At 39.3% G+C, this 144,179-nt stretch overlaps 1 protein-coding gene across 2 annotated transcripts; it reads right to left on the reverse strand.

The window, feature by feature from the left end:
• Window positions 1-715: 715 nt before the first annotated feature.
• Window positions 716-118,362, reverse strand: DPY19L1 (dpy-19 like C-mannosyltransferase 1). 2 transcript variants are annotated; one of them, XM_049893287.1, is made up of 23 exons: window positions 117,923-118,362; window positions 103,482-103,506; window positions 102,857-102,944; window positions 99,629-99,766; window positions 96,636-96,756; window positions 95,832-95,925; window positions 75,008-75,065; window positions 61,709-61,800; window positions 53,422-53,521; window positions 51,247-51,324; window positions 44,692-44,778; window positions 42,677-42,736; window positions 42,042-42,122; window positions 37,300-37,401; window positions 29,875-29,946; window positions 25,740-25,789; window positions 17,034-17,058; window positions 16,194-16,313; window positions 14,635-14,809; window positions 13,789-13,888; window positions 8,287-8,412; window positions 3,351-3,544; window positions 716-2,022 (listed from the first exon to the last, which is right to left on the reverse strand). In XM_049893287.1, the coding sequence occupies exons 1-22, from the start codon at window positions 118,209-118,211 to the stop codon at window positions 3,388-3,390; spliced, it is 2,238 nt and encodes a 745-aa protein (XP_049749244.1). In that variant the 5' UTR covers window positions 118,212-118,362; the 3' UTR covers window positions 716-2,022; window positions 3,351-3,387. The 2 variants fall into 2 exon arrangements, with proteins under 2 accessions (XP_049749244.1, XP_049749243.1); XM_049893286.1 differs by having other exon boundaries at window positions 716-3,544.
• Window positions 118,363-144,179: the final 25,817 nt, after the last annotated feature.

Consider the following 144,179-nt stretch of genomic DNA (forward strand, 5'->3'; position numbering starts at 1 on the left):
TAATTCCAATGCACACTAAATTTGAGAACCATTGAGTTAGAACACAGAAAACCTGGTGGTGTAGTGGTTAAGAGCTATGGCTGCTAACCAAAAGGTCGGCAATTCAAATCTACCAGGCACTCCTTGGAAACCCTATGTGGCAGTCCTACTTTGTCCTATAGGGTCACTATGAGTCGAACTCGACGGCAAGGGGTTTACAGGAGTTAGAACACAGAACTTCCCGATGATGTCAGAGAATCAAGGCATCACTGTGTTAAGAAATTAATTACACAGGGATGAACCAAGCTAAGCTTTCTTCCAAGTAGCCAAAATAATAAGTTGATGTTTGTATTAAAACCATGAAGCTATAATTTAGAAAATGTTATGACATCAAATCTGTGGCTTAATGTATGAGGAAAAACTTTTTTTCAGCAACTCTGTAATTATCCCCCAAAATATGATTTTAATGAATTATTGTGTCTCTTGAAGGAAATAAAAGTAATGTAAGTAGCACTGTTATAAATATAAGAAAAGTAGAGGCAATCTCAAAAGTACACCATCACCAAAGAAAGAGGCCCAAGTAGCTTCATGGACCCCTCTGTTACAATTTTCCCCCATTTTTCAGGACTGCAACCAGCCACAAGCCAGTTCATATCGTCTGACCGTAGAATGAGGTTGAACACGTGCACGCAGTCAAGATGGGGATGAAAATAATCAAGAAAAACATTTTCTCTATTTTTCATGATCTTTTTTTATTTAACATATATAGTACATGTAAACAACTGGCATAAAATCCATAAAAATACAATCCTCCTATGCAATGACCCCTTATTCCCAATATATCTTTTCATTCTCTCTTTAATGTCTCTGGCCTGCTTTACCACCACACTTTGTTTGCCATACCTCTTCAGAGGCTTGTCTTTTTATAGAAATACTACCCCAACTTTGTTTTTTTAAATGTCACAGCAGTAAAAGCTCTTTCCATCACCTCCTTGCCCATCCTAACTTTCCTCACACTAAAGCAAAAGTATTCTTAAATGCTAAAAATACATAAAATACTGAGGCTTAATACTGTTTTGTCAGGTATATCGAGCCTACTACTACTCCACGTTGCCATAAAAGATTACTTATAGTCAACAGCACAGCACCAGCGGCCACCAGATAGGATCCAGGCTGAGCGTGCAGTTCACCCACGAGGCCTCAGTTCGAAACAGAGTTGCCTAAAATATCATCAGAGCTTGCTGGTGGAATTATATTAATACTGTTACAAAAAGATTCTTCGCAAAAAAAAAAAAAGACAACTTCTAACTTTTCCAACATATGAAACAGTTATAACAGTATTTGAATGTTTTTTCCAATACAGAATTTCCATAGATGACATGTGAACTCATTAGGAAGGGGATTATCAGAGGGTGGGAAAATGGAGAACAATTTTAAAACCATAATAATAAAAAAAAAAAAATCTAAGTGCTGGGTGAACTCAATCGGCCACATTTGGGTGAGAAACAGTGGTTGATAAAGGTGACCACAGTCCTAGGTCTCCCTACCACATCTGCCGACAAACACGGAGGAAGGCGGGAAACAGTCCCTCCTATCCTCCTTAGCCTCAGTCCCTTCTTGCCATTTTGATGGGTTACTGCACCGCTGCTCAAAAATTTCTCTCCTAATCTACAACTCCCCAGCTACTTCCTATTTTCTGAAGCCAGCAAAAGCCTAAGAAGTCAACCAGTGGACCGGCAAATGAAAAAGAGCAACAGGGAATCTGGAGAACAAAGGCAGCATCTCTCCAGCGGACTCCAGGGAAGGAGACCTGGCTCTGGGGACAGGGGAGGTTCCTCACCAAGGACACACCCCTCAGCCAGACGAGCTGTCTTTCAGCTTCCTAAAGTAAGAAAGTTAGCGCTTCCCCCGACCAGGCTCGTCCTCTGGCTCTGGTAAGAAGGCAGAAAGAGAACAGATCTTCATTGGCTCCCAGGAGTGGACACCGGAAACCAGTCCTGAGGACGAAGGGCTCAAGGTCAATCCACAATGAGGTTAGTCTGCCTGTGGTTAATAAAGAGAACACTGTGTAATGAAATGTGTAGTTAGCCACAGTCACGGTTTGCTTAGAATTTACAATCTTAAAACCGTTTCTCAGAACTATGAGAATGTACCGTTCTGAAGAAGCTCACTTCACACAAATTAACTTCAAAGAAACAAAAATTCATGTAAGAAAATCAAAGCAGGTTTTGAAATTTTTCAAAATAAAGAGGAAGATTGAATATGATCATTCGTCACACTGAAATGATGGTTTTCTGAACCAAATTTATAGTGTTAGGTTTTTGTCCCATTAAAGGCTGGACATTAACTTAAAAGTAAAATATAAATTCTTCATTTATCATTTTCCATCTAGTTTTTTTGACAGAAAAATTAGTCATGTTTTATTGCATCTTAATAGTAAAAGAAAAATTAGTACATACTACAGCCTACTGTTCCACTGTATGTTACGTCTACTCAAATACACGTTTCTAAATGCATTATATCTGCAGGTGTTCAAAATTGGTTTTCTTAAAATTACAACTAAACTTTAAAAAATTAAAAAGTGATTTAAAAGTGTTAAAATATAAAAATTTGAATAATACTAAAAATGAGAAGAATGCACAGTTGCCATTGAAACTTTTTTAGCCAAAAGTAAGTACCTGTTAAGTAACTAAATGAATAAATAGCACTTATCTGACAAAGACTGTTGAAGGGAGACAGAGAGAAGATGCACTAATGGTGTACAGTTAATAGTTAAAGGAATGTGCCCAAACCACTAGACCAGAAGTTTGGGTGAATAATGGGTAGGGAATGTTTCAGTAACAAGGGCAAGAGAAAACAAAAAGGAGATAGAGAGGTGAAAGAAACAGATAATTCCACATAACAAACACCCACTTCTGGGCCCCATCTACTCTTACTCAAGCTGATGACAGGGGCTGACACAACTGACAAGCTTACAATGATCACTAAGATATCCAAGAGACAACAGCAAGAGGCAGAAGCAGCAGCAAGGGGTGTCCACAGTCCATAAACTGTGGAATCGGCCCCTACATAGTTCAGAATGGACCGTATTCTTTTATCATCCTTGCCTTTTTTCTTTTATACACATATATATGCTCACTTAAGCACAAATATTTAAGCTGTACAAGCAGATACTCATTTGCATAGCAAATTTTAAGGGATGCAATGAAATAATAACCAATTGATCAAGGCATAAATACTTTTTAACAATCAGAATGGTATCCAAATTCACCAAATAAAATGTTTTCTATTTGAAAACAGTTATCTATAAAAGTTTTTGTGATTTGAATTAAAAACAATGTATGACTTATTAGCAAAATTAGAACCATTACTGATGGAGTTCTGTGTAGGCAGCAGTTCAGCGAGCAGTCATTCTTTTATAACTTCTAAGACTTTGTAAACACTGTTCTGGAATACGGTGGTGAAGTAAGGCTTGGACTCCTTCACCAAGAGGTTACATAAGGGAGTCTTCCCAGCATTAGCAGGGTCTTCCACATCCCAAATTTCAGGCATGCTGCAGCCAGGCCTAGAAACATCAATATATCGATTAAAAATCAAAGCACATTATATAACATTATTCCTGACCTAATTTCATTTGTCCTACTTAGATTAACATAGTTTTAAAAAATCCCATCATAGTTATTTATATTTTGTAAGATGCCATAAATCCTCTTTAGAACAAGGTAAATACAGCAAGGGTAACTACAAAGAAAAACACAGACCTACAAAATACATGGATGCAGGCATTGGGGAAAAAGGGATCTGGGTTCAATTCTGCCTCTGCTGCTTTCCAACAATGTGGTGGTGGATAGTTAACTTCATTTGGCCTCAGTTTCCACATTTGTGAAATGGGGAAATCCCATGACAGAGCTTTGTTATGAGGAGTAAGACACGTAATGTATCTAGCACAGTGCCCAATGCACAGTAAGGGATTATATTGATTCTTAAAATTATAACTGGGAAGTATGCTTAGTTCACAGGGAAGCTGCATTAATTATACTCTAGAATGAGTCAATTTAAAGAAAATTCTAAGCTCACCTCTTTGCTAAATGCATAATTAAATCTTAAAAGCAATATACATGAAATGTGACATTTGCCTAAATAAGTTCTTCAAAATAACTGCAACATTTATTTTAAATCAAGTACAGTTTTTTTAAAAAAATGTAACTTGGATTTTGCTAGAGTTTACACTTTCTTGTTTCTTTTTGACAAATTTAAAAACACACAAAAAAATAATAGTCAACAACTGCTTATGCTTTGTCATCGTTCCTTTACTTTCCTTTTTAATAATGATAAAAAGCATCTCCAACAAGTCTCCTTTATCCCCGGGCACAGCCCCACTCCCCCAACCCTCCACCACGAGGCAAGAACTGTAGCAGAAATGCACATGCTTTTTTTAAATAACATATCTAATTTAAAAGTAATCGATCACTGTAGAAGTCTCAAAATACAGACCTATACAGAATACAAAAATGAAAGTCACCCTCACCTCCATTTCTCAGAGGTGACATCTGTAAACAATCCAGCATACATCCTGCTAGACCTACTTTATCTACCTTCAGACGGACACACAAATACAGACACATCTGTGAATAAAACACTGTGTGGCTTTTACAAAAATGGGATTATTCTGGGACTCTACTTAATAAAATGTGGCCATTTTCAACCTCAGTACATAAAAACCTACTTTATTCTTTATACTAGTTGCTAACCAAACCCGTTGCCATCAAGTCGATTCCAACTCATAGAAGCCCTATAGGACAGAGTAGAACTGCCCCATAGGGTTTCCAAGGAGCGTCTGGTGGATTTGAACTGCTGACCTTTTGGTTAGCAGCCCTAGCTCTTAATCACTATGCCATCAGGGTTTCCTAATAGTTGCTAGTACTCCTAAAAAATAGCAGTAAATCTATCGCCACTGAGTCGATTCCAACCCATGGTGACTTCACATGTTACAGAGTGGAACTGTGATCCATAGCGTTTTCTTGGCTGTAATCGTTAGGCAAGTAGATCGCCAGGTATTTTTTCAGTGGCACTGCTGGGTAGGTTCAAATCGCCAACCTTTCCACTAGTAGTCGAGTGCCAACTGTCCATGCCACTCAGAACCATTCCTTTATAGATTTTATTTCCCATTTTGCCATTATAAAACAATTCAGTTATAAACATTCTCAGGCCTATACACTTTCTGCAAGCTAACCTTCTAGGAGCAGCACTATTAGTTCTGTCAAAGGGCTGACACAATTTTTTACTTGGCCCCCATCACAGTTGCTCCCAAAAGGTTCTACTAACGTGTATTCAAACGGAGTCCTGGTGGTGCAGTGGTTAACCGCTTGGGTACTAGGCAAAAGGTCAGCAATTAGAATCCACCAGCCGCTCCTTGAAAACTCTACAGAGCAGTTCTACTGTGTCCTATAGGGTTGCTATGAGTCCGAATTGACTCCATGGCAACGGATAATGTGTGTTACTACAAAGAGTGTTTGAGTGCACTTTTTTGCACACCCTCAGCAACATGAGATTCTACCAACATTGAACATGAAAGACAATCAGATTGAAATCACACTGTCTACCTTTTAACTTTCTCACACACGTCAAGGCCAAACAATACCCTTGGCCAGTGGTAGTGGGAATGAGACTACAAGAAACAGAATGCTACCTAGCTCCTGAGTTCAAGGGCTTTTAGGGAAAGGAGAGGACAAAGGGCTGCCTTTACGCATTCTCTCTGCCTGAGGGTAGCATCCTTTAATCCCTATCTGAGTTTCCTAAGGTTTCCCCAGGCCAGCCAGCTACATGTTTAAATAGCAATACCCTAGTGAAATGTGAATCATTTTCTTCTGAATACATGTATTTTATGTCAACTCTATTATCGGAACTAATGAAAAAAAGCAGAGAACTGAGAATAAAATAGTAGTTAATAAAAAATTTGTCTCCAACCTGCATTCGAGTATATTTAGTACTTGTATTTGGACACAGGGTATCAAATTTTTAAGGACTAATCAAGCCACAAAATTAAGGCACTTGTCAATGAGATCACATAACTAACGTGCTCACCACCTGGCCAGGCACAGATTAAGCACTAGATAAATATGAGTTCCTTTTCCCTTTCCTCGCCCATTGGATTTCCCCATTTGTTTCCCTGCCAGAACAGATGCACAGCTTTTGTTTTGTTTCCACGTTTAAGCTGAGTGGGCCTGTCTAACATTTGAGATTTATCATCAGTTTGGCTTAAATCTTTTTGTAGTAGTAGATGGAGTGTTCTTTTAGTTACTGAGTGGAGAAAATAGATGGGAGAAAGCTACTTTCTTACCTTCCCCCGATTCAACTCCTGCTGGGACAGACACAACAATGGCAAGTCAAGGTCAGGTGGAAGAATCAGGCACACTCCACACTCTCAGTTTAAGTGCCCCAAAGTTAGCTCTACAAGCAGACAATCTGAAGCCAGTTAACTGGCTGCTGGCTTTATTCAGTGTGCACAATTTCACTGCCATATTTCCTTAATTTGTCTTTACATCCCTCCTTGTCCACAAAACAGCACTCTGCTTATCAGAACATGAGATGACTCCAGTTATCAAATTCAAGCTCTACAAAACATCTCAGAACACAAAACGACCCAGCTTTTGCAATTTTCACATATTCGAAACACTATGCGGGGTCTAGAAAAAAAAAAAAATGAAGACTCTTGAATTAGATTCATTGCGAGCTTAGAGAGAAAAAAAGGCTATGAAAATTATCTTAATGTCTCAGTAACCTACAGGTGTCTCAGACTGGCATGAGTGAACTCGAGAGTGGAGCCCAAAGCAAGAAAGAAGATCGCAATTCTCACAGAAATCTCTTTCAAGAAATGAGATCAATGTCAGCCCGCCACTCATTTACTGTGATGTCTTCATAAAATTGTTGTCATAGATGCTTGTGACTTTTTTTTCCTAAATTCATATAACATAAAGTTAATTAAAGTTGAGTATATACATTTCATACATTTCATGGAAACCCTGGCGGCGTAGTGGTTAAGTTCTACGGCTGCTAACCAAAAGGCTGGCAGTTCGAATCCGCCAGGCACTCCTTGGAAGCCCTATGGGGCAGTTCTGCTCTGTCTTTTAGGGTCGTTATGAGTCGGAATCTACTCGACAGCAATGGGTATATACATTTCACATATATTCTTATTTTCTAAATAATAATTATCTGAACATAATCTTTCCTATACATGTTGATTAAATTCAGTTCACCTGGCATGTATTCACAGGAAAATCATTCAACAACCAGCAATTATTTAAGTTTCTTTCTGGTAAAAGATATGTAGATGCTGTGTCACAAAATTATTTCCACTTATAAGTCAATATTGGACAGTTTTGTCACAATAACCTTACGTGTCACTGAAATACATGGTGAATGAGTATGATTAAGCCACAGGTATATCAGTCTACTGAAGCCTTCTGTTCAGTTACAGAGTAATGAGGATTTAAAAAATAATAGTATTCCATAAAATATCCTCCATTTCTGATGAAACTGCTTGTCACGCCCTACATCAAATGAATACCTTGATATTTTAATGGGTCCTCACTGAATGAATATCATAGCAGGCTACTGTCATCTGCTGCCCAGTTACCCAGGAACACGATTTCTAAAGAGTCAACATTGGAATTCATATTTTCTCTCAAAATCTTACTAACACTCACAGCCACACCCTGCTTAATGAACCTCTCTGTAGAAACCTCTCTGTATTTTCTAATGTAAACCAACAGAATACAGGTCAGAGTGACGTTAATTATTTTCCAACTAAAATAGGATGTGAAACAGCAAGCAAGGAAAGCTTCACTTCAAGCTGAACTGAGAGGGTTGCAATCTACCCAAGGGGTGTGGTGTGGATAGAAATCCATGCAGACAGTGGAGGCCCTGCCTCCTCAGCTGCTTGACTTACTTCATTACAATGAGATAATTACATTATCTTGTTTGACACTCCAGGAGCCTTTTGAAAGAAAAGAGATCTACCTTTGATAACAGATTTTAAAAATATCAAAAATAAATATGAGTAACTTCGGAGATCATTACACCAATATAATCTCTTTAAGGTACATGCAAATCAGTATAAAAGAAACAGATATTTATAATGAGCAGAAAAGAAAAAAGTCATTCATTTATCCAAAAAAAGTTTTCCAGTTATACTCTGTAAAATGTTATATACATTTCACAGGTGCCACCACTAAAACACTTGTCATGAAACTCAATTGACTTTTCATGCTCTATAAAAATGCAATGTTGATTGTGGTGAATACTCACTTGGACCTTCTTATACACCATGACTCTTCCAGAATGTAATAATTGACTTTCAACTTGATCAACTGTTGCTTCACTTCTTCAGCTGCTTTTCGACTATACATTGAGTATACTATCTTCGTTCTGGCCCTTTAAAGAAAAACAGTTGAGCAGAAGAGTTTCAAGATTAAAAAGGGATACAATCAACTTTTTATATTGTAAACTTTGTGAATCAAAAGTAATTTTCAATGTTTGCATTTATTTCTATAATTAGACTTACAATAATGACTTAGAATTATTTCCCATTTTGGTTTCCCATGGAAACCCTAGTGGTGCAGCAGTTAAGAGCTCGGCTGCTAACCAAATTGTTCGCAGTTCGAATCCACCAGGCGCTCCCTGGAAACCCTATGGGGGAGTTCTACTCTGTCCTATAGGGTCACTATGGGTCGGCATCAACTCGACGGCAACGGGTTTGGTTTTGGTTTTTAGTTGGGTTTTAGTTTCTGGTTTGGTTTCCCATAATCTTTTCAGTACATTTACACTACACTTTGGCCTTCATTTTACTTCATCTCTAGATCAGACAGAGTTTATTTTTAAGAAGGGTACATGAATAGAATATTTCCTGAGCACTGGCAATTCTGAGAACATCTACTTGATGTTTTTATGCAAAGAAAAGTACACTTAACTTGATTTAAAAAACTCTTCCATCCACAAGACTTTAAACTTAATACATTGTAAACAGTGCTCCTTCTGACATTTTATTGAGGAGGCTCACTTCAACAGCTTTTGGTGACTTTATAGGTACGTTTGTAGGCAGACCTTCTTTAGCCTATAATTCAAAGAGTTCTCCATGCTATGTCTCTGTAAGGGTCACTTTTTAACATTTTTACCCTAAAATACACTGAGTTCCATCAATCTGTTTTCAAAAATGTATGTTTAATCTCAGAAATGTTTCTTCCACTTTATCTTTGATTATATCTTCTTTTCTAGCAATTCTCTCATGATACTTCTGTCCTTTCCTTAAAAAAAAAATTTCGATAAACTTTTTAATTTCAGAATAATTTTAGACTTATAGAAAAACATTGCAGAGAGTTCTAGTATATCTGCACATAGTTTCCCCTACTGTCAACATCTTACGTGACTATGGGACATTTGTCACAACAAATTAACCAATATGCTTGGACATGATGCTTGGTAAAGCAGAGGGTCTGCAAAAAAGAGGAAGACCCTCAACGAGATGTACTGGCACAGTAGCTGCAACAATGGGCTCGAGTGTAACAACCACTGTGAGGATGGCGCAGGACCAGGCAGTGTTTTGTTCTGTTGTACACAGGGTCACTATGAGTCAGAACTGACTCTACATCACCTGACAACAACAACATCATTAGCTAAACTTTACACCTCAAATTTTAAAGGACATTTCCTATTGTCCTTTTCATGTTCAAGAATCCCAACCAGGATACCACGTTACATTTAGTGGTCTTTTTAGGCACCTCTTGGCTGTGATAGTTTTTCAGCTTTCCTTATTTTTGATAACTTGACAGTTTTGAAGAGTACTGGTCAGGTACTGGGACCCTGGTGGTGCAGTGGTTAAGAGCTCAGCTACTAACTAAAAGGTCAGCAGTTCGAATCTACCAGCTGCTCCTTAGAAACCCTACAGGGCAGTTCCACTCTGTCCTATAGGGTCGCTGTGAGTTGGAATTGACTCGATGGCAATGGGTTATTTTTTTGGTTTTGGTTAGGCATTTTGTAGAATGTTTCTCAATTTGGATTCTTTTTAAAGATTTTTTTTTAGATAAAATTCAGATAACATAAAATTCACCATTTTAACCGTTTTTAAAGTGTGTAATTCAGTAGTTTTTAGTATATTCACAATGTTGTATAACTATAACCACTATCTAATTCCATGCCATTTATAAAAAACCCATTGCCATCAAAGTTGATTCTGACTCATAGCAACCCTATAGGACAGAAGAGAACTGCCCCACAGGGTTTCCAAGGAGTGGCTGGTGGATTCAAACTGCTGACCTTTTGGTTAGGACCCCAACGCTTAACCACTACGCCACCACAGCTCCATGCCATTTATGTTATTCCCCAAAAGAAACCCTGTACCCATTAAGCCATTCACTCCCTATTCTCCCTCTCCCTCAACCACTGGCAACCCCTACTGCTTCCCATCTCTATGGATTTGCTTATTCTGGTCATTTCATATACATGGAATCATACAATATTAGCCTTCTTGTGACTGGCACTTAGCACAGTGTTTTCAAAATTTATTCATGTTTTAGCGTATATAAGTACTTCATTCCTTTTTATGGCTAAATAATATTCCATTGTATGGATATACCACATTTTGTTTATCCCTTCTCAACTGGGATTTGTCTAATGTTTTTCTCATGATTAGACTGGGGTTATTGGCTTTGGGTAAGAAGACCAGAGGTAAACTGCCATTCTCACCACATCATTTCAAGGATATATGTCATCAACATGACTTACTGCTGTTGATGTTAACCCTGATAACCTAAGGTCGCATTTGTCAGGTTTCTCTGCTATGAAGTTACTCTTTATACCCCTTCTTCATGATGTACTTTTTTGAAAGATGTTGTTATATCCAGTTCACACTTAGGGGTGGGAGTTACGTTCCACCTCCATGAGAGCAAAGAATCGACATAAATTTTTTGGAATTCGGCATGGGAGATTTGTCTCTTCTCCCCCAATTATTTATTAATCCAATCATTTATTTACATCAGTATGGGCTCCTGGATGTTCATTTTACACTTTGGGTTATAGCCCAAGCTACAAGCACTTTGTTCTCAAACAAAGAACACAGGTTCTTATCATAATCTATTGACAAGCAGTCACTGACAACTCTTGATCTTCTTTGAGGTTAAAGATTCAGAGTAATAAAAATGACAAGGTATTCTTTGATATCCAAATAATATTAGCACTTCCAATTCAGCCACTAGATAGCACCAAAGACCTGATCTCTCCTTTTATAACTACTACAAGGCACGGACAAGATGGATGTGATGATGATAATTAGATTTATTTGGTATGCTTCATATTGTAACTTCGACTCTATTGTATAAGTTGTCCTCTTATTAAGCTCAAAATACAGAAAAATCTGCCAAATCAAAAAGAAAAATTCAATCCACTCCAGGTTAATCATGTAAAGATACAGTGTTATTATATGGCTATATTTCAGTAACTGAATACCTTTCGAGGTGGGTCAATTATACTCCAAAAGAAGATTCCATTCTCCTCTATTGTTATATTGGTGGCTACTGTAATAAACTAACCAGAGCCATTCAGTCTTATCCATCAAAAAGTGTTTTCTGTTCTCCTCTCATATACGGCTAAAGATCTCTGCTGTAAGGTACAGGCGAGAAAAATTGAGTCTTAAAAAAAAAAAAAAAAATCAGAAGGACTGTATCAAGTCCTCCTAACTACTGATAATGCTGGAAATGTTTCTAAAGCGCTATTTTTCTTATGGGCATATGAAGAAGTCCTTTTCTCTCTTCTTGAGCCACCCAGTCTTAGAACAGGCTTCCCTGTAGGTGGATGTCACCTCCATGAGTACACACTTACAAGACTACCAGGCAATTTAGGTGCATTTGTAAAAAATGACTCTCAATCAAGGATCAGAGAAACAAGAAAGTGGCCTGAGTGAAACTGATGAGAGAAATCCAATCGTGCTCTTCGCTTTGGAATATCGTTGGAAATGTTTCTAAAGAGCTATTTTTCTTATGGACATATGAAGAAGTCCTTTTCTCTCTTCTTGAGCCACCCTCAGTCTAGCAAGTGATATGGGTAAAACCAGAATAAAACTTTCAATGAGATTGATTCTATTTCAACTAAATTCTCAGAATTCAAGGAAAATGGCCTATAGGAAAACCTTAATAAAAACTATAATCTAATTTTCAGAGGGACTTAAGGGTGATGATGATTCTAGCAATTAGAAGTCAGACATACATCTTTAAAAAAAAAACATCTTTACAACGAGTTAATTTCATTCTAACTGCCAAATATCTAAACAATCAAAGCTTTTCTGAAGGTAGCACTACTGAGAAATATATGGCAGTTCCATAGACATTATGACAAATATTTACTGGTCTTTCTACGAAAAAGAGGAGCAAAGGCTAGCCTTTACTTTTTGTAGCAAAATAGTTATTTCTGAAAGGTTTAAGAAGAATCTACCCACTTTCCTACCAGGGTATATTAGGTAAGAAAAGTCACATTTAGTGGCAACCCTCATTTAATTCTTTTTGACAACCGTCACTATTAAGGACTAAGCACTGTATCCCATGTGTGGAAATGATGTCTACAAAGTTCTCCAGGACAGTGGTCTGGCACCTGCTCTATGGTTTATAGATTCCCAGTCATACAGGTGGTCAACAATGCCACTTCGTGGTAGGCCAAGTACAGTGGCAAGCTTTGGAAACTGCAGAGAAAGTGAGATACTCTCATAGTTATAAGCATTGCAGGCAAAATCTTGGTATGGTTCTTGGTTCCTAATTTTGGAAGAAACAAATTGATAGGGGCAACATTTCTCTCAAGATATAACTGACTCCTCCCCGACAAAATTAAAAAAAAAATATCTGTCTATATATATGTGTGTATATGTATGTGTGGCTGTAGAGACTTTAGGGAGCCTAAGTCCAGCATAGTGGTTAAGTGCTACGGCTGCTAACCAAAGGGTCGGCAGTTCAAATCTACCAGGCGCTCCTTGGAAACTCTGTGGGGCAGTTCTACTCTGTCCTATAGGGTTGCTATGAGTCGGAATCGACAGCACTGGGTTTGGTTGTTTTGGTTTTTAAGTCCAGAGAAAAGTTTACTTCTAGACTAAGCTATAACCTTTTTTATTATAGAGGCATTAACAAGTAATAAACACCTAGGTAAACAGACACCTATTATTATTAACAGGTAACTAGGTATTAATTGCCCACCACCCATTGCCATCAAGTTGATTCTGACTCATAGTGACTCAGAGGCACCTAGGTAAATAAGAGGCCAAATAAAACAAAACTTCAAATTAATGATACTAAATCACAAGATTTACTTGGCCAAACCCACACCTTTGGGATAGAAAATGACCAACAGAAGAGACTATAAAAGAATAAACTATTCCAAATTGGAAAAGGCAAAGATGGTGGTTTGATTCTTTAATCTCATGTAGTAGGTTTTTAATAAGAACACCTGCCAATCCCCATACGCTTGCTCTAGGGGGTAGAATTCTAACTAATAAGGACCTAGATGTTTTGAAGCCTTGTTAACCTGTAGAAAACTAATAAAGTATGATTTCTTCCTGTCTGCTAGAGGAGATAACCTCAAAGTCTGGAGTTGTGTTGCCCTGTGGAGCCTTAAACAATGTCTAATTTAGCAGTCTTCTTCCTGCATTTCTCTCTCCTACTCTCTCAATGCCAGTTCATCAAGTCTTTTCTGATATACTCTCATTATTCTGCTGGTCCCCTCACTGTCTATTGTATGAGAAACTTGTTTTTAACAACGTTAGAACTGTGTACTAACCTCAGCCCTGCATCTTCATAATGTGGGTGATTCACAACGGGCCGGAGAGCAGAGAGTTTAACACTAGCCATCGTGGGCATGGCTCCTGCAAACACCGCGTCTGAGAGACAAGAAGGAAGTTCTCAGGAAAACACTCAGGAGAGTTCAAGGAGTCTCCTTCCAGTTCCACTCAAGTACTTCACAGCAGAAGAAGCTGAGGCCCAGAGAGATTAATGACTCCAAGATTCACTGGCAGAACCAAAATGAAGCTAATGACATGATAAAGTGGTGGCCAGCAAACAGGCTTGAGTAAGATATTTTCCTTGGAAAGTAGAGCCTCATCATCACCATTAACAGCTACTTTTCTTTCTTTTCTAAAAAACATCTTAGAAATCTTTCCTGATTCTAGGAAAGAAATATCAAGTTAACTAGAAAAGTTTTGTAGCACCAAAAAATTCTGGAAGATGATCTAACATTCAATCGTTTGACAGATACTCTGATGACAACAAGGGCTTCCTCTTCTGTACATGAATAAGTTATTACAGTCCATGAGTTCATCTCAAGAAGGAATGTGAAGGACACAAAATTAAAAATTCATTAGGAAAAAAGCATAATGAAAATTATTTTTAAACATGGCATGTGCAAATTTGGATGAATTTTGAAAAGGCTAGAATTTATGGGAAACAACAGAATAAGTTACTAAGAAAATATATGTAGCATTTCCCCTGCAAACAATTAAGTAAGATTGCTATCTCACTTTTTAGAAGCACCACTGCTTTGGAAGCTGAAAGGAGCCTGGATTTAGGATTTTGCGATGGTATATAAAATTGTGGGAAAAACACAAACTTTATTTAATAACATTTTTACCTGGTTTAGTACTGTATTTGATCCATTCTATAAGTTCCTCTTGAGGCAAATTGCTAAACTCTCCAACGATATTCCACTGGGTTTGTAGATTTGCTGAACCTTGTATTGACATTGCTGCTAATACAGCAAAAACAACAGCACCAGGATGTGCTTTGCAAAAGAGCCATCCAAATAGCTGAAACCAATTTAAGAATGCATTGGAAACTGTTAGTACAAAGGAGCATGTACCTAACGAGCTGTCAAACCGTCTTCCCAGAGAAGAACACCATCTCTACTCTAGTCCCTGATAAGGAGATAATTACCCTAAGATAATTATCCAGAAACAGTGATCTTAGGGAACTAAAGAATTCTACCATCAGCCATATATAGGTGAGATATGATTTAAGAAGTTCTTTTCTCAACCTGTTCTCCCCATCCTAGACTCAGGTAAGGCCAGACCACCTGCATAATTTGAGGTACACAATGCGAAATGGAAATTCATGCCTCCTTGTTTATAAATTACCAAAGAGCTTTCAAGACGCAACAGTAGAGCATTAAACCAAGTGTGGGACCCTTCTGAGTGCCGGGCCCTGTGTGATTGAGAAGTCACATGCCCAGGAAGTCAGCCTGGGTAAGGTTCTCTATTGCCAGTCATGCTGATAACAGACACGGAGTTCAAGATGAGAATCTTCCAACCAGCCTCCTTTCCTGGCCCAGCCTGGGGAGTCAGGAATAGTGGCCCCATCCCAGGTCAGCCTTTGGAAAGTCATGGCTCTCTACACAATACCAACATTCTGATTGGGAACACCTTGAGGCTGGCCAACTTTTTCCATATTCAAATAGTCCATACTCAACAGGAATACTCTGTCCCTACTGTTCTTCCCTGTTTTTCTCTACATGTCTGTAGAGCTAAATTTCAAGCTCTTTAAAGACATACAGCCTTTAATTTTTTTATTTTTCTATCCACCACTCTACTCCCATCTATTTTCTAAATTTAAAAGGAGTACTGCTGTTGCACTGCAGCTCTTAGTTGGTGGGAAGGTGACACTATGAGCAAGGAGGCAGTTATCCAGGGTAAGCAAGCCGCAGATAACCAAAGATGACTTTAACTAAATTTAAAAAAGTAAAAGTCGGGGACATGCACACAAATGTACATTCAAATAAATGAAACATATTCTTTCAAAGAGCTTGATACCAAAAAAGAACATTTAATTTGAAAGGACCAATAACTTGAAATCAATTGTTAGAATTCTTTGTAACATGAGTGTCAAAACAAAACAAACAAATATTTCTACAATTAAGCACTGCTTCCGGGTCCTGGGTTTCCGTTAGCACCTGCGGCCATCGCTCACGAACTCCGCCTGCATAGATCTGGTGCTTGCTGTATGCCAAAGACTATCCGATTTGGCCCTTATCCTTTAGGACAGATTAGTATAAAGCCATGAAGAAGTTATTTATAATTGACCTACAGGGATCTAAAGAACTTTGGACAACTCAATATTATTTTAGGACCACTCAATACCAACAGCTGAAGTAAAATTATCATCACAGCCATAACTCCCAAGTGACTAACGTCTTACCTGTCTTGAACAGATCAAGGAAGCCATAACGCACATGTGTGGGGTCAAGAAGAGTTTTAGTCTCATAATTAAAATACCCAGGGCCGCATAGGCTAGCAGCTGCAGTGCATGATAAACCAGCTGAGAGGGGGAGAGAGAAAACGTGTTTTACTCCCATTTGTGAAGTTTAAGAAAATACTGTTAAACACAAACACAAAGAAAAGGGTACTTTTAGCCACAAAAATCAATACTACTTTAATGCCTGCAATTTCTACAACAATTTTTAAAAATCACTATTTTAGATGGCTGAAGTTATAAAGTCACTAAAGCAAACTTTTCTGCAATTCTGCCGAGGGCCAAGCCTGTGGTTAACAAAGCCCACATTTCTGAGTCTACCACGGTGCCACCATCAGATCAAATCAGGAAGGTGGTAAAAAGAAACGACTCCTGTTTCAAGATCCTGGATCGCCACCTTGGAACTGCCATTAAAACCTAGGTTGATTACGATGAGTTGGGAGCAACACCCAGTCACATCTCCAAAGCCTCAGGGTAAAGTGAGCCAGAGGAGAGGGATTTCAAGTCATGTAAGACACTCCTCATATACAAATACATGAGGCTTCAGAAACAAACTGCTATTACTGTAGGGATTACCAAAGCAGAGCAAATGCGTTTCCTACTTAATAATTGTTTTAACAAATCAATGGTCAGTAACGCTACACACAGCATTCTCAAAAAAATACTAAAAATATTTTGAAGATGATCAGAAACAATTGCCAGTAAACTTAGAAGCTGTAACTAGAAAGCAAAGTCCAAACATACTAATGTTAAAATCAGTAAAATTTCAGTATGTTAAGTCTTTACCTCTCCATGATCAAACTGGTGCTTTCTGAAACGGGAAAAAACAAAACAAGTACTACTCAATCATTTTGAAGAACTTAGTTCATTTACATGCATTTTTATCTTAGGAGTATGAGTTTGACAACTTCTGTGATTTTCCCTCAGGACACACATATGTAAATCAAAATAACTAAAAGGAACAGGCCCAAATTGGTGTCACAGTCATTTAAGACAGTTTTTTTTTTTATTTTTAAAAAGACAATGTTGTTATATCTCAAATATTCGCCTATGTGGATATTTATGAGGCCAACAGAAGACACAGTGCCTATCAGATACATCACTTGTGATATCCTGGCAAAGCAGGGACTGAAGAGGAATTCTGAGAGCCTTCACGGTGCCATGTCCCTGCGTCCCACTCCCCACATTCCCTCGGGTCTCCCATAACTATACTGCAATAAACAATTCAGGGCTGGGGAAGTAGCCAACATATAAGAATTTTCATCACCTCTGCAATATACAAATAGTCACAACATCCCATGTTTAGTTTTGCCTGGCATCTTTACTTTGTAGAGAAAAGACTCATGTTTACAGGTCTACATAACCTCCCATATCTCACTCCTGTCCCCTACAGGCAAGTCCCATCACAGCAATGAGGGAAATTTTGAAAATGAGAATCCGATCATGTCACTGCCTTACTATTTCACCACTCCAGTGGGCTCCCTTCGCAGTAAGAATAAACTCTAAACTCCTCACCACGGCACACATGGTCTTCCTTAGCTGGCCCCCACTTCCCACCCTCGGAACTCATCTCCTACCAAGCTCCCTCTTCTTGACCGCTAGACCAATTCCGTTCCTTACAACATCAGAGAGGCCTCTGACTATCTTGCCTTCAGTCCTCCTTCTCTCTACTCCATCTCCCTCTTTTATTTTCTCAAAGAAAAGAAAGCTCTCACTTACTGGTTTACTTGATTAGCATCTGTCTCTCCCTACTAAAACGAACCCTTTAGAAGTAACGGATACAAATCCATCCATGCATCCATTCAGAGCACCTAAAACCCTGGGAATACATCAATAAACAATGTGGGAAAAGCCTTTGCCCTCACAAAGCTCACATCTAAGTCAAAAGCAACAAACACAAAGCAAATAAACAAGCACATACTACATGACATGGTGATAAAAAGCTGTGTAGAAAAATGAAGCTGGTAAAAGTGTGGGTGACAGGAAGGCATATATTAATCAGTGTGGTCCCCGATCAAGTAATATTTGCACAAGACGTGAAGGAGCTGAGAGATTCCTCAGGGAAGAGTATTTTAGGCAGAGGGAACAGAAAACACAAAAGTTGGGCTAACCTCAAGGACAGGGTGATCAGAGAGAAGAGAGGGGAGGGGACACCAGAGATGACAAGGGACCAGAGGGTGCAGGGCCCTGGAGGTCATGATAAGGACTTTGATTTCACTCTGATTTGAAAAACTATCTGGACAGAGGAGTGACATAATCTGACTTCTGTTCTCAATGGATCACTTCACTGTTGTGTAGAGGACAGCATGGGGAAGACAGCTACCAGCAGGGAGCTTTGTTAGGAGGCTCCTGCAATAATCCAGGAGAGTTGGTGTGATAAGGACAAGGATGGAGGGGGTGAGTGGCAGACAAAATATGTGGATGGATTGGCTGTAGGATGTGAGAAAAACAGCAGTCAAGAATGACGCCGAGGTTTCCGAGCTGAGCAAACAGGAAAAGGGAGTGGCTATGAGAGACTCGGAGGATACTGGAGAAGCGTGTTGGCACAGGGTGTGCATGAGAGGCTCGATTTTGTAAAATTGGAGATTCTCATCAGACATCTAAGTAGAGATGACAAATAAGCAGATAAGTATGTAAACTTGAAGATCAAATGAGAGATCTGGACTAGAGATACAAAACGTGTGAGTTGATAACACATCTTCTCTATCTTAAATCCATTGCCATGGAATAGCAATCCTACAGAACAGAGTAGAACTGCCCCACAGGATTTCCCAGGCTGTAATCTTTATAGATCTGTGGAAAGAGAGGATGGAAAATCTCAATATCATCAGTCAGAACAAGGCCAGGGGCCCACTGTGGAACAGACCATCAATTGTTTACATGCAAGTTCAAGCTGAAACTGAAGAAAATCAGAGCAAGTCCAAGAAAGCCAAAATATGACCTTGAGTATATCCCACCTGAATTTAGAGACCATCTCAAGAATAGATTTGACGCATTGAGCACTGGTGACCGGAGACCAGACGAGTTGTGGAATGACATCAAGGACATCATCCATGAAGCAAGCAAGAGGTCATTGCAAAGACAGGAAAGAAAGAAAAGACCAAGGTGGATGTCGGAGGAGACTGTGAAACTTGCTCTCGAACACTGAGCAGCTAAAGCAAAAGGAAGAATTGATGAAGTAAAAGAACTGAACAGAAGATTTCAAAAGGCAGCTCAAGAAGACAAAGTAAAGTATTATAATGACATGTGTGAAGAGCTGGAAATGGAAAACCAAAAGGGAAGAATACGCTCGGTGTTTCTCAAGCTGAAAGAACTGAAGAAAAAATTCAAGCCTCGAGTTGCAAAAGTGAAGGATTCTATGGGGAAAATATTAAACGACACAGGAAGCATCAAAAGAAGATGGAAGGAATTCAGAGTCATTATACCAAAAAGAATTAGTCGATGTTCAACCATTTCAAGAGGCAGCATATGATCAGGAACCGACGGTACTGAAAAGTCCAAGCTGCTCTGAAGGCATTGGCAAAAAACAAGGCTCCAGGAAATGATGGAATATCAATTGAGATGTTTCAACAAACAGATGCAGCGCTGGAGGTGCTCATCCGCCTATGCCAAGAAATGGAAGACAGCTTCTTGGCCAGGCCAACTGACTGGAAGAGATCCACATTTACGCTTATTCTCAAGAAAGGTGATCCAACCGAATGTGGAAATTACAGAACAATATCATTAATATCACACACAAGCAAAATTTTGCTGAAGATCATTCAAAAACAGCTGCAGCAGTATATCGCAACAGGGAACTGACAGAAATTCAGGCCGGTTTCAGAAGAGGACATGGAACCAGGGATATCACTGCTGATGTCAAATGGATCCTGGCTGAAAGCAGGGAATTCCAGAAGCATGTTTACCTGTTTTACTGAAGATGCAAAGGCATTCGACTGTGTGGATCATAACAAATTATGGATAACGTTGCGAAGAACGGGAATTCCAAAACACTTAATCGTGCTCATGAGGAACCTTTACATAAATCAAGAGGCAGTTGTTCGGGCAGAACAAGGAAACACTGATTGGTTTAAAGTCAGGAAAGGTGTGCGTCAGGGTTGTATTCTTTCACCATACCTATTCAATCTGTATGCTGAGCAAATAATCCAAGAAGCTGAATTATTTGAAGAAGAATGGGGCATCAGGATTGGAGGAAGACTCATCAACAACCTGCATTATGCAGATGACACAACCTTGCTTGCTGAAAGTGAAGAGGACTTAAAGGACTTGCTAATGAAGACCAAAGACCACAGCCTTCAGTATGGATTGCACCTCGACATAAAGAAAACAAAAATCCTCACAAATGGACCGGTGAGCAACATCATGATAAATGGAGAAAAGATTGAAGATGTCAAGGATTTCATTTTACTTGGATCCACAATGAACAGCCATGGAAGCAGCAGTCAAGAAATCAAAAGATGCATTGCATTGTGTAAATCTGCCACAAAGGACCTCTTTAAAGTGTTGAAGAGCAAAAACGTCACCTTGAAGACTAAGGTGCACCTGAGCCAAGCCATGGTATTTTCAACCGCATCATATGCATGTGAAAGCTGGACAATGAATAATGAAGACCGAAGAAGAACTGATGCCTTTGAATTGTTGTGCTGGTGAAGAATATTGAATATAACATGGACTGCCAGAAGAACGAATAAATCTGTCTTGAAAGAAGTACAACCAGAATGCTCCTTAGAAGCAAGGATGGCAAGACTGTGTCTTACATACTTTGGACATGTTGCCAGGAGGGATCAGTCTCCGGAGAAGGATATCATGCTTGGCAAAGTACAGGGTCAGCGGAAAAGAGGTAGACCCTCAATGAGGTGGACTGACACAGTGGCTGCAACAATGGGCTCAAGCATAACAACAATTGTGAGGATGGCGCAGGACCCGGCAGTGTTTCGTTCTGTTGTGCATAGAGTCGCTATGAGTTGGAACCAACTCGACGGCACCTAACAACAACAATCTTTATAGAAGCAGACTGCCACGTCTTTCCTGGTAGGTTTGAACTGCCAGCCTTTTGGTTAGAGCTGACCACTTAACCACTGCACCACTAGGACTCCTTTTCTCTATAAAAAATAAGCACTGATATATTCCCAAGGCCTAGAACAATGCTTAGCACATAGAACTCAATTAATTTATTCACTCAATCATTTAGAATGAATGAATGATTCAACAAATCCCTAACTCAGGAGTGCACATCTGATTGGAAAATTTAGCTTCAAAAATACAACAACAAACTCAGAAAAATTATGGAGCAAATAAAACAGGTGAAATGAATCCCTCTTTATTCTTCTTTCAGGCCAAAATAAAAATTATCAGAGTTACCATTTAGTAAACACCTACAACGCTAATATGCTCAGTAATTCTATTAACTCTAATCTCAAAACCATTTATTATCCCAATTTATAGCCTAAAAAAGTGTCACACAGCTACTAAGTGGCAAAGTCCTGAAAAAAGGGGATACTGGTTCTTTCGTCGTGATAATTTTTTCAACGTGTCACCCATTTCTCCTTTTCTTTTTATACTGACCTATGACTTTGGTGTTTACATGAAATACATCAATGTGTCACTCCCTTTCAAAAAAAAAAATTCTGATCCTATCTGAATTGAATCCCAAGAACCCACTGGTTTTTAATTCATTTCTATAATTACTCTACAGTTGACTTATTCTTGAAAGGATTACTTTGTTTCTGTGAAAAGTTCCACCTTTGTATCTCCTTCCCAAGGTCTTCAGAAACAGTCTTGCCTCAAATGAAGAGGAATTTTGGCACTACATACCAGAACCTTTAACTTGTCCCCAGTCCTCCACTCAAATGCTTCAGGTATAAGTAAGGGCACCATGACAGCAAATTGTTCCTAAATGAGAACCAGGATGCTCTCAGGAAGGAGAACATTCAGTGATTTATTACTGGGCTGGTAGAGATTTAGATGTGGGAAAATAAGACCATGTATATCCAAGTTATAGAAGAAAGCCCAGACACACATGAATTCCTAATTACTTTCTAAAAAATCCCACAAAAGAATGAAAGTAGACTTAAAATTTCTTTCATTCCATCCTCTAATCTTATACTTTGAATAGATAGTTGGGGGTTTTATCCTTCCAGCCACCCCCTATACACAAACAAAAATACAAAATCTCATATTTTAAACAAAGGCATAATCATCCTATATGTAGTGTTTTAATATATAATTTTTTTAATTCAATGACATATGATGGAAATATTTCCATAAAGATGGCCTAGCATTTCACTCTATGATCAGGTCATAATTATACAAATTCCTTACTAATGAATTGTTTCCATTTTTTCCATGACAAGCACTACCACAGTGGTCATTTTTTATATTATCTCCGCATTCCCATAGGACATATGCGGAAGTGCTGGGCTAAAAGTTGGACCCACTGTATGTTCTGCCAGGTATGGACAAACCACCCTTCCAACCTTTTTCCTCCCACCCTTGCATGCACTGGATATAATTAACCTTTTTCATCTTTACAAATTTGATAAATAAAAAGGTTTTTGCTCTAATATGAAATTTATTTCATTATTTCAATTGTAATTGTACAATTGAGTACCTTTCCATGTGTCCATTAGTCATTTGTATGTCTTCATTCAAGTGACTACTATTTCTTTACTATGTGCCTGCCACTGGGTATAAACTGTGGAATTGAACAGAAATGACCCCTCCCTCAGGAGACACAGGCAACACATCAATAAGTGCAAATGACGATAACTGCTGAGAAGGGAAGGTAGAGGGTGTGATGATGGAGAACAGTGAGGAAGGGGACAAATAATCTACTCTCAAATGACTGTCAGGAAGAGCTTCTAGAAAAAGTTGACATTTAAAAGCCAAGGAGTAAAGCAGTTACTCTTGCAGAAAGTTGGGCTAGGGAGAAGAGATGCAATAATAATGGGCATAGGGAGCAACCCCTGCAAAGTTCCAGAGGCAGGTCACTATTTTCCATGATTAAAGAACAAAAAGGAGGCCTGTCATGGATTGAGCTGGTCTCTCAAGAATGTCTGTCAACTTGGGTTGGTCATGATTCCCACTGATGTGTGATTACCTACCATTTTGTCATCTGATGGGATTTTCCCTGTGTGCTGTAAATCCTATCACTATGATGCCGTGAGATGGATTAATGGCAGTTATGCTGATGAGATCTGCAAGATTAGGTAGTGTCTTGGGCCTGTCTCTTCTGAGATATAAAAGAGAGAAGCGAGCGGAGAGACTAGGGGACTCATACCACCAAGAAAGCAGTGCTGGGAACATAGTGCATCCTTTGGACCCAGGGTTCCTGCAAAGTGGAACTCCTAGTCCGGGGGAAGATTGATTAGAATACTGACAGAGAAAGCCTTCCCCTGGAGCTGACATCCTAAATTTGGACATTTAGCCTACCTTACCGTGAGGAAATAAATTTCTCTTTGTTAAATTCATCCACTTGTGGTATTTCTGTTACAGGAGCACCAGATTAACTAAGAATTTCGTACTGAGAGTGGGGTGCTGCTCTAACAGATACCTAAAATGTGGATGAGGTTTTGAAACTGTGAATGGATAGAGGACAGGCAGCAGCAGAGAAGCAGAAGCAGCAGAGAACCAGCAGCAGCAGAACCAGGAGACCAGTGCCAGACAGCACTGGAGTCGACCCACAGTGTAAGAAAGCTGAGTGCCTATGCGCAGGAGGCTTCCTGGTGGAGCGGGGTGCCTCCAGGTACTCATCAGTAGAGCTACAGAGCTTTGGAATACTTGCCCAAGCAGGGGAGATGCCAGTATGAGGCCTGAAGAGCCAAGAAGCCAAGAAACCAGAAAGCAGAAGCTGAAGAGACAAGGAACACAGAAAGCCAAGCTGCCTCAGTCTCAAAAGGTATGGCCACAACCTCTGGGGTTTCAAAGGGTGAAGCCATGGCCCCTGGTATTTCTAAGGGTGGAGTTGCCACTCAGATGGACTAGGAGAATGGTGCGCCTAAAGCCGAGGGAGCAGAGTTACCGTCCCTGTAGTCCTGGAAGGTGGAGCTGAAGCCCAATGCTGAGGGACCTCCACTCAGAATCCAGAGAGTGTGGACAATACCTAGAGCCTGGAGGGCAGGGCTATTTTGTAAACGGTCTTAAAGAATAGATGAATTTTTGAATTTTGGACTTGGAGTTGATTTAAAACTTTCACTATGATATGATGGGGTGAATATGCTTTATATGTGGCAAGGACATGAATTTTGGGGGGCCAAAGGGTAGAATGTCATGGATTGAATTATGTCCCCCAAGAATGTCTGTCAACTTGGCTGCATCATGATTCCCAGTGATGTGTGATTGTCTACTATTTTGTCATCTGATGTGATTTCCTTGTGTGCTGTAAATCCTATCACTATGATGTGGTGAGATGGATGAGTGGCAGTTATGTTGATGAGATCTGCAAGATAAGGTAGTAACTTGGGCCAGTCTCTTTTGAGATATAAAAGAGAGAAGTGAGCAGAGAGACAGGGGGACCTCGTACCACCAAGAAAGCAGTGCTGGGAGCAGAGCATGTCCTTTGGACCTGAGGTCCCTGTGCAGAGAAGCTCCTAGTCTGGGGGAAGATGGATGACGAGGCCAACAGAGAGAGTAAGCCTTCCCACGGAGCTGACACCCTGAATTTGGACTTTTAGCCTACTTTACTGTGAGGAAATAAATATCTCTTTATTAAAGTCATCCACTTGTGGTATTTCTGTTATAGGAGCACTAGATAACTAAGACAAGGCCCATGGGACATCCATATGGTGGGGAAGAGAAAATAAAAACTTCTTGTTCTCTGAAATGCCTCTCTGTGTTCTTCACTCATGTTTCTAATGGGTGTTCAGCATTTTTCTTATTAATTTGCAGATTTTTATATGATAGATATTAATCCCTTGTCATATATTGCAAATTATTTCCCTGAATTTGAATTTGTCTTCCTCTCCCTCAACAACATTTAAACAAAAGTATTTATCAGGTCAACTTCATCAATCTTTCCTTCTAGCTTATGGGTTTTATGTCATCTATTAAAATAAGATTATAAAAATATACGCCTGGGCTTCATTTTTTTATGTTTAAATTTTTGATCCAGCTGGAATTTATTTTGCATAAAAAGTAAGATATGGGACAGCTTTGGATTGCCTGTCCTTCTCTAAAAAACGCAGTCCGTAGGTCCCAAAATCAGTCAAAGAATGATGTATTTTCCCTGGTGAATGGAAGAACGAAGCTGCGTCCTTCAAGTGTCGACTATGCATAAGAGCACTGTCAGATTGTGCGGGATGAGACTGGCGTATGAATAAGTGATGCTCTGCAGAGATGGGGAACAATGAGAGGAGCAAAGAAGGCGAATGACAATCAAAAACATCAATTATCAAATGCTGATAATCATGAAACACCCATGAAATAAATGCATTATAAATACTGATGTAATAGATTAATAGAGGAGTTAATAAAGATTATTAACAGCATATTTACCTTATATGTGTTTGTTGTTTAGCTAAGGCACCCCACATATCATTAAAAACCTGTAAATAGATTTTAAAACACTTTAGAATAGCAGTTTTGGGAAATATAAAATCTTAACTAAAACTTTTAATTAGAAATATGAGAAGTATTTGGAGATACAATGAAACTCAGAAAAAAAAACTTGTAACAACATAATCTTATATTTACAGTGTTTGATCATATCTAATTTCATACCCAACACCATCATAAGGCAGGTTTTTTTTTTTTTTAATCTTCTTTGCAAATAAGCAAACAGGCTCAAATGGATTAAATGGTCTTCCTGAAGGTGGACAACTACTAAGAAGCACTGCTGGATCCTGAAACCATGTCTTCCAGCTTCAGATTAACATATCAGCACTCCTTCTACCATGCCAAGACTGTTGGCCCTGCATCTCCTTAACCATACACACACAAAGCTGGAAAACTGGCTCAGGGACTGATAATCACAGCTAGATAAGTATCTGAATACACTCCCTACATTTTCATATTCAGCAGGAACTGAGAGGTCATCAAATCTGAAATCCTATCTACAGTATGGACATTCTCTAGGACATTTCTGACAGAATTTAATCCAGCCTTGAAAGAACCATCCAGCTGCTACTTGAATGCCTAACACTTTCCCAGTCAGTCCTCCCCAATTATGGACAGCTTTGGTCAAAAGTCCTATCTCCTGGAACTGGCCATTACTTTTTTTTTTTTATATAATTTTTATTGTGCTTTAAGTGAGTTTACAAATCAAGTCAGTCTCTCACACAAAAACCCATATACACCTTGCTACACGCTCCCAATTACTCTCCCCCTAATGAGACAGCTCGCTCTCTCCCTCCACTCTCTCTTTTCGTGTCCATTTTGCCAGCTTCTAACCCCCTCCACCCTCTCATCTCCCCTCCAGGCAGGAGATGCCAACATAGTCTCAAGTGTCCACCTGATCCAAGAAGCTCACTCCTCACCAACATCCCTCTCCAACCCATTGTCCAGTCCAATCCATGTCCAAAGAGTTGGCTTTGGGAATGGTTCCTGTCCTGGGCCAACAGAAGGTCTGGGGGCCAGGACCACCAGGGTCCTTCCAGTCTCAGTCAGACCATTAAGTCTGCTCTTATGAGAATTTGGGGTCTGCATCCCACTGCTCTCCTGCTCCCTCAGGGGTTCTCTATTGTGTTCCCTGTCAGGGCAGTCATCAGTTGTAGGCGGGCACCATCTAGTTCTTCTGGTCTCAGGATGATGTCGTCTCCGGTTCATGTGGTCCTTTCTGTCTCTTGGGCTCGTAATCGCCTTGTGTCCTTGGTGTTCTTCATTCTCCTTTGATCCAGGTGGGTTGAGGCCAATTGATGCATCTTAGATGGCTGCTTGCTAGCGTTTAAGACCCCAGACGCCACTCTTCAAAATGGGATGCAGAATGTTTTCTTAATAGATTTTATTATGCCAATTGACTTAGATGTCCCCTGAAACCATGATTCCCCAGACTCCTGCCCCTGCTACGCTGGCCTTTGAAGGATTCAGTTTATTCAAGAAACTTCTTTGCTTTTGGTGTAGTCCCATTGTGCTGACCTCCCCTGTATTGTGTGCTTTCTTTCCTTTCACCTAAAGCAGTTCTTATCTACTATCTAATTAGTGAATGCCCCTCTCCCATCCCCCTCCCTCCCCCCTCTCGTAACCACAAAAGAATGTTTTCTTCTCAGCTTAAACGATTTCTCAAGTTGTTATAATAGTGGTCTTATACAATATTTGTCCTTTTGCCACTGACTAATTTCACTCAGCATAATGCCTTCCAGGTTCCTCCATGTTATGAAATGTTTCACAGATTCCTCACTGCTCTTTATTGATGCGCGGTATTCCATTGCGTGAATATACCATAATTTATTTATCCATTCATCCGCTGATGGGCACCTTGGTTGCTTCCATCTTTTTGCTATTGTAAACAGTGCTGCAATAAACCTGGGTATGCATATATCTGTTCGTGTAAAGGCTCTTATTTCTCTAGGATATAGTCCAAGGAGTGGGATTGCTGGATCGTATGGTAGTTCTATTTCTAGCTTTTTAAGGAAGTGCCAAATCGATTTCCAAAGTGGTTGTACCATTTAACATTCCCACCAGCAGTGTAGAAGTGTTCCAATCTCTCCACAGCCTCTCCAACATTTATTATTTTGTGTTTTTTGGATTAATGATAGCCTTGTTGGCGTGAGATGAAATCTCATTGTAGTTTTGATCTGCATTTCTCTAATGGCTAATGATCATGAACATTTCCTCATATATCTGTTAGCTACCTGAATGTCTTCTTTAGTGAAATGTCTATTCATATCGTTTGCCCATTTTTTAATTGGGTTATTTGTCTTTTTGTAGTTGAGTTTTTGCAGTATCATGTAGATTTCATAGATCAGACGCTGATCAGAAATGTCAGAGCTAAAAACTTTTTCCCAGTCTGTAGGTGAAGTCTTTGGATGAGCATAGGTGTTTGATTTTTAGGTGCTCCCAGTTATCTAGTTTTTCTTCTACATTCTTTATAATGTTTTGTATCTGTCTAGCCATGTATTAGGGCTCCTAACATCCCTATTTTTTCTTCCATGATCTTTATCATTTTAGATTTTATATTTAGGTCTTTGATCCATTTTGAGTTAGTTTTTGTGTATGGAGTGAGGTATGGGTCTTGTTTCATAATGAGGTACAGGTCTTGTTTCATGCCATACTTCTGTCTAAGGAATTAGAATGAGTGTAATCTTATTTTCAAGTGACAGGCTTTAAAATATTTGAAAGCAATTATCCTCTTTCCATTGGGATCTTTTCTTCTTTAAATAAAACATCCCAGCTTCCTGAATCTGATCCTCTTTAGCCATCCAGGTGGCTTTTTCTGTATATATTCTAGATTGCCAATGTCTAATGTTTGAGTACCTACGAGGTGTACACCCAGACAAAGTATGCAAAGCAAAAGTGCAAAGAAAGTACAGGGTCTGGCATGCAGGAAGAAGTGACTATATATGTGCTGACTAGAGTTGAAAGTGCTGTGGGGATACTAAGCTGAATATATATGATGTCCGATGTGGGGGCTACGGTGCTGACTCCGGTTCTTGCTCTCCTCCCTGTTTTTGTTTTTTTTTAAGAATTTATCTTATCTTTTGTTGTTGGAAATATGCATAGCAGAACCCCCTAGCTTTTTAATGGACAAAATGTAAGGCTAGTAACAACCTCTCTGACCTTCCAATTCTGCATCCATCAAATGGGGATGATAATATGTGTCTACCCTAAAGGACTGTCAAACAACCAATTGAAATAACATGAGTGAAAAGATCTTGGGAGAGTATAAAGCACAATACGAATGTATAACATGAATGAAAATTATAGTGCAGAAAATCCTACAAACATATGACATTGGTTAACACAGAAATCACTAACTACAAACCAGAAAACTTTCAGAGTCTAACATTTCTTATTTGATCACGGATTAATTTCAATTCATTACCTTTAAAAAAAGAGAATATCATACCTGCTCTTTCTCATTAAAGACTGAAGATTCTCTGGCCTGATGTACATCTAGGCTTAGAATTTCATTATCATAGCCAAGTTAGAAGTCTAAACATTTTATTTTATCTATTTTATTAATACATCATTAATAATTTATTTTCCTTTTGATAAATATGATCCAGGAGTTAGTGGATACTGTACAAATCACTTAGAAAGGTATATATTAAATGTTTTAAATAGTAAAAAAAAAAAATTTTTCAATTTTTAAAAAGAAATTAAAAATTTTTTTAAGATTAAAAAAGAAACAATATATAAAAATTAAAAACAAGTCAGTAATGATTTACTTAGACAAAGCAAGTTGTATCTGGGAGAACAGAGTCTCTTTAACTATTTCTTCTCAAATAACATCAAAATCTGAGCCATTCTCTTCCTGTATCTCTTTTATACAAACAGATACCAGAAGATTTTAAAGGCTTTTAACTGTGGATCAATAACTATGAGTAAGAAAATACAGAATACGTGTCATTAAACCCACGTAATAAGTTTATCATATTAACACTTAGCTAAGTGTAAAGACATGTAACCATGTAAAAACAAGAACACGTTTTATTACAAGGAAGAGCTATTAAGTGATAAGTGATAAACATACCTTTCTAACAATTGCAATAAACACTACAAGAACCACAGGAAGCAGCAATGTCTTTGTATACCTCAATGGAGTCTGAAATTCACAGAGATGTTTTATTAGAGGAAAACGTTATTTTAGACAGACAAAATTTCATTGAAAATAATGAAAGTGAAATTTTAAAAAGTTTACATAGAAAAACAGTAGCATTCACCCATCTACCTACTGACTCCTACCATAAAAATGAAGGTACTTTCCACAGAAACAAACTTCCCTAGAGTGGTGAGTAAAAAACATTAACAAATACAGTTCTTACAAATTACGAACTTACAAACACTTGTAAATATGAAATATGACTGGAGAGATGACTGTTCACTTTTTGTCCGCTCCTTGCCTAACCAGAAAGCTTGACCTAATATTAATCTAAGGTCAACAGAGCTCCTCTAAAAAGCTTTTCCTATACACTTTGTGGGGAACAAAAATCTCACCCATGATACATACACACAAACACAAAATCATGACTAGTGTTTACAAGGTGAACAAAAGGTATTTTTATATCTTCTTTAGTAACGTAATCATAAAAAAATATTTTTAGTAACAAGCTCTACAACACTGTACCCCTCAGCTCCTCTCAATAATTTATTTAGGTCAGTCTTAAAAGAATCCCGGCCTTGAAATTTCCAAATTGTCATTTATTTGCTTTCCCACATATCCCCTTACAAAAGTAAAAATATATTATTGAGTCAAAGACTGTTTGCCTTTCTAAATACTTTTAAAAAGAGAAACCTAGTCTCAACCACAGGAGCCCTGGTAGCGCTGTGGCTAAGCACTCGGCTGCTAACTGAAAGGTCAGCAGTTTGAACCCACCAGCCACTTTACAGCAGAAAGATGTGGCAGTCTGCTTCCATAAGATTAAGAGCCTTGGAAACCCTATGGGGCAGTTCTACTCTGTCTTACAGTGTCCTTATGAGTCAGAATTGACTTGATGGCAGTGGGTTTGGTTTTGGTTTTTAGTCTCAACCACATTAGAAACACTGGTACTTCTTAATTCGACAAAGTATACAGTAAGTAGTATTGTCTACTTTTTTTCACTCATTACTCTGATTTTCTCACCCACTGTTCCATATTGTTGTTATTGGGTACCGTCAAGTTGATTTCAACTCATAGCAACCCCATGTCACAGTGTACAACTGCCCCATAGAGTTTTCTAGGCTGTCATCTTTTCTGGAGCAGTTCATCAGGCCTTGCTCTAGCACAGCCACTCAGTGGGTTCCAACTGCCCTACCTTTCGGTTAATACCCAAGCACTCATCATTGCACCACCAGGGCTTCTAAAGGCCAGTGGCTAAAAAAGGAATCTTTAGATAATATTATTCTTCCCTAAACTCTGTTGTTACTGTTGGCGTAAAAAGACAGGAAAGAAAGAAAAGACCAAAATGGATGTCAGAAGAGACTCTGAAACTTGCTCTGGAAAGTAGAATAGCTAAAACAAATTGAAGAAATGATGACATAAAAGAGCTGAACAGAAGATTTCAAAAGGCAGCTCGAGAATACAAAGTATTATAATGAAATGTGCAAAGATCTTCAGTTAGAAAACCAAAAGGGAAGAACACATTCGGCATTTCTCAAGCTGAAAGAACTGCAGAAAAAATTCAAGCCTTGAGTTGCAATATGGAAGGATTCTAACAGCAAGATACCGAATGACACAGGAAGCATCAAAAGAAGATGGAAGGAATACACACAGTCACTGTACCAAAAAGAACTGGTCCATGTTCAACCACTTCAGGAGCTGGCATATGATTAAGAACCAATGGTACTAAAGGAAGAAGTCCAATCTGCACTGAAGGCACTGGTGAAAAACAAGTCTCCAGGAATTGACAGAATACCAATTAAGATGTTTCAACAAACGGATGCAATGCTGGAAACACTCGCTCATCTACACCAAGAAATTTGGAAGACAGCTATCTGGCCAAATGACTAGAAGAGATCCATATTTGTGCCCATTCCAAAGAAAGGTGATCCGAAAGAATGCAGAAATTATCAAACAATATCATTAATATCACACACAAGTAAAATTTTGCTGAAGATAATTAAAAAATGGTTGTAGCAGTACCTTGACAGGAGCTGACAGAAATTCAAGCAAGATTCAGGAATGGACGTGGAATGAGAGATATCACTGCTGATGTCAGATGGATCTTAGCGGAAAGCAAAGAATACTAAAAAGATGTTTATCTGTGTATTATGCAAAGATATTTGACTGTGTGGATTATAACAAATTATGGACGACAAAGAACAGGAACTTCAGAACACTTAATTTTGCTCATGAGGAGCCTGTACATAGATCAAGAGGCAGTTGTTTGAACAGAGCAAGAGGATACTGAGTAGTTTAAAATCAGGAAAGGTGTGTGTCAGGGTTGTATCCTTTCACCATACTTATTCAGTCTGTATGCTAAGCAAATAATTTGAAAAGCTATACTATAATGAAGAACATGGCAACAGGATTGGAGGAAGACTCATTAACAATCTGCTATATATAGATGACACAACCTTGCTTGCTAAAAGCGAAGAGGACATGAAGTTACTTGAAGTAACTGAAGATCAAAAACTTACTTGAAGAACTTACAGCCTTCAGTATGGATTAAACCTCAACATAAAGAAAAAAAAAAATCCTCGCAACTGGACCAATAAGCAACATTTTAAATGGAGAAAAGATAGAAGTTGTCAAGGATATAATTTCACTTGAATCCACAATCTACAACCATGGAAGCAGCAGTCAAGAAATCAAATGACATATTGCACTGGGCAATACATTACTTTGAGAACTAAGGTGCACCCAACCTAAACCATGGTATTTTCAATTGCTTCATATGCGAGTGAAAGGTGGACAATGAGTAAGTAAACCCGAAAAAGAATTGATGCATTTGAGCTATGGTGTTGGCGAAGAATACTGAATATACCACGGACTGCGAGAAAAATGAACAAATCCGTCTTGGAAGAAGTACAGCCAGAATGCTCCTTAGAAGCGAGGATGGCAAGGCTTCGTCTCATGTACATTGTACAAGTTATCAGGAGGGCCCAGCCCCTGGAGAAAGGCATCGTGTTGGCTAAAGTAGAGGGTCAGCGTAAAAGAGGAAAACCCTCGATGAGATGGACTGACACAGTGGCCGCAATAATGGATTCAAACATGGCAACAACTGCGAGGATGGTGCAGGACCAAGCAGTGTTTCATTCCGTTTTACACAGAGTCGCTGTGAGCCGGGACTCACTTGATGGCATCTAACAACAACAAACTCTGTTGCTGGGGGCTGTCAGGTTGTTTTCAACTTACAGCAACCTGTTATCACAGAACAGACCTGCCCTGTAAGGTCTCCAGACTGTAGTTTTTACAGGAGCTGATCGCCAGGACTTTCCCCTGTGCTGGGTGAATTCAAACCATCAGCCTTTTGGTTAACAGCTGATTGCTTAACTATTGTACCACCAGGCTTCTTAGTCCATATTAGATAAGTAAATAATTCTGATAATTTATTATACGCACTGCATACTTCACACAGAAATTCCATTAAAAAGAGAAGTTTCACATTTTCACTTTACTATTTACCTTTATAAATACTTGCATGGTACTTAATATTAAAATATAATCCTTTCTATTTTGTAAATTTTAAATTATGACTGAATCTAAGCAAAAAATCATGTGGCTAAAACTATTTTATCATTTAAATAATCAAACATTTTTCTAATAATAATAAATGTAAGAACAATATAAGACATAGGTGTATGCCTTAAATTTTAATGTCAAAACTGTGTTAAAGTAACAAAATTTAACGAAGTGTTCAAAAAATTTTTTAAATCATGTTCAAAAAACATTTTAAAATGTATTTTTTAATATTTGTGGTTAATGGAAAATCAGATTAGCATCAGACCTTAGGCCAGAAGACACTGGAGTAACATATTTAAGATACTCAAGGAAAGACAGACACATGGGCCAAAGATTTTACATCTCCCCAAACTGACCTTTGTGTATAAAGATCATAGGTAAGACATTTTGAACATGTAAAAACTCATGAGCCCTTCCTGAGGAATACACTGGAGAGCAAGTGTCACACAACCAAGGCATGACAAGAGGGGCTTCAAGTCAAAATGGGAAGCGAGCATTAAAAAAAAAAAAAAGTATTTACCTATACAATTATGACTTAATGATGGGAATAAAGATGACAGAAGAGTATGAGTGGTTATATGTGCTGGCAATGAAGATACAATGGCACTATTAAAACATGGAGAGGCAGAGTATACAGAAAGTACAATAATCTCAATGACTATTAAAAAAAGTTCCCACTGAGTAGACTGACTCACAGCAGCCCCATGTGTGTCAGAGGAGAACTAGGCTCCATAGGGTTTTTAATGGCTGATTTTTTGGAAGCAGATTATCAGGTCTTTCTTTTGAAGTAGCTCTGGGTGGACATGAAGCTCCAACCTATTGGTTAGCAGTCAAGTGCAGGGATTCCCTCACTGATTATAAAACCCACTGACATTGAGTCGATTCCGACTCATAGCAACCCTATACGACAGACTAAAACTGCCTCATGGGTTTTCCAAGGAGCAGTTGGTGGATTTGAACCACTGACCCTTTGGTTAGCAGCCTGAGTTCTTAAGCACTGCACTACCACGGCGCCACTCACTGATTACCAAAACCAAAAACCAAACCCAGTGCTGTCAAGTCGATTCCGACTCATAGTGACCCTACAGGACAGAGTAGAACTGCCCCAAAATGTTTCTGAGGACCGCCTGGCAGATTCGAACTGCCGACTCTTTGGTTAGCAGTCATGGCACTTACCCGCTACACCACCAGGATTTCCTCACTGATTATTGAAATAAATTGGAATCAGGTGGGAAGTAGGGCGGTGGCAAGAAGTTACTAGGTAAGTTCAGTATTACTCTCAGTAGGAAGATGAATAGAAAGGGCTAAGGATAGTATATAAAGGTATTAATAAAGAAGTACCATTTAGAACAAAATCATAAAATTTTCTAAACACCAAAAGATACACCAGAGAATATAGGCACATGAGAGAATATGCAAAGGAGACAAACTACACTGTGAAAGACAAGAGTGTTCTATTAGAATTATAAATTCTTTTATCATTTCTTAAAAACTATTAATGTTCCTCTAAGTATGAAAGTTATATGTGTTTACTGTAAAAGCTTAGAAAATGCAGAAAACATACACATGACAATTTCACATTTTAATCAGTTATCAGCCTTTCCTCTCTGATAGCTCGTCTATTAACATCCTTCAGTGACTTCTGCATATGTGTGTGCCGGTGGGATGTGTTTGATGGGAAGGGGCCGAGGGTCCTTGGTATTTATTATTTATTTTTTTAATCAATTTGGACAAACTCCTATTATAATTACACTAACCCCTAGTCTCATTTATTATATTTATGGCCAGAATTATTCCAGTTAGTCATTTGCCCTTAAATTTTTAAAATATTTAATGTACAGATGTTTTCAGTGATGTGCAAATCTACTAATCATTTCCATATGAGCTCTCCCACTAGTATTATGCCCAGAGATGAAGTTAATATTCATGAGAAATGTCTCTCAAAAATATTTTTCAGGTTTCACTTATTTTTAACACATTAATTAACTGAAATGAAGTTTGATATATGTTATACAACCCTAACCTGACTCCCCATCATACACCAAGTTTCTCAAATACTATTCACTAAATAATACATCTTCTCTCCATTTATCTGTGGTGCTTTCTTCATCCCATATTAAGTATGTACACGTACACACAGGTAAGTACATGCACATGGGTCTACCCCACATTGCCTATTTTCTGCCACAAAAACGTTCTTGTCTTGGTATCTCTGTACTTTAAGTATTGTTGCTATCTGTCTTCATCCTTAAAAGGGAAAGATCCTTTTCACTGGCTTACTTTTTTTAATACCATAATTTAAATATATGATCACTATAGAAAATTTCAGAAAATGCAAGTTACAAAAAAAGTTAATCATCAATTATCTCTCCACCCAAAAACCAGTTTTGAGTTTTGCTTTCTTACACTTTACTATACATGTGTTACCTGTACTTAAATGAGATCGAGCCATTTGTTCACTCCATTTCACATCTTGAGCATCTACGTCAGTATGATATGATGTTAAATTGTCCCCCTTCCCCACTGTATGACCAAATCATCCAAGGGGCATTCTCCCTGAATCGGCACTGCATACCTGTACCACAGTCCCTATGAAGATCCCTGGGCACGTGGAGCACCGATGCTGGAAAGAGCTTTACTGTGTTCTTCAAATTCACTGAGGTCATGCTATGCCTCCACAAACCCTCTTCCATCACATCCCTGATAGTTAAAACTTTTAGGTAGTACCGGCATTGATGACGTCCTCAATAATGTTCACAGCCTTCTGCTAAGTCCTACCATTCCTCCACCTTTTATCAGCCATGATATGTCAGAACCATTTGCCAGAACACAAAATAAATGAAGACTGATTAGTCACTGGTTTTTTATGGGATAAGTCACTGTAGTAAATAGTCCATCTGCAGGAGACACTCGGAATAGGTCGTGGCTGAGGGCTCGCAGTGTGAAGCAGTAGCATCCACTGGCCTGTGGACACTGGGCTCGCTCTCACTTGGCCCCTGGGGCAAGAACGCATATGTCTACAGAATACCATGGACCAGTTTAACATGTACATACCACTGAACCAGACTTTTACAAATAATATAATGTTATAATAAACTGCAGGGGTGCTGTTAAAAAAGCCACACATATACATGTTTGTTGACCCAAACTAGCGTATTTCAAAATAATTTTATTTTATATAAAATATTATTAAAAGATCAAAGCGGTTTCCTGTGTATTATCTCATTTTGTTTCGACAATTTTTGTAGCACACTGCTGAAAACTAGTAAACTATGACACAAAGGGTGAGGGTCACCTGCTCAAGAACATCAAGTAATGTTGCAGGCTTGTGTCTCACAGTCCACTAAACATTCTCTCATTTCCTTCTAAACATCTGAGTACAGTTTTAGAAAGAAAAATGTTGTTGGAATGAAAAACTGGTAATCATATCTTTAAAGTGATGCAATCACTCAATTGAACAACAAAATGAGTGGCAATGTAAGAGCTTGAGAGCTTGGCTGAATTAATGCCTATCTTTGAAAAGAGGCAACTTGAAATGCCTCTGTGTTTACTCATCCAAGAACTATTGCTAGCCTCAATGCATGCTTCTAAGTTATCAAAATGCGAGAAGGCCATACACTTCAGGGATCTGCACTAAGGTAAATAGGAACTTTTCCTCTAAGCTGCCAGATTTCCCTTTTTCTTCAAAGTGAGATAACACCACGGAGGAAAGAGTTTGAAATAACAGGAGCACCCTTTATGAAAGATGAATAGACCTCTAAACATAAGGAATGAAAAATAGAAATCGCCTCTTACCTCCTTTTCCATAAAGTCAAACTCTGCTGCACAGGTGTACAATAAAGTATCAAAATCCTTGTAACTGAAGAATTTTGATGTTAATAAGTTGCCAATGTGAGCCTAATAAGAAACCAAATGAGGTACCATTAAGCCATTAAGCCATACATTGTGATAATGCATACCTTAATCTTAATGTGATCTAAAAATATTTTCACTACACTTTAGAGCCCACTGTAGCCATACAGGGCCTGCTTTTGTTACAGCATGAAGTGCCTTGCCATCCAACTTCACAATTCTCCCTTCTTTTGCTGACAAGTGATAGCTCTGACACCATCCTACCCTCCACGCTCAACATACCAAAGGTTTTATTGCCCTTGGGCTTTCCTGTTCATTGTACTAACCCTAGTAAAATGCACCATGCAACATGTTTGCAGGAGCCTCTCAGGAGGCGTGGGTTTGGTAATACATACAGACTTCTATGAATCACACAGGGGCAAAGGGCTATGAAGGAAAGAAACAGAAATACAATTCTGATTCCTGAAAGGAGACTGGAAAAACATGTTGAAAATGGAGATGATGAACAGACCTTGAATTAAAAAGCACCTTTTGACTGAAATCAACTTTTATGCAATTCTTTATATTTTATCAAGTGCTCTCACGTGTATCACCTCAGTTACTTACTACAAGAAGCCATATGAGGAAGGTGTAATTCTTTTTTTAAACTAAGAAAACTGTGGCTCAGAGATATAATACATCTGCCAAATTTTGAAGTTTATTACTTTATTATTATTAAAAAGGCAAGGAGCAAAGAAAAAAGGGGAAAATTATATCTAAGACGAACCATAACTAAAATCATAAATGGCATCTGCAGGAAGTAGGATAGAGGTGGGGGTGGGAACTAAAAGGTGGGGGAATGTGCTTAAGAATTCTAAAACACATTCTCTTGTTGGGGAAAATGTATTTTGAAAGGGAGAATATGGTAGCCCATACCCTTATCCGCAGTTTCCCTTTCCCTGGTTTCAGTTATCCACAGTCAACTGTGGTTTGAAAATGTCAAATGGGTACTCAGCGTGATGCAATCTCATGCCGTCCTGCTCCATCATCCCCATTAACTTTTATTTCAGTATACTGTTATAACTGTTCTATTTTAGTATTAGTTATTGTTGTTAATCTCTTACTGTGCCTAATTTATAAATTAAACTTTGTCACAGGTATGATGTATAGGACAAATCACATATACATAAAGTTCGATACCATCTGAGGTTTCAGGCATCCACAGGAGGTCTTGGAATGTATTCCCTGTGGATAATGGGGGACTACTGTATACAACTTCTTAAATAATTTAAAAACACAACCCAAAGAAAATTAAAAAAAAAAATCTAAAAAGAAAAAGTTGAAAAAAAAATTTAAATGGTAAAAAATAAGTCCCAATATAATAATAATTACTATTTACTTAAAGAGCTTAAATTCACTAAAGAACAGATACTCAAATTGGATTCAAGGGATGAAAATCTAGTATTATGCTGCCTCTGGGAGTGCAAATGGTTAAGCACTCAACTACTAACTGAAAGACCAGCAGTGTGAACCACCCAGAGGGGCCTTGGAAGTCAGCCCTGGCAATCTGCTTCTGAAAGGTCACAGCCTTGAAAATCCTAAGGAGTGCAGTTCTACTCTGCACACATGGGGTCACCATGAGTTCGGAATCAACTCGATGGCAACTGGTTTGATTTTGGTTTTTAACTATAGGCTGTCTCCCAGAGACGCACTTCAGATTTACTAACACAAATAACTTGAAAGTAAAAGGATGGAAAAAGTATACCATGCAAACCATAATCATAAGAGCTGAGATATATATTAATATCAGACAACAGGGACTTTATGACAAGAAACATTACCAGAAACAAGGAGGAAACGTCATAACGACAAAGGGTCAATTCATAAAGAAGATGTAACAATTATAAATATATACACACCTAACACCAGGGAAACCCCGGTGGCACAGTGGTTAAGAGCTAAGCTCCAAAATAAATGAAGCAAAACGTGACGGAATTAAAAAGAAAAACAGACAATTCAACAATTATAGTTAGGAATTTTAATATCTTTTCTTGATAATTGATAGAACTACAGAAAAATTCAGTAAGAGTACAGGAGCCTTAGAAAACACTATCGACCAATTTGATTTAAATGACATTTATAGAACAGTAGAAAAAACTTTTTTTTCAAACACACATGAAACACTCTTTAGGCTAGACGATATGGTAAAAAAAAACTCTGTGCCGTCGAGTCAATACCATGGTAGGCTATGAAAAGTTCTTAATAAATTTAAAAATATTAAAGTATGTTCTCCAAACACAATAGTCAAATTAGAAATCAAAAACAGAAAGAAATCTGGGCAATATCCAGATATCTGGAAATTAAACAGCATTCATCTAAACAACGCTTGGGTTAAAAAAGAATTACAGGGCAATTAGAAAATATTTGGAACTGAGTAAAAACTAAAACAAAATGTAACAAAAACTGATGAGAAGCAGCCAAAGCAGTGATGAGAGAGAAATGCAGAACTTTAAACAACTGTATTAGAAAAGTCCCAAAGCAGTAATCTAAGATTTCACCTTAAGAACTAGAAAAAGAAGAGCCCATTATCTTAAATGTTACTGAGAAAGCAACTGGTTTTCAAAGTGGCTTTTTAAAGTCCCCAGAATTCACTGCTAATAGAATTACACATAAGTAAAATTTGCGAAGTGGAAATATTTCAGCCATAGTTTCTGGCACATCAGGCTTCTACCCAAGAGGAGTGTTGAAAGGGGCAGGGATGGGAAATGAGGGGTGTACTGAGGACGGGGTGGGGGTGGGTAGAAATGCTTCTCAGGACTTGGGTGGCCTTGCCATTCTCTTCCTTTGACCAATGTCAAAATTAAGAGTTTATGAGCTAATGTCCTTGGATCAATGTTACAAATTTCTACAAATATTAAAATTACAACTAAATTAATTCTAATTGGGATGTAATTGTTTCTGTAGCACTTTTGATGGCCCTGGTATAACATGAGGCTGTGATAAGAATGACAGTGGTCACTTAAAGCTAATCGATACCCTAACTGGTTTGTCTTCCCCAGTGAGAAAATGGGTTCCATAAACCTGGGACTTAGGATATTTCTCTTTTCTTCCTGCTCACTCTCATTCTCAACGACTCAAACACCTTTCAGATCTCATCTTAACAGTCACTTCCAAAAGCCTTCCTTGGCTTTCCTGTGTATTCCTGTGGCACCCCGAGACCTCTGCCAAAAACACGTTCTGCCAGATCCTGGGTCAGGTGACCCCATTCCTAGTGTCCTCACTTGTCCAAATTGTTTCAGGGTGCGGCTGCCTCTGTTCCCCTGGGTGTGTCTTCCTTCACAGTTACGTACCATTCTTCAGGCTGAACCATGTCTTGCCTTATGCTGCCTTCCTCGTTGCCCCCAGGCCCCTAAGCTCCCCTATTCCCAGTATTTTCGATCTATGGTTGGTTGAATCTGCAGATACGGAGGGCCGATTGTATTTAATTTTATCACAGCCTTCATTATATCGTATGATAATGGCTAGAAATTGTTCCTATCTCCCCCTAAGACCCCCATCTTGCTCAGCTTTATATCTCTAGCATGCATTCCATTGCCAGGCATATAGCAGGTACATACTGAATGGATGCACAAATAAAAACATTTTAGACTCTTAACAAATAAACTCTCTTAAGTCTCTCCAGTGGTTGTAGGCCAACCATGTAACGGCCCAATTTATTTCAATCTCTTCTTTAAGCAAAAAATTCCCTTGTTCATATGAAGTCCTATATACATGTCCAGTATGTAAGAGATTACAGCAAAGCTGCTCTGGGTGAAAGAGGAGCTAACAGTGGGTAGGGGAGTAGACAGACCCCATGTAAGAGTCCTTGGAAGTCCCAGGACTTTACAGAATCCAGCTGCAAAACCACAGCTTTAATCTATTACAGTATTAGGAAAATTAGCCAATAAAAATACATTACAGGAAAAAATACGTGGTTTACTCTTTTCATGTTGGTTGTATTGCTTTGTTTTTTAATTAAACCTTTGACAGCCTCCTGACTTAGGATGTATTGATTAAACAATTAAAATAGGCAAAGCAACTAAAGATACGAAGAATCATTAAAGTTACAGATCAAAATCCTCATTTTCTTTCACACCTAACTACCAAAAAAAGGAAAAAACCAAAAAAACAAAAATCTCTGAATAAGAACAACTTGGATTAAACTGGCAAAAACTGAAGCCTTTTTGAAATTCTTATTACCTATAAAGGCTTATAAATAAACCCTATTAAAGATTAAACAGGAAACCGGGGGGATAATGGGATTACAATATGATCTGCAGTTTAAGAGGCTCTCAAGATGACATCTTTTTCTTTCTCAAAAGTGAATTATAAAGAGGTTAGATAAAAATGGTTGTCTAGACTAAAATTTGAGCTTAATCTCTACAGTTTTCTTGCTTTAAATTTTTTAAATTTTGTGACACAGAAGGGTAAACAAAAAAATTGTGACAAGAAATTAGTTTTAGAGAACAGTGACTATACCCATTGTCACATTTACTTTATAGATAAAATAATAGGTGGACAAACTTCATCCTGGAAACCACTAAAAAACCCACTGCCGTCATCCTGGAAGCTGGCTCAAATACAGGTACTTCAAGGACTCAAATAACTCATTCTTCCCTGTCTGATTCTTTATCAGATCTTTCAACTCTAAGCAAAAATGCACTTACATCATCTGTAATGCCAAAGATTTTAGATGTCAAATACTTGAGTATGACAGTTCCAAATAACCAAAAACATCCTTGAATAATCTGCAAAAGAAAAAAAAACAAAACAAAAATAACTTGGAATTTCTATTACTTGAGCCATCTCATGGACTTAGCCTAGGAGGAAAAAAAAAATAAATGCTTTAATCACGCATGAAATAAATATATTCAAGAGAAAGTGCTAAAAATGCATCTTAGATTAAAATAAAGAATGTTGCTCCAACGTTAAGGAGCAATAGCCAAAAATAAAAATACATACATATAATCTTATTGTCAAATTAATATATATTTATAGAAGATTTATACAGCAATTGCAGTTAAATCCCTCTTTTACTAACAGTTTCTTACCCATACACTGCTCAGAAGAAACATAAGTAATAAAATAAATAAAACTGGGATTTTTTAACTACACACCGAATATTAATCTTAACTTGCTGCATGAAAAGGGCAATTTGACACATTGAAATTGAGCCTTAATATATCATAAAACTGTTAGATCCCCTGCAGTACATAGATCATTTTCTTAAAAGTAAAATATTGAAACCATTGATATATTTTAAAGAAGGAAAACTTAGGTACTAAAATAGATGGATTCTTACCCATAAACTAAGTTCAGATACGTTTATTTTCAGCAAACGTGGTTTCATTGCCAATACAGCCTTTATAAAGAAAATAACAGAGAATACAGTTAATACTTTCAGACATAAATTCAAGTACTAAAAAATACTTTAAATAATAAGACTCTCAGGAATCTAAAACTCAGCACACTGTTGATTTTCCATGAAGCATCAAGGCTAATTTCTATGCTCAGTGATTTCTACAAATAGCCCTATTATATTCAGAGTAGAATACGTCAGTGAGTAATTTTTTAAAGTTGAAAATAGAATCATCATATATAAATTTCTGACAAATTTTACATATCTGATTTTTAGCTAAGAAATCAATTAGAGAGCTTTCAGTCAGGCATAAGATTTTCCTTAAGCTAAAAATATTGACTCTTAGAATAAAACTACAAATGACATTTTAATGGATCAACTAAATACTTCCCTCTATGAAATCACAGATTTCAAGGTGCATTACCTATAGGGATCCAAATCAACTTCAAAGTTGGCGAAAATACGGTTGGAGACCAAAACACAAATACCTGAACCCAAATAAATGTTGTCAGAAGTTTCTGAACATCTGAAAACATAAATGAGCTATGATTCAGGTTTCATTGTCATAACTATAAATACATACAAATGTATGTTTATAATTGTGCATAAAGGTGTTGTATTCTGTAACTATTGGCATCATTTTTATACACCAAAATATATGAAACATATATAAATATGTTTAATTCATACTTAAGACATATTAGGAGCCCTGGGGGCACAGTGGTTAAGAGCTCAGCTGCTAACCAAAAGGTTGGCAGTTGGAATCCGTCAGCCGCTCCTTGGAAACCCTATGGGGCAGTTCTGTTCTGTCCCATAGGGTTGCTATGTGTCGGAATCTACTCAATTGCAACAGGTTTTTTTTGTTTGTTTGTTTAGAGCAGTATGCAATCAAGGGCTGTTTATTTTCTCTTACTGAGGCATGACCTTCCAGAAATATCATAATGAATTCCAAACAAGTACAATTTTCTCTTTGGTGAAAATGGGAATGAAGACAATAAATATCTTTACTGTTGACATATTCTTGGGAAATGGGTTATTAAATAAATACTATTTGTATAATGGGACAAAGAAACTGGCAATCCCAAATTTGCTAATGGGTTCCAGAAATCAAGAAAGCCAAAATGATCTGAGTAACTTAAATGATTATTCAAGAAGTAGAACACATTTCAATTAGGACAGTGCAGGATGCCTCTTTCTTCAGAAAGCTGGCCTACACAAAAGCACATGCAGTTTAGATATAAGGAATTATTTCTAACCCCTTTAATTGTAACAATAAATACCACCGAAAAAAGGCAAAATCATCTCAAGAAGTCTTCAAATTTAGGAGGGTTTTTATATCTGGGACGTCATCCTGCTAAAAGTGGCAGAAAGAGTGAGATGACCTTGCAGCATTTGTTCCAATTCTATAAGGCAATTTCTCCATAATGGAACTCTGTTCTTGGTAGTGATTTAGCAAAATGTAGCTGAATTTATCACCTGCCTTAACCTATCTCAATATTCCATAATAAAAATACAGGCATGGAAAAAAAAACTAAACAGTCACAGTCTCTGACCATGGCAGAGCAAAGAGAAGGGGCCACTGTGAGATATCAGAGTTGGAAAAGGCAATCAAGAGAGTGGAGTAGCAATAGGATAAAAACTGGAGAGATGAAAAGCGGGGAGGGAAGAAGAGAGCATAGAGGCATTCTTAAAATGAACTCTGGGACCAAAACTTAGGTGACCAAAAAGATAAGGAAAGTTAAAAGACAGGACATGGTGAGGAAAAATACAATGCTTTTTAATTTGTGGTTGCATTTGTTCCCTGTTTTGGAAGGGAGCACATGCAATACTCTGTCACATATAGAAGTATTCAGTAAGACACTCTAGACGGTTCCTGTAGGAAATTTCCCCAGGCAACCCATACCCGTGACAAAGAACTATTAGTTTCAAAAACAGTCCTGTGTTTGAGGAACACTCACCCAAATAATGACCAAAGAGGAAGCATAATATGAAGTTAATAACATTGAGTTTCCAAACATCAAAACAAAACAAAGTGCAAGAGAAATCTGGAAAAATCCAAGAAAAATATAATTAATGCACATAAAACAAACAAAAGTCACATTTTTATTATGAAAATGCCACATGCCCATTATAAACAAAATTCAAATAGTACAAAAGGGAATATACGGTGAACACTGAGCTCCTTTTCCTCTGACACCTTTAATCTCCAGAGGTAACCACCATCAACCGCTTCCTGCGCAACCCTCCAGGAAGCAACATCCATAAATTTCAGTTTTCTGTATTTTAAAAAGCACAAATAGAAAACTATCACATAAGTTACACTATTTCTTGCTTTATTCTCAATAATATGTCCCAGAGAGCTTTCCATATCAGGCCAAACTAATCTAACTCTTTTCGTTTAATAACTGGACCATAATTTATTTAACTGGTCCCCTGCCTAGTGCTAGACACGTAAGTGGTCTCTGGTTTGGTTTTTTGTTTTGTTTGTTTTTCCTCCTACGAACATTGCTATGATAAGCATCCTTAGTATGTACATCTTATGTACATGCTGGAGGCTCAGAGTGGTGCAAATGGTTCAGGCAGTCGGCTGCTAACCGATAGGCTGAAGATGTGAGGTGCCATGGAAGAAAGTCCTGATGACCTACTTCTAAAAATCAGCCATGGAAAACCCTATGGAACACAGTTCTACTGTGACACACTCGAGGTCACCGTGAGCTGGAGTTGGCTCAATGGCAACTGGTTTTAGGTACGTGTCAACACATTTATGGATAAATTACAAGCAGTGAAATTAATGGACCGAAGGGTACATACTTTTTAAAATTTGAAAAAAATACTGACAAATTAGAAAAAGATTGTACCAGTTTACTCTCCCACCAACAGGGCAGATGAGAGTTCCTTTTGGCTCATACACTCATGAATTATTCTTTTAAGTATCTGTCAATCTAACAGGAAAAAAAGTTACCTCATTGTTTCAGTTTTTCATTATTTTCATAGTGGGTGAGACTCAGCTTCCTTTATATATTTGCTAATACGCTGTTTTGTGTATGTGTGTCTGAATTGCCTATCCCTACCACTGACCACTTGTCCACTGGGGTTTGCTACTTTTCTTAGGAGCACATTATATATTACAGAACCTAGCTTCTCGTCAGGCAAATGTAAATATTTTTCCCAGTTCATTATCTTTGTTCATAGTATTTCTGCGTTGTTTTTTAATTTTTATTGTTACTTCTATGTCAGTCAAATTTATCATTCTTTACTTTTAGGTCTTTAGGGATTAGCTCCATGATTAAAAAGACTCCAAAAATAAAATAATCCACATTCTCTTGTAGAAGCTTTATTTTTGATCTATATATACAAATTTCCATATGAATTTTGGAACCCATTTGTAAAGTTTCAAAAAACTGGCATTTTTATTAAAATTACATTTTATTTGTAATGTGTACCTCATTACATTTAAAAAATTGCATCTGTACAATATCAAATCTTTAGATCCAAAAGCAAAACACATTATTTGCAATTCTTTAAGCCTTATTTTACATACATTAGCTAAGTTCCAAAATTTTCTTCATACACATCCTGCATATTTCTTTAGTTTATTTCGAAGCATATTATTTCTCTTGCTATTGTATCAGGAACATTTTTTTCATAGTATTTTCTAACTGATTATTGTATATAAACCAAAACCCAAACCCACTGCCACTGAGTTGATTCCACCTCTTAGTAACTCTACAGGACAGAGCAGAACTGCCCAATAAAAAGCAAAGATGTCATCTAAGGTGCACCTGACCCAAGCCATGGTGTTTTTAATCACCTCATATGCATTGCAAAAGCTGGACAATGAATAAGGAAGACTAAAGAAGAACTGACACCTTTAAAATGTGGTGTTGGTGAAGAATATTGAATATACCATGGACTTCCAAGAATAAATCTGTCTTGGAAGAAATACAACCAGAAAGCTCCTTAAGACCAAAACTGGCGAGACTACATCTCACATAGTTTGGACATGTTATCAGAAGGGATCAGTCCCTGGAGAAGGACATCATGTTTGGCAGAGGGTCAGCGAAAAAGAGGAAGACCCTCAATGAGATGGACTGGACACAGTGGCTGCAACAAAAGGGCTCAAGCCTAGTAACAATTGTGAGGATGGCACAGGACTGGGCAGTGTTTCGTTCTGTTGTACACAGGGTTGCTATGAATTAGAACCAACTCGATGGCACTTAATGAAAACAACAACATAGGGTTTCCAGGAATCAGCTGGTGGATTCAAACTTCCAACCTTTTGGTTTGTATATAGAAAAGTTACATTTACTATGTATAAGCGAATACACTTTTTATTACTTCTAACAGTATTCAGTTTATTAATTTGGGTTTTTTGGGTATCCAAAATCGTATTACTCGCAAACAATACTTTTACATCTTCTCTATTTAAAAAAAATTTTTTTAATCAATTAGTTAATATTTCTGTAACAATGTTAAGTATTGTGGCAATATGCATATTTGTCATGTTTCTGGCATTAGTGGAAACAGTTCTATTGATTCATCATTCTGTGTGGTATCTTTAGTTTGAGAACTGCATATGTGTGTATAAATTTACACACATCAATAAAATATCCATATATTTTTAAGGTTTTAACAATAGGAATGGATGTTGAGTCTTACCAAATGCCTTTATAGCATCAAAGGAAATGACTACGCTGCTGATTTTTTTTTTTAACCTACTAATATGAAGAATGAAACCCTGGTGGCAGAGTGGTTAAGTGCCATGGCTGCTAACCAAAAGGTCGGCAGTTCGAATTCACCAGGCGCTCCTTGGAAACCCTGTGGGGCAGCCGTACTCTGTCATGAGTACAGTCAATCAGAATTGACGTGATGGCAGTGGGGCTGGGGAATATGAAGAAGTATATCAACAGAATTCCTAATCTCAAGTGAAGAAGCCCTGGTGGCACAATGGTTCAGCACTCGGCTGCTAACCAAAAGGTCGGTGGTCTGAACCCACCAGCGGCTCCATGGGAGAAAAGACTTGGCAATCTGCTCCCATAAAGATTAGAAAAAAACTAGAAAACCCTTCGGGGTAGTTCTACTTTGTTCCATAGGGTCACTTTGAGTTGGAATCAACTCAACAGCACCCACCAACAATGTTAAATCATTCTTGCATTCCTGGAATGAACTTAATTTGTCATGGCATATTATTCTCATGTTAGCTTTTAAATTTCACTAAATGGATAAGTAACTGAAGCCTCAAATCTTTACAAAAATAGTGTCCATAGTGCTAAAATTTTAGACTAACTCTAAAATTTTCCTAATCTCCTTGGGCAAACATTAGAACACCCCCAGCACACCCCCAGCTCAGAGCACCTGTGTATGCTGTTTCCTTTAGCCGAACGGCTGGCTCCCTGCTCTCTCGCATCTCTTTATTCCAATGTCATCTTCTCAGCGAGGGCTTCCCTCATCACTCCAGTTTACACTGCAACCTCTGCTACGTACTCAACAAATCCTATCCTCCTTGTCTGCTTTATTTTTCTTAATAGTACTTACTACCATCTAACATACTCTGTATTTTACATTTTTAGTTTATTTCTGTCTATATACACTAGAATATAAGGGCCATGAAAGGGCGGAAGAGACATTTTGCTTTTATCATTGCTATATCTTCAGCAACTCTAAAATGCTTAACAAATAATTGGTGCTCAAAACACTGGTGAATTTTAATTTAAAAAGGAAAAATTGAAAATTAATAAACTAAGAAAATTGAGAACTTTGGTACAGAATAAAGGAGGTTATTACAGATATTTTTCTTAGTATTTGTATTTTTTTTTAGTATCTATTTTTTGTAAGATTTCTTTAAAAAATAATATTGTGAATAACTTTATGTTAATGAATTTCAAAACTTAGATGAAATGGGAATATTTCTAGCAAAATAACAATTATCAAAAAATGACTCAAGGATAAGTCTCAACAGTCCTATTATCATTAAATAAAGTGGCTCAGTCATCTAAAATCTTTCCATAAGAAGAAAAACAGGCCTGTGTATATTTACAAGCAAGTTACACTGAACTTTCAGACAGTAGTCCTTCAGTCTTACACAAGATTTACCACTGAACATAAAAAGTAGGCACACATTCCAATCAATTCTAAGAGGCTAGAATAAATCTGATATTAAAATAAGTCAAGAATAAGAAAGGATAATTACTATACAATCCCATTTATAAACAGAGTTGCAAAAATCCTAAAAAACTAATGGCAAACTGAATCCAGCAACGTATAAAAATTGTGTTTAGCCCAGAAAAGCAAGGTTTCTTAATGTTGGAAAATCAGTTAATGTAATTGACCACAGTAACAGACTGAAGAAGGAAAAAGAGCACAAGATCATTTAAACAGAGGCAGAAAAGAATTTGATGAAACTTAGCATTTATTCATTTCTTTTAAAAAGTGCTCAAAGCATGATGTGGCCATGTTAAAAGGCACAGAAGCCAGCCTGAAGTAGCTGCTCAAATCTGGGACATTTCAAGCACCAAAATCAATAAAGAAAATAATGGATTATATTACATTGAATAAAACAGAAACCATAAGTCCCTCCAGAGATAGGCAGATAGACACACACACAGATAGAATATCTGATGAGGAATGGAATATTTACATAGTCTCAAAGTATCTCTATAAAATATTTACTAATTATAAAAGAAAAAAAAGAGCAACTTTACAGTGGAGACACAAGGCAGACACCACCTCAAATCAAGTGATCAAAGTCATCACAATCAATAAAGCGACAAGTAAAAAAATGTAAGCCTATCGGATACAATGCAATGAGAAGAACGCAGAATCACTTTTGTGGTATCTCTGCCGAAGATGGACAACTTGACTATCATCGTAAGGAAACATCAGACGAACCCAAGCTGAAAGTCATTCTACAAAATAGCTGGCCTGCAATCTTAAAGGTCAATGTTATGAAAGTCAAGGAAAAACTGAGGTAGTGCTTCTAGATTGAAAGAAACAAAAGAATCATGACAACTAAAAACAGTCTGCTTCTGGCCTGGTTCCTTTCCTATAAAAGGATATTTTTGAGATAGTGAAATCTGAGTACTGGACAGTACTATTGATCAATGCTAATTTTCTAATTTCAATGGTGGTCTTACAGTTATATTTATAGAAAATATAAACCATTCAGAGTGATGGTACATCAGGTCAGCAACTTATTCAGAAATGCTCAGGGAAAAAGATTTTTGTAGGATACTTGTAAAATGGTTGTGTAAGTTTGAGATTATTTCAAAATAAAAAAGCAAAATTAAACTTCTTCACAAACTAGGGATTTAAGAGGGAATCTCCTTCAATAAAGGCTTGCAAAAAATCTATAGCAACTCTAGAAACATGTTCTTTAAAATCCCATTGCCCATTATCAGGGTTCCTAAGCAATCCCATACTAGAGGTCCTACACAGCACACTAAGTTGAGGAGGAAGGAGTGTAGGTATTGGAAAGGAAGAAACAAATGCAGAGGCGGAGTTACTATTTAGAAAACCCACGGAATCTACAGAAAAAGTATTATAATAAGAGTTTAACAAGACTGCTAGAAATGAGACCACTATACAAAAGTCAATTGTATTCTATACACCAGCAACAAACAAATACTTAATTCACTAAAAATACTATTTATAAGAGCAAAAAAATATATATCTAGAAATAAAGCCAACAAATAATTTGGAAAACTTTTTTAAAAAAATTATAAAATTTTATTAAAAAATAAAATCTTTTAAGTTTTAGAAGAAAATCATGAAGAATATCTTTATGGCCTCTCAGTAAGGACTGAAAAGTACTATCATATAGGATGAGCTTTATAATGTTTACTAAGTTATTATTAATGTCTTTTCATTAAAAGCCACTATAAGGAAAGTGAGAACCAAGTCAATTTACAATACATAATTGGCAAAACCATATCTAAAATACATGAATCACTACGACTCAATTTTAAAAACAGACAAATTACACGAGAGAAGAATATGTAAAAGCCATGAACAAGCATGCCACAAAAAAGGAAGCACAAAGGGCCCGCCAATATACCAAAAGAAGTTCAGCTTTATTGAGACTAAGAGATAAGCAAAAATTAAGGTCACAAGACAACCACACTTTACACTCACCAGACTGATAAAATGAAAAAGGATGTAGAACAAGGTAAAACTGTTACACATGGCTGTTTGAAGCAGTCCAATCATTTTGTAAAAACAATTTGGTATTAAATTATGAAGTTGGACACGTACATAATTTTCCACCCAGCAAATCTACTACTAGATAAATACCCTCAAGAAATTCTTAATATATGTGCCCCAGGAAATAAGTGTAAGAATTTATAGTGTTATTCATAAAACAAGAAAAAGAGGAAATAACCTAAATGTCCTTCAATAAGAAAATGGACAAACTGTGCTATATTTATATAAACTTACTGATATCTTGCTAAGTACCAGATGCCTTATTAAGAGTCTTATATACATGGCTACATCTGAAACAAATAAAACACCATTACCATGTGCATATAAATGATCTTCTGTAATTTGCATATATCAATGTACCCCACAACATATACTGCAAACAATGATGCAATCTGAAATTTAAAAAGAAATTAAGTTAAAAATAAAAATTGTATATAAAACAAGCAGCTATAAAAATGAAGAAAATACTATTTCTATTGTCTCATATTAATTTTATATTTACATAGAAAGTGAGTTTTCATTTCATATACCAATTTATTACTGAACATGATCAACGTATTAATACAGCAAATATTGGTCATTTTTCTCTTCATGTATGGCACGCTCAATTAACTACGTGAACCATATATGTCAGGAGTTATCTAAAACAACAGTCACTGTAATGTAAGGTTGACTCTACTGTCAATTATAAACTGCCCCGCCCCATCAAAAACTGAAAACTTAATTATAATGTATAACAATTAATACACAATTAGGAAGGTACATTTAACTCAAAAATAATTATGTAATGCATGTGTGAGTGAAAATACATTAATTCATGCTTGTCAATCACTCTTTACAAGTATGTTTTGTTCTCATTCATTAATACAGGTATTCAAGCACTATATTGCAATCAAACTTCAAATTAGGAGAAGCACTTTCACCACAAAGGTGTTTTTAAACCTCAGTTTTGAAGAAAACTGTATATGTACTTAGCAAGAATTCTAATAGCGTTAGATAAATTAAAAGGTAAAATGATGACACGGTACTTCCTGATAAAATACAGAGGTATTAAGCCATACCTTGCCTCTCTATTCTTCCTCACGGACAAAGCAACTCAAATTAAATTCCATGCCTCACCTATAACATCACACTAAAGAGCTGAATACTTAAACATACATCTTAAACTCCATTTATCAAATTTTATTTTCAAGCAATCTACAACAAATTTTCCCATTAGTAAGAAAACAGTAAGATTTCCCTTTACCTAGGATTACCCATGGGGAACAACAGTGCATTGTATGAGGGTGATGGAAATCACACAATAACTTTGGGGAAGCATATGTTGCTATTATTGAACATAAACCCCACAGACAGGCATACCACCTCTTCCCTCCACCAAATCAAAAAAAACTAAACCCACTGCCATCTAGTTGATTCTGACTCATGGCATCCCTATTACCATCCCCCCAAAAAACAAAATGAAACAAAAAAATAGGCCATCCCCACTTACTGGAAGCAAGAAGAACTCTCCCTTTTCACCCCAAGGGCTAAGTAACTCACAGCACACCAAAAGGATAAAATGTTAAGAAGAAGATCTTAAAGATATTTAAACTAGAAACTGTAAAATGTCATCAAACTAAAGACAAAGGAGTCTAAGATAAGACCAAAGTAAGAAGTTAAGTACAAACAGAATCTATTTTTTAAAAACAGGAATAAAAGCAGCTTACCTACTGACATCTTGCTAAGTACCAGATACCATGTTAAGAGTCCTATATATATTACCACATCTAATCCTAACCATGACTCAATAAAATAAGGTTCTCTTATTTTCTCCATTTCATAAATGAGACAACTGAAGCTACGAAAAATTCAGTACTCTGTACAAGTCAAGAACCCAGTGAGCAAAGCTGGGACTCAAATTCAGGTCTGACTGCACTTCCAGAACAAGACATTTCAAAGAACATTAAAAAGCAACTCAAACTGCGTTATATGAATATAGCCAGCATAACAAAAACAGCACGCAAGATGGAAAAAAATGAACACATTCTCAATTTAGTCTCACTCTCAACAAGCTACTTGCCTTATATATCCGTATTTGAAAAGAGGGAAGAGCACAGGGAGAAATGATAGAAAAACTGCAGACTGGCAGGGGAGTTACACAATATATGAACTATTCAGCATTTTATCCTAGTATCTACAGTTTTATTTAAGAGAAACACTTAAAATTATGGCACCTGTCCTCTTTTAAGCACACTAACAAATTCTGAATAACACAGCTAAGCAGTCTTACAAATGTGAATTCAATAAATGTGTTCTACTAAGAAGTAACTATACGTATTAATAAATAAATCTTATATATTTCCCTTCTTTGAACTTTCTTTGTATTGACTAAAAGCATTTTAGGACTTAGAGTCATAAAACGTCTCAATTCTATCATTTTATACAAATGAGTTCACATAATCAAACACATTAAGCTTAAATCAGTTTTAAAAATATAATCAAATTACCTGAGTAAGAAGTACAAACTGAGCAAACTGCCAAGGAAGTATGAAAAATATATTGGAAATGCAGAGTGCAATCAAGCTTCCTTTATAAAGTTTTGTAGCCCTTAAAAAGATAAAATAAATATTAGTAAGTTTAATTGCATGGCTTAACACCACTGCAAATTAGAATCTCTAAACACGATCTGGTTATAACATAAACCGGTCATAAAATCAACCAATGGGATAGAAAGAATACCTCCTGACACTCAATTACAACCATCCTCTATGAAAACTAAATACCCATTATTACTGTACAAACACAAAGCCTGTAAGGAGAGGGAGGGCAGCCAGGTCAGGATATGCACTGAATTTTTGTCAAACTATATTTTGGTAATTTCATTAACATTCTGTTACAGTCAATGATTCATTAGTTGGCAAGACAGAGCATATCTATGAAAAATAACAGGAAGTGGCATATTATAAGTACTAAATATTACATAGAAGGGTATTGTAAGAATTCAGAATAAGGGCTGAGCAGTCAGGGAGGTTCCGTGGGGCATCTGTGGTAAGAGTTGATCTTGAACAGGTAGAGCGTAGAAAGGTGGAGGGGGGCAAAGGCACGGCCTTCCTGGAGCCACCTTTAGAGGATCCACTTTGGTTCTCACTTACAATTTAGGAGATTTTAAGAAGGGCAGGTAGTTTTATCTTCCATGCTAATTTCAAGAAGTAGCTTCCTCCTAAATCTGTGAGCCGGTGTGAATCCCCCAAACATCCCTAAAATCTTCACTGAAGTGGAATCAAGGATTCTTCGACTTCAGGTAATCTATTAATGAGTTAATGGCTCACATTATTATTGAAATAGAAAATATATGACTGCATCCTACATAATAAAGTCTCTATTCCATGAAACTTACATTTCAATTACATGTTTGTTTGTACACATACATGTGTATACTGGGCCACACTGTAAAATTGATTTATTTCTTATAGGTAGCATGTCAAAAAGTTTGAAAGCCACTGTCCAAAATAAAGTAGATCTATTCTGGAGCCCTGGTGGCCCAGCCGTTAAGAGCTCAGGCTGCTAACCAAAAGGCTGGTAGTTCAAATCCACCAGCTGCTCCTTGGAAACTCTATAGGGCAGTTCTACTCTGTCCTACAGGGTTAATATGAGTTGGAATCAACTTGATGGCAATGGGTTTGTTTGTTTATACTGCTTTTAGGGGCTCTGGTGGTCCAGTGGTTAAGAGCTCGGCTGTAAAACCAAAAGGTCTGCAATTTGAATCTACCAGCCACTCCTTGAAACCCTATGGGCATTTCTACTCTGTCTTATAGTGTTGCTATGAGTTGGAATTGACTTGACAGCAATAGACTTGATTTCTTTGGTATACTACTTTTAAGGAGCCCTGGTGGTGCCATGGTTAAGCGCTTGGCTGCTAACTAAAATGTCAGCAGTTTGAACCCACCAGCCATTCCGCAAGAGAAGATGCAGCAGTCTGCTTCCATAAAGATTATAGCTTTGGAAACCCTATAGAGCAGTTGTACTCTGTCCTATAGGGTCACTATGAGTTAGAATAGATTTGACAGCAACAGGTTTGGTTTTTATACTGCTTCTGAATACGCTGAACACGATTTTCATTTTACGGGTAATGAGAAATAGTAAAGATTTCTGAGTTTAAGCCTAGTCTGACAGTGGGTATACCATGCAAGGGGCGAAAGAGGAACAAATGGAAAACAAGGACTTCCAATTGGCCCAGGTATGACTGATAAGCACTGAACCCAGACAGCAGAAAGGGAAAACAAAGTAACTCCAACAATAATCAGGAAAAAGCTAAGACTGTGCTGGTATAAGGTAATTGATACAAAAATAAATTTTAAAAGATTTAAAATTAAAAAATTAGATACATTGCTAGAACAATTTCTATCCTTACTTATAAGTAATGCCTACCATTAAGGAATATCTTCCTTTCTAGTCTTACACCAACATCCTCAGCACCTGCAGGCCACATCAACATTGCTCAGCTTCTTCCTGGCTCACCCAAGCTGTTCGCCCACCACCCCACTCTGCCATCACATGAAGGTGCAGATGACCAATGGAGACTAGGGTGTCTTTATTTAGAAGGCAAGAAGTCAGTCAATGCTCCAAGAAATAAAGGATGTGGTTTCTCCAGCAGAAAAGACCACAGCTGCCAAGAAAGCAGGTGTCATCCCAGGCAAAATGAAAACAGCTACCATGCGTCCAAACAACCGGTCACACCAGCCATAGTAGTAGCCACACCAGGCACAAAGGGAGCCATGCTAACAAAGGAGCAAAGAACAGGAAGATTGCCTCCAATAAGAGGGGTTGAGGTGCCAGTGAGGATGGTGAGGAAGATCAAACTGATGATAAATCCATGGACATTTCTCTCACATGTCTAAGCTTGCGGAGGAGGTGGTTATATTGAAAAGTTATATTGAATTTGCCACTGTATTTGGGCAAACTATTGTGCTACGGGCACTGGTGATGCAACGTTGGAATGCCAAGGATCCACAAAACTTACCCAGGTCTTTTATGGTTGTTGCATACACTTTGTGAGTTAACCACTATGTAAATGATGCTGCTTTTTACGCTTTATTTTTTAAAGTACAACAGATATTTGAAGTTTCAGATTACTAAAAAACCTTCAAGTTTGCTTTTAAAAATGTTTCCAAAAGAATGAAACAATGAAAAAATATAAAGCAAATTTTTGCCTTGAAAAATTGTATGCAGGTATTTATTTACTATTTATTCTGTAATCCAACTTTAATAACACTTAAACTTGGAGGAAAAAAGGTTTTTTTAATAATTCACTGTAGGGACACTTGCTTCTACTATCGTATCTTTGTATAGTCTAACAAAGTTATATGGGATGTTTGCGAGTTATTTTCTGTACCATCAAAATGCACTGTCAACAAAGACTGCAAAAGCAGAATACAGTTTTTGGGGGGAAGATACAAACTGTTTAAAATTTTCCATGATGTTAAATTGTGAGTAATAAAATGGCAGTTTGTAATAATTTTTTATAATAAATAACTTTTGAAATTAAAAAAAAAAAAAAAGCAAAACAGTGATGAAACAGCAATGGTGAACGCAGCAGCTACTCTGGCTTCAAAAGGCCAGGAATATGAAAAGGAAGACATCAACAAGGATGAAGAACAGAAGGGTGAAGATGGATCTGAAGAAAGGAAATCCCTCCTAAAACTTTCCTGCAAAAGCCAAAGGAGACAACTGGAATGAGAAGGTGGGTCTGGATGGAGATAAAGGCTGAAGATATCAATGATTAGGAGGATAAAGAAGAGGTAAAGAAAGAATATGCCACAAAAGCACATGGGAAACAAAACAGAAAAGAACCCAACAGCCTTTGAAGCCAAGAAACAGCAACTGGAGTAGCACCATGGTGGTAGGCAGAATGACGGCTTTCAAAGTTCTCCATATCCTAATCCCCAAAACCTGGCAATGTGTATACATTATATGGCAGAGGGGAATTAAGGTGCAGATGGAACCTTAAGGCTGTAGGTGGAATTAAGATTGCCAACCAGCTAACTTACCTTAGAGAGATTATCCTGGATTATTCAGGTGGACCCAATGTAATCACAAGAGTCCTTAAAAGAGTCTAAGTGATTAGTGAGAAATACTCAGTCCCCCATCTCTGGCTTTGAAGATGGAAGGCAGTCATAATCCAAGGAATACAGACAACTTCTGCTGTTGTTAGATGCCAGTGAGTCAGTTCTGACTCCTAGCAACCCTATGTACAAGAGGCCAAACACTGTCCGGTCCTGCCCCAACCTCACAATTGTTGTTATGCCTGAGCCCATTATGGTAGCCACTGTGTCAATACATCTCACTGAGGGTCTTCCTCTTTTTCACTTTACCAAGCATGCTGTCCTTTCCCAGGGACTGGTCCCTCCTGATAACATGTTCCAAATACATGAGATGAAGTCTCACCATCCTTTCTTCTCATGAGCATTCTGGCTGTACTTCTTCCCAAACGTGTTTGTTCTTCTGGCAGTCCATGATCTATTAAATATTCTTCCCCAACACTGAAATTCAAAGGCATCAATTGTTCCTTGGCCTTCCTTATTCATTGTCCAGCTTTCACATGCATATGAGGCAACTGAAAACACCATGGCTTGGGTCAGGCCCACCTTAGTCCTTAAAGTGACATCTTTGCTTTTCAACACTTTAAAGAGGTCTTTTGCAGATTTGCCCAATGCAATACACTCATTTCTTGACTGCTGATTCCATGGACATTGATTATGGATCCAAGTAAAATGAAATCCTTGACAACTTCAATCTTTTCTCCATTTATCGGAATGTTGCTTATTGGTCCAGTTGTGAGGACTTTTGCTTTCTTTATGTTGAGGTGTAATCCATACTGAAGGCTGTAGTCTTTGATATTCATCAGTAAATGCTTCAATTCCTCTTCACTTTCAGCAAGCAAGGTTGTGTCTGCATATCACAGGTTGTTAACGAGTTTTCCTCCAGTCCTGATGCCTCGTTCTTCTTCATATAGTCCAGCTTCTCCGATTATTTGCTCAGCACACAGACTGAATAAGTATGGTGAAAGGATACAACCCTGACACACACCTTTCCTGACTTTAAGCCACGCTGTAACCCCTTGTTCTGTTCGAATGACTGCCTCTTAGTCTAAGTGCAGGTTCATCATCAACACAATTAAGTGTTCAAGAATTTCCATTCTTTGCGACGTTATCCATAATTTGTTATGATCCACACAGTCGAATGCCTTTGCATAGTCAGTAAAACACAGGTAAACATTCTTCTGGGATTCTCAGCTTTCAACCAGGATCCTTCTGTCATCAGCAATGATATCCCTCATTAGATGACCTCTTCTGAATCCTGCTTGAATTTGTGGCAGTTCCCTGTCGGTGTACAGCTGCAACTGCTTTTGGATGATCTTCAGCAAAATTTTACTTGTGTGTGATATTAATGATATTGTTGGATAATTTCTGCATTCAGTTGGATCACCTTTCTTTGGGATGGTCACCAAATGGTTGGCCAGGTAGCTGTCTTCCAAATTTCTTGGCACAGATGAGTGCTTCCAGCACTGCATCCATTTGTTGAAACATCTCCACTGGTATTCCGTCAATTCCCGGAGCCTTGTTTTTCACCAGTGCCTTCAGTGCCACACGGTCTTCTTCCTTCAGTACCATTGGTTCTCGATCATATGCTACCTCCTGAAATGGCTGAACATCGACCAGTTCCTTTTAGTACAGTGACTCTGTGTTTCCCTTCCATCTTCTTTTGGTGCTTCCTGCATCATTTAATATTTTCCCCATAGAATTCTTTAATGTTGCAACTCAAGGCTTGAATTTTTCCTTCAGTTCTTTCAGCTTGAGAAATGCTGAGCATATTCTTCTCTTTTGGCTTCCCATCTCCAGGTCTTTGCACATTTCATTATAATACTTTACTCTGTCTTCTTGAGCCACCCTTTGAAATCATCTATTCAACTCTTTTACTTCATCATTTCTTCCATTTACTTTAGCTACTCTACGTTCAAGAGCAACTTTCAGAGTCTCTTCTGACATCCATTTTGGCCTTTCCTTTCTTTCCTGTCTTTTTAATGACCTCCTGCTTTCTTCATGTATGATGTCCTTGCACAATTCATCTTGTCTTTCGTCAATAGTGTTCAATGCTTCAAATTTATTCTTGATATGGTCTCTAAATTCAGGTGGATATACTCAAGGTCCTATTTTGGCTCTTGCGGACTTTTTCTAATTTTCTTCGACTTGAACTTACATATGAGCAATTGATGGTCTGTTCCACAGTCGGCGCCTGGCTTTGTCGTGACTATTGATATTGAGCTTTTCCATCTTCTCTGTTCACCAAACCAAAAAAAAACCAAACCCACTGCTGTTGAGTCACTTCTGACTCATAGGGACCCTATAGCACAGAGTAGAACTGCCTCACAGGGTTTCAAAGGAGCACCTGATGAATTTGAACTGCTGACCTTTTGGTTAGCAGCCGTAGCACTTAACCACTACACCACCAGGGTTTCTGTCCGCAGATGTAGTCAATTGACTCCTGTGTATTCCATCCAGTGTGGTTCAAGTGTATAGTCACCATTTATGTTGTTGAAAAAAGCTATTTGCAATGAAGAAGTCATTGGTCTTGCAAAATTCTGTCATGCAATATCCAGCATCATTTCTATCACCAAGGCCATATTTTCCAACTACCAATCCTTCTTCTGTTTCCAACTTTCACATTCCAATCACCAGTAATTATCAATGCGTCTTGATTGCATGTTTGATCAATTTCAGACCACAGAATTTGATAAAAATTTTCAATTTCTTCATCTTTGGCCTTAGTGGTTGGTGCATAGATTTGAATAATAGTTGTACTAACTGGTTTTCCTTGTAGGCATACGGATATCCTACCACTAATAGTTCTGTACTTCAGGATAAAAGATCTTGAAATTTTTTTTTTTTTTTGACGATCAATGTAATGCCTTCCCTCTTCAATTTTTCATTCTCAGCATAGTAGACCATACCAAACAAACCAAACCCAGTGCCATCGAGTCGATTCTGACTCATAGCAACATACTCTATAACTGTCCAATTCAAAATGGCCAATACCAATCCATTTCAGCTCACTAATGCCTAGGATATCCATCTTTATGAGTTCCATTTCATTTTGACAACCTCCAATTTTCCTGGATTCACACTTTGTACATTCCATGTTCCGATTATTAACGGATGTTTGCAGTTGTTTCTTCTCATTTGGAGTCATGCTATAGTAGCAGATGAAGGTTCCAAAAGCTTGACTTAATCCACATCATCAAGGTCAACTCTACTTTGAGCAGGCAGCTCTTCCCCAGTCATCTTCTGAGTGCCTTCCAACCCACGGGGCTCATCTTCTGGCACTGTACCAGACAATATTCTACTGCTATTCATAAGGTTCTCACTGACCAATTTTTTCAGAAGTAGATTGCCATGTCCTTCTTCCTAGTCTGTCTTAGTCTGGAAGCTCCACTGAAACCTGTCCTCCAAGGGTGACTCTGCTAGTGTTTGAAACACCAGTGGCAAAGCTTCCAGTATCTCAGCAACACGCAAGCCGCCACAGTACAACGAACTGACAGACACTTGGTGGCAGATACCCTCTAGAAGCTGGAAAAGACAAGGAAATGGAAAACTAATACAACTACCCCATAGTACGTCCCTCAGGATGGATTAAAGGAAGTAGTGCTCACCAACTGGAGCTGTACCATCCACAGCTCAGATTAATAAGTGTGAGTGAGAAGAATCAAAAGTTTGCCTTCACTGAATTCTAGACAGGAGCAGAGATAGAAGAAAGGCAGGAATTGGAGCCTTGTGGGTGGTCTATTGTCTGCACTATATTGGAGAGAAAAACCAGGATCAAGAATGTGGGTGTGAACAAACAGCATCTGCAGTGGCGACTAAAGACTCTCTTCTTGTGCAAAACTTCTTGAAGTGTTTGAGAAGGGGATGTCAATCAAGTTGTCCCAGAGCCAATATGGCAAAACTAAATGTTATGAATTCATAGTTCACCTTATTTGAAGATGCATTAAATCCTATGAGAAAAGAGAAATCAAGGCAGAGCAGTCAGGCTCGAGTTGCAAGGATTTTAAAAAGCTAATGCAAAAGAAGCCACCCATCCCGCATTCTGTAAAAGGTCTGTCTGAAGACATGACATAAGGACTGAAAGCCATGTTATGGCTCTATTCCTGCTGGGATGATCACAGAGGGAAGCTGCGCTGTCCAAACTATTTGGTTTAGCAGATTTGAACAAGGTTCTTCTGAATTCTGCAGATCACTAAAGGAAGTTCTCAGTCAGAGTCATTTCCGTATTTTCACTGTTCTTAGTTCTATTTCTTTGTATAGGTTCCCTTTTTTTTTTTTTTAACCCTTCCAGATTAAGGCAGGATCTGTCTAAGCTCAGTATTAGTCAACAGAAAGGGGACAGAATTGTGTTCTTTGCTCTGGAGAGCCACCAGCTTACCTCCTGTCTGCCCATTTTCAGAAAGCAAAGGCAGTGGCAGAAAATGACTTGGGAAAATGGAGATGGCAGAGGAAGTGGAAGCAGATTTGCTGCTCCTTGAGCAGTCACTGTGGACTGCTAAGAAAAAAGGAAGAGGATAAAGTTTTTGGTACTAGAAAGTTCTGAAGTTAAGTCTTAAGGTATCTTTACTAATTCCACCTAGCAACAGGATGTTAAATATTTTGTTATATTGTTTATATTGATTTTTATTATAGAAGCTCAAGAAATTCTAGTTTAAGTTATTTAATGCAAAAAAAAAAAAGCATACGCCAAAGTTACCTGAGAATATGAGTCACAAGCAACATCTGAAGTACAAGGAATGGATATGAGAAGCTTTCGCGGAGAGGTGGTGTCCACATCACACGAGTACACTGAAAAAAAAAAAATCATAGCATGTGGTATATTTGTTAAAATTTCTAAGTAAGACATAGCAAGTAAAACCAAAAACTAAACCAAAACCCAATGCCACAAAGTTGATACCAACTCATAGTGACCCTAGAGGACACAGTACAACTGCCCCATAGAGTTTCCAAGGCTACAAATCTTTAAGACACAGACTGTCACATCTTTCTCCTAAGGAGTCGCTGGTGGGTTCAAACTGCAGACCTCTTGGTTAGCAGCCAAGCACTTTACCCACTGCACCATCGGGGTTCCTTTAGCAAGTAAAAAATGCTGTTTACAAATACAAGCAGAAGTACTTTTCACACCTAATTTAAATGGTGTATTGTAAAACAAGAAGCCACTGGATTTTCCATAAACAAAAAAACTGAGAAGGGAGAATTTACTGAGAAAGGGACACGAGAAGCTTAAGATCTTATCAAGTATTAATACAACGAACTGTCAACAAGAAAGCACCAGAAAGCTTCGACTATAGGCTAAAAGGTACGAGGGGAAAGTACCAGCAAGAAAATGAATGTTATGCCAAAACTCAAAACGCTTCATTGGAATTGGTTGTATAGACTGCCTCTTTTCACAAGAATTTCAAAAAAAGTACCCATAGCCAATTCTTCAAAACTCTTTGTAGTCATCAATTTTAGCATCTTTAATTAACTGCACCTTTTTATTCACAAGGCTGCTGAAAAGAACACTCCATTTTTGGTTTTACTTCTTTGCCCTAGCTACACTGAGATGTAAACAGGTTTTGCGGGTTGGTGGGGGGAGATTGGACATCAAATTAAGTAACAAAAAATAATCAAGTATCAACCTTTCTGAAAAGTTCATTTGAGGCATAATAAAACATTGTATTATCTCATTTTAGTTCTCAATCATGTTTCTAAGTATTTACAGAATATATTAATAAGTACATATTTCAATTTAAAGAAAACTACATTGGATTAAATGTAAACAGTGGTTAAGTGTTTGGCTGCTAACCAAAAAAGTCAGCAGTTCAAATCCACCAGTCGCTCCTTGGAAACCCTGTGGGCAGTACAACTCTGTCACTGTGAGTCAGAATCAACTCCACAGCAACGGGTCTTCAAGCTAGTCACGCTGTAAGAAATCATTACGTCTTCAATTCAAACAAGGCTCCTTTAAAGACTACACAAAATAACAAAGACGGAGTGGAAGTAAACCTTTATTTTAGCTCAAGATTTTTAGATATTTCTGCTACGACTATAGAAAGTCTGAGCCAAATTACCCTCTTTTTTTCTAAAATTAACCTCCTCTATAAAATCAACATAGATATCTACCTATGAATGTACTATACACATAGCAGAATTCTGTAAAAGTTGAACAAATCTTTTTAAAAATTCTTATTTGTTGTTACTAGAATGCAATTTTTAAAAATTCTTGGTTTACTAGATTAACTAGAGAATTTAGTATGGTTGATAACAGATATATATAACCAAAATTTATAAAGTTACCAATTTCTGTGCAAAAACCAAAAAGAAAATATTCCAACCATATAGTGCAGAAACTGAGACTCATACAGGCTGTTCACCCACATTTATTATGTTACCCAAACTCATCTATGTTGTCTTCTCTTAGAGACTCATTTCTCTTAACAGCTAAAGTCTCTCAATTCTCTAAAACTCAATTATACCCTCTGTAAAGAATGCTCAACTTACAGAATTGTAATAAAGAGCAAGGTCTTCTCTCTCTAAAATGTTAACAGTGAGTGAATTCAAATGTATGTGGAAGTGCTTTGTTTTAATTGTTTTCCCAATAATACAACATGCTTTACTAGATCTGCCACAAACATAATTGCTGTTTCAGATGATCCCGTATAATTTGGAAACAGTACACAGATTTGCTTTAATCATGCTTTAAGCTTAACAAATACTCTTTAATTATAATTTTAAATGGAAAATAATAATCCACCAGTTCTCTACAAAGTTAACAGTTTAAAATGTCGATGACTTTTAAAGGTATTATCTTTTTAAATTTAAGAATTAAAGAAGAAAATATACACGTGAACTGATTCAAAAAGGGTTATACAAACGCACTCTGCGCTTTTGACCAAGTACAAGAAATCCCTTTATTGTGTTATTGTGAAAATGAACTCAATAAAAATCTAAACTGCCTAAATGCCGTCATTCAGCAGATAATTTTTAGCACACACTTTATAGCATTTAATAATACTGCAACATTAATACTGCCCAGAAGTTGATGATGTTGTTCTTAGGTGCCACTGTGTTGACTCCGATTCATGGTGACCTTACGTACAACAGAACAAAATGTTGCCCAGTCCTACGTCATCTTCACAATCGCCAACACATTCGAGTCCACCACTGTGGCTACTGGGACAGTCTATCTCACTGAGGGTCTCTCTTGCCCTCACTGGCCCACTACTTCACCAAACATGATGTCCTCCTCTAGCAACTGGTCTCTCTTGATGATGTGTTCAGAGCAAGGGAGGTGAACAATATTCTGCTGTGATCCACAGGGATTTCCTTGGCTAATTTTCAGAAGTAAATCACCAAGCCTTTCTTCCTCATCTGTCTTAGTCTGGGAGCTCCCCTGAAACCTGTGCACCATGGGTGACACTGTTGGAATCTGAAATACCAGTGCCGTATCTTCCAGCATCATAGCAACACACAAGCCACCACAGTACAACACACTGACAGACCGGTGGTAATATACAATGTAATACTGCCTAGAAATTGATGACAACAGGCTCAATTTATTTTCTGCTTAGTAAAGACTGAATTTTTAAAATAAATTACTCAAGATTCAAAAACTAAAGAATTTCAACAACAGTTTCATTTTCTAACCTCTACTTTCAAATAGTTTACTTACACTCTTAGAGATTTAGTATAATCTATTCCATTTCTCTTCATAATTTAAAAATAAATAGGAGTACAACTGACTACCAAAAACAAACCCACTGCCATCTAGTTGATTCGGAATCATAGTGACCCTACACGCCAGAGCAGAACTGCCCCATAGGGTTTCCAAGGCTGTAATCTTTACAGAAGCAGATCGCCACATCTTCCTCCCACAGAGCCACTGGTGGGTTCAAACTGCCGGCCTTTCAGTTAGCAGCTGAGCACTTAGTCACTGTGCCACCAGGGCTCCTCCTACAGGTGAATCGTAAATTGTAGTTAGTAACAAACAGATCATATTTAAGGTGTGTTCCAAGACTTCTGACTAGAGGTGATATTTGTCAGGTCAATTATAACTTGTCGGTATAATATTTAGGCTTAAAACAAATAACCACACCTCTGACTGCTGCACAGCAGTGTTAATTTAGCTATAACATTGCTTTAGACACTACACTTATGAGTGCCTTCAAAGAAGATTTCTGGCCCCTGTGGGTCTGTCTACTCTTCTTCAGAGAATGGTTTAAGTTTAAAGATTCTGTTATCAGGATTAAGGAGCCCTGGTGGGCTCACAGTCAGAATCAACTCAACGGCACACAAGAACAACTACATTATCAGGACTGTAACCATTATAGTGCTTGGTGCAATGGCCAAGTTTGGACATCTGTATTAAATGTTACTTATAGTAACCCCTGAAACCCTGATAGTGTACTGGTTAAGTGCTATGGCTGCTAACCAAAAGGCCAGCAGTTCAAATCCACTGGGTGCTCCTTGGAAACTCTACGGGGAAGTTCTAGTCTGTCCTATGGGGTCACTATGAGTCGGAATGGACTCAACAGCAACAGTTTATAGTAACCCCATTGTTGAGGTAGACCTTGAGCTCAGCTTGGGTTTTATGCAGCTAATGTCACTGTACCTCGATAATAAGCCAGGCAGCTTTCTTGGAGTCTCTCCTTCTGTACCATATACTGACAAGCTGCTCAATTAACCAGTCACCACATATTTCAAATGAAATTTATAACACAATTTTGGTTCACACAGGGTTTAGTGTTACAGTGATATAGGATTGTTATTATTTAACTTTACTCTCTTTATATAAAATCTCTGCTGGTTTTGAGAAAACAAACACTTATTTTTTTTATCTCTGAACCTTCAGGATATCAGTTTATCCTATTGTAGGTTTACATAGAATTTCTGCGAAAGCAGTTGGCTCTGTTGGAAAAGCAATAAAATGCATCTTTACGCCTCCATCTGTTGCTGCAGTAACTTGAATTTAACCATTCCTTACTCATTTAAGATAAAAAATATATCTGACAAGGTGTTATAAATATCAAGACTACCACCTTTACCATGTGGCTATAAACTACACTTCTCGAGGTCGTCTGTTTATAGTCAGAATTCTATCTACAGAATGAAAGCATTAGTCAAAGCACACAGAGTAAATATACAACCTGAAACAAATAATTCTAATACATTATCAAAATGATAACATAATATAGAGAACCAAAAATCATTCATGTAAATTTTGACTCTTCAACTCTTGAGCTCTGACTGCACATCCTTGGAAGAATATATACTTAGAAGAAAAAGAACTGCAAAGAAATCTTGAACCTTACTTAGTGGATTTATTTCTAGTAATGTTATTAGTGCAGTAATTCTGAAACTATTTTGTGTGTATTATAGAATAATGTAAGTATGCTGAAATTGTGCACGGAGGGAGATACAAATGTGGAACGGGCGAGGCAGGAAAGAGCGCTGTGGTTACAGATTTGAATTGGAGGAATCAGCATGAATTTCTGTTTTTTTAAAAATACATTCCCTAGCTTTCCATTGAAAGGGCTAAAAGCAATTGTATATAAGCAGCAGCAATGTGCACACCTAGCACCAAGACTGTGGTCTCTAAACATCATTTTCCACTAACAGGATCCAGGGCTCCTTGGAAACAGAGCTGATTCCATATATTGGCACAAAAAAGTACAAAGCGATCTTGGAACATCTTTTTGTGCTAGAAAGGAAAAAGTGTTCAAAGACTGAGGAAGATTTATCAAAACACTACAGAATAGTACCAAAAAATAAAAAAATACTTAAGAATACACCTAATAAAAGAGGCGTGAGACACAAAATACTGCTAGGAGAAATTACAAAAGGCTGAGGAGATATGTTTATGTTTGTGCACTGGATGATGCAGTATATTTAGGATGTTAACTCTCCCCAACCTGACCTAGAGATTCAAGGCAGGCACAGCTAAAATCCCAGCAGACTGGGTATGTGTGGGGCTGTGTGATAGGTGATTCTGAAGTGTATATGGAAACACAAAGGACCTAGCATAACCAAGGCAATACTTAAAAACAAAGCTGGAGACTTTCACTACCAGATGTCAGGTAATAAAGACAGTGTGAGACTGGCTTAACAATAAACAGACAAATGGAACAGAAGAGAGAGTCTGGAAATAGACCCACAAATATATAGTCACCTGATTTATGACCACTACAATTCAATCGGGGAAAGAAAAGTCTTTTCAACAAATGTTATTAGGTTAAATGTGGATATCCACATTGGAGAGAAAATGAGATCATTAACCTACTTCATACTAGACACAAAATTCTGAGATAGATCATAGACCAAAACGTGAAAGCTATAACTATCAAACTTCTGGAAGTAAACATAAGAAAAAATCTTCATGACTTTGTGTAAGCAAAGATTTTTTTAACCAGGACATGAAAAGGACTACCATAAAAGAAAATATTGATAAATTGCACTTCATCAAAATTTTAAGAGTTTCTGTTCATCAAAAAACTCCAGAAAGAGTGAAAAGGCAAACCATAAGTATTTGTAAAATATATACCCTACAAAGATATTTGTATCTACAAAGAACTCCTATGCAGAATTGACAAGAATTCCCAGATATCAATAATAAAATGATAAACTCAACTTTTTTTTCATAAGCACTTCACAAAAGGGGATATTCAAATCACCTAAGAAATATAAAGAAGTACTGAACATCATTACTTGTCAGGGAAAAGCAAATTAAAACCATAATGAACTACTCCTTCATCCGAGTAGCTAAAATACCAAGACTGCAAACACTATGTGCTGACAAGGATGTGGAACTACATTGCTAATACGAGTAAAAACTGATGTAAGCACTTTGGGAAAGGGCTGGGAAGTATCAATTAAACAAACACGCATACATTCTACGACCCAGCAATTCCACTCCTCGGTATTAGTGTGTAGGGCCATCAAAAGACATTTACAGAAATGTTCACAGCAGTGCTATTTATAAGAACCCTAAACTGCCAGATGAACTGATCTAATCATGATAAATGAAGAAACTGAAGTTGCCAATGATTTCATTCTTTTGTATCTATGGAAGCAGCAGACAAGAAATCAAAAGATGTATTGCACAGAACAAATCTGTTTTTAGAAAGCAAAGATGTCACTTTGATGACTAAGGTGTGCCTGACCCAAGCCATGGTCTTTTCAACTCCCTCATACGCATATGAAAGCTGGACAGTGAAAAAGGAAAGAAAGAAGATAACTGATGCATAAGAACTCTGATGTTGTCAAAGAATATTGAATATACCAGACTGCCAGAAGAAGAAACAAATCTATCTCAGAAGAAATACAACCAAAATGCTCCTTAGAACCAAGGATAGCAAGATTTTAGCTCGGTTATTTTGGATACACCATCAGGAAAGACCAATCACTAGAAAATCACGCCATGTTTAGTAAAGCAGAAGGTCAGCAAAAACATGGGAAACTTGGATTGACACAACAGCCACAACAATGGACGCAAACACATCAACAACTATTAACATCACACAGGACTGGGCAACTCTTCATCCTGTTACATATAAAGTCACTGTAAGTTGGAGAGGACTCGACAGCAACAAACAACAGCAGCAGCAAACTGCAAACAACCCAGATGACGAATAAATAAACTGGAGTACGTGCATACAAGGGAATACTACACTGCAACGAAAAATACTGTTATTACAAACAATATGGATAAATATCACAGACATATATGGTGAAAAAGAAGTTGGACATAAGAGAATTCATAAGAGAGAACAATTCCATTCATATGGAGCCCAAATACAGGTGAAAGTAATCAACGGTGACAGAGCTCAGAATAGTAGTTACCCTTCTTGGAGGATGGGGAGGGATACAGACTGTATAAGGACAGAGGGGAGCCAGCTTAAGGACCGGAAATATTCTATACCTTGATCTGGATCATAGTTACATGGTTATATACATATGTAAAAATGTAATGAGTTGTACATTTAAGATATATAAATGTAATGTATATTATTATACATAGTTTTTTAAAAGAGGTTCCACTGGTCAAATTTGCAACAATTTGAACATCCAGAAGAATAATGATGGCAACAGATTATAAAGCACCAAATCAAAAAAATTATCTATGCATATACAGCGATAATAGGAGAAAATGAGGGGGGTGTATCTTTATACTAAGGGAAAAGAGAAAGGAGTATGTTTATAATAGAGAAAAAGAGTATCTTTAAAATAGAGAAATCTGACAGATACCACCTCAACCACATGATCAAACTCAGTAAATTCCGTAAAGGGACAAACTGGCCTTACATGGCTCTGATGTAATGCAAAGAAAAGGACACAACATCATCTCTGAAGTACTTTTCACAGAAATGTATCATTTGAATCTACTAGCAAGGAAACTATCAGGGAAATCCAGATTGTACAGATGTCTACAAAATAGTAGCCCTGACTCTCCGAAAATGTCAACATCATGAAAAAAAAAAAAAATATATATATATATATATACACACACACACAGGAGCTATTCAAGATTAAAGGAGACTAAAGAGAGATGAAGGGTAAGGTGTAATCTAATTGGATTCCGGATCCAAAACAAAAGTATAAATGATGGTATCAGATCAACACTGAAAATGTGAATATGGACTGTATTCAGATATTGCTATATCAATTATCACTGTTAAATTTCTTGAGTGCGGTAACATTCTTGTGATCACGGAGGAGAACGCCCTTGTTTTTAGGCAATATACGCTGAAGCGTTTAAGCGTGAGATGCCATCATGTCTGCAACTTGCTTTCAAATGGTTCAGAAAAATGTGAGTGTGTGTATGAGAAAAAGAAAACAAATGTGGCAAAAAATTAAAACTGGTGAATTAAGGTGGATCTAGAACTATCCTATTCAGAACTATCCTATAGATTTTTTAAATTTTCAAAATAAAATTCTGAAGGAAAAATGTATACAAACATGTACTTTTCTTACACTGCCTTTTTAGTATAAGATTTACAGTGCAACTAGATACAGCCCAAATGAAGATAGAGATCTGTTGGCTCCCCCTTCATGCCTAAGATTAATTGCCTAACTTAGCAACAGGCCTGCCATGGGCAGAGGGTCTCTGTTGAGACCAGTAGAAAACACAGATTTCTAGCAACATAAATGGGAATCTAGAAAAGCCAGAAACATAAAAATAAACCATTTTACCTGACAGCTCTCCCAGACACAACTCCCCCAAACACACACATATAACCACACAGGAGTGAATCTGGCAGAGTGAGGAGCAGTGAAGGAGAGCTGAAAGCAGACAGAGGTAGATAGATAGCATAATCTCACTCAGTGCTTAGAGTCCAGGGCCTCGCAGGAACAAATGCAGAAATGGACCAAAACTAAAAAGCTGCAAACTAACCCCCTCTGGGCTCAAATACTGCTAAAATCAAAGAGATCACCTCCAGAGCTAAGCAACCGCGAAGTTGGAGATTGGGCCAAAAGGTCATAGATCTCCTTAATTCATTTAGAACCAGAGGTAAACTAGACAAATTAAAACTGCAGCCCTGCCCAGCTTAACTGGATTCACGATGGAATGTGAATGCTGTCCTTCACCTAAGGATGTCCCTTCTATGGGGAGGAAAAAAAAAATCAAACAAAAAAATGATAATCTAGTTCAGTCTTTATCATTCTTTTATACAAAATGTCTTGCATAAAATAAAAAGCTATGAGACGTTCAAGTAGCAGGAAAACATGCTCCAATCAAAACAAAATGGATCTGTAGGGGTGGTGTAAGAGTTACGCACTCAGCTACCAACCAAAAGTCAGCAGTTCAAACCCACTCAGACTGTGGGAGAAAGACCTGGCAATCTGCTTCCATAAAGATTACAGCCAAGAAAACTCTGTGGAGCAGTTCTACTCTGTCACATGGAGTCACCATGAGTCGAAATTGACTCAAAAGCACCCAACAACAAAAACAATCAAAAGAAAAAAATAATCAATAGAATTAGATTTGAGGGTAACTTAGATGTTAGAACTAGCAGGTAAGGACTTTAAGATAATTATAATAATTAAGCTAAAGAACTTACAGACAAATATGCTCAGAATGGATAAAATTTCTATGGAGAAATAAAGCTCTAGAAAAAAAATTACAGGATTGAAAAACATGTGAAATAAAAAATTTACTAGGTCAGCTTAATAGTAGACTGAGTACATCAGTGAACACAAAAAGAGAAAATACCAAATCAAGGCACAGAAAGAAAAAAAATTTTTTGAAGAAAAAATTAAAAAGGAACAGAGCATCAAAGACCTGTGGGATAACATCAAAAAATCAAACATACATGTAATTAGAATCTCCAAATGAGAGATGACAGAGAATGGGAAAGATAAAATATTTGAAGTGATATTAGCTAAAAATTTTCCCAAAATGATTAAAAAAAAAATCAACCTATGGAATCTATGGAACAAAGATGCTCAGCAAACCCAAACAGGATAATACAAAGAAAACCACATGTAGGTACATCATAGCTAAACCAATAAAAATCAAATATAGAAAGAAAATCTTAAAACATCAGAGAAAAGACATGTTACATTCAGGGAAACAGCAATAACAATGATGGCAGACATCATCAAACAACGGAAGCCAGAAGACAACAGAATGACATCTTCAAAATGCTGAAAGACAAAACTATCAACCTGTAATTCTTATCCAACAAAAATACACTTCAAGAAATGAAGGCAAAGTAACAGCAATTTCAGACAGACAAAAGATAATTTGTTGTCAGCAGATCTTCATTACAAAGCTAAATAAAGTTTTTAAGACTGAAGAGAAATTATACAGATGGAGACTCAGATATGCAGGAAGAAAGGGAGAGCACCAGTGAAAAACAAATCAAATTTTCCAGTTTTTAAGGGTGACCAGGAATTAATCAGGCACAGGTTAGGAAATGGTGGTCAAAATATGCAAAGAATAGGAAACAGCATACACAAAGACCCTGAAGAAAGTAAAGGAATGGTGCTTTCTAGGAACTGGATGAAGGAAGGCCAGTAGGCTGGAGCAAAGAAAACAGTATGGAGAGTGGTGTCTGACACCACTGAAGATCCAGTAGGGGTCAAGTCCATGAAGGACATTGTAGGCTAGTTTTCTACTACCTGGTAGGCTAATTTTCAAATCTACATCAGCAGATTCATTCCTACCTAAGATTGGCACATTCTTTTCGGGTACTCAAAACAGTGCCAACCTATGAGTTTCTCAGGGGCTTCAGAGTTATATAAGTTTAATGTAAGTTCAAAAATCAACAGCCATGCCATTCAATATAAAGAATATACCTTGCACGTATTATTTTCTAAATTAATGTACAAAATTTAATCATGTCACTCTTCTTATAATCGTCTATTGACCTTCCTTCTGCTCTAATTAAACTTTACAATGACCTACAAGGACTGCAGAATCGGTTCCTTCCCCTAAAGCTGCACTTAATAACGTAAGTATAATTACCTACTTAACTCTATTCCAGTACAACTGCAATTCTAATTCGAATCACATTTAGTTTACCTTTTCTTAAGATGATGATGCCTAAGCATATTTAAATACACCAAGCAACTGACGACTCCACGGCAGTGGTTTGGTGGTGGAAGCAACTGAAAGGTATCACTAGGGATTAATTCCTGATCTTATCATTTTCTTTTAATTTTGATACTCATGTAGCATAGTATGATGCCCTACAAAGTCTTTTTAATCTTTAACAACAGAATTCTGACTAGCTGATTTTTCAGGTTGGAGCCCTGGTGCCGCAGAGGTTAAGCACTCAACTGCTAACTGAAAGGTCAGCAGTTTGAACTCACCAGCTGCTCCACGGGAAAAAGATATAACAATCTGCTTCCATAAAGATTACATCCTTGGAAACCCTGTGGAGCAGTTATACTCTGTCCTATAGGGTCATTATAGTCAGAATCGACTGCAAAGGCTTTGGTTTGGGGTACACACAGAAGGCAGCCCTGGTGGCACAGTGATTACGCGCTCAGCTACTTAACCAGTCTTTAACCTTAAAAATTACAGCCTATAAGCCTATGGGGCAGTTCTACTCTGTCACACAGGGTCGCTATGAGTCAAAATAGCTCCAGGGCACCTAACAAGAACAGTAACACTGAGGGTGCCACAAAAAACCTTTCTGTTTAACAGACAATGGTCTTTGTACTGTAATTTGCCTTCATATTTTTCAACGCTCCCTTTTCCTCCAGCACCTCATGGTTAACATTCAGGGTGCCTTTCTTCCATCGTTAAGCAGCTATTTCCCATTTCTTAGGTCATTCTCTCAAAATCTGTGCTTTAAAATGTTTTATAGTCTACGCTATGACAATGCGCAGCATCCACAGTCACGAAAAGCCAAATAATTCTTTTTTTCTTTCTGCTCAGAAATCCAACTACACCAATTAACTGATGTCTTGCTGCAACCATGTGTCATGTGCTCTAATCTATAAGGCCACTCTAGCTTTACATTTCCGTGTTTCTAAATACTAAGTACATACTAGCTCAATATCCATTACCAAACCACTGATTAAAAAAAAAAAAGTTCAACATTGGCTTTCCAGTGAAGTTTTGATATGACTGCTCTTAAGAGGGAAACCCTGGTGGTACAGTTGTTAAAAGCTACAGCTGCTCACCAAAAGGTCAGCAGTTCAAACCCACCAGACGTTCCTTGGAAACTCTATGGGAGCAGTTCTGCTCTGTCCTGTAGGGTCACTATGAGTTGGAACTGACTCGACAGCAATGGGTTTGGGTTTTTTTTTTTTTGGTTTTGTTCTTAAGAGTTTTGTAACATGTGCATATTCAAACATTGCAGACGCTTAATGTATAAATGCATAAAAGGATTCAGTTACTTCACACGAAGCAATCTGTCATTTTTTTTCTTTGTTTTCCCCTTCATACAAAACTTACCATGAAGAAATCTGGACAGAGACATATTACCAGAAGTTCGTTTACAACTATGATTAATTTAGTGGAAGGAATTCATTGACTCCTTTAAGATTTTAATCTGAACTAATTAGTAATAATAATACAAGCTAACACTTACACAGCAGCTGCTAGTGCCAAACAGTTTCCCGCCATTTTTGCACATGTGAACTCATTTAATCTCTGCAATAATCCTGAAATGAGTAACAACATCATGACCATTTACAAGGTGAAACTGAAGCTAGAGGGATTAAATGACTTGCCCAGGTCGCACAGGCACTAAGCGGCAGAGCCAGGGTTTGAACCAAGCTAGACTGACACCCTGGGTGGCACAAATGTTTGTGCTAGTCTACTAACCTAAGGTTGGCAGTTCAAATTCACCCAGCAATATCATGGAAGAAGAGGTCTAGCTATGTGCTTCCACTAAGATTACTGCCAAGAATCTTACCCAATGGAGCAGTTCTACTCTGTTAACAGATGAGGTCACCATGAATTAGAATCGACTCAATGAAAACTGGATTTTTTTTTTTTTTATCACTGGCGCCAGAGTCTCTGCTCTTTACAATGCTGTTCTTTTTAGAAGGCCCTTTGAATACTTGAAAATGTGTAGACGTAACAATATATTCTAGAAAGGATATTTAAAAGTATATCAAGATTTACTATAAATACATTAAAATAGAAACAAACTTAGTAGCTCCTATAACAAAATGTTCTTCCCACACAAGAAGTTAACTATGTTTACGGCTTGCTTATTTCTACTATACCTAAAATGTTAGCTGTTACAGTTTTAAAGTTACATAAAGAATTGGCACAGATCCATTATTTCTTCAAATCACTAAGATTACATCATGTAAAAGATTAAATGGTCATGAATATTTACCTTAAAATAAATGTTAGTGTTTCAAACTTGAATCAAATAAGATCAAACACTTAAAACAGATTAAAGAACTTAAATTAAAGAAGAAATCTGTATTTCTCCACATATAATCTCTTAAAAATTTTGAAGCTATTTTTTGACTATCTATATAAGAAACCTGTATTTCTAGAAGCAAAATGCCCCAAATATTTTGAAAATACTGTTTGAGTACCTACCTCTCCATGATTGAAAAAGAAGCATAACACTGTAACCAGGCCTCCTAACCGGCTGCCACTGGGAGAAAAGGTAAGAAAACGTAATTCAGTAACAGTAATTCAGGTCAGTGCTAATAAAACCTTGAAATAACATGACAACCTTCCAGTACTACAAAGATTTTAGTCGTACTAGAACTCTACCATGCTTGCTAACAAAAGTTTATTTTCCTCAAAATATCTTAGTCAAAGTAAGTTTCGTTTTTTAAAAACCATTTTCCATCTTCAAAATGTGCAGGCTGAGAGAAGCACACAAACTAACACGCACTAAAAAATCCTTAACCATTGTTTTACTGTGCGTCATGCAGTGTTTCACATTTATCTTTCTTTTTTTTTTTAAGTACCACACTTTTTGTGTGTGTCCTTCAGAATTTCTCAAACTATTTTCCTTGGGACACAATGTTACATATTCACCAAAAAGGTGGGGAGGAAATGCAGAAAAGAGTTCTATGGTCATCAAGCTGGAATCCAACGCTATACTATCACCTGCACTTATGTCTTAGTCATCTAGTGCTGCTATAACAGAAATACCACAAGTGGATGGCTTTAACAAACACAAATTTACTCTCTCACATTCTAGGAGGCTAGAAGTTCAAATTCAGGGCTCCAGCTCCATGGCAAGTTTATCTTTCCTTGTTGGCTTCGGGGGAAGGCCCGTGTCATCAATCTTTCCCTGGACTAGAAGCTTCTCAGTTCAGCAACCCCGGGTCCAAAGGATGCACTCTGCTCCTGGCACTAGTTTCTTGGCGGTATGAAGTTCTCCTGTCTCTTTGCTCACTTCTCTCTTTTACATCCCAAAAAGGACTGGCCTAAGACACAACCTAATTATTATAGATTGAGTCACGCCTCATTAAAATAACTGTCTCTAATCTTGCCTCATTAATCCTGCCTCATTAATATCATAGAGGTAGGATTTACAACACATAGGAGAATCACATCAGATGACAAAATGGTGGACAATTACACAATACTGGAAATCATGGCCTAATCAAACTGACACATTTTGGGGGAACACAATTCAATCCATAACAATTTGGAATTTCACAAAGAACATCAGCACATTAAAGATTTAATTCAATATTTCCCTAGCCCATCTCCAACCTAAGCTTTGTAGGTTGCTTTCTTTTATTCTTTTTCAAAAAACGATAAAATAGAACACAAATATCAAAGCATGGCACTGAAGCTTATAACTCTAGCTGGGAAATCACAATGGTATACTGTGACTCACAATTTGAAAAGGTTCCTAAACCCAAACTCATTGCCATCGAGTCAATTCTGGCTCACAGTGACCCTACAGGACAGACCAGAACTGCCCCCATAGAAGCAGACTGCCACACATTTTTCTCCCACAGAGAGGCTGGTGGGTTAAAACCACTGACCTTTCGGTTAGCAGCTGAGCGCATTAGCCACTGCACTACTAGGGCTCCTGAGAAGGTCCCCACGTGGTGTAAATGGTTTGCACTCGACTGCTAACCTGAAGGTTGGTGGTTCAAATCCACCCAATGGTACCACGGAAGGAAAGGTCAGATAATCTGCTTCTGTTGAGATTACAGTCAAGCAAACCCTACGGAGCAGTTCTACTCTGTAACACATGGAATCGTCATGAGTAAGAACCAACTCAACAGCAACAACAACTACTGAACCTTCATCTGCTTTGACAGGAGTGAAGCCTGTGCCCTACTAACCCCAAAGCCTGGCCAGAAGGGTCTGGACAGGGAAAGTAAGACTGTTTTTAAGTTTGTCCATCATTTCTTTCATCTTTACTCTTGAAGCTTTCTTACTCTTTAGCCCATGTTGCTTTCTCTTTATTTTACCCAAATAGCTTCCCTCTGCTATCCATCAAACAAATATTTGTATAACACACAGAGGTCAGAGAGGTAACAAAGAACCAGATGGTGTAGATATTATTGGCCATTATACTTACTCTGGGGGATATAAGAATGAGGAAAAACACGGAGATACAGGAGACAGCGGGAATAATCTATGGGATGAGCATACCCCTCCCTGCTCCCCGACCCAAGGAAACAGGAAGGGTTGGGATCTCCAGCAAAGGTGGTCAGTTAGCTCTAGCAAAACAGCAAGATGAAGTTTGCATGTTTAGTGCAAGTAGTTTATGGAGTTTGTGTTTTCTCTGCAAAGTAGGAGGCACAGTCACTTGATGCTAGATAGGAGAGGTGGCACGTAAAAGGTGTGCAAATAGGGGGATGTCTGAAATACCACTTTTATTTTAAGAAAGAGGTAACTTACTAGGGGAAAACAGAGGGTTACTGAGCTGTCTTTAAGAAATCAATTGACGTTGGTGACCACAAATTTATAGCAGTGCTAACTGTAGGAAAGGAGACCTAGTGGCTCGTTGGTTAAGTGCTCAGCTGTTAACTGAAAGGTCAGAAGTTCAAACCTACCAGCCTCTCTACAGGAGAAATATGTGGCAGTCTGCTTCCATAAAGATTACAGCTTACGAAAACCTACAAGCCAATTATACCCTGTCCTATAGAGTCACTATAAGTTGGAATTGACTCAGTGGCAGTGGGTTTGGTTTTTGGTTTTTAACTGTAGGATAGGAATCCTTGGGTGGTTAATGTGCTCAACTGCTAACCAAAAGGTTGGAGGTTCGAGTCTAGCCAGAGGTACTTTGGAAGAAAGGCCTGATCTACTTCCCAAAATAAGCCACTGAAAACCCTGTGGAACATAGTTCTACTCTAACACACATGCGGCCACCATGAGTTGGAATTAACTCCACAGCAATTGGTTTTTGGACCTGTACAACTGTGTGGTTTTTCTCCACTTGTTAAAAACCAGGACTGGCACAAATGAAGTATAATGAGTCAAAGAGACTGAGGATACTGGCCAGAAATTGGTTGTAGTGATGGATCACAGAAATAAGAGGGACAGATAAAGGAGATAGAAGGTAGTGGAAGCCCGTGAGGTGGAGGGGCTGGGGCTGATTCATGCCGGTAATCTGACAGAAGTTTGAATGTGGACACGGGTCCCTCCTCAGGGCCATGACATCTTCCTTCAAAACATACGCAAACAGGCACACCACAGGTTCCATCGCAAGGGATCATACAATTATTGAGAGAGACAAGATTTTTTTCATTCTTAACAAAGACTGTTCAACGGTTTAAACTTTCTATAAAATAAATAAAATTTGCTTATCTACTGGCAATACTCTGAGTTACATTCACTGTGAAATGATGTGACTTTCAATGAATCAGAAAGAATGTCCCTAACATCTATCTCCCCCCATCATTAGAGACTAGGATACAGGTCATTTCTAAAGAGAAAAGCTGCAGTCATCAGAATACTTAAGATTGTTTTCTTTTTTTTTCCCCATTCCAGTTGATCAGTTGATGTCTCAGCATTCCCTAGTGGTTTAAAAATAAAGTCTCTTCTGCAATATAACTACCAACTGTCAGAAAACATGAACACTCCTCTTCTGCAAATTTTACAACGTTCTCAGCTTGCTAATCATTTACCACATTTACTCACACATCTCACCCACCTTTTGAGCCTCCATTTCCTTAGATATAAAACACAAGAGGAAGAATTTAAAAGATCTTAAAAATTCTTTCCAGTTTTGAAGTTTAATAATTCTATAACTCTCTTCTACATCCCTTAAGTTATACAGACCCAACCATCGTATTTTGGCAATCTTCATTAATCATTGAGCTTTTTACATCTATTTATAAAAGAATGATGATACATGCAAAGTTTAACATTAAAAGGGGGGAAGCAATCATAGTTCATTCAAAATTATACTAAATAACTTTCCTTTTAACAATATCTGGAAACCCTGGTGGCATAGAGGTTAAGTGCTACGGCTACTAACCAAAAGGTCGGTGGTTCAAATCCACCAGGTGCTCCTTGGAAAACTCTATGGGGCAGTTCTACTCTGTCCTATAGGGTCACTATGAGTCAGAATCGACTCGATGGCAGTGGGTTGGGTTTGGTTTGGGTTTTTTAACAATATTTACCATTCTTGAAATATATTGTTTGAGTTTTCTTATTATTGTATAAATGCTTAAGAAATGGAAATGAGAGAATGATTTGGAAATAATTGAAATAAGAGAATTTCCAAGTTTGAAATTTAATGCTTCAGTCCCCTGCCAGCCAGACAGAGAAACAGCAAGCAGGCCTGGTTCCATGGAGAACCTTCCCCTGTCCATATGGGTGGGGATTCACTGGTGTGCGATGGAAAGATAGCGAATGAGAAAATCAAGACGGGTGTAAAAGTTTTCAGTTTGGTCCTCTCCAGGACTTGACAAGCAACTAATTAATGCCTTTAATTTAACTCTTTGTCTGCCAGGGCCAAGAAACAGCATAGTCACAAGATTGTGAACTTTCCGATTCACTTTGAAGCTGCCATGGTGCCTGATACTATGTCTGACCATGGCAGAGAGCCAGAAGATGTCTGAGGAGCAAATGAATCAAAATTGTACAGGCATTCATTTATTTGGAACCTTGCAGTCAAACACACCATATCTTGTATTTTTGTCACCCTTGGTAGCTGGCCAAGATGTGGGCTCCACATGTCTTTGGTTCCATGTGCTCAGTGGCACTTTTGCTCTGAACCAGCGACCACTAGGCTCTGCCTTTCCACTGTGCCCTTGGAAAGCTTCATCCATGGTAACCCGCTTCCTGCCCTCTGTACTGGACCCTTCATTAAACCTTGCTCCTCGAGGCCCATTTCTCTCACTTTCCCTCCCCGCAGCTGTCATCTTTCAGCACTCCAGCCCATGCCTCCTAATTTACACTTGCTCCCCTTCCTCACAGGCACTTCAAGCCTCTTGACTGCTGAGCACCACTGGAGAAAATTACACCAACATACAAACCAGTGCTGCCATAAAAAAAAAAAAAAAAAACCATCAATCACAAAGCCTTGGAATTCTGCCTCCTAAAAATGCTGGGATCTGCCCACCTCTCTGCATCCCTACTCCCTCTATACCAGCACAGACCACCATCCTCCTCTACCTGGACAACTGTATCAGCCTCCTAAATGGCCTCCCCACTCCCAAATCCAATCATGTTAACCAGCCTACACATAAAATCCTTCCCTGGCATCCCATTGTTCTTAGGATCAAATTCAAACACCTAAACACGTCTAAGTGCTCCTGTGTATACCTCCAGGCTTCTCTTTCACTACTCTTATGCCAACCCCAAGCTCAGTGCTCCAGCTGCACCATCCTCTTCACAGTTCCTCAAAGTGAAAGGGCACACCAACTGTGCAAAAGAGCCTTGTCGGGATACGACTGGTGGCAGAGCTGTGGCAATCTCATAGGCGGTATTATGAGATGCACTCAGCCGATGGCAAGTACAAAGAGAGAAGTGGAAGGATGCCAGAGATCCTGTGAAGAAAGAAAATCAATAGGATTTTGTGACCCAGTAGATTTCGGAGGTAAAGAAAGGGGAAAGTTATTTACATCTCCTAAGCAACAAATAAGGTGGATGGAAGTGTCATTCACTAAGACTGAAGACATGAAAATGGGCAGTTTTTGGAGAGACAATGCCAATATATTCAACCAATAACTTTCACTGGTTCATTTGTACTGAAGAAAAACACTTACTGTAAAATATTCGTATACAACTGTTAGACCGAATGGGCTTGATTAAAGATGTGCTGGTAGGTTACGTTAACAGAACATTCAAAAAAAACACGTAGCTGGAAAAGTTTAGAGCTGGTATAACCCACAGCCTATTTAAACCACACTTTTAGCCAAAAATTCATCTTGTATAAACAACAAATGCTTGACTTTTAAAAAAAAAAATAAGGAGCAAGAAACTATCAGGTAGAACAATGGAAACAAAACCAGCATAAGAAATCCATCTTTCCTTAACGTGGGGGCGGGGGGGTGTACAGGAGTAAAGAATTAGTATAAAAAGCTATTCTATTCTGCCACCAGAGCCTAAGAATACTCTAAGCCACTTCATAAGTAACATGGGCTGGATCACAAGAGAGGAAAATTGGTTGTATTAACTATGAATATTAGCTTCATGGAGAGGCAGGACATTAAAAAAAAAAAAGGAGGCTTTGACATACAATCTTCTAGGTCTTCAGGGTTTCTGGAACATATCTAGAAATAAAATAGCTTAAAAAAAAATTCTCTCTGGTATCAAAGAAGCCACTCTGATCCTCCAGTGACAAAAGAAGACAAAAGAGAACAGAAACCAGGAGACGAATATACTGTTCTGTCTGAATGGTGGGTTCATTACACGGAAGGGGAGGCATCTTCAGACTGATTAGCCATGTCCATAAAATGATGGCCAGGTTTTTCTCACAAAAGCTGAGAAGCAACAAAGAACTGCCTAGAGACAGAGAGGAAGGCTGAAGATTTAAAAGAGAAGGGAAAGATCAGAGACAGATCAGAATGGCCACAAGGTTACTGAACAACAGACTTTGGATACAGAGAAGATCATTAAAGCGTTCTGTACTTGGGAGAAGAACGGACATTGAAAAGCTACCTCAGGGCAATAGAGAGGATGAAGAAGAGGGAGGGGCAGGGAATACTAGACCTTGACTCAGTGAGTGTGCACTCAGCCCTCAAGTATGTAAGTTGTCACATGAGTGGGGGGTGGGGTCATGGTGGAATTGTCATTGGTCCTGGGTGTCACTCTGCACTGAGGTGGTTAAGAATAGGATGTGCCTTCTCAACTCTCTCTTGCCTTCCTGCTGGTTGTCTTCTGGCTGCTGAGACTGCTAAATGATAGAGCTACAAGATGGTAGAAGCCTGGATCTCCCCTCAAAAAGCTTGCTTACAATCTGATCATTCCATAATAAAACCCACTAGTCAGTAAATCTCATCTACCTTACAACTTTGTATCCAGCTTCACTAAGTCACCTCATTCTTAAATACAAATGTTCAGCTAAGGATCACCAGGTTTTGAGAAAGCTTTCAATGTGAAAAACAGAAAATTAATATAAATCCAAACAGAAAAATAGGGGGACCTGGAGGTAACAGAGACAAAGCAAGAGGCAGAAGAACACATCCAACTCAGAATTATTAGGAGGGTTGGAACTTAATAATCGGTATACAGAAATTAAGGAAAAGAAAATATTAGACAATTATTAATCACAGGAAAAATTAAAAGTTATCAAACAGTTACTTATACTACTTGACTCAGCGGGGAGTAATATTTACATAGTTGTAATAAAGTAATACTTACTGCTTGTTTACATGCTAGAATTGCTGAGGTTTCAAAAAGTTTGAAAGTGGTTTCCTCTTGAATGTGGTGAGGAAGTGGAAATAAGCCAGTGCAAGGGGATGCTGCTCTCTTACCACAAAAAGGTCAAATATTGCCAAAATACATGAATTTTGGCAATATTTGACTTTGACCATACACAAAAATAATGAAAATTAATTTAAAAAACAATATAATTTAGAACACACCCAGTTCAAGAGCACATTACTAGGAAAAAGTTGTTCAATAAACTTATTTGGGAATCTGCTTGATATTTGTGGGACAACGAGCTCTGGGGGGAAAAAAGATCATAAAAATATTCCAGTAAACATTACAATAGATGTTCTTATTTACCAAAAGTAAAATAAAATTGTATAAATTTGGCTTAAAAACCACTGTAAGAGAAAATTCTAGAAAAACTGACTGAAATTACAAACCATCAAACCATTTAAAATTATGGCGTTCTAGGCACAATTCTGTATGGGGCCTAATGCACGAGGGAGATGTCCAATCACTGGAATAGACCGTCATGGAAACAGAAATGCCACACACATTACGTTACCCCACGTCAACAAAATGACTAAGAAAAATTAACTGATGACTACAAAACCATATGCATGAGAAGTAAAAATGGGGAAAACCAGGATTCTGATAAATAGTAATGTTAGAAAGAATAAACTTCTATATAGCAAAAATAAAATAATGCATTTCAGCCCCTCCATGGGAGAAAAGACCTGGCAATCTGCTCCCATAAGAATTTCAGCCTAGGAAACCATCCGGGGTAGTCCTACGCTGTTCTATAAGGTCACTATGAGTCGGAATCAACTTGACGGCACACAACACAACGGCGTAAGAAAAACAAAATTCTGGAACCTTAGAACATTTATAAAATGAACTACTCTAGAAAAGAATATAGAAAATCTTGCTCCTTCTAAATGCCATTTCCCTTGGAAATATTTTATTTTCATTTTTTAAATTTATTTATCGTGTTTTAGGTAAAAGTTTACAAATCAAGTCAGTCTCTCATACAAAAAGCCATACACACCCCACCGTGCGCTCCCAGCTGCTCTGCCCTTAATGACAGCACATTCCTCCTCTCCATTCCCCAAGTCCTCTCAACCAGCTCCTGTTCCCCTCTTCTCTCTCATCTCCCCACCAGACAGGAGTCGCCCACATAGTCTCATGTATCTACTTGAGCCACGAAGTTCACTCCTTACCAGCATCATTGTCTATCTTATAGTCCAGGCCAGTCCCTGTCTGTAGAGTTGGCTTCAGGAATGGTTCCAATCTTGTGTTATCAAAGGGTCTGGGGACCACGACCTTCAGGGTCCCTCTGGTCTCAGTCAGACCATTAAGCCCGGTCTTTTCAGAAGAATTTAAGATCTGCATCCCACTGTTCTCCAGCTCCATCAGATATTTTCTGTTGTGTTCCCTGTCAGGACAGTGATCAGTGGTAGCTGAGCACCATCTAGTCCCTCTGGTCTCCGGCTGATGGAGACTCTGGTTTATGTGGCCCTTTCTGTCTCTTGGGCTCATATTTACCTTGTATCTTTGATGTTCTTCAGTCTCCTTTGCTCCAGGTGGGTTGAGACCAATTCGTGCATCTTAGATGGCCACTTGCTAGCGTTAAGACCCCAGATGCCTCTCACCAAAGTGGAATGCAGAATGTTTTCTTAATATATTTTGTTATGTCAATTGACCTAGAAGTCCCCTGAAACCATGGTCCCCAGACCCCTGGCCCTGCTACTGTGGCCTTTGAAGTGTTTGGTTGTATTCAGGAAACTTCTTGGCTTTTGGTTTAGTCCAGTTGTACTATTCCTGTGTTACGTGTTGCCCTTCCCTTCACCTAAAAAAATTTTTGTCTACTATCTAGTTAGTAAATATCCCTCTCTCTCCCTCCCCGTCCTCATAACCATCAAAGAATATTTTCTTCTGTGCTTAAACTTTATCTAGAATTCTTATAATAGTGGTCTCATACAATATTTGTCCTTTTGCAACTAATTTCATGTAGCATAATGCCTTCCAGATTCCTCCATGTTATGAAACATTTCACAGATTCATCATTCTTAATCATTGCGTAGTATTCCACTGTATAAATATACCATAATTCATTTATCAATTCATCCATTGATGGGCACCTTGGTTGCTTCCATCTTTTTGCTTTTGTAAACAGTGTTGCAATGAACATGGGTGTGCTATATATCTGTTCATGTGAAGGCTCTTGTTTCCTTAGGGTATATTCCAAGGAGTGGAACTGCTGGGTCGTATGGTAGTTGTATTTCTAGCTTTTTAAGGAAGCGCCAAATTGATTTCCAAAGTGGCTACACCATTTTACATTTCCACCAGCAGTGTATAAGTGTTCCAGTTTCTCCATAACCTCTCCAACATTTACTAGTTTGTGTTTTTTGGAATAATGTCGGCCTTGTTGGAATGACATGGAATCTCATTGCAGTTTTGATTTCATTTCTCTAACAGCTACTGAACGTGAGCACTTCCTCATGTATCTGTTAGCTACCTGAATGTCTTCTTTGGTAAAATGTCTGTTCATATCCTTTGCCCATTTTTTAATTGGGTTATTTGCCCTTTTGTTGTTGAGTTTTTGCAGTATCATCTAGATTTTAGAGATCAGACGCTGAACTGAAATGTCATAGCTAAAAACTTTTTCCCAATCTGTAGGTAATCTTCTTATTCTTTTGGTGAAGCCTTTGGACGACCATAGGTGTTTGACTTTTAGAAGCTCCTAGTTATCTAATTTCTTTTTTGGTGCTTGTACATTGTTAGTAATGTTTGTATACTGTTTATGCCATGTATTAGAGATCCTAGCACTGTCCCTATTTTTTCTTTCATAATCTTTATTGTTTTAGATTTTGTATTTAGGTCTTTGATCCACTTTGAGTTGGTTTTTGTGCATGGTGTGAGACATGGGTCCTGGTTCATTTTTTTGGCAGATGGATATCCAGTTATGCCAGCACCATTTGTTAAAGAGACTGTCTTTTCCCCATTTAACAGACTTTGGGCCTTTGTCAAACATCACCTGCTCATATGTGGATGGATTTATATCTGGATTCTCAATTCCATTCCATTGGTCTATGTATCTGTTGTTGTACCAGTACCAGGCTGTTTTGACTACTACAGCGGTATAATATGTTCTAAAATCAGGTGGAGTGAGGCCTCCCACTCTGTTCTTCTTTTTCAGTAATGCTCTACTTACCTGGGGCCTCTTTCCCTTCCATACGAAGTTGGTGATTTGTTTCTCTATCTCATTAAAAAAATGTCACTGGTGTTTGGATCGGGATTGCATTGTATCTATAGATGGCTTTGGGTAGAACAGACAGTTTTACAATGTTGAGTCTTCCTATCTATAAGCAATGTGTGTTTTTCCACTTATGTAGGTATCTTTTGGTTTCTTGCAGTACTGTCTTATAACTGTCTTTGTATAGGTCTTTTTCATGCCTGGTTAGATTTACTCCTAAGTATTTTATCTTCTTATGGGCTATTGTAAATGGTATTGATTTGGTGATTTCCTCTTTGATGTTCTCTTTGTTGGTGTAGAGGAATCCAACTGATTTATGTATGCTTATCTTGTATCCTGATACTCGGCTAAACTCTTCTATTAGTTTCAGTAGTTTTCTTGTGGATTCTTTAGGTTTTTCTGTGTATAGGATTATGTCATCTGCAAACAGAGACACCTTTACTTCTTTGCCAATCTGGATGCCCTTTATTTCTTCATCTATCCTATTAGTTCTTGCTAGGACCTCCAGCACAATGTTCAATAAGAGTGGTGATAAAGGGCATCCTTTTCTGGTTCCTGTTCTTAATGGCAACGCTTTCAGTCTCTCTCCATTCAGGATTCTTTGAAATATTTTAGATGAAACTTTTTATGAAATATAAATGTCACTCTCTTTGGAAATAAAATGAACTTTTTTTTTTTTCCATTGTTCAACATCTTTAAATACAAATTAACTAAAGCTGAAGATAATTTAATTACCATTGGAAAGAAGATACAAAATATTTTCATAAAGATAGACACACTCTGGAGCCCTTGTCTGGGTTCAAATCTCAACTCTGCCAGTTGCTAGCTATGGGACTTGGGGAAAGTTATTTAACTTCCTTGTGCCTCAGAGTCCTCATCCATAAAATGGCTTACCTATCTCATAGGGATATCATGAGAACTAAATGAGTTTATGACCTTAGACTTGAAGCTGGCACATAATCAGGGCTATATATGTCTTCAATATACAAATGTTGTAATTAGGGGCTGTCGAGTCGCTTCCAGCGTACGTCATCAATATACAAATGTTGTCATTAGGTGCTGTCCAGTCACTTCCGACTCATAGTGACCCTACGTATGACAGAACGAAACACTGCCCAATCTTGTGTCATTCTCACAATCATTATGCTTGAGCCCATTGTTGAAGCCACTGTGTCAATCCATCTTGTTGACGGTCTTCCTCTTTTTCATCGACACTTTACCAAGCATGATTAATGTCCTTCTCCAGGGACTGATCCCTCCTGATAACATGACCAAAGTATTTGAGATATAATCTCGCCATCCTTGTTTCTAAGGAGCATTCTGGATGTACTTCTTCCAAGACAGATTTGTTCATTGTTCTGGAAGTCCCTGGTATATTCAATATTCTTTGTCAACACCATAATTTAAACACAACAATTATTCTTCGGTCTTCCTTATTCATTGTCCAGCTTTTGCATGCATAAGAGGCAACTGAAAACACCATGGCTTGGGTCAGGTGCACCTTAGTCCTTAAAGTGACATCTTTGTTTTTCAACAATTTAAAGAGGTCTGTTGCCCAATGCAACGCGTCTTCTGATTTCTTGACTGCTGCTTCCATGGGTGTTGACTGTGGATCCAAGTAAAATGAAATCCTTGGCAACTTCAATCTTTTCTTTGTTTATCACGATGTTGCTTATTGGTCCAGTTGTGAGGATTTTTGTTTTCTTTATGTTGAGGTGTAATCTTTATCAGTAAGTGCTTCAAGTTCTCTTCACTTTGAGCATGCAAGGTTGTGTCAACTGCGTAACACAGGCTGTTAATGAGTCTTCCTCCAATCCTGTTGCTGCATTCTTCTTCATACAGTCCAGCTTCTCAGGTTATTTGCTCAGCACACAGATTAAGTATGGTAAAAGGCTACAAACCTGATGCACACTGTTCCTGACTTTAAGCTATGCAGTATCCTCTTGTCCTGTTCAAACGACTGCCTCTTGATCCATGTATATAGGTTCCTCATGAGCACAATTAAGTGTCCTGGAATTCCCATTCTTCCCAATGTTATCCATAATTTACTACGATCCACACAGTCGAATGCCTTTGAATAGTCAATAAAAGACAGGTAAAGATCTTTCCAGTATCCTCTGCTTTCAGCCAGGATCCATCTGACATCAGCAATAATATCCCTAGTTCCAGGTCCTCTTCGGAATCCTGCTTGAATTTCTGGCAGTTCCCTGTCGATATACTGCTGCAGCCACTTTTGAACGATCTTCAGCAAAATTTTAATCATGTGTGATATCAGTTTATATTGTTTGATAATTTCCTCATTCAGTTGGATCACCTTTCTTGGGAATAGGCATAAATATGTATCTCTTCCAGTCAGTTGGCCAGGTAGCTGTCTTCCAAATTTCTTGGCACAGATGAGTGGGCGCTTCCAGCACTACATCCATTTGTTGAAACATCTTAACTGGTTTTCCATCAATTCCTGAAGCCTTGTTTTTCGCCAGTGCCTTCAGTGCAGCTTGGACTTCTCCCTTTAGTAACACTGGTTCCCGATCATATGTTACCTTCTGAAATGGTTAAACATTGACCCATTCTTTTTGGTATAGTGACTCAGCGTATTCCTTCCATCTTCTTTTCATGTTTCCTGTGTCGTTTAATATTTTCCCCTTAGAATCCTTCAATATTGCAACTCAAGGCTTGAATTTTTTCTTCAGTTCTTTCAGCTTGGGAAATGTCAAGGGTGTTCTTCCTCTTTGGTTTTCCATCTCCAGGTCTTCGCACATGTCATTATAACACTTTGTCTTCTCAAGTCACCCTTTGAAATCTCCTGTTCAACTCTTTTACTTCATCATTTCATCCATTCACCTTAGCTACTCGACGTTCAAGAGCAAGTTTCAGAGTCTCGTCTGACATCCATTTTGGTCTTTTCTTTCTTTCCTGTCTTTTCAATGGCCTCTTGCTTTCTTCATGTATGATGTCCTTGATGTCATTCCACAACTTGTCTGGTCTTCAGTCATTAGTGTTCAATGCATCAAATCTATTCTTGGGATGGTCTCTAAATTCAGGTGGGATATACTCAAGGGTGTACTTTGGCTCTCATGGACAATTTTCTTCAGCTTCATCTTGAACTTGCAATATGAGCAATTGGTGGTCTGTTCCACAGTTGGCTTCTGGCCTTGTCCTGACTGATGATATTGAACTTTTCCATCCTCTCTTTCCACATATATAGTCGTTTTGATTCCTCTGTATTCCATCTGGTGAAGTCCAGGTGTATAGTCACTGTTCATGTTGTTGTAAAAAGGTACCTGCAATAATCCTTTGATCATTTTGATTTAATCTTGCAAAATTCTGCCATGTGATCTCTGGCATTGTTTCTTCACCAAGGCCATATTTTCCAACTACCAATCCTTCTTTTTTGTATCCAACTTTTGTATTCCAATTACCAGTAATTATCAATGCATCCTGATTGCATGTTTGATCAATTTTAGACGGCAGACGTTGGTAAAAATCCTCAATTTCTTCATCATTGGCCTTAGTGGTTGGTGCGTAAATCTGAGTAATAGTCTTGTTAACTGGTCTTCCTGGTAGGCGTATTGATATTATCCTATCACTGACAGGATTGTACTTCAGGATAGATCTTGAATTTTTGTTTTTGTTTTTTGATGACAAATGCAACTCCATTCCTCTTCAAGTTGTCATTCAGGGCACAGCAGGCCATATGATTGTCCGATTCAAAATGACCAATACTAGTCCACTGCAGCTCACTAATGCCTAGGATATCTATGTTTATGCATTCCATTTCATTTTTGATGACTTCCAATCTTCCCAGATTTGTACTTCATACATTCCACATTCTGATTATTAATGGACATTTGCAGCTGTTTCTTCTCATTTTGAGTTGTGCCACATCAGCAAATGAAGGTCCTGAAAGCTTGACTTCATCCACGTCATTAAGGTCAACTCTACTTTGAGGAGGCAGCTCTTCCCTAGTCCCATTTTGAGTGCCTTCCAACCTGTGGGGCTCATCTTCCAGCACTGTATCTGACAATGTTCTACTGCTATTTATAAGGTTTTCACTGGTTAATTTTTTTAGAAGTAGACCACCAGGTCCTTCTTCCTAGTCTGTCTTAGTCTGGAAGCTCAGCTGAAATCTGTCCACCGTGGGTGACCCTGCTGGTATCTGAATACCAGTGGCATAGCTTCCAGCATGACAGCAACACACAAGCCCCCAGAGTACAACAAACTGACAAACAAGTGGGGGATATGGAAATTGCCTTAGGTAAAGACTGGAATCCAAGAGGAAAAGCTTCAGAATGAGTCTACTGAAAAGATATCTCCTGTATGGACAAATGCCAGTAAAGCTTATGATAGATGGTGGTTGTGTTGCTATTGTTAGCTGCCATCGAGTTGGCCCCCAATTCATGGTGACCCCATGCACAACAGAGCAAAAGGCTACCCAGTCCTGGGCCATCCCCACGCTGCAAACCTGACCATTGTGATCCATAGCGTTTTCACTGACTGATTTTCAGAAGGAGACTGCCAGGCCAGTCTTCCTAGTCTGTTTTACTCCAGAAGCTCCACTGAAACCTATTCAGAGTAGCCCACCTAAAAACACTTTGCTTCATTTTTGTCATCTGAAAGGGGAAGGAAGGGGATGAACATATTCTTATGCAGATGGGAAGGATCCAAGGAAGACAGACTGAAAAACAGTGACACAGAAAGAATAACCGGCAGCGGCAAGGATAAACCTGTTTACACCAACAGAGGAATAGGCCTGAAAACAGAAACACTTCCAGAAAACAGAAGGACATCCCTTCTTTTACAACCAATTATGTTGTAAAATAATTTTGTATTAATAAGCATATTTACCCTCACAAGACATGGTTGGTTCTGATTTTCTTTCATTTCCAAAGCCAGGCTATGCACAATGACTAAACTAACTGGGAAGCTACATTTAATTCTAAAACATACATACATCTCTATCAGAGAAGTAACAGAGATGGGAAACAAATGGAATAGGAGGTAGGGAAGGTGAAAGAGGAGATACGGAAAACAGGCCTCCTTCAATAATACCAGTTCCCAGTTGCCATGGAGTCAACTCTGACTCATGGTGACTGCATGTGTGTTACTGGAGAAATGTGCTCCACAGGGTTTTCAAGGGCTGATTTTTTAGAAGTAGATCGCCAGGTCTTTTTTCCTGGTCACCTCTAGGTGGATTCGAACCTGCAACCTTTCGGTTAGCAGCCAAGTGTATTAACCATTTGCACCACCCAGGGACTCCCCTTCAATACTAAGGTCTTTCAATTTCTCAGTTACATTTCCAGAGGCCCAAATACTTTGTTTCCTGTCCTTGGATTCCACGAGTCTCCTGATCCTAGTATTATACTCTTATTTAAGCTAGTCAGAGTATTTCTGTTGTACCATGTCCTCACTCACAAAAAAATCCTGTTTAGAAACCCTGTTATTTGTATACATATTTTTTTATGTCAGTAAAATGTATAATAAACTTATTTATGCACATATTTTTTCCAGAAGGCTGACTGTTAAACATTTACCATCATACCACTGCCTAAGGGTAAATAATTCTAGGTAAATATATTCAATCAACGATGTACAATGACGTAACTAGAGACAGCCTCAAACTCTAATACTGAAATCAAACTACACTGCACAGAACGAAAGGTTTAGTATTACCTGCTTGATATCTGTCCTTGGGGCCCAACAAAAAAAGCTTTCAGCATTTATCAATAACAGACTTTCATTTCCCAAGTATTTCTGAATTTCCCCCAAAGATGCTACAGGGAAATTCCTAACTGCCTTCTCACTGCTCTCTTATGTTCCCTCTTCCCTACAGGATAGAAACTTCTGGGTCTTAAGAAACTGGTCTCCAGAAACTGTTACTCTGTGGATCAGAAATACCAGGTAATCTTATGAAATACATAACTGTAACTATGAATTAAAAATACAGCTTCAAAAAACATTGCCAACAGGTATTTTTCAAAAATACCAAAATACTGAGAATTCCCGAAAAAGATTATCTTAGTTATCTAGGAGCCCTGGTGGCTCAGTGGTTAAGAGCTCAGCTACTAACCAAAAGGTCAGAAGTTCAAATTCACCACCTGCTCCTCGGAAACCCTATGGGGCAGTTCTACCCTGTCCCATGGGTTTGCTATGAGTCAGGATCGACACGACAGCAAAGGGTTTTAGTTATCTAGTGCTGCTGTAACAGAAATACCATGAGTGGATGGCTTTAACAAACTTATTCTCTCACAGTTTAGGAGGCTAGAAGTCCAAATTTAGGGCACCAGCTCTAAAGGAAGGCTTTCTGTGAGCTCTGGGAGAAGGTTCTTGCTTCCTTTCAATAACTGTGGGCCTGGTGTTCCCTGTAGATCTCCCATTTGTCTTGGCATCGATCTTCACCTGTTCTCAGCACAGGGACCCCAGGTCCAAACGATGCACTTCATTCCCGGCTCTTATTTCTTGGTAGTAGTAGATGCCTCCCCTTTTGCTCGCTTCTCTCTCCTTTTATCTCTTCTAAGATAAAGGTGCGACTGAAGCAAGGGTGTGATGTGAGTAAGGGTGTGACTTGAATAAGAGTGTGACTTGAGTAAGAGTGTGACTGAAGTCTCTCGTAAGGCTGTGACTCACACTGATCCTGCCTCATTAACATATAGAGGTTAGGATTTACAATACATCACAACATGGAGAGTAATTACATCAGATCACAAAATGGAGGACAACCATATAAATACCGGAAATCATGGCCTAGCCAAGTTGACACATATTTTGGGGGACACAATTCAATCCATGGCAGAATACATCTTGGGTAGGTGGTGTTTGCAAAAACCATCTCACTTCATCACCAGTCAGAGCTTGGTGGCCTGGCCTCATTTCACCAATTAGCTGTTTTCTGTTTACTCTTTTCCTTCTACCTGCCCTTCTGGTGGAATGGACTGGCTTACCTAGCTTCCAAAAACTTTTATTATTTAAAAACAAAATATACTTCTAGATTAAAAATGGCATACTCAGCCTGCCTGTACTTAGACAAATTTCAACTTTTCTCAATATATAACACATACAATTTATAGAAAGATTCTAAACACAATTTTAGATATCCTCCCACATTTTTATTCTCAACCCACATTTTTAGAAGTCTAAAGCTTTATCCCACTCTTATAAAATTAGAAGGGTGACTAAACTACCCATCAAGGAAGAAAACATAAGAATTAACTAGTAATTTGGGTCTTCTAAAAATACTCCATATCAAGAACATTTAAAAAAGGAATGGGAAAAAAAAATGATAGAAGACTTTATTCAACATAATATAACCCAGGATCACCATTAAGAGTGTAATTTACACATCCGCCCTTAGGGAACAATAGAATAGTCAAGGCTTCATGAGAATACAGGTGGTCCCTTACACACAAGAACTAGAAACTCATTTCAGGATGGGTGGTACTGTAAAGAACCTTGGGTTTAAGATGCCTTTAGATAAAGAGAGATCATTCAGAGTAAAAAAAAAAAAAAGTCCACAAACACAGAAAAGGGGGATCTGGAGAAATGAAAATGTGTGCCACTATTTGAGTCTCTGAAAAAGCACTGGTGGTATAATAGTTAAGCACTCGGGTTACTAACAAAGGTTGGCGGTTGGAACCCACCCAGAGCTCCACAGAGCTCCCCAGGAAAAAGACCAGGTGATCTGCTCCCATAAAGATTAAAAAAACCAAACCCATTACCATCAACTCGATACCAACTCATAGCAATGCTATAGGACAGAGTAGAACTACCCCATTGACTTTCCAAGGAGTGCCTGGTGGATTCAAACTGCTGACCTTTTGGTTAGCAGCGTGGGACTTAACCACCACATCACCAGGGTTTCCCCCGTAAAGATTACAGCCTAGAAAACCCTACGGGGCAATTTTACTCTGTCACATGGGGTTGTTATAAGTCAAAAATCAACTCAACGGCACCCAACAGCAGTAACAACAACACTGGAGTGTCTAGATTCTGAGTGCAGAGCCAGAGGACAGGCCACTGCTGGGTACAAGAGTTGGGCAACACCAAAGGGGCCAGCTAAGGCACAAAGCAGTAAAGTGGGCAGAGCTGAGACAAGCTGCATCCCTTGAAGCTTGGAGAACTAGAAGCAGCTATTTGGAAAAAGACCCAAATGCTCTGAGGTAAGTCACTCCCTTGTGCTACCCTAAACAGTGGTTTATAGATTTTTTTTTTTAATTAAAACACAATAAGAAATAGAATTTACACTTCAGCTCAGGACATACTCGTGTATACACATACATAAAACAAATAACAAAAAGAAGTTTCTCTAAATAGCACCTACCTTTATTAAGCATGATATACTCTATTACCATATTTTGATTTGTATTCTTTTTCATTAAAAAAAAAATTGCTGGGCTCAACCAGCTAAACTGATTTTGAAACCCCCTAATGCATCACACCCTGAGGATCCCCTTAGGTTATACCTCAGCTCAAACCCTGTCCCTCCACTGGTCACATTTCTGATGTCTCTGACTTGCTTTAGAATAGCATTCAAACCAGCCTGGCATTAAGGTCTTTTATCATCCACCCTCAACCATTTTTTAATCTTAATCTTCCATAATGTCTCTTCAAGAAGCCTACATCCCCGTAAAACTGATCTGCTTGTTGCCTCTTTTCACATCCTAGATTTTCTACTCTTTCCTCTTCCTGGGATGTTTTTCTCATCATTTATTTCCCCCAAACCAAATCCTTTCGATCCCCTGAGGCCAGCTAAAGTGGCCCCTCCACAGTGAACAATTTTTTCCTGCCTCCAGAAGTCTAAGCACTTTATCTTTGCTATCTCTCCAGTGTCCATTCAGACACACCCTACCATCACCACCCCATCTCTCACAGTGCCCCACTCTCAGAACCCAAGCACACAGCTTTGCATGGAAAATCACTTTAGGTGTTGACTGAGGAACCAAATATGCATCTTCCATGTAGGAACTGCCTATGAGGGACTGTTGAGGACTGCTGGGGACTGTTGAGCCCGAAGATTCAGAAATTTTAGGTCAGGGCCCAAAGCACCAAGAACGTCGTACCAAAACTAGACCCTCAAATTCTCTTCAGCAGATATTCTACCTTTTGCCTTGGAAACAATGGTTATTAATAGCTTTACAAGAAAATGTTACAGAATATTTACTTTAATAACTTTTTTTAATAGAATTCTTCTTTCAATTAAAAAAGTAGCCTAAATGTAAACAGGCATTTAGCAATAAAAGCTATGTTTCATATTCTAACTTCTCTTACTTAAAATCTAATCTCTCAAGTGAGATAAAGCTATGCATAAGAGACGGAGCCCTGGTGGTGCAGTGGTTAAGAACTCAGGCTGCTAACCAAAGGGTCAGCAGTTTGAATCCACCAGCTGGTCCTTGGAAACACTATAGGGCTGCTGTAAGTCAGAATCAACTCAACGGCAACGAGTTTGGTTTTTTCAGAGACAAAGTCTTCCACATCATCTTTTAATCACAAAGTTTCATTTCAGCCTCCTTCAATTAAACAGTTAAAATAGAAGAGCTTTCTTAGGACTAAGTCATAAATATTAGCATCAAAAGGTCTTTAATCTATATGCAAATATCTTCTAAACTGATCTAATAACTTCCTCATTTAGCAAATATTTATCAAGTAACTGCTCTGTATTCAAACACTGAGCTAGGAACTCAATAGGTGTTTGAGGCACTAAACTGAAAATGCTACACTTCCAAAGCAGATAATTGGATAATAACAGATTCAAGCTCATTATCTGAAATTGAAAATCATACACAGATGCTCATACTGCTGTACTACAAAGAACCAGAAAGCAGAAAGGGAGAAAACTCTAAAGGTAATGTCAAGGTAAAATACTTCAAACAAGTATACAATGTGATAAATTACAAGAAGGGAGGGATTAAGAGAAACATAAAACCCCCTTGGAGAATTTGCTAATCCTCTCGTTAATACTGCTTAACGGTGAAGTAAATCAGGCCAAATATTAAAAGCCCATTTAGAATATACTAATATTTTAACATTTGTAAAGAGCCATTAACACCATTTCACAATGAATGGTCCTTTCCTTTATATTTTATGTAAACAACACATACTGCTTATGCTCAAGTAACTATGATTCTTGAAAATTTATAAAATAGCCCCACCATGCTCTATTTAAGCCTTTCAATTATTTTAAGTCTGCTTAGTCATGTCAACAGTGAAATTATTCAAATAGGCAATAATTTTACATCTATAGGTAGATTATTTTTTAGGAATGATGGAAAACAGCAAATAAATTTACCAATGATTATCTCACTATTTTTACTTCTGTACTAAGCCTTATTGTAAATGCATCCTAACATTCTCAATGAATAGTCTTACCTTAAATATGTGCCATATATGAAGAACAATGCCATCATTAGTCCATTTAAAATAAAAATTACAGCCACATAAAAACAAGCTGGATCTCCCAATCCTTTAAAAATAAGCAAAACATAAGTTATTAACAATAAATTCACTTATGTGTCCAGCAATTTTTATTAAAATGTGCTTATTCTGAAAAACAGTTACCATTGGCTCCCCTGTGGAAACACACTACTGGAGAACATAATGAGGAACAGGTAGTAGCTGCTTGGTTTTAAAACAAGGCTGCAAATTATGTGACACTTCTCCTACTGAGATACAGGGTCTATGCCCCTTGCCTCTGAGCCTGTGTGGGTTTAAGACTGTTCAACAGGATATGGTAAAAGTGATACAATGTGACTTTCGGGGCTCAGTCATAAAGGCCGTGTAGTTTTCACCTTGTTCACTGAAATGCTCACTCTTGCAGCCCTGAGCTGCTGTGTGAAAAGCCCAACTACCCTGAGGTACCATGCTATAAAAAGCCTAAGTCATGGAAAGGCCACATACAGGCGTCCCAGTTGACAGCAGGGACCAACCCTGAAGTCGTCCCAGCCACGAGCCAGAGTGATTCCAGTCTGCCCAGATACTCAAGTTTTAACAGCATTGGGACTGACATCACTGAGGAGAGACAAACCGTTCCCACTGTGTCCTGTCCAAATTCCCGACTTGGAGAACTCGTAAACATAATAAAATCATTGATGCTTTATATGACTAAATTTGGGTTTTTATACCACTAAGTATGCTGCAGTAGATCACAGGACAGGAACATAGAAAGGACCTTGCCTTCACAGCTTTCAATAGGACTGAGTCCTTCTCCTCTGGTCACTGTCCAACATATCTTGGTTTGAATACCAATCAAGTCCATTATTTTGGTATAAATCCGGTACCAACTGGCTAAGATTACCTATTTAAAAAAATAGGGAGATAATAATAAAAGATATTATCCTCAATAACTTCCATTACTGAAAAAAAAATTTTTTTTTTTTTTTTTAATTTTGGCCACTATCAAATCTTCCCTTCCTGGGTCATACACTTGACTCCCTTTAAATCCAGTAAAATGAGCATCGGAATCTTCTACCTAGATTCTTCACTGGTCAGTCTTCAACTGTTCATAAACATGGAAGATTTATATTTTAAAAAGCTATGAAACTCTTACTAAGGGGCATAAAAGTTGATTTAAACAAATAGAGATACTGTGTGTTCTTGAACAAAACAAAAAACAAACCCACTGCCGTCAAGTCGACTCCAACTCATGGCAGCCCCACATGCTACCAGGCAGGCTGTCCCACAGGATTTCCTTGGCTGACATCTTTATGAAAACAGACCACCAGGCCTTTCTTCCGGGGCACCACTGGACGGGTCTGAACGCCAGCCTTCAGGCTAGTTATTATTGCTGTCGTTGTTGTTGTGTACCACAGAGTGGATTTCAAATCATAGCAAATCTATATGACAGAGAACTGCCCCAAAGGGTTCCCTGGGCTGTAGTCTTCACGGGGGAAATCGCCAGGCCTTTTGGGGCTAACAGCCATGAACAAATCATTTGCACCACCGAGGACCTTATATCTTTTTGAATAGAAGTAAATTCTCCCTCAAATACATTCCAAACATAAAACAATGCCAATCAAAACCTCAAGTGTCTAAAATTTATCTACAGGAATTAAAAAAAGGAGACAACTGAAGGAAGAGCCTAACAAATACTAAAACTCCTTAGTTATGATAATTAAACCAATGTGATACCGGCACAGGAATAGCCAGACAGATCAATATAACCGTGGTGGAGGTGGTGGTGTGTCACCCAAACCCCTCTCCAGGGCTGAGGCACTCATTCCCCCAACATCCGGGATGGTTAGTGACTGACAGCTCTCAGCTGCGTCTTTCTCTGGAAACTGGTGTGACCTCATTCAAGGTGACACACCCTCTACCCAAGGGCAACCTGCACCCAATGAGACCGACTAGTCAATAGGGAAGGACTGTGGATCCTTGCCTCAAGGTGGGAAACTACTCCAAATAAACAAGACAGGATGGGCCACTAAGGAAAGTGTTAGGTATACAACAAAAGAGCATTTTGAAAAAAACAAAGTTAGATTCCTACACACCACACCATACATCAAAGTAATTCCAGATAAAAGATTTAAATGTCGAATATTAAATTATAAAAAAAGGAAGTTTTTTTTACATACTTAAGAAAAAGCATAAATTAAAAAGATTCATTAGTATGAGTTTTCTGTACAAAAAAAAATACATACCAATCCTACATGAAGGTAAAAGGCAAACAAAAAATTGAGAAAGTATTTTATACACACAGCATAGTATTACATTCTACACATAATAAGTGAGCTCTTATAAGATTTAAGAAGAAATATAACAGGCATGAACAAGCAATTATTTAAAAGTACAAATGCATAAATACAGCAAGGAATGAAATACCTCATGTAACTTCAAGTTCTTTTTTGCTTATCAAATTAGCAAGAATGCAGGTAAACAAGCACTTTCAAAAACTGTGCTGGGAATTTCAATTAGTACAATCTTTCTGGAAGGCATTTTGGCAACATGTATCAAAATCATTAAAGTATATATTCTGTTGAGCTCAACAGTTTCACATCAACAATTCATAGTTTTTTTTTAAAAAAAAGATTTAATTAGAAAGATGCTTACGATAAGCTTTGTTTAGAATACTTAAAAAATTAAAAACAACCAGAATTTTCATAAGAGATAGGCTAACTAAACTATAGTAGATTATACAATATTATCTGGTCATTAAAAATGATGCTGTAGCAAAAAATATGACAGTGGAAGACAGTTAAAAATATTCTTAAAAGACAAACATTACTCATGAAGAAAGGTGTCCTATGTAATCTCATTTTTGTAAAAGTGTACATAGCTACAGGAAGTATTCAATAAGCACTACACTAGTAAGAAAACACTGAACCTTGGTGGGTATTTATTCCTCTCTAACATATACTTTCTCATTAATCAATCAGTCCAACTCACTGATCTGGCAGGCGGACTCCTCTCTCTCAGTCGACACTGGCTAAGAGCCTGCTCTGTGTGGATACTGAGCTAGGAGTTGGATCCCAGCAATGATCGAGGCAAACATGGCCCTGCCATCAGGCAGCCTGCTGTCTAGCAGGAAGGCACAGTAAATAAACCATGAGCATGCTAGGAAAAGAGAACACAGAAGGGAGTGCGTAACAGAAGAGCCTCCTCCAGGGAGTCAAAGAGGATGTCACTGAGATAGTTGCACCTAAGCTACCAGTACAAGTTGCTGTCAAGTTGATTCCAACCCATGGCAACCCCATGTATGGGGCCCTGGAAAATGCATAACAGTGAGTCAAATGGAGGGATGGTAAAGGACAGGTCATAAAATTCACTGATACAGCCTTCCTTCCTAGCCTCCTGGCCCAACTCTCTTCTCCTTTAGTCCAGCCCCTAGCAATTGCTTTCAATAAAATGAGGAATCCCAGGTAGGGAAGAAACAGTATTTGGCAAAGGACATGTAAAAATTATGGTGCACCCCTGCCACAACCCCTTCACACACACCAATTCTAGAGAGTTTTCACATTTTCTAAATCAAGCAATCATAACAATAGCTTCCATAGAATCCAAGTCCCCCAAAATCAACAATGATCTTTTTCCCATATTCCTTCCCAAGATACAGATTTAGAAAAAAGAAAATGTAACATCTTGAATTATATCTTAGATTTAGAATCAATTTAACACAAATACAGTAAAAATAAAAAATAAAGTGAAAATGCTCACTTGAATAACTAACTTACCTCAGGATAAAGATTGAACCGCTTTAGTGTATTGATAACAAGGGGGTATTCGGTAAGCTTATCATTCATAATCATCCACACACCATTCAAAAATGAGGGTGCTTCCACAATAGTCTTGAAGTAGGAATAATATAGTCCCTGGAATAAATATAAGCTCTAGTTATTAATAAAAGGTACACAATTACTAACTACTGTGCCTCTTCTTAGCTTTAAAAAAAAAAAAAAAAAACTTAAAATACACTTTTAAAAAAAACAAAACAATCAAGCAAATAATAACTATAATTAATTTTTGTAGGCTTCTGATCACTGATAAAGTCTTAGGCTGCATAAAGCTACATATTTGAGGATAGCCTTGTCTTCATTGAAATGAACTCAAAATTGCTTCAAAAATAGTTTTAGAACTTAAAAGAATAATATAACTCAGCAAGCTTCCTTTAAGAAAATCCTATAATTCATACCTGTGTAAGTACTCAAAAGAGGCTAGCTTATGATCATGGTGAATAAGGGACTTACCACAGAATTTCAATTTACCATGAACCAAGAAATCTTCTCTGGCCAAAAATGCTTCCTCATAACTGCTTATTGCTTATTTGAATCCCCAAAACAGCACTATCAGCCATATTTGCCCCAGACTTACAGACAAAAATGCAAATATGTTGGGAAGGCTACACAATGATGAATTACATATAAATGACATTGTGATGTCAATTAATTTTACAAATGGTTTTACTTCCTGTCATTTTAGCTAAGGTAAGAACCCTCTGAGATTGGGGCAATGGGGTCAGGAATAGGAAACAACAGTGGTGGTCCTGTTTTGTGAGGAAGAGGCCACTTTTTCCTTGATTTTCTACTTTAAAAAGGTAGCAGGATCAGAATAATACACGGGACAAAAAACAAGAAAGTACTCCAAGCCTTAGGGGAGAGTATAATTGGCCATATAAGGACAAGCAAAAAAACAAAGGATACGAACTCTATCTTCTATACAATTTTACCTAGGGCAGCCCTTTAAGGCTCACAGACATGAAAGTGATTTGCCTACCCAGACGTACTGAAAATGAAAAAAAACTAGGCATTGATACTACGGCGTTACAGCTCGCACGGCACGATTTTTTAAATTATATTTCCTACCTTGTTTTGTGGGTTTGACTTTAGAATCATATAGATATTTTCCTTAATTATAAAACAAAAAGTTTTAAATACCTAAATGTCAAAAGAAAAATGAAACCAAGAAATCTAACTATATATAAACTTGGGACTCTAACCACATGAAGGCTTCCAGGAGCTTTAGGATCAGTAATATTGCTGCATGTCCCTAGTGGAACATATCCTAAGGTCAAAGAGAACTGCAAGCAAATCTCAGGCTTTTTTATTATTTTCAATAATCCTATTTTTAGTAATACCTTTAGTACCATTATTCCTAGGAAATAAGTACAGTCATGCGTCACTTAACACCCACGATACGTTCTGTGAAATAGGATGTTATGTGATTCGGATATTGTGCAAACACCGTATTATATAGAGGCGGTCCCTGGGTTATGAACATCCGACTTATGGACAACCTGTAGTTATTCCTGTAAAGCCTAGTATATTAAAAATTCAAGGTACATACAATGGTTTGTAATAACAAAGAGAGCTACTTTACGACATGCATCAAAACATTATTATTATTACTTCGATTGGAATTTCTGAACTCTATTATAATCTTATGGGACCACGGACGTACATACGGTCAGACTTTGCCCGAATGGGTGCTGTGGATCTCGTGACTGTAATTTGAAACCAAGATTCTCAGGCTAAAAGCTTCAAATATAATACCAAATAAGTAAAAACCTTATAATCCCAAATTCGAATTTTAAAATATGAATATAAATTAATAATTTGTTTTCCTTAAAAAAAAAAAAGTGTGTTCCATAATTCCATTCCCTGTAAACACCTAGAAACGATGACTGATCTAGTAATAATGAGCATCTCTAGCACCAAGAGTGCAGTCTCTAAGTACCACTTGCTACTGAAAAGGAATCAGACTCCTAGGGAAACTGGCTGATTCCACGTCTGGAGAAGAAATGTACAAGATGAGCGTTGTGGTACCAGAAAGAAAGTATGCTATGGAATACTCATAAGGTGGCATCAAGGCAACAGATAGAATCAACTGCACGGGCTCTCAGTGGGTAAGTTTACAAATCATCTTAAAATTTATCAGTGCATAATGATACTCAAAAGAAAAATGTCCACTGATCACCACTGGAAGATACTAGGGAACCAATATGTTTCTCTGAAAACTGGTAAATAAAAAGAATCAAGCATCTCCCTGCCTTTCTTGTTTGAAGTGTACCTCTGAGAAACAAATAGTTATTGCGGGAAAGTTCTTTATAGAAGAATTTCAGTTAATAAATGTGGGGGCAGGGGGGATGAAGAACAGAGAATCTATCTGCTTGGCAACCCTAATGAAATAACTGACCTACGCTGATGGCTAGGCTGTAATGGGAGGATCAGCATTAAAACACCTAAAGCCATTTGTCAAATCTTAACAGCACAGTGAGACAGCTAGTGCCCAGCACAACCTATGAAGTATTCCTGGCAGGAAAATAAAACTCAAACCTGCAGCTTAACAAGGCTCTGATCCATTAATATCCAAGAAACATGGAACAGAGGGACATGATAAACACCACCACAGGGATGCACTCAGCCAAATGCAGAATGTGGGTAATTCTGCAGGACAAATGACCTGGAATCTTCAACAAATAAAGGAAAAAAAAGGGGGGGGGGGGACTTATAGATTAAAAGACTTAAGATACACATCAACCAAATGCAGTGTGTAGATATTTTTTGGACTCCAGTTCAAATACACCAGCTATTCAAAAACAAAAAAGTCAATCAGGTCATTTAATAAGCACTGATTTTGATGATATTAAGGAACTGTTAATTGTCTTAAATGTGACAATGGTGCTGTGGTTTAAAAAAAAAAAAAAAGAGTCCCTGTCTTTTGAGATGCATATGAAAGTATTTACAGTTGAAATGTTAGGATGTCTGGGATTTCCTTTAAAAGAGTTTGGAAAGTGGAGTGGAGATGAAAGAAAGATGGCCATGTGTTGTCAATTGTTAAAGCTTGGGGATATTTAGGGGGGATATCCTTTCTACTTTGGAGTATCTTTGAAAATTTTCATAGTAAAAAGTTAAAAATGTATAAAATACCTAAAGTATAATTAAAAAAACCACATGAAAACGAACCATTTCAGTGCGAAAAGCCATCTCCCTTTCCAATGCTGAGAGGTGAGAAAAATGACGATCATTTTCAAAGAGGCGTGTTATATGGCTCCTGAAAAAACCAAAGAATAAAGCAACAGCATTGAAACGTGCTATTATTTTTAAAAGGAACTCTAAAAGCAAAAATAAAATTATTCATAATTTAGGAGATAATTTTGTAACAAAATTCAAATATGACGGTATACATATTTGTTTTTCCACACAGTATGTCTTACGTTTCTACTAAAATTTCTCTCTATAAGAAAGTATATTCAAATTAGATTTTAAAATTAAAATGAACTAGAATAATGATATTTTAAGTGAAGTACAATACAACCGCACATTAAACTGTAAATGTCATTAAGTTACCACTTCAGAAATACCTGATTAATGAAATTTGTATTTCTATCCAGAGATTAAAAAAATTTAATCTTTTCAACATGAAGACTGTATTAATGTTAAACAAAATAGGGTCTCAAATGTAGCCTCTTTAATAATGGATCTCTTTTACTAAAAAGTTTTATACTGATAATATTCCTTTAAATATATAGGAAATAGCTCTGGGAAGTTATAAACATAAAAATTAGCATACAAGGAAAAACAATCTTACCAGTGCAACACGGCTGCAAAGGCAGCTGAAAGAAAAAAGAAATTTAAATTACTATTTTAGCATAAAGAAATATTTTCACTTTATAGAAAAGTATGTCAAAGATAAACATGTCAAAACTTGTGACGTATAAATGTTAGACTTTCAGGGATTTGGGAAAGAATACTGACTCTTCAAAAGAAGCGCCGAGGCTATGCTTTAAGGCTGGGTCATCTGAGAATTACAAACATATCTACAGTTCTCATCACTCACTCATTCAACAAAGAATATTAGGCCCTACAGGAATCATCAGATGGAAACTACCACAAACGGAACCGAGAGGGGAACAGAACTAAGACGTAAGAACAACTTTAAATAAAGAAATATGGTGACCTGAGGGTACAGGACTGGGGTGGAAGAAAAGGGGACTATCATTTTTTACTTTACATACTGCTGTAATGTCTGAATTTTTACAATAAACTTTACTATTTAAAAAAAATTTTAAAGGAAGTAAGGGAGGGAGGGAGGGAAGGAAGAGAAGGGAAGAGAAAGAAAAACTAAGAAATAAAACCAGTCTTGTATGAGAATCAACAGCTTACTATCTGTCCAAGTACAAAGAACGTATTAAGATGAATCCAGGCAGTCAGGGAAACCTCTTAGACTTAATTAAGCACTTCACGGGCTGAAGTTCCTAGGATCGAAGGCAAAGGACCATAGACTTGGACTTCTATGTCAACTGGCACAACATAGTTCATAAAGACAAAGTCCTACATCCTACTTTGGTGAGCAGCATCTGGGAAGTTAAAAGCTTTCAAGCAGCCATCTAACATACAACTAGTGATCTCTTCCGGTCCAGAGCAAAGGAGGGTGAGAAAAAAAAAAAAAAGACCCAAGGGAGCAATGAGTCCAAAGGACTAATGGACCACATGAACCACTGCCTACATGACCGCAAGACCAGAAGACCTGGATGGTGCTCAGCTACCACCACCAACAGTTCTGACTGGGATCACAACAGAGGATCCCAGACAGAGTGGGAGAAAAACGTAGAGGAAAAAAATCAAACTCACAAAAAAGACCAGACTTACCGGTCTGACAGAAAGTGGAGGCAACTCCAAGACTATGGTCCTAAGATCCCTTCTGACCTGGAACTGAAGTCATTCCCGGAGATCACCTTCCAGCCAAACAACAGACAAACCCATAAAATAAACAGTGACACCAAGAGGAACGTGCCTTAGAACAATGAATTATGTGAGATCCAAGGGGCAATATTTGCCCGGAAGCAAAGATGAGAAGGCAGGAAGGGTTAGAAAACAGAATGAAGGGACACAGGGAACCCAAGGCAGAAATGGGGACAGCGCCGACACATTGTGGGGAATGAAGCCAAAGCCATGAAACATTTGACGTAGAAACTATCGAATGGAAATCTAATTTGCTCTGTAAACTTTCACCTAATGACAACGTAAAAAATAAAAAAAGGATGAACCCATAAAGCACCATTCAATCTTCTTATATTACAAGATGCATCTGATTGCAGGGTTTTGATTAAGTAGTTACTAACTACTCACCTGAACCATGAAAACACTCTTGGAAACGAAACAAAATGACCCAGATTTTATTGCCTTATTCTTAAATTATTTATAATTTTTTTTAATTAAAAAATATATTTTGCCTAGGAGATATTAAGGCTATGAAAGGTAAAGAGTTACTCCTTCTGTCACTGAGGTCATAAATTTTTAACTTTGTCATCTGACATTTATGTTTACATATGGTACTTTGACCTTTTGAACATTTTGTTGTTGCTACTGGCAAATCTATTATTCACTTTCTTTTTGGTTTCTGCCTCTAAAGAATTTCCCCACCCAACAATGATAAAATTTGGCCTCATTTTCTGAATAAATCATCTTTCACTGGAGATAAATACTATCTCTTTTATACTAATTGTCACTCACACACATACAAGAACTGTCATACTTCGGTAATCCCTTTGATATTATAATTGGAATTTCATTTATAAATTAACCTGAGAAGAAACTACATGTTTACAACTAGAATCTTCACTTCACAAAAATGGTATATATCTTCTGTTCAAATTGCCCTAGCGAAAATGCTTATTATTCTGTATAAAATCCACTGCTGTCAAGTTGATTCCGACTCATAGCGACCCTACAGGACAGAGTAGAACCGTCCCAGGAGTTTTCAAGGAGCACCTTTTGGTTAGCAGCCATAGCACGTAACCACTACGCCACCAGGGTTTCCTTTATTCCGTATAGTTAACATATATTTCTTAAGTTTTTACCTGGCAACCTAACACCTTTTCTGCGAATATACGTGAAATCTTTGTCCATTATACTTTGCTGGATATTGTTAATGTATTTATTTTTTAAATATATTTATTTTGTAATTTATTTGGTTGTGTCTCACTTACTGAACTATTAATTCTTAAAAATTGTTAATTTATCATCTTTAATTCATTTCAAAAAATATTATTTAGAAATTATAATTCTGCTCCTGTTTTCTAACTTTACTGCTAGTTTTTTCTCACTTGACAAAAATAAACTGCTAGACTAATACCATATAACTCTGGTAAAAGAGGGCATCCTTGTCTTGTTCTGACTTTAACAGCAACGTATTTCATATTAGGCCATTAAGTTAGCCCTTGACCTTCACAACTCTGGAGTGGGAATAGGATTTGTCGAGACCATCATCACTCTACTTCCAAAAATACCCTTCCATACTACACCTAGTGGGCAATCCTCTGAGTTCCTGGCATGTGAATTGCACTCTTTTTTTTTTTTTTACGTACAGTCTCCAAGGTCAATTCATAATCTGCCCCATGTTTTGTATTCCCTTGTTCATTCCAATTCAATAATAAAATGGCTAACATTTGAATGCTTATTACATACCAGGCACTTTAAATAAAGTTTTTAATTGTGCTAAATCAAATAATCCTCATAATTACACTATCTGAGAGGTACTAATATTTCCCCAGTATACAGATGAGAAATTGAGGCACAGAGAAGTTTAATAACTTGCCCAAGGACACACAGCTGATAAGCAAAGCAACCAAGACTGGACACAGAAATGTCTGACCTGAAAGCCATGCACTGCGCAGCACAGCCTCTGCTGATGAGGCTAGAGAGGAGGTGACAAAGATCCAGGCAGCCTTGCTCTAAAGTATTCTTACCCACCTCTCTTATTTTAAAAAGAAGAAGAAAAAAAAAGCTGTAATTCATCTGTTTATATATGCAATATGCTTTATGTTGGTGTTATAAGCTGTTGTCCAGTTGGCCCCCAACTCATGGGGACCCATGCACAACAGAACAAAACGTTGCCTGGTCCTATGCCGTCCCTATGATCAGTTAGGGATCAGACCATTGTGACCCATAGGGTTTTCCTTGAACGATTTTTAAAAGCAGATTACCACGTCTTTCTTCTTATTCCTAGTCTTTGTCTGGAAGCTCCACGAAACTCCAGCAACAAGAAGCCTCCACTGACAAATGGTGGCTGCACATGAGGGACAGGGAATCGAACTCAGATCTCCCACATGGAAGGAAAGAATTCTACCAGTGAAACACCACTCCCCTCATGTGTTTTACAGAGGTTATTAATTTTTATATAAAATTTTAGAGCTATACTTTAATTTATTCAAAAATGGAACTAAATTATATTTATGTATGTCATCTGAAATGAAAGCCCCAGTAAAGCAAATACTGCCTTGTGAACATATAATTTAAGCATAAAGACATACAATCACAAAAGCTTTTGAAAGCATCCCTAGCGGGTTTTTCTTGCCTTCTTGCCAGCAAAAATAATATTCTAAATGATGATTATTATTATTCCAGTGATTACCAATCCTTTCTATAGTCTTTTTGGGGGGTATCACAAACTAATAATCCATTTTTTTCCCACTTTAACACAAATGCTACTTTTTGGCATTCTAAAGGGCTGAGGTACATATGCCATTTTTTTTGAAAAATCAAAACATTAAAAAACTGAAAATTATTAAAAAAAAAAAAAACCTGTTCTATAAGAAAAAAGGTATTCAAGGAAAGAAGATTTGCTTTGTAATCTAATTCAAAGGATTGCAATCTTTATGCCTGAGAATTATAAAAAGCTCTTCTGTTTAGGTGGAAGCACATAAATTACCTGCACCCTGAGACTCAGTCAGACGCTCCCGAATGCTGCATCCCTTCTTCCTTAATAAACTATGCAGCAACTTATATGTCACATTATATCAATTTCAGTCGTATAGGATTTTAGAGGCCTCCTTGCTGAAATTCTTCTATTATTAAATAATATTGTAAACTCTTTATACAAATTAATTAGATTGTAACTCCCTGAGGGCAGGGACAATGTTTTCCCGAACTTTACCACAGTACTTGTTAGCACAAAGCCCAGCCGCAAATGGTTGCTGAATTAACTCGTACAACTTGCTATAATTAAGGTAGAAATGCAATCACCCTGAATCATGTCCACATAACGCACCTAAATTGAATATACTTTGATTATCATAAAAAAGGATATTACGCACGCGCGCACGCACACACGTGCACGCTCACATACTTGGGTGTAATAGCTTTTTTCAAAAATAGAGCTTAGTACAAACTAGAGACATCATTTACATGCACAGCTGTGGAATGCCTGCGGACTGGTCCACCTGGCGGGCACCTCCCTTCCTCCCCTCTGCCCCTCCTCGGCGGACCAGGCTGTCCCCCAACCCCAGCCCCAGGCAGCAGATGGGCCAGGCGGAGATGCTGCCAGGAGGAACCAGCGCGGAGGGGGGCCGGCGCGCCCTCCTGTGAGGTCCCTGTCCAGTCGCAGGCCCTAGCTCATGCTCCCTCCAACTCCCCTGCTTCCAGCCACAGTTTACAAGGTCAGTCGCATCCCTTGTGCTTTCCCTCCCAGTCTAGCCTGCAGCTGTCAGCAGCAGTAAGGAGGGCAGGTGGAAAGAAGAACCAAAAAAACACCCTATTTGGACAAGTAATGACACTACAGGACAGAGTAGAACTGCCCCAAAGATATGCAAGGCCATAAATCTTGACCGAAGCAGACTGCCACATCTTTCTACCACACAGGGCAGAGGCAGTGGGTTCGAACTGCAAACCTTTTGGTTAACAGCCACCTTAACCACTGCGCCTCCAGGGCTCCTTTGTGCAAAGTAGAAACAGGAAAGGGAGGGCTCTTCCATAACTGTGCTGCTCAGTCCTCAAAGCCGGAGTCCCTCTCAGCCTAGCACCCCAGTCCCCAGCCTGTTCCTACCCCCTCTCTCAGCCTTATCCTCTCCCTCAAACTGTGAACAGGTGCAGCCCTGCCCCCGCAGAGGCACTCAGAAGTACTGGGCCCCTTCCTGGACCCCCTGCCTCAGGAGAGAGGGTGAGTAGCACCCTGGAATCTGCATTTTTAAGATTCCTCCTCTGCACCAAAGCTTGAAACCCAGTGTCCCTGTTTCTCTCTTCTCCAGGCTCAGCTCTGACAGCAAGCAGGCCCCAAGCAGCCTGAGAGATGTGTTTCTAACCACAAATAAACTCTCCCACCCAGGTTCCATTCCCTTACACATGTCCTTATCTGCCTTTAAATTGACCAAGCACCCTCACGAGCTCTCTTATTTAATTTTCACAACATTTACAAACACAGAGGCTGGTGCTCAAAGTGGTTTATGCCCCAAAGGCACACAGCTTGGTAAGTGGCAGGAATTACTTGAACCCAGGTGTTCCAATTCCAGTGAGTTTCTTTCCACCCTCTGGAGTTGCCCCCTTTCACATTTGTGGGCATTCAGTCACCTCATCTTGCAACAATATTTATATAGAAATATGTATTCTAAGTACAAATTGACTTGCAGAATTAAAAAACATAGCATATTCCTAAACTGAAACTAATCCATACTTACCCCAAAGCCCCACTGCCATCGAGTCAATTCTGCCACCTAGCGACCCTAGAGGATAGAGTAGAATTGCCCCATAAGGTTTCCAAGGAGCAACTGATGAATTCAAACTGCCAACCTTTCGGTTAGCAGCCATAGCGCTTAACCATTACGCCACCAGAGTGCTCTAAGTATCAGCTGCTAACCAAAAGGTTGGCAGTTCTAATCCACCAGGCAGTCCCTGAAAACCCTATGGTGCAGCTCTACTTTGTCCCATAGGTTTGCTATGAGTCAGAATTGACTCGACAGCAATGGGTTCTTGGTTTTTTAAAGAGTTTTAGCCTCCCTGAATCTCAAGTAACAAGTTGGTTAAAGGCTCTCCTTACATCTATCTGGACAAAGTTCTCAAATCAACCTTAAAAAGTTCTATATTCAACCCCTTCCTGATATTAACAACCCTATCTATCCCCAAGGGTCCATTCAGAATTTCAAAGTTTCTTTCCAGAAGCTGAAGCCATCAGTAAACCGTGTCCCTGTGCCACATCGACAATCCATCCTTGATGTTGAAGTCAATGTCATCTTTCTAAAGGTACAGTTCTGAGCACCTTGTCCCCTTGCTGGAAAGTCCCCCGTGACTTCCCTTTGCTCATACCATGCAGCCCACACTCCAGCCTATCCCAGTTAATCACCATGGCACATCCTTTATTCTGGCTGCACTGCTCAACAATCCCCAGAAACACCAAGTGCTTTAATGACTCTACCCCTTTGCTCCTGCCTGAGAACAAAACAAACCCTAATTTGTCCTTCAAAGGAATTCAAATGTGACTTTTTCTGCAGCTTTTCCTGCCACCCCAGCTGTGATAACTCTATTATAGAACCTAAACATCTAGTCATGTATACAACAGCTTCCTCTGCTAAACCGCAATGGCCTTGAGGTTGAGGCTGTTTAATTCATCTTTATGCCTGTATCTCTAACATTGTGCACAGCATCGAACATACTGTTCACCGGATTAAATTATTAACTAATATTATCTCAAGCCCCATCCCAGACCTACCGACTCAGAATCTACATTTTACCAAGACCTCCCAGGTGATTCATAAAGATTTCTAGGGGCAGAAGAATCTCAACACTGGAGTCACCAGGGAGTTTTGAACCTTACCAAGGCTTCCTTTCCACCTCCAAAGATTCTGAGTTAACTAGGTCCAGCACTGGGGTTTCTAAACGCTCTCAAAGTGATTCTAACGTGCAATCAGGGTTGAAAACACTGACCTAGAAGATGTTCAAATTGCATTCATTGGCCCCATCCTCAGAGATTCTGATTCAAGAGATCTCACTTGTGTGAGAAATCTAAATGTGTAATAAACCCTAAGATGACTTGCTACAGACCTAACTTTGAGAGGCACTGGCCTTATGTTAGGAAGTCCAATGAAGAGAGCCTATGATAACAATTCAGCTATGAGATGGAGAGACTTGGAAAGTAGTGATGAAATGGGCTTTATTAGGAATAAACCAACCAAACCAAACCCACTGCTATCGAGTCGATTCTGACTAATGGCGACCCTACAGGACGGAGGAGAACTGCCCCATAGAGTTTCCAAGGACTGCCTGGTGGATTTAAACTGCCAGCCTTTTGGTTAGCAGCCATAGCACTTAACCACTACGCCACCAGGGTTTCCTTTATTAGAAAGACGCAGATACAAATTCAAAGATAATCTAAAGGAGAAACTGACAAAACTTGATACCTGAAAATAATGGATTAAAAAAGGAAAAGAATTAAAGTTTAAAATCAAATTCCTTTTATTTCCTCTAGTAAGGAAGTCATTATTAAGAACATTCTTTACATTTTATATGACTTTTAAGTTATTTAGCTTCTCTGGGTCTCATTTTCACCAAGTGTAAAATGAGGGGGTTTTTTATGTGGTAACCTCTTAGCCTCTAGTCCCAGTACTTAATGACCTTGAATAAAACAAACCAGTTGCTACCCTGTGGATTCTGACTCAAGGCAGCCTGATGTGCGTCAGGGCAGAACTGTGCTCCATAGGTTTTCAATGGCTGATTTTTGAGAAGTAGATCACCAGGCTTTTCTTCCCAGGTGCCTCTGGGTGGACTCCAATGTCTCGGTTAGCAGCTGAGCACATTAACCTTTTGCATCACCTAGGGGCCCCAATGACCTTGAACAGATACTGTTTCCACTAATCCCTGGGTCTTCATGCTCTCCTTTGTGGCCTCCATGGCTACTTTCTATCTTCCTTTTGATCTTCCTGCTCTCCAAACTACAAAGCGTTGGTAGACTTGGCCTTTTCATTTGTGTTCTATTTTAAATGGGGAAAAATATAACTCTATTTTGAATAGACAAAGAAAGAATGCACTCAATTTATTAATAGAGATATTGCATCTCAAAGTGAGAAGCAGTACTGCTTTTAAAAATCACAGGCATGGCTTGAAGAAAAGTACTGCTCCTAGTAAGATCTGGAAAGTACTGCTCCTAGTAAGATCTGGAAAGTACTGCTCCTAGTAAGATCTGGAATTCAGAGTGGTCTACAGGATGATGGCTTTAAAGTTGACTTTAGTCAACTTGGGGAGCCCTGGGGGTGCAGTGGTTAAAGCAATTGACTGCTAACTGAAAGGTCAGCAGTTCGAAACCACCACAGCTTTGCAGGAGGAAGATGTGGCCAGCTGCTTCTGTAGGCACTTACAGCCTTGGAAAGGCTAAGGGATCAGTATGAGTCGGAATCAACTCAACAGCAGTGGGTTTGGTTTTTCTGGTTTTTAGTTCATTTGAGTCTCCTGCATATATTTGACATTTAGCATGTTGCGATGGTTAAGTGCATGGCTGCTAAATGAAAGGTTGGTGGTTCAAACCTACCCAGGGGCTCCATCGGAAAAATACCTGGCAATCTGCCTTCATAAAGATTACAGCCAAGAAAATCCCATGGTGCAATTCTACTGTTTCATGGGCTGAGTCAGAATCAACTCGACAGCACACAAAAACAACAGCAATTATGGTAATATCGTCTAACATCTGTTTATGATGTGCAGTTTACAAAGCACTTTCACATATTACATTAAAAAAAAAAAATCCAGGGATCCTTTTGAGGCAGGTAGGGCTCTGATTTTATGATAAGGTCCAAGATCAAAAGGCTGGAACACAGGAAGGCCCAGAGGAGAACTGGGCTCCGTAACTCTGGCCCCTGCCGTTGCCCTGACTCCAAGCTCAGGCATGAAAATGCTAATAAGCACATTCAAGCAAAAGGAGGCACTAGAAAATGCTTATAATAAAAAAAAATTTTTTTAAGTGAATATATGAAACCTGCAGAACACAGAAATTATACATTACCACCCCCAAGCAGAATGTAATTAGGCTTCTAAACCAAGAAATCAACAAAGTAATTTTTCACATATTTTAAATATTTATGTATAAACATAGTATATATGGTACCACAATTTCCTTAGTCATATAAATACTTAATACAACAATTACCCAACATACGTGTTTTTAATGCAATAAATTCCAACTTCCTTTAAAAATATTATTCTCACATAATGTGAATACAAATATTTTGAAATGCAGCAGTAATCTACATTAATAATTTTCATAAAGTAGCTTTCCCTTTATTGAAAAAAACACATTTTAGTGCTTTAAAGACAAGTAGCTAGATTAAATATACAACTGAAATAATAAATATATTAACACATGAATTTGAAGCCTCATTAAATACTTCTGGGCAAGCATAGCAAAGCCACAAAACTCTTGCAAACCTAAAGGAAAAAGTGTAGAGGCTGTACTTGTTCACTAGAGGAAAAAGAGACCCACCCACACACAACACACACCCAAGCCCCTCATATTAAGCAATTGATTTAACAAGCCTACTAACCAATACGCCATTCCAATCTTAAGGTTATGGATTTCCCCCAAACTGCACACCACCCTTGGACATCATAGTGTCTTGCTTATCCTTTATGTGATTAAGAAGATTTGCACCATTTTTACTATTTTTCTCTGTTTTTACACCAATGCGAAACCACCAACCAACACGATCAAAACCAATTCAGAACTTAATAGAGCTTTAAAAAATAAGTATGCAAAGACAAAATGGAAATTGATAGGTTGAGCATAAGTGATTCCTCCCAAAATGAGAAGTCAGCAGAGTGGTGCTATTGCTACAAGACCTATGAGTTCATGTTCCCATTAATGTATCTTTGACAGCTGCCTTAGGCTTTAGGTCTAAAACCTACAATTTGACAGATGTGACTAACACAGCCAGGAGGCCTTAACTTCTAAATCCCAAACTTCACTAGTGAGTTCACTCAACTGGCCTACTTTAGTTTCCTCACCTGCAAAATTCCAAGCGATAACTTTTAAGTTCCATATTTTTATAAATTTCCACAGAGATCAAAGATTAGAAAAGAGTGAGAAATAAGGTGCTATTTAAAAAATCTAAAAGTAGTTGGAAACAGTAGCACTGTGTTAGTTACATAAGTACTTTATGATTAGTATTAAAACCTGGAGAAAAAGATTCTGCGGTTTGACAACTGCAGCACTGAGAGGCTGTATTACAAAAAGCAGTGACTGTTGGTAGGAATTAAATAGGAAAATGCAGTGCCGAGCAGTAGCATTTAAGGCAAATTTTAATTGGTATAAAAATATGAATAAAGCCTCACTCTTCTCAAATACGACAATCTCCCCAAATTAAAAATTTGTCAAGAACAGCATGTTTTGTGAAGTGATTTATAAACTGTATTTAAAATATCACTGGTGCTACTGTATACTAGTAAACAGAATCACTCTCATCCTTCCTCAGTACAATGTGTAAACTCAGGTCTGTGGTGTGGCTTGGATAAAAGAATTATTTAAAATTTTCCAGGAGGCTCTAGTGAGCAGCTAAGATTGAGAACCATCAGTCTAGACCATCTCTCGCTTTACAAGTGCATAAGCTGAGGCTCAGAAAAACTAAATGCTTTGCTCAGGCACCCAGCTAGTTTGAAACAGGAGTAGAATCAGAAAACCAGACACTCTAAGGCAGTGTTTTCAAATTGTGGGTCATAACACTGGATCACGAAATCAGCTTAGTGGTTTATAAACAGCATTTTTTTTAAAAAAAATTTTATCACATAGCTTTGTAGATTATAAGGTTAAGTATTAGAAGCCTTGATGGTGCAGACGGTTAAGCATTTGGCTGCTAACCAGAAGGCTGATAGTTTCAACCCATTCAACAGCTCCTCGGGAGAATGACCTGGCAACTTGCGTCTGTATAGATTACAGCCAAGAAAATCCCATGGGGCAGTTCTACTCTGTCACATGGGGTCACGCTATCAGTCAGAATCCACTTGACAGCACCTAACATCATCATCATTACATGAAACTTTTATTTTAATTAAATATGTGCTGGTCAGCCTCCATTTACGTCTCCAGATCCATTCTCCCCCATTCTCTGCCTTGCGCCCTGCCCCAGGAGGCTAGCTCTACAGAATGCTTCAGTTGGGCCCCTTGCCCCTGGCTTCCAGGTGGCTCAGCCAATGAGAAGCACTAGCACGAGCTTAGACAGTGGGACAGGCATTTGGGGTTGCTCCTCTTGGGTGGCCCTGGTCCCACACCACAGCTCTGGCTGGGTTCAGCTCCTGACAAAGTTCCCCTTCCCTTCAGACCCAGAGGTGGTAGCAGCTTTCCATTGTTGAAGGTACCTGGGTGTTTCAGTATCACCTGTTCACACTTCAGAAAATCCTGTTTATTAAATCTGTTTCTTGCCAGGACACTGACATACATAACAGATACAAAGACAAACACGTGTATATGTTTGTTGTTGTTGTTAGTTGTCACCCAGTCAGCTCTTACTGGGTTGCATTTTCAGAAGTGTGAGCAGGTTTAACATAAACTGTATTGTTTATTGTAGGTCATGGTCCGAAAACTTTGAGAAACATCGCCCTAAGATACAGTCTCACGGTCATGATTCTTAGTACACCACTGCCTCCCTGGCTTATATATGGAGTTAAGGGGTTGAAGCTTCTAAAAACAAACATTTCAAGAACTTTCCTTTGTAACTGTTACCATTAAATAAGTAGTAAATAGTAACAGTTGCTACCATTAAATAATGGTCCTAACATCCGACCAAAAAATGTCCAAAAATAAAAAAATATTTATTAAAACAAATGATTTTACAATGCTTAATACTGCAACAGTGGATAGGACCACCTTGGTAGGTAGTAGGCTCTTCATCAATGAAGTTGATCAAACAAAGACTGCTTAGCACATATGGAGACGAATGAGAAACTGTAGTAGGGACCCCCAGGTGTATTTCTAACTCTTAAAAATCTGTGATTCTATCATGGAGCCTCAAGTTATAAAATTTCTTCCAAAATATAAATGAAGCAGTTTTTGTCATAGCTTAATATTTAGTCGTTGTACTTTTTTCTCATCAGCTACAGATTATCTCTTGATAAATAAAATATGCACTGCCTCTAAATTTGTCAATCAAAAAGTTATTTTAAAGTCCCCTACTAAAGAACTTGTTATGAGTTGGAATCAACTTGAGGGCACTCGGTTTGGTTTTGGGTTTGGTACTAAAGAACCGTATTTTGTCAGCTCAACTCTCTCATTCCGGGAGGGGGGAGGAAGGAGAGAGGAAATGAGGCCGCTTTCAAAACTCTAAACTCTGTTCCTCTTTGCAGGATCTGAGTGGCCTTTTCCTGCCTTGGCAGGTGGGGGGCTGGGGAGACTTGATCTGACATGGGTCTATGAGGGTAAAGGTGAGAGAAGGAACCAAGCAACCCAGGCCCAATCATTCTCCAGAACAATCTCTTATTTTGACCCATGGCCTCATGTAGGTGGATGGCAAAGACACAGTCTTTAGAGCTTGGTCTCTTTGTCTATCCATCATGTATCTGATGCCCAGTGCCCCAGGTATATGTATGTGGGATGGTTCTTGTACTGGACCTGCTTCCAAAGCCCGAAGGGGAGAGTCAAGCAAAGTGCCACGCTGTTACATCAATATGAAACTATATGTAAGTATGGGCATTCCTCTAAATCCAAATGCAAGCTATCCAATATAAGAGCATTCAAAGGAAATACAATTAAAAGAAAAGAAAATATGCAACAAAGTGGCACTAGATATTACATCCTTATTCTCAAGATTGTTACTGCAATCTGAAGCAGCAATGTTATTCCATATTTTACTACAAAGTAGTTAATGTTCACATATAACCATTCAAGAAAAATACAACTTCATTCTGTCACCGGATCTCAAAACAGTAATTCACGTTTGCTTTAGACACAACACACTCATCCCGTTCAGTTTTGCTTCTCAGGACATCCCTGTGGGGTAAGTAGGGCAGAGAGGGAAAGGCTCACAGAAGAAATAACTTGAAACTTAAACCAAGCTTAACCACTGTGGACTGGAGCTGAAGCCTCTGCCTCATCCACTGTACCATGCTGCCTCCCCAAGGTGAACTTATCTAACCTGCACACTGGCCATGTTTTTCCGGCTGGGTACTGAAAATAGATTTTTTCTAGCCTTGAATCCACATAATATATATATATATATATATATATATATATATATATATATCGTCTTTTCTATTATCAACCTTTCTAAGCCCATTAAAACACACAGTGATGACTCTGGCCTCTTGAGACTGAGTGGCCTCAAGTGTAGGCTGTGATCTCAGGGAAGCCGATTTGCGGTGTTCCTCTGTCTATAAAAAAAAAAAAAATTACTGACCCCTAACTCTTGGTTAAGGAGGCTTTGGGTCACTAAGGGATTTGAAAAGATACCTTGGGATCAACCACCAGTAATTAAATAATTCAGTAGCCAAAGCCCATTAATGGCACTATATAAAAAAGGCAACGTTATAAATTAGGCCCACTATCCAAATTGGCATTTAGCAAAATGTATGTAAGGAAACAAAGGTCCACAACGTATGACTGTTTCAACTTTTTTTTTCATCATATCCCTACGCACCATCCATTTTGTGCACGACAGAGGGAGGGGAGGGGTACGGTGCCCTCCTCACCAAATGTTTCCAGGCCAGCAGGGAGGGTTAAGGCGCCGGGTGCACAAAACACAACACAACGTGGAAAGTGACGTGCCGTGGGGAATTACAAAGTGCCCAAGACGATATTTGCAGTCGAGAAGAAAAAAACACTCAAATTTAATTACAAGTTTAGTTAACTTTCTAGGACAGGGAACGTGCTTTTTCTTGGAGTTCTACTGAATCGCTTCCAACCCAAAGCAAGCAAGCCATCCTCGCGGTCAGGAGCCCAGATAACGGGAAGGCAGTAGGTCCGCACCAATCAGCAGCGCCCAAGTCTAGTTAGCGCAAACCTGCCAGTTCGCAGCCAGGCCGGGCAGCTGTTGATCCCGGGGCCATTTTTCTTAAAGCAGTGACAGCGGATGAGAAGGGTGGGAACGGGCGTGAGCCAGGGAGAGAAGAAGGGAGGGAGGGAGGAAGTACGAATGTCCCAGGAAGAAAAGTCAAAGAGGGTTGCAAACTGGCCGGGAGCGGCTGGTAGTGCTCCGCGGCGGCGAAGAGGGAGGGAAGGGAGGGGGGTCCACGCCTCAAAGTTCCGCGTCCCGGCGGCGGGGCGCCCGCGCGCCCGGGGCTGCTCACCTAGCAGGAGCGTGGTCCACGTCCGGCCGCGCCCCGCGCGCCGCAGGCCCAGCGCCCCGCGCAGCCCGGCCGCCAGGCGCCCCCCGAGGCCGCCCCCGGCGGGCGGCGCAGAGGGCTCGGCGCGGGGCCCCTTCCTGCCCCCGGCGCCCTTGCGCCCGGGGGACGGGGGCGCGCGCTCAGGCCCGGGCTCCCCGGCGCCGACGTCCGGGGCTCCCCTCAGCGGCGACTGCGAGGCGCGGGGCGGCTTGGGGGCCGCCTCCCGGTGCTTGTTCCGCGCCTGCAGGACCATCTTGGCATAGTCGCGCCCGCTCACTGCGCGCGCCCGGACGGCGGCCGAGGAACAGCGGGCTGACAAGGCGGTCCAGGCGCCGCTCACTCTCCGGCGGGCGGGCAGTGGGCGGACCGCCCCTCCCCGCCAGCCGGGAGGCGGGGAGAGCACGAAGGCCAGGCGACGGCTGCCTGGCTGGCTGTGCGGCCGGGAGGCGGTGCCGGACTCGCGCGCCAGCCGCCGTTGCCGCCGTTCTGGTTGTCACGGCGACCGCAGAACGCCGGGGGGCGGGGGCGGCGCCTCGGGGGCGGGGATACCCTGAGAGTGGCTGCGGCCCCGCCCCGCTGCCCCTCGGCGCCGGACGCGCGCTCCGGACCAGCAATCGCGCACGCGCGGACTTCCGGCGCGGGCGGAGGCCAGACCTCGTGGACCGCTCGCGACCCCTACCCTGCTGCAGGGCCCGCGCGGCACTGGGCCGGGGAGGGAAAGCAAGCAGACGGCCTTCCGGAATCGGCTGCCTCTTCCCTTCTAGAAGTGGCCGGGAACAAGGAAGAGCGCCCCTCGAGGGTGGGGGACGCTTTTCAAAGTTTCAGACCCGATTCAGGCTGCGCGTGGGGTCCAGGGGGTGCGTCATGGGGATGGCGAGGGCGAGAACAGAGGCCGCGGGACCCGGAGGAGCTGCTGGGACGTCCGCGGAGGGGCGCTGTGTGTGCACTCCGAGCGCCCTAGCTCGGCAGCTGCTAGCGTGTAAGATGAAAATAAAGCCACGGTGTCACTTTACTCCACAACGTATGGCCTCTCAGAACGCAGCCGAGGGCAGTTCCCGGGTCCACACATAGGAAGAACGGGCACAACTCGGTTTAAAATGGCAGCGAAGTAGCTCAAATGTGGAGCTGATAAAGGTGGAGGCACAAGTGTGTGCCTAAGCCATTAAAACTATGAACTGAAAACCAGAATAGAAACCCAGGCTGAAGGTGATAAAGCTGAACAACCCGAGAAGGAAAGATTATCACGAAGTATGTTCTGCCAGTTCTACATTCTGTAACCTTGTCGCTTAATAGAAAGCAGAAAAACGTCATTTGCTGATAAAATACGAGATTATAGAGGAAGACGTGTTTTCTTTCACATGATAGCGGGATGCATGAATGAATGAAGCCCAGGAAGGTTAAGAAAAACAGATCCCGGGTCTCCCCACTATTCTCCTTCCCTGCCTTCTTTGCTGAAAACTCTCGGTCCTCTTGGATTACAACCAAGAGGTCCTCTTCCTTGCTGTGTCCTGTGGGCTTGTTCCCACAAGTTGTCTTTTAAATTACAACTTTGTAAATTAAGCCACGTTGTTCTGATGATCTCCATTGTAATTCCAGGGTCCTCACCCTTTTAAGTTTCTCTGCCCAGTATTTTTTTTTTTTTTTAATACCAGCATTCATTCGTTCTTAGGCTTTTATTTAAGGGATAATGAATTCTTTTGTAAAGGGGGAAAAAATTGCCATGCTAATTAGTAATCCCTCATATTTTGTATATTTTGTGAATTTGGATTTTCAGATGTTGCCTTTATTGGAGCAGGGAACAACTATTTTTAGATACTGGCTTTTGAAAAATGATTGAAAGTGAGATTGCAGAATGCCTTCATTCTGAAACAATGTGTCAGATGGATCCAATGTTACCCTCTGCGATTAGTATTGAAATTTTTACCTATCACCTTAAAAGCGACCTAATTCAATGTGTATTAAAGGTAATACCAATAATTTGCTGACTGATTTTTTTTTTTTTTTTGAGAAAAAAATAACTTGAAAGACACATGGAATATAAGAGATTCCACACTGAGCTATTGGATTGTCTCCTCTACATGGTAGGCCCTGGATTCAGGAACCTCCTCCTTTCAACTTGGTACCATCTTAGGAGAGAAGATACTTGTTGAATGAATAAATGAGTGAATAAATGCAGGAGATAACGTAATCAAATGGTCATTCATAACACTCTGCCTGTAGTGCACAGTAGGGAGCCCTGGTGGCAAAATGGTTAAATGCTCAGAGGCTGACCTGGTTCAAACCCATCCACTCAGTGGGAGAAAGACGTGTAATCTTTCCTTAAAGATCGCAGTCTTTGAAACCCTATGAGGCAGTTCTACTCTGTCTTACAGGGTTGGTATGAGTCAGAATCGACTCGTTGGCAGTGGGTTTTTAGTACTGCACAGGAAAGTTAATTCTAGCCTGCCTTTCCCATTCCATCTCGAGTCTCTGGAGGGCAAGGACTAGGTCCTGCTCATCTTCATTTTGCCTCCCTGAGCCTAGCCCAGGCTAGTGAATTGGCTACCTGGTTGGAGGGAGGCTCTGGGAAACATATGTGTGAGGCATAGGGTCTTCATCAGTTTTGTAAACTTTTATCGTGAGTTTTTATCAGTTCCACAAATGCTGACTGAGTTCTCTTCTTGGCTTGGCAACCTTGTGGAGAATCCCAGAGGGGATAGGTTGGAGGTTTTGGTTTAAAAAATGATAATTTTAGGCCCAGGTTCCAGTCCCTTCTGTGACACATATGAGCCCCATAACCTTGGCCAATTTACCTGACCTTCTGAGTCTCAGTTTCTTTGCCCCTAAAATGGGGATGATTACCTCACAGGTTTATAAAACTTAAATAAGATAATGTATGCAACCAAACCAAAAACCAAACCCGTTGGCATCAAGTCAATTCTGACTCATAGCGACCCTATAGGTTAGAGTAGAACTGCCCCATAGAGTTTCGAAGAAGCACCTGGTGGATTCAAACTGCTGACCTTTTGGTTAGCAGCTGTGGCACTTAACCACTACACCACCAGGGGTCCCAATGTGTGCAAAGTTTCTAGCAATTACTTCAATCAAAGTAAGTCCTCGGTAAATTTCAGAGCAATGAATGATGTACAAAGAGTATGGCAAGCCCTCTGTCCTCCCAGAGGCTGAAAGCTGACAATGCAGGGTGGGGTGTGAGCAACGGGAGGATGCAGTGGAGTAGAGGGCAGGAGAGCAAGGACAGCTGGGTGATCTTAGGACCAGTCCTACCCTCAGGCTTCAAGCTTCTCAGCTATCAAACGTTTCTTCTCAGGAGTTGACCCGCCTGACTGGTTCCTGCTTCCCATATGTGCTTTACAAAGGATGCCCATTTGGTGGGTCACTAAGCCTGGATAAAACAGTAAGCAGCTCCTAATGTTCCCCCCGCAAAAGGAGGATGTTTCACACAGGGAATGTGATAGAGAAGAAACTGGTAGAGTCATGGAAGGTTACATGCCAGATTTCAATTTATCCTTATATCTATGAGAACCACAAGGGCAGGGAGTGTAGTTTATTCCTGTCTGTATCTTTAGGCCAGTGCCTGCCACATAGTGGTGGATGTCAAAAAAGGTTTGAGAGGCTGAAAGCTGCATTTTAAAAAATGTGTTGTGCACGGATGATCCTATGAATTAATCGAGGGTTATACTGATCGACTCGATGGCACTGGGGTTCTGGTTTTGTACTGAATTTAGATTAAGCATTATAATCGCTCATCATCTTTAATGTGCTTTTCTTTCCAGGAGTTCCAGATGCACCAGGAAGGTACTTCCTTATGAGACACTGCAGAAACACTGGGCAAAAGCATTTCACACACACACAGGGACCTGAAGGAGTAGCTACTCATGAAGAATTCTTGGTCTGGTCTGTGGGGCACAAACCCAATTCTTTTCTCCCTGAAAGTTATGCTTTAGGCATTGAAATAAAAGCTTTTAATTAAAAAAAATGTTTTTTTCTTTAACCTTGGCCATGGGGAGGAAAGAGATTAAAAGAAGAAAATGAGCATACTATAAAGAATTACTTAGAGGAAGACAAAGAAATGCAGAAAAATAAAGCTTAGCGATATTAAAGTTTAGAGACCAGGAAAATATCATTAGAAGGGCGATGAAAAGCTAAATCTGGTGAAGAGAAGACTGTGCTGGGAACAAGTTTTCTTATTTCCCTACATTGTCATGTTAAAGGCACCATTTGGAATGCCTAAATTATTCCCACTTGCTCTCCTAACTATAGAGTGAACAGCTAAAGAAGGACCTTGACTATAACATTTATTTCTCCTTTCCTTGGAGTAGAGTTGTGCTCCATGGGGTTTTCCATGGCTGATTTTTTGGAAGTAGATCACCAGGCCTTTCTTCCGAGGATTCTCTGGGCAGAATCAAATCTTTTGGTTAACAGCTGAGCATGTTAACCATCACCCAGGGACTGTATGAGAAGACCTTGCATAATCCCAGCTCACTTCCCAGAAACCTAAACTGAGCCCAATACAGTGTATCTGTGTAGCATTCAACTTTCAGCAAAGCTCCAACATTAACTTGTCACTGTGTTGTCATGTATTCCTGTAGTCTCTAGTGAGAACAAATGTAAATTACTACTTTATTGCTTTTCAGATTTTATCTTCTGTCTTTCCTGTAGCTGACCTTGTAATTTAAACTGTTCATGCTCCAGTGAGTGTTCCCAAGAAACTCAGAGAGTTCATTATTAGTCCTAGTTACAGTGCATAGTCAAGAACCACTCTGTTGCACAGGAGCCTGTCTCTTAAAAATGCATTTCATGTTATCGAGGGCTTACTATGTCCTTAGTACCTCCTTAGATATTACAGACATTAAAAATTCATATACTAAGTCACCATCCCCAAAGGGCTTACAGTTTAGCTGAAGAGTCAAAGTAAGATAGAACAAAATAGAGTTATGTAGCAAGGCATGTGATTCAGAGCATGCATATGGGAAGACTTCCAAAGAGAAGAGACAACAGCTATGACTGCAGACTTTTCAGAAAGAGGTGATACTTGGTCTAGCCCTTGTTGGAAGATAAAGTTTTGTCTGAAGAGACAGGAACATGGAAAAGAAGTCATAGACGGGGAGCAGCACAACATATTTCTGAACCCCTGGACAGTGCTCACATGAACAGCTTAAGTCCTATTTGAAGTGAAAAAGAGGAGAAATAATTAATGTAGGCTTGAGGGATAAATGAACATATGTAAGAAATAAATGAATGAACTAATGAATGAAGAATGAAATAACCAGAGTGCCCAGCCTGGATCATGGCTTTCAGAGCCCCCTAAACCAATGCCGAGCTCCCCATCATACCCCAGGTGGCCTCAGGAATGCTGGGAGCCAATGAATTCCACTCCCAGTCTGTTGCCTGGGCCATGGCTTTTGTGCATCCAATGTTCCACTGCTGGCTCCTTGCCGGAGGAAGGATGGTGAATGATTCACTTAGACACCACATGGTCAGTCTCCCATCCCCATTATTCAGGGTAAGCTCCTGGGTGTATCAGGCAATATTTCTTCTCAGCCCAAGCTGTTCCCCTAGTCCAGCCTTTACCGTGCGCTCCCTGGAGCCATGGATCCTTGATATAGCCCCGATACACCCAGCTCTTTTCTGTGGCCTCCACTCCTTAGCTCTTTCCAGAGGACTCTTCTTTTGAGGCAGATGCATTTCTCCACAGTCCCCTTTCTGCTCTTCCCCAGAGCTCCTTTCTGCCTCCTGTAAAATTTCTCTGAGCTCCTTATCATCTCTACACTTCCTCATTGCTATCAGCAACTGCCACAACTTCCTGCCCCGCCACCTCCCGTTTACTCTCATTCTGGCCCCTGTCTCCCCAGTTCCTACCAATATTAGAAATGACTTCAGTATCTTTCCAACACTGAGCCTCTCATGTCCTTGACATCTTCATCTCTCGGGACCTACACCCCTATTCCCTATCAGCTGGTCTCACCATGCATCTGTCATCAATCCACCCTGACTTGGCCTCTGCATTTTAAAACTCAAAAATTCCATTCTCCACTTCTGACCTCCAAGGCCTCCAGGTCTCTTGGTTATTCCACCTCAAGGCGCTCTTGGGTCCCTGGTCCCCTCCAACTCTCACCCAGGTGCCAGGACCCATCACTGCAAATTCTTTTCTGCCAGGATCCCCAGCTTCCATCCCTGCATGGTCACGCCAGCTCACTCACCTGGAAAAAATCCCACTTTCCAACTTTAGATCTATACCCATGCTACTGAGAAGTAATTGCCACAACTTGGAAGACAGTAGCCCCTGTGGATTCTTAGTTTCCATCAGTAACTGGACCCTCAATGCTGCCCAGAAACACTTATACACTTATACATTCCCCTGGTCCAGTCTACCATTCTCCAGAGTAGTTACAGCAAATGTGTACTAATCTCTCAAACCTGCCACGTTATCACCACTTCCCACAATCCCAAAAGAGACCCTTTGCTCCTACTTCACAGAGAAACTTGACATCGTCAGACTGGAGCTACCCGTTATCCTGATGCACACCCACAAACTGGCCCAAGACCATTCTTCCCCCATCATGAGGAGTAGGCCTTCTTCCACTCACAGTCAACTTCTCCTCCGGGGGTTGGCCTTTCCCATCCTATCACCATGGTGCCTCACTTCACCCACTATCTCCCTCGGTCTTCTCTTCTACTCTTTTGGCTGCTTCCCAAGAACCTTCAGTTTGCCCAAGTGGCTATTATCTTAATTGAAACCCTCCCCCAAACCAATATCTCCAGAAGGCAACCATCCCATCTGTTCCCTCCATGCACCAGAACTCTTGGTATAGTTCATTGTACCTGCTATTTCTGCTTCCTTATTTCCCAGTTACTATCAAGCTCACTATGAGTTGGAATCAACTTGACAGTAATGGGTTTGGTTTATCAAGCTCACTAAAGTTTGGCATTTGCAGCTAACCCTCCACAGAATGCTCTTGCCAAGATCACTAATGACCTCCATGTTGCTAGGTTTGTAGAGCACACCAGTCTTTATCTTACTTATCATCTGACCATTCCCTTCCCTTGGTTTCTGTGACCCACACACTCTGACATCTTTTTGGCTGCTCTTTCCCAGTATGCCCTGAAGACGCCTCTTTTTCACTAAATGTTGGTGCCCCTATGCTTTAAAAATTAGCCTCTCCTTTTTTCACTGTGAGTTAATGGGAAAATTGTGGGACAAAAGGAAAGAGCTTGTTCCTATTCTTTATGACCTGCCCCAAAAGGGCGTATGAAAATGATGCTCTTAAATTTTCAAAAGTAGCTTGTTTCTTTGGGGTGCAGCAGGGAAGGAGGAAGAGGCAGCACTGAGTGAGTACACAGCCCAAAATTCCATCCTTGGTCCTATAACTGCACATTCCATGGACTTCCACTCATGTTCTGGGGGTGACTGGGGATGGGTGTAATGATATTAATGATGGTTTGGGCCAGTGCTTTCCTTGACATTGAGCCGTTCTCAACACTCACTTGTTCAAAAGGGGAAAGTCATAGAGTTAGGTTAGACTCTGAATACTCCCACCAAACAGATGCCACAGTAATCCCACCCAGAGATTGGTCCAAAGGCTGTATCTTGCTTTATGCAATCATTTTAGTCATGCTTGGATCTCAAACAGTCTGTGGGCAAGTTGGCACTGGCCAACTTGTTCCTTTCACATCTTGTTATAGCACTTGCAATTCACACACAGACTAAGTGTTTGTTCTCCTTCCCTCATCTCCTGAGATGATATAAACACAAAAGGACTTTAAAAAAATTATCTCCAAAGAACACAACTCCTTTATTACTGGCTTCAAAGCTCTCATCTACAATATTATTTTTTTCACAGGAGTTAGACTTACATGGAGAATCTCTGTGAATTACTTGACGTAACATAGAGAACCACATAGTACAAGATCCAGCCCTTGGCAGCAGCCCTGTATGACCTGAGCCAGGCTGGGGCATCCTTGCAGCCCTATGGCCAGAGTGGATATACAATGAAATGCAGACATTCAGAAGGTAAAGTGCTACAAGTTAGTGAGTTAAACACAAATATTTTAAAAATTAGTTTTCCTTAATGCAACCTTAGTGTTCTGAATTTCTCTTCTTCTATGACTATTTTTGACAAATGTGTGCACTTTAGGAGCTTTTGAGTAAGTAGATTGTTGAAGGGGAAAGAGTGGGATGAGACAAGAGAAGGACCAAGGACCTTAACAAGACCAGCCCAGTGAACAGAGAGAGGAGGCGGAGAGGATAGGAAAGGGGCAAGTTCTAAGACCAGAAGTTCATTTGAGTAGGAAAGCTTGGAGATGAGGCAGCACTGAGGTTGGAAGTCTTTCATGCAGTTGAGCATGGTTGCCTCAGGGAAGCTTCTCTGAAACCCCAGGACTGGGCACCTCCTAAACCCCAAACCTTCTCATCACTTCTTCTCCTCAGCAGAGGAGAAGCTTTGCTTTTGCCTAGTTTATTTACTGGGATTCCAGGTACTATTTTATGTTCAAGATGATGTTATTGCCTTAAGAAATGAAGTCAAACAACATGTCTGGAAAAGTTACTTAAAATGCAAATTATCAGCCCCTACCCTAGAGATTCTGATCAAGGCATTTGGAGTAGGGCTTCAAGCCTACATTTCTAGCCAGAGGATTCTGGTGCAGGTGGTTCCTGACCACATCTTGAGAAATGCTGTCCTAGATGGTAGCTTAAGGTTCATTGACCCCAAAGGAATCACCTCAGGGGTTTGGATGCCACATTTTCTGGGAAGTCAGCATTCATTGTTTTGCATTTTTTTAAAGACAAATGAATATTTTCTCAAATTCTTCTATTAAATATTTAATAATCTGTGCATCTGTGAAGGACATATTCAGGAGAAGCTAACAATTTTGTCTGTAGAAATAAGAGAAAAAACAATAGAGGTACCTCTTCACAAGTTTACCCTTCGTCCTTCTGTTTGGAGTCATATTTTGGAGGAATCGCTGTTGAATGTCCATAATAATTCTTCTTTAGTAGTTAAAGATGGGTCTTGGAAACAGATCTTGAAAATACTGCCAAGAAAATGAGGTGGGTAACAATAGGCCATGTACTATTTATAAAAACTTTTTTAAAAGGTTACACAGAGCATTATTTTCAGAGCTGGAAGGGCCTTCAGTGTCACCTGTGCCTTCTCTTGGAAGCTGAGAGGGGGACTGCAGCTGCTTAGTGGGTACGAACAGGACTCCACGTTTCACTCTGAGTTCTGGCACCATTAAATTCACCCGGGAGCCCTTTAGTGAAAGCTGATGCCTAGGCCTCACCCCAGGCCAGAGGTATCAGGGTAGGAGGGCACCTATACCCTCAAGAAGTTCCCCAGGTGATTCTGTCACATGGCAAAACTGAGTCCTACAGTCTTAGGGAGAGAATCAATGACCTCTGTTCTTATTCCTTGATGATATGATAGATTTTTTTAAACATATAAAAATTTTTCCTAACATGGAGTCTATAAAGTAAAATGTGTTTGAATTGTGGTGTCAGCCAAGAATATGGAATATACTGTGGACTGCCAGAAGAACGAATCAGTCTTAGAAGAAATACACTAAGAATGCTTCTTAGAAGCGAGAGTGGTGAGACTTTGGCTCACTTACTTTGGACATGTCATCAGGAAAGACCAGTTGCTAGAAAAGGACATACTGTCTGGTAAATTAGAGGGTCAGTGAAAACGAGGGAAACCATTGATGGAATGGATTGACACAATAGCCACAACAAAGGACTCAGACCTATCAAAGATGGTGAAGATTGTTGGCCCAGGACTGGCAACGTTTCATTCCGTCATGTGTAGGTTTACCAGGAGTCAGAGCTAACTGAAAACAACAGGATAAGAGGAAAAAACGATGAAGTAAAAAGGAACGCAGGATGTCCCTCTGGTTGCAAGCCAAATCACAAAAGTAGGTTTCACACATCTGAAACAGACCTTTGTCCCGGCACTGGTCTCTATTAGAGTCCCTCTTTTCTAGCCCCTCCAACACCTAGTTCAGGTTGAAAATGCGTATATAATCTGTAGTACGCAGCTGGTCCCCAATATTGGCTGGAACATCAGTTTGGAACTTTAACCTGGTACACCAGGGATGCACCTTCTAGGTGACCGCTCCTCCCCTCTGCCTAGCCCCTGCTTTGTACAGTTCTGGCAACTCAAGCTGGGATCCCCCTCATTGCCTCCTCCTGGACTGGCCAGAAACACAGAGAGCCTGAAAATGATGGATGTCAGGAAGGGGAAATGAATCAAGGTGCAAGTGTGAGGAGCCAGTGAAGAGAGCCAAGAAATGTTTTGGAGAAAAGCTGCTCGTGCCCAACCCCATTTTTCCTGGAGTTACCCAAGCACAAGACACATTGCAGGAGCTAGCCAAGGAAGAGGCCTGTGGAATTTTAAGTATCATGAAAACAAAAGAAATGCAGACTTACGTGGCCTGTGTATTTATGGACAGGCACGAGTCAATGCAGTAATCGTGCATTTGTTCTTTACGCCCCAAGACAACTGGCAAATCACCAAGGAAAACCCTCAGAAAAGGAAAAAAAAGCTCCACCATAACAAATAATAATAACTCCTAAAAACTAGCTTTTACTAGGTTCCAGGCACTAAATCTTTTACATACATTAACTTATTTAATCACCACGGCAACCTATATGGTACATACTTTCATGATCCCCAATTTGCAGGGGAGAAAGTACAGGCTAAGTAACTTGCTTGAAGTTGCCCAAGTTAGAGGTGAAACGGGGTATGCACCCAGACAGGATCTCTATGATTAACTGTTGGCACTACACTGTCTTGTGAAGTGGAGAATTTATAAATGACACCGTGAGTTGTGGTTCCTGAAAGACCTGAAAATTGTGTCCTTGAAAAGAAAGGCCAAAGAGCCCATCCTGTAATTGTGGACCTTCACAAAAAAGAATGCTCAGTGCAACTGAGCGTGGCACGTCACCGGGTTTAACTTAAAATTCTCTTTAATTTATGTCTTAGAACTAAGTCATTTGCAGGCTTTGGGACTTTATAATTAGCAAAAATGACGTGCACCACAGCTGACAGTCCATTGCAACACCCCAGAGTGTTGTGACACCACCAGTACTGGGAACTACTGGCCTGGAAAACAGACCAAAGTGGAAAGATATTTATGTAACTGGGTTGGAAAAGAAAGCTGGAAGGCATATAAAACTAGACATCAACAGTATGTGTCAGGCCTCCCAGCTTAGAGCCTTGCTGGAAAAGTGGGCAGAAAAGCATCTAGCAGAGAAGCAAACATATCACGGTGTAGCAGTTGAGCCGGCAGAGATAAGCCCAGGGCATCCCTCTGTCTGCCAGGACTGCAGGGTACATGTCCCCGAACCCACAGCATTTATTGCAAAAGATTAAACTAAGAATTGCCCCCTTTGAAAGGGCAAAGGTAGCACTGACAGGCCAGGGGAGTAATAAGTAATTCCGGTAGGACATCTGCAAACTCCCGCTTGGGCTCTCACTTGGGCACTTTGGACCCTGGAACCTGCAGGTTAGTTGTGTGACTTTGGTCATGTCACTCAGTGCTATTGTGAGTGGATGAAGTATATGATTCTTACAGTTCCTTCTGGCTCAAAAAATCTATGATCCTTTGATTAAAATGAGACAGGGATATTCTTTTGATTCCCCCTGAGAAAGGCTAGCTCTGATTGCTAGATCTTCACTGAATGTTTCCCTCTTGCCCTCAATCTTCTCCCAACAACCCCCCCAAACCTTTTTTTTTTTTCCTTTTCAAATGAATAGATGCTTTTAAAGCTCTAGTGTGTCTCTATCCACAGACTCTAAGGCAAGCATTGCTTGTATTCAATCCACATTAGCACTACACAGATTATAAGTTTAAAGCATATCTATATCCAAATCCTATGTCCTCAGACTTCCTTTTACTATTATGCACTCTTTTTGCTATTTATTACAAGCGGTTAGAATCCCATCTAAAATTTATTTTATGACATTTAATGAAGGAGAAGAAATTACATTGGAAAATTGTGCTTTTGGACATTGGCATGTATCTTTTGGTTATATTTCAAACAATCAAGATGGACCTAAAAGGGCCAGCCCCATTGAATGTGAGGAGTGTCAAGAGACTCTCAAAGCCTGCACCCATGGCCGGCGCTCTCTGTGGGCTTGTTGTTTAGGAAATCTGACCGTAAGAACTTCCATTCATGAGCCCAACCTGTATTGAATGCTCACTATGGGTTGAGCAATGTTCTTGATATGGAGATAAAGATTAATAAAACCTAGTCCTGCCATTAAGCCAGACAGTTCGAACCCACTCTGCCCGAGAAAGATGCAGCAGTTTGCTTCCGTAAAGATGGAAACCAGCAGGGCCATGGAAATCCTATGGGGCAGTTCTACTCTGTCCTATAGGGTTGCTATGAGTTGGAATCGACTCAAAGACAATGGTTTTTTAATGGTTAAAGCAAGAAAATGTGTGAATAAATAAATTGTAACAGCAACCTTCTGGAGTGTCTCTCCATTTCACAAGAAACCCCCTGGTCTTTTCCCATCTGCCTTTTCCTCCCTTTTTTCCCCTCTTCCTCCACCTACTCCCAGGAGTCTGCAGCCATGTTGTATCACACAACTTGACCCTTAGCCCCTGGTCACTGGGTATTGACCCATGCAGGGCCAATCACATTGTATGTCCCAGGAATATGGACCTATATCAAAGGTCTAATTTAGTAGAGGCACACCTACTGAATGAGAGGCTCAGAATAGACAGTTATGGTGCAGTCACCTTCTGCTTGTCACGTCAACTGAGAAGTAGAAAAAGTCAGTGGAATGCAACAGACAATGGGAAGTAGGAGAGAGAGAATCCTGGAGAATCCGGCTTTCCCACCAGTTGTTGATTCCAGACCCTTCCTGAGGTCCAGCCAGATTCCTGCACTCCACTGCCTGAGGCACCTGCATTTCTCTTCTGTTTACGCCTGCTCACGATGGTTTTTTAATGTTTGCAACCAAGAGTTCTAACTAATAAATGAACGCAATTAATTATTATTATGACAATAGAAGTGGGGTCAGGTCCTACTTTTCCTCCTGCCCTCTGGCAGTTTTACCTGTCTCATTTATTCAAATAGAGTAAAAATGACAATCGCATTTAATGGTAAATAGGCAAAGGGGGATTCATTCCTGTTCTTAAGTTCTTTTCACTACAAACATTCACGTGCAGCAGCTACTTGCAAGACTCTAAGCTTGGCAGTGGGTATAACACGATGCATGACAATGGTGGACAAGCTTATTTTAATCACCGAGAATTCAGGAAAAACCAAAAATGCTTACAGGATTTATTTATCTGTCATTCCAAATAGCTTTATTATTTATCCTACAGGGAAGATTATATTTGTGCAACTCAGGTGATCTCTTTAAATTGAAGAGAAGAATGCCAGTGAGGAAACTGTCTGCTCTTCAGGCCCTGAAGTATTACACTGTGGTCGAACGTGAGAATTAGTGACCCCGGGCAGCTCTGTCTAACTGGTCATCTCTCGTGCTTGGAAAGCACCTTAACTTTCACTATATAAGTTCATCCATATTAGTACTGGTAGCTGTAGAGTCAACTCCAACGCATGGCGACCCCATATGTACAGAATAGAACCTTCCACTGGGTTTTCAAGGCTGTGACTTTTGGGAAGAAGATCACCAGGTCTGTCTTCTCAGTCATCTCTGGGTTAGCCCCATTTATCTTCCTGTCCCCACCCCCAAAAAAATCCAATCCAAAAGGTACTATTATCTCCTTTTAACACATGGAGAAGCTGGAAGCTTCAGAACATGTCCATAAAGAAGAGGAATCTACATCCCCTCGCCTGGAGCACAGGCAGGACTTTGTGACTGCCTCCATGAATATAACGTGGTGAATGAGACACTGGTGACTTGTGACAAAAGGCGATTGATGTCCATCTTCCTAGTCTTGGGACACATGCCTTTGGAGCCTGGGCCTTCATAGAAGATGTCCAGACACCATGAAGCTGCCCTGCTGGATAGTCCATTTGTGGAAACCACACAGCGATAGGTGACCAAGGAGCCCCAGGTACTCAAGCCCCCAATTCGTTAGGTCTTTCAGGCCAGACACCAGCCATGTGAGTGAAGAAGCCTTCGGGATAACTCTACTCCAGCCATAGTCTGGCTGTAATTGCATGAAGATCCTGGGCAAGAACCACCTAGCTGAGCCCAGCAAACCCCCAAAGCAGTGAAAGATAATAATAATAGATACTTTTTGTTGGTTTATGCCACTAAGTTTGGAGTGATTTGTTACACAGCAGGCTCCAAGAGAAGTAACTGTCCAAGATCACTCAGGAGTTTCCCAGTGGAGCTGGGGCTAGAATCAGCTCATTATATTTAATGCAATATCAACCAGGCAAATGTGTTAGGTTCTGGGAAACCGAGAAGTATAAGGTGCTGCCCAAGTCCTCTGGCAGGCTGGGCCTCCTTCTTCCACCCTCCTCCTCTTGGCAGCTCCTTCCTCCTAGGGGTGGGTAGGGTGGGTGAGCCCCACCACTGCTGGTTTCCAGAAGGAGCTGGCTCTGCTGCTTGCTGGCTTTTCCTCTGTACCAGGCTGTGTGCAGGTGGCTCCTGGCACTGAGAGGTGCCAGGCCTGCTGCCAGCCTTGGCTTTCCCCCGAGTCCTTCTCTGATAAGTTAGTTGGCTGTGCTTGGAATGGAGTGCAGACAGTATTGCAAAGGTGGGTAGGTGCCATACAACCTGCCTGCAGAGCGCTGCTTCGCTCCGATGGATTACGCCAAGCCCCTGACAGGATCTACAGAAAAAACGAGTGTGTTCTGGGTGCCAGCTGATCACTTAATCTAGCTTTTGTCCCAAGGTAAACATCATTATGTAAAATTCTAAATATTCATCTGCTTCCTCCAAAGATTTTTTTTTAAAGGCATAAAACCAAAAAACAAACCCATTGTCATCGAGTCGATTTCAGTTCATAGGGACCCTCTAGGACAGAGTGGAAATGCACCCACAGGGTTTCCAGGGCTGTAAATCTTTACAGAAGCAGACTGCCACATCCTCCCTCTGAGTGGCTGGTGGGTTGGAACTGCTGACCTTTCAGTTAGCAGTCAAGCACTTTACCACTGAACCACCAGGGCTCCTGATTAAAAAAAGCCATACAATATATTTAAAAAAAAAAAAAAAAAAACCCTATATATAAATCATTTTTTAGTTGTAATGAACTCTGGGCTGCAGAGTTGCCGTTGTTCACCCAGCATCCTGGGGCTGTGCTGCGCGTGTTGGAGCGGGGTGGGAGGGTGGTTATTTACATAGACTACCGTGAGAATGACGCCCCCTGGAGGACAGCACGCAATAGTAGTCAGCTCTATTAAAAAAAAAATCATCTTTTTAAGTTCTGAAGTATACATAATGGATTGTCAACAAATATTTACCAAGTATTCACGTTATAAATGAGAACCAGTTAATCTTTGCCTCTTATGCCATCAAAGACCAATTAAAAGAATCATTGTCGTATTTATATTTCTTTCTTTCTAGGTTTCCTTTAATCAAGGCATTCCTACACTGTGGAGAAGAAGGAGAAGAACCAGGGGCATAAGGAGAAGTGTGTGTGTGTGTGTGTGTGTGTGTGTCGATAAACCTAGGTTATTATTTTGCCTTATGGTTTAAAAAACACAGTTATAGCAAATTAGGCAATATGCAATTATGGAGCCAACAGACATACATAGACCGTATTTTCCTAAATCTTGTTTCACAGATCATCAATTCACTAAGATGTCAGTGTTTTCCAAAGAAAGATTTTCATTTTTCAAATTTTTCAAATAAGCTTAGGGAAGACTGCACCCCGCCCCCCCCCCCCCCCATTAATTCACAACTCAGTTTAGCTTATTAAATACTCTGCGAAGTCCTAGGGTAAAGACAAAATAAAACAACAAACAAAAAGCTCATTTAGCTTTGTTTAGCCTGGCATTTCCCAACCGTAGACTCTTTTTTTAATCACTGATTAACAGTGCCCAAGGAACACAGCTTGGGGAACTCTCACACAGAGACTACTGGTGTCAGACAGATGAGGTGACTGTGTGTGTGTGACAGTCTTTACTGGTTCCCTGTTAGGTTAGAGCGAGGTGAGGTACTGGTAACACATACTTCTTGCTCAGGTGGGACAAAGTCTGGTTCCACAGCGTTCTGTCTTTTGGCGAGAAGAGAAACTTCCAGACTGAGCCTGAGCTTAAAATTCCTTTCCCCTTGCATCAAGTCCTGGAAACTCTGACGCTCCCTGTTACACCATCAGATATTTCCCATCCCTGAAATACCTCAGGCTTTTGCTCATGACCCCTCCTGTGTAGTTTACAACTACAATTTTTCCTAAACTTCCGTTCTGTGTACATGGGCATTCCCTGTGGCTAAGTCCCGCTGCTGCCTTAAAGGAGATACCCAGGTCAGGAGGGAGAGTACCTTAAAATGATCCCCCTTCCTCCTGGGCCTGGGGGGCTCTGCTGGGTCAACATGGAGCGGGCCCAGCACAGGGATGGTTGTCTCCCTTTCCTCTTTCTGCTGGTGCTGAATCAGGTATCATGCTATCTCTACCTCTGGCCGTATCTGGCTAGACCGATTTCTGCTGTGAACACTTTGATCCTGTTCACAGCCCCTTAAACTGCTGCCACCTTACTTGGACTTTGGGCCTCAGTTTCTTCATATCTCAAACATCCTGATTTCAGGGTTATGGTGAGAACTAAATAACATATTTGGAATACTAAGCATAGTGCCTGGCCCACAACAATTGCTCATTAAATGGGATTTACTGATCTTCGGTATTCTCACCTTCTCTTTCCAAGGCCTTTGGACGCTGTGGATACGAATGAACATGACCAATTGTGTGCTAATCAAAGATGTGGTGAAACCCATGTGAAACTGTTCACTAGAGATTAGTAAGTAAATGCAAGTAAGCACCGTCCAGGATGGAAATTTGAAAAGAGATTCTGTAGGAAGGTGCTGTGGGGTTGGGAGAGAAACAGATGTCAGCCATACCTAGAAGCAGAATCGCTGATGTGGTGAAAAAATGTGAAATTGGCCATAGATATATTTTTTGGGTGAAGTATCTGTGCACATATTTGCCTGTTTTTTTAAATTGGTTTGTTTTCTTACTGTTGTATTTTAGTGTTCCTTATGTATTTTGGATGCAAGTCTTTTGTCAGGTGTATGATTTTAAAATAATTTTTCTCTAGTCTGTGGCTTTTCTAAGGAGCCCTGGTGGTGCAGCGGTTAAAGTGCTCAGCTGCTAACTGAAAGTTTCACGGTTCAAACCCACCAACCGCTGCACAGGAGAAAGATGTGGCAGTCTGCTTCCCTGAAAATTTACAGCCTTGGAAACCCTGTGGAACAGTTCTACTCTGTCCTGTAGGATTGCTATGAGACAGAATCCACTCCATGGCAGTGGGTTTGGTTTGGCTTTTTGGTGGCTTCTTTTTTCATTTTTTTTTTACAATGCCTTTTGCAGGGAAAATTTTTAATAAAGTCCAATTTATCAGTTTTCTATTTTATGATTTTTGGTGCCATATGTAAGATTTTTGCATAACCCAATGTCACAGTGATTTTCTCCTAATTTTTTTTTTTAGTTTTACACTATATATTTACACCTGAGATTCATTTTGAATTAATTTTTTTTTTTTTTACAATTCTACCCTTTCTCCATTGAATTCCTTTTTTTAAAAAAATAATTGACTATATTTAGAGCTATGGCTGCCAACCAAAAGGGCAACAGTTTGAATCCACCAGCCACTCCTTGGAAACCCTATGGGGCAGTTCTACTCTGTCCTATAGGGTCGCTATGAGTCAGAATTGACTGAAAGGCAATGGAGTTTTTGTTTGTTTGTTTCATATTTGTCTGGGTTTATCTCTGGACTCTCTTTTGTCCTATTGACTTATGTGTCCATCCTTTCGGCTGTATCACGCTGACCTGATTACTGTAACTCTATATTGTCTTGAAGCCAAATGGTGTCACTTCTCTACCCTTGTTCTTTTTTAAAATTGGTTTGGCTATTCTAGTTCTTCTGCCTTTCATATACACTTAAGAATCAACTTGTCAGTATGTATAAACAATCCTGCTAGGATTTTGAATATAATTGAGTTAATTAATTTTATAGACAAATTTGAAGAGAATTGATAACTTACTACTTATAACATCTTCCAGTCCATGAACACAGTCTGTCTCCCCATTTATCTAGACCTTCTTTACTTTTTATCTTTTGCTTTTAGTCAGTGTGTTGTAGTCTTTAACATAGAGAACTTACTCATATTGTGACATTTATTCCTAAGCATTTTATTTTGTGCACTAATATAAATGGTATGCTTTTAAAATTGAAATATTAAATCATTTATTGGTAGTATATAGGAATGAATTGATAGTCATATATTGACCTTTTATGCAACATTATTAAATTTACTTACTAGTTCTAGGAGCTTTTCTGGGAGTTTCTACATAGACAATCATGTTGTATGTAAACAAAAGGGGTTTCATTTTTTCCTTTCCAATGCGTATTCCTTTTACTTCTGTTTCTTGCTTTATCGCAGGACTCCCAGTACAGTGTTGAATACGCATAGTGAGAGCAGAAATCCTTGCCTCATCTCCCAGTTTAAAGGGAAAAATTCAGTCTTTGTCTTTTAAGTATAAAGTTAACTGTGCAGTTTTTAACTAGATGCCTTTTATCAGTTAAAGAAGTTCCCCTGTATTGCTAATTTACTAAGAGTTTTCATCATGAACAGATATTACAATTTTAAATTATTTTTGCATCTATTGAGATGATCATGTGGTTTTTTCTTCAGTCTATTTATATGATGAATTACCTTGATTGATTCTCAAATATTGAACCAGCCTTGCATTCTCAAAATAAAGCCCATTTGGTTGTACTATATTATGACTCTGGAATGGATTTGTTAAAATTTCATTTAGAATTTTTGCATCTGTGTTGGTGAGAGACATTGGTACGTATGTCTCTTACCAGGGTTTTAGCGTCAGGGTAATTCTAATCAAATTAAAAAGTTGTGAAGTGTGTTTCCTTCTTTTCTGTTTTCTGGACAAGATTATGTAGAATTGCTATTGTTTCTTCCTTAAATGTTTGGGAGAAGAAGCCAGTGGGCCCGCTGTTTCCATTATTGGAAGCTTTTTAACTCCAACTCATATTATTTTATGAGAACCCAGAGTCTCCTAAAATAATATTCAAATTGTCCAAAATACAATTCAAAATTACTTGCAATACAAACAACCAGGAAAATGTGACCGGGTTTCAAGGGAAAATGCAATCAACCCATGCCAACCCACTCCAAAACAGTAAAACGCACATTTTGTCCAAGTGTATGTACAGACATATCTGAGCCATCAAACAAACATTAACAAATTTTAAGAATTGAAATCAAGCAAAGTATGTTGACCATAACAAACTAAACAAGGAATAAAATATCTGGAAAGTACCCAAATGTTTGGTAATTAAGCAACATAATTCTAAATAACTCATTGGTCAAAAGGAAGTTTCAAGAGAAATAAGAAAATATTTTAAATGAATAAAGATGAAAATACAACTTACAAAAAATCATGGGATGCAGGCCAAATCAGTGCTTAGAGGGACATTTATAAATTTATAATTTGTAAATGCTCATTAAAAAAAAAAAGTCTTGAATCAATAGTCTAGGCTTCTACCCTAAGTGGAGCCCTGGTGGTGCAACAGTTAAGTGATGTGGCTGCTAACCAAAAGGTCGGCAGTTTGAATCCGCCAGTCGCTCCTTGGAACCCCTGTGGGGCAGTTCTACTGTGTCCTATAGGGTCACTATGAGTTGAAATCAACTTGGCTTCAACGAGTTTGGTTTTGGGTTTTTTTTTCCACACCACAAAACTAGAAAAAACACTTCTGACTGGAGCTACTGTAAGGGAAAAGTGATGCCTTAGTTTCTGATGCTGCACACACACACACACACACACAAGTGGGCGACTATGAAGAGGAGGAATTTATTTTCTCACAGTTGATTCCAACTCATAGCAGTCCCATGTGACAAAGCAGAGCTGCCCTATAGAGTTTTCTAAGTTGTAATCTTTACAGGAGCAGGTTACCAGGTCTTTCTCCTGAGAAGCTGCTGGGTAAGTTGGAACTGCTAGCCTTTCAGTTAGCAACTGTGTGCTTAACTATTGCACCACCAGGGCTCCTGTTCTGGAGGCTAAAGACCCAAATTAGGGTCTCAGCCATGTCTATGTCTTCTATGGGTCTTTCTCCTAGTTTCTGGTATCTGCTGGCAATCCTTTATGTTCTTTTGCTTGTAAACATTCTAAACATGTCACCTGCCTTCTCCCGTGTGTGTCTGTTTCTATTCTGCTCGTCTCATGAGACACAACTCAGAAGTGATTAGGTTTAGGACCCACAGTACTCCAGTATGACCTCATAAACATTACAAAAGAAAACCCCTATTTCCAAACAGGGCCATATTTATAGGTATAGGGGTTAGAACTTCCACATCCTTTTTGGGATACACAATTCAATTTGTAACAAGCAGAGAGAGAAAACAGTAATGAGAATTTCTCCCATACTCTTTGGGCTACAGGGACCTCTTTTGCCAGATCCTCTGATGAGAAAGATAGGTTTTTTTCTCTGTGTTTTACCTCATGCTACCACCACTGCCATGCAGCTCTGGTCTGTGGCTGCCCTTGGGTTAGAGGAAGGAGAAAAAAATGAGAGGAAAAAAAATTGGATTGTGTCCCACACTTTCCAGCCCACAGGGACCTCCTTTCTCACTCTGGTCAGAAAGGGGGGATTTCTCTCAGGGTGTTGATGTCTGCACCTGCTGCACGGTTCTAGAACTGGGGCCACCTTTGTATCAAAGCTGTGAGGTAAAAGAAGACAAATAATCCAGGATACTCACCCTGGTGCTGGTCTGTCTTCAAGTTTTGGCTTTCCTCCCCAACCTGCCTTCTTTTGTTTACTTTTCAAAGTCTCTCCGTAGTCGCTTTTTATATCCGTTTTAGCTATAACCAGCCAGTGAGAGAGAGAGGTGCCGAGGGCTTACTTCATGTTGGCCAGCAATAGCAGGTTCAGTCAATTTTATTGTTATTGTTAATCACCGTTGAGTCAGCTTTGACTTATGGTGACCCCATGTAAAACAGAATGAAACGTTGTCTGGTCCTGTGCCACCCCATGGTCACCAGCGTGCTCGAGGCCATTATTGCCTTCCAGCCTGTGGCTCTCATCTTCCAGCACTGTATTGGACTATGTTCCCTTGTGATCCCTAAGATTTTCATTGGCTAATTTTTGGATTAGCTTACCAGGCCTTTCTTCCTAGTCTGTCTTTAGGAAAACATGCCCACTGTGGGTGGCCCTGCTGGCATTTGAAATACTGGTGGCATATCTCCCAGCGTCGTAGCAACAAGCAAACCATCACAGTACTATAAACTGAGAGCCGAGTCGTGGCAGTACATTTTAACACCTAATAATTATTGAATTCTCTATATAATTTGTATCTTCCTATCCTTCCCTGGTGGCGTAGTGGTTAAGTGCTATGGCTGCTCACCAAGAGGTTGGCGGTTGAAATCCACCAGGTGCTCCTTGGAAACTCTGTGGGGCAGTTCTACTCTGTCCTATAGGGTCGGTGTGAGTCGGAATCGACTCTACGGCAGTAGGTTTGGTTTGGTTTTTGGTATCCTTCCCTCTTAGGAAGGGTTTTTAAGAACTTTGAGTATGTGAGAATTTTGGAGAAGTTATGGGAATCTGACTTCGGTTTTCTCTGGGAGAGGTGGTAACAGGAATGTACTGTCTGTTGGTCCACATGGGACTCACTTGCATACTGGTGTCTTCATCCTCCCAAGAATTGTGAGGGTTCAATGTCCCATTTTTATGCCTACACTCTGGAAACCTACCTTGCTACTACATTACCTGTTGTACTTAGCGTACTTGTTGGCTTATATGTCTCTTCCCTCCTTTAAGTACCTGGAGGACAGAGGATTTATCTCCACCTCCTAGGATCCTGGTGGCATAGTGGTTAAGTGCTACGGCTGCTAACCAAGAGGTCGGAACTTCAAGTCCACCAGGCGCTCCTTGGAAACTCTAGGGGGCAGTTCTACTCTGTCCTGTAGGGTCGCTATGAGTCAGAATGGAGTCGGCGGCAGTGGGTTTGGTGTTTTTTGTTTCTGTTTTTGGTTAGGCTCCAAGCACTGTTTCTGGCACATAGCAGGAAGACGATGATGTGTATATATATTTGTCTGATCTTGCCTGAACACTTTCAACATCCAATTATTTTCTTTGAATTTTTTGTTGATTTCATGTGTTTTCATTAATGGAAGCATGCTGAATCATTGAGTATTGTTGAATTTTTCGTAGGTAGTATGGATTTTTTTTTCTTGTCCCCTCCCACAGCCTACCCTTAGAGTCCGGAAGGACATAACTTGTCCCACTAATTCCACTCCCAGAGTCCCCTCTGAGTCACTGGGACATATGTGTCCCCCCCAAAAAATTTTCAAAACTTCTATTTTTCCTACGAAAAATGCAAACACCTCATACAACACTCTGTAGAAAGAGATTTTCAGCACATGCCTGTTTTTCCAGTTTCAAACAGTCATGAAGGCCCCTGCCTTGCAGCAGCATGTACTGTCAGTGGGAAAGCAGCTTCCCAATGAACCTGAGAGGCAGAAAATATTGGTGGGCAGCTGTATATCCCCCCGTCATGACATTAATATTGACTGTCAGATTCTTGGTATGGAGGATAGTGTTTTTGTGTCTTATTAAACATGTCTGATCATTGAGAACTATCCTGTAATTAGCCCTCTCATCCCTGAGAGAATCAACACTTTGCAAACATGAGCCTCACTGAGCTGGCAGGAGTGGTAACGCTGAACCTCCTCCTTTCAGAGCCTGGTAAGCTAAGGGACAAGGAAGTCAGATATCTTTTTTGGGCAACTTAAAGTCATCAATCACCATGAAGGAAATTAGATGGGGAATCTGAGTCGAACTGGACTCCTAGTGGCAGTTCTGATATCAGTTTCCTCAGCTGCATAGCAGGCAGCCCAATATGCATTTGTAAAACACTCATTTTTACTTTTGCATTAAGACATCATTTCAGAGTAGGTTTTCTGACTTCTCTGGGCCTCTGACTGCATTAACACCCAAGTGTGAGGCTGGGCCCCCTCCACTGACATCGCTGTGCTCCCTTTGCAGTATTGTTTCCATCCTATTGTGGTTCGAAGGCTCTAAAAATCCTCTTTGTTTCCAGAAAAAAGCACTTGCAGTCAGCCTATGTATAAGTGCAGTCAAGGCAATTTCATGTTATTTTCCTAGGCTGTTAGAAACTTGGGGAACTTACAAAATGCATCTGAGAGGTTTCAGCAAGATGTCATATCAGTCCTTCACCTACAGGTTCTAAATTGAGCACCCACCCTGTCTCACTCAACATGGTATTCATCATCTTGCCAGGATCAGCTCGACAGCCCTGAGAATCTTCACTGAGTCTCAGACACACTGGCGCACCCTGCCACAAAAATGCCTTCAGTGGGAATTTGATCTCCTCTGGAGAATTTTAAATCCCAGCAAAGTAGCTCTTGTAAACAAGAAAACAGGAAATGCTTTGAAGTCTTATACTGTAAACTTCTGCTTAACATCTGTCCCATGTGTGAGCAGACCTAATAGGGAATCCCTGTTGGCTTGGCAGCAGAAACATGAATTGCCTCAAGAGAAAGCGGGGTCTCCATAAGGTATTCACTACAGGACTCAATGAATCTCCCCACTAATTAGCTGCTTACTGTGGGAACAGAAAGAACATCCAGCTGAGTCCAGGATCTTGCTGTAGGTCAGGATCTACCAGGTTTATTTCATGGCCTGTTTGCCTGCTTCCTTTCCCATGCCAGGCACCAGTGGAGACTGGTCATTCACCCCCAACAAGGTTTAGCCCTGCGCTGGACACTCAGGCTTACACCAAGTCTGAGAAGGTTTGAGGTGAGAACAGCTGGGTAACCGGCTTGGTCAGCAAGCAATTCTTGAGATAATTCTTAAGAGGATCTTCGGTAAGCCAGTTTTTTAACTACAGGAATCAGTCTTTTATCTTGCAGAAATGCAAATACCTTTGTTTCCTCTACCGCCAGTCCTCAAGGCCAAAATTACAGCTCCCAGGCCTCTCACTCCCTGTATTTCCAGTTCTGTCTTCCCTTATATAAATGACTTGCATCTTGGGCAGCGTGGTCAGTGCGTCAGACAGATGTGAATCAAAATCCCAGTTTTGCCCCTTTCTAGTTGGAGGACTTTAGGAAAGGCATTTGACATCTCTAAGACCCAATTTTCTCATCTGTACAACTTCATTAAGTTTTTCTAAAAATTAAGTTAGGTAATACAGATAAGTACGTGGTTTTCTACTATTATTATTTTTAGTAGTATCTGCGTATTTTCTCTATGACTGTTGGCCTGGGTTCCAATGTTCTTCAAACTCAACTTTCTTTGATCACACACCACTGAGGTCATGCCTAAAAGAGTCCGTCCTTCTGTTGTTCAAATTTATTCTATGTTTTCACCTGAACCTGGTGGTCAAATTTATTCTATGTTTTCACCTGAACCTGGTGGTCATTTATGGATTGCTGGTCCTAACTGAATTGCTTTTCCTGCTTTTTTTCTGCCTGACTTGTTCTTCTATTTCCTGAGCACCTACTTTATTCATGTGAGAGAGCAAAATCATGCAATTTAGAATTATGAGGATAGCTTCAGCCCAAAGTATAGTCTGATATATTATTCAGTACATGGCTGGATGTTGGCTGCTATGTACATTATCCACTAAAACAGTAAAATGAATGGTTTAGACACTAGAAATAGATGATTCTATTTTTCTCTCTACTGAACTGATGATCTTCTTGTATTAGAACAGACATTCACCATATTAAGCGCATTGTGAATAATTTTGTAGTTTTAACCATTGACAAGGTACTTACTGCCTTTGGTTATGAGTTAGTTCACATTCACTCTCTGGGACAGAAAGGTTTTTGATAGTACTGCCACCTGCCTTAGATAGAAGTGAACCTTGCAATAAATCTCAAGTAGAAGACTCCGTACCTGGGCCCTGGAATGACACTTGCATTAGTAGGATAGAGTAATCTATCTACGACACCAGAAAGGCTCTTTAACTCAGAGCTTTATGAAGCTAATAAAGGTACAGTTGAGAATGATTAGAAATACATTATAGAAAAAAAGTCTATACAGTTTATGACAGCATTAACTTGAGCAAAATTACTTGCAACCAACTATGGGCATTATGAGGGCAGGGATGGTTCAGTGGTAGAATTCTCATCTTCCATGAGGGAGACTCAGGTTTGATTTCCAGCCACTTGTCTGGGCCATGACTCTCAGCGGTTTGGCAGTTATGATGTAGTTTGGCAGTTGTGCAATGATGTAATCACCTCCGTGATGAGATCTACTGTGAGTAGCCAATCAGTTGAAAGGGAGTTTCCTTGGGATGTAGCCTACATCCAGTATATGTGGACTTTCTGACAAAGCTTGCTGGTGTTTGCTTTGCTCTGGATCCTGCATTCAGCTTGTCAATTCCTCACTTCTGGCTCTTGGAAATTGAACCAGCAGCCCACCATCTTACCTGCTGATCTTGGATTTGTCAGCCTTCACAGCCTGTGAGCCAGCAGCCTCCTGTCTGACCTGTGGATCTTGGGTTCTTTAGCCCCTGCAGCTATGAGAGTCAGGAAAAGCCTCCAACCTGATGCTTGACCCACGGACTTGGAACTTGCCAGCCTCTGTAGCTGTGTGAGCCATTTCCTTGAGATAAATCTCTCTCTCTAGCACTTCCCTGGTTTTGCTTCTCTAGAGAACTCAACCTAAGACACATCTTAAGTGCAACCACCACCTGTCTGTCGGTAGAGTCTTCTGTGTTGCTATGATGCTGAAAAGGGTTCAGTGAAGCTTCCAGACTAAGATGGACTAGGAAGAAAGGCCTGGAGATCTACTTTCTAAAACAGATCACGATGGTCTGATCCCATTGTGCGTGGGGTCACCACGAGTCAGGGGCTGACTCAATGGCAGCTAATAATAATACCATAGGCATTATACTTGCGTTTCACCCTATTACAAGACAGAATGGTCTCTTTTCAGGTTTGGGTGGCTTATCTCTTTCCTTCTGCACACTCTGTGTCATTCATGTCACAGGCACGTTTAAGCTGGATGTCATTCTTCATGTCAGGGCCATTTTTAGTTATTGCAAAATTATTAAACCTGAAATTTTAAAGAAAAGTAGTCTATCATGTGTATTGC

Source organism: Elephas maximus, chromosome 8 (genome assembly GCF_024166365.1).
Source record: "Elephas maximus indicus isolate mEleMax1 chromosome 8, mEleMax1 primary haplotype, whole genome shotgun sequence".
NCBI classification, from domain to species: Eukaryota; Metazoa; Chordata; class Mammalia; order Proboscidea; family Elephantidae; genus Elephas; species Elephas maximus.

What these genes read in the sequence shown, in the direction of transcription:
- DPY19L1 (XM_049893287.1), bottom strand. Translation starts at nt 118,211, where the DNA reads ATGGTCCTGCAGGCGCGGAACAAGCACCGGGAGGCGGCCCCCAAGCCG. An exon ending in ATATATGGCACATATTTAAG is followed by an intron (nt 75,066 to 95,831) that starts GTAAGACTATTC and finishes CTTTTCTCCCAG; the next exon opens with TGGCAGCCGGTTAGGAGGCC. An exon ending in ACCAGTTTGATCATGGAGAG is followed by an intron (nt 16,314 to 17,033) that starts GTAAAGACTTAA and finishes TCCCCCTCTCAG; the next exon opens with CTGGTTTATCATGCACTGCA.